The sequence below is a fragment of the Dermacentor albipictus genome, chromosome 2 (assembly GCF_038994185.2).
Source record: "Dermacentor albipictus isolate Rhodes 1998 colony chromosome 2, USDA_Dalb.pri_finalv2, whole genome shotgun sequence".
In the NCBI taxonomy this organism is placed as follows: domain Eukaryota; kingdom Metazoa; phylum Arthropoda; class Arachnida; order Ixodida; family Ixodidae; genus Dermacentor; species Dermacentor albipictus.
Genome location: NC_091822.1, coordinates 197,492,940 through 197,637,118, shown reverse-complemented (window position 1 = coordinate 197,637,118; position 144,179 = coordinate 197,492,940). Strand labels below are relative to the sequence as shown.

Sequence of the window (144,179 nt, the reverse complement as noted above, 5' to 3'; positions counted from 1 at the left end):
GATATTTTTTTAAGCCACATGGCACTTAGTTCCACATTCTCCTACTGGATGGCAACAACACAAAGCTCTAGATTTGGTTTCGGTTTTTGGTTTCTTATCTTCAAATATTATATTTTCTGTTTTTTTCGTTCCTAAAAGGTAGCAATGTGTTGCTTATTTGTTAAGTCATCAGTTTTATGATCAGATTTTATTCCTTGGTCACCATAACAACAAGCATGCGCATGTCATTTTGTTACGTTAAAAAAAAAAAAATTTCTGTGTCTTGTAGTACAAGCATACTCTGGAATTCTGGAGATTGCACCTTCACCATTCTGTGGAACTTGGCAATGCACATGCGTAACTGAATGGGCAAAATTTTAGAAATGTTTATTTCATTATATTGGCCGAGTTTCAAGAATAAAAATTAAATTATGGGGTTTAACGTGCCAACACCACTCTCTGATTATGAGGCACGCCGTAGTGGAGGACTCCGGAAATTTCGGCCACCTGGGGATCTTTAACGTGCACCTAAATCTAAGTACACGGGTGTTTTCGCCCCCATCGAAATGCGGCCGCCGTGGCCGGGATTCAATCCCGCGACCTCATGCTCAGCAGCCCAACACCATAGCCACTGAGCAACCATGACAGGTACAGTAAAAGCTCGTTAATTCGAACCGCAAGGGGAAGCTGCTTCAGTTCGAATTAACGAAAGTTCGAACTAACGAAAGTGAAGTAGAGCAACAATACACTGCGGTTTGGAAGCAGTAGGGCATGTCAGAAACTTGGCGTGTCAGAAAGTGATGGCGTGTGCCGCGGGCACACGCCACCTTCAAGTCGAAACTCTGGTTCCGACTGTGCCACACCACCGATGTCCACCGAAACGAACGTTAGCCGAGGCCTAACACCATCACAATGAATCACGACGGCCGATACCTCCTAAGCTGAAAACAGAGGTGCACAACCGATGAAGATTGCCGAGGCAAAGACGCTGAACATGTGAAGGTGGCGAAGGCCCTGATTCGTTGGTTCTTGATTGCAAGCGCAGCTGCGACGTACTTGATTAGTTGTGTTTTGGCGCTTGCCGTGCCATCTCCACACAACATTAGCAGCTGTACAAGATTTGCAAAGCCTCCGAGATTCGAAACGGGCAAGAAGTCTCGGAGGTTACGTAGAACGGAGAGGCGGCAGCCGCCGCTGCCTTCTGGCTGACCCCGCATCGGTTAGATTTTTTTCCGATTTTGCCTTCTCTCGCCATTCTCTCCGTTTCGGAGGCAATACAGCCTTGTGTATAGGCAGTAAGCGCGTTTCTCTGGCCGTGTGCCAGGCGAGCGTAGTTCGAATTATCCGTGAGGGAACCTTCTCGCGTTCGAATTAACGGACTTTTTTATACATAGACTTCTGTGGAGCTTGGCCGGACCAAATCGTACAGTTCGAATTATCCATAAATTCGAATTATTGAAGTTCGAATTAACGAGCTTTCACTGTATAAGAGTTTCAACAAGCTTCAACTAGCTGTGCTGAGCGGGTAGTCTCTTCTAACAACATATGCATTTATGGCACTTAGTCGAAACTATGGTGGTGCGTTAAAGCAGTGTTTTAGACAGAGCTGGGTGGTTATATCACACAAAAGGAGCAAATGGTTTTGCATCCTTTCGGTGGATGGCACATTGAAGAAGCGCCAAATTTAATCCATAAAGCGATTTATTACAGCTGGAGTTTGAACGGTAATTGCAGAGCGAGTGTCATTCAGTCTGTTTGCATGTGCATGTTTTTCTGAGACAGCAGAAAGTGGGAGATAGCTCGCACGTACGCCTTGAGCATATTTGAATCTGTGTGCGCATAAGTGTGTACGTTCATGCGAGCGTATGCACATTTTCACGTGCGTGCATTTCCAGTGCATGTGTACGTAAATATTTTGTGCATGTCATGCGTGGACGTGTAAATGTGTGGGCAAAGATGTGTCGTATCTCTGTGTTTGTATGAGTGAGCAAGCGAGCACTTCCCTGCTTACACCTATTCTCCAGGACGAATGGGATGTAGAGTTTATTTAAACCTATATTTAAATCTACAAGACAAGAATGAATGACACTGAATTTATTGCATTATCTCTTTCTGAAAGCAAAATCAACGCAAAAAATGCACCTGAGCCATTAATATTGACTCCCCAGATTTCTTCACAATGGCACCATCATCATCGGCACGGCTTCGTGAGCAGCTACTTGGCTGTTCACCTTCGTTATCTCCTTGGCCTCGGTGGCAGCGCATTGTCTTGATGCCAGTGACGCGCTAAATCTGCACCATCGCTGCGTCATTTATTGCTTTTGCAACCAAGCAAACTTTCGGCGGCACACGTTCACTATTGACATTAAAACTTTAAACTGCTTGCCTTCGAAAAAACAATGTGAATAAAAATGGAAAGTAGACTGGCTGCGAGGAACATAATTACGGAGCTATACTCTTGGTGGCAATATCTCAAAAGGCTATGTGCGATCAGGTTGATTGATCAGGTTGATCTTACAAAAAGCATGCGAAATCAAAACTTCTTCGCTCGGCTAGATAATCTCGAGGACGGGCTCCAAACTACCTAAGATCAGTTATTGAAAAGTTAGCGTAGCTTCATTAATTATGCACACAACTTCTCAACTCACTCCTTATCTAAAGGTTACCAGTCTGATTAATCGAATGATAAAATGATGTCACCATTATTTGGATTGATTTAATACTTTTATTTGGTGCACTTAAAAGCAGCCGGCATATTGACGGTGCAATAGGCTTATAAAGCAAGTGTGAAAGCTTGGACAGGTTTTCTTGGCGCAAATCAAGTTTGTGAACTTAAACACATATGCCCAGCCGTGCACATTTGTCTTTACAATCGATTCTCCTACATTATACAAGAAGCACCTCAGCAGTACGGTATATCACACAAGGTGTGCGAGAACATTGTGCGCGCTCCCGATTAGATTTGTGAGTGTTGGTGGCATCAGGCTCCGTTTTCTGCCGTCACTAGGAATAAAAGCAGCTGCCTGGGGGAAAGCATTGGATACATTTTCAATACTTTGTAACATATGGAGCAGTGCGGGCATGTGCATTAATGAAAAGTACTGAAGTATTATGATGAGGGTTCTGCTGCACATATTTTGTTGGATGTCTAATGTTAAGACCTAAACAAGAAAATACTGCGATCTTGTGACAATTGTAATGCTGTCATACATACAGTCATGTGAAATATGAGCTTCGACACAGTGCACATGGTGGAACTGGTCCCTGGACTACACTGCTACATTGGCACACGAAATGCTGGTTTGGTAAATACCAGGAATCGGAAAGTGCTTAGCTCTTGAATTTTTGGTATGTCAGCACCGCTGCGCAGTCTTGAGGGCCCTTTTTACCACAAGTACTATGTTTCAGCTAATCTTTAAAGCACCTGTACACTATTTTGTTCTTTTTTAGGTGAGTTTTCTTTAGCATCCAACCACTTCAAAAGTTATCGCTTGGCTTAGGGCACCCCTGCATGTATTTCCAATATCCTGAATGTTATTGCTGATTCAACAGCAAAAGAGCGTTATCTAATCATATTGCGTGCGTGAAGCGAATACTGGCGTACATTCTTGATCACATTCGAGCGCCCGAGTTTGGCTGCAATGTACGAGCATTCCAATCTGATGAACCGACGCCTTGACTGGTAGATCAGTTTCAGAGGTAGCACTACTTTGCGTGCAGCCATCGTTGTGCTTTGAGTGTTATTTTTTTTTTTTTTCCAGCATAAGCTCGCTTTATATTGAGTTAGAATCATGACTCACTCTTTTGAAGCCGCCCGTTTCTTCACATCACTACGACGTGACAGCATAGACATGCTATATTTTAATTGAATGAATATTGGGAAGTGGATTAGGACATTTTTTTCGTGTGCATGGTTACACATTTAACGCAGTAATTTATTATTCATAACATATTTCTTAGGAGGTTGTGAAAGACAACAACCTTGTATTAACAGGAGGTCTTAAGAATAAATAAAATTTTAAATTCTTATTAGTCGGGTTTCACCTCGTGGTAGGGAAGGAAATTTCAGTAAAAATGTCCGTAAGATAATTAAAAGCCTATCACTTTATTTTTTTTTTATTTCCTTTAATGCAAGGGTAAATGCCTCGGGGCATACAGGGTTATGGGATGGGTGTGAATAAGGATGATTAAATGATTAAAAAAAGATTTGCGGAATTAATGAAGTCCAAGAGGGATCGATAATGTGGTCACTGCATCCACGCAGTGTAAGCGCCATCACTTGAAAACGTTCCCACTTTGCAAGCTGATCCCGACTTGAAGGTGGTTCATATCGTGGGCCCTAGACAAAGATATATCCAACCGTCGAACAAAGTGTTATTCTAAATGTTTCATTTTGGGAAGGTGTGTTACCCTCCTGCCCTTCACTTCAATTCATAATCATGCATAAGACGAAAGTGCTGCATAAAGAGCATCGTTAGCACGAGGTCGTGGGATCGAGTCCTGTCCATGGCAGCAGCGTTTTGATTGGGGCAAAATGCGAAAACACCCGTATGCTTAGGTTTAGGTGCACATTAAAGAACCCCAGGTGATCTAAATTTCCGTAGTCCGCCACTATGGCGTGCCTAATAATCCGATTGTGGTTTGGCATGTGCAGCCCCATAATTCTGCCGACACTTGTGCTGCGATGCAACATGCCATGTGAGGCAATGACAAGGCTCAACCTCCTCATAGGTTGTAAACAATGGCGCACAACAATGCCTCAAGCAAACACGCCTCCCTGTATGTCCTGTGTAGTACGCAAACAAACAGCAGTGATACATGCAAGGTAGCATTTTCCATCAACTCGCTACTCTCATATTGGACCAACAAACGCTAAAGAAATGAAACATTCGCAGTCACCATCATTGCTAAATACTGGCAATCAAAGCAAACAGCACAGAGAGCTTCGCCTACATTAATTCCCTCAGTGCATGGGGTCTGCGTAATTTTCTAGACTGTGAAGTTATATGCTTAAGGATGAGATTCTTTAATGAAATAGTTAGTTTCAAAGTGGGATAACTTGGCTGTCATGTATGCGGTAAATTTGATTTAAACAGCTTCAGACAGATGGCCATTGCGTGATTGCCGACTTAATTCCGTGGAAATGTAGTCATCAAAATGGGCTACATTTGATAGTGAATTGAGGAAGTTGATGAAAAGCAAGAATGCCGAAGCTTGCAGACGACCTCGGGAAAATAAGATGACTTTTTGAGCAGTATGGTCAGGGGGCCGTGCTATGGTTTCAACCTCTATCAAAAATTCCCCAAAATATGAACAGAGGCTGACAAAAAAGCAGGCACCTTGGGAAAGGTGAAATAGACAGAAATCTCGGGACAGCACTAACTTAAATATAAAGATAACTTAAAGATAAAAAAACCATAACGCACTTTGGCAAAGTGGCCAAATTTGAAGCAAATAAATTGGCTGTTTAAAGAGTTGAGCTGAAACGCGATGGTATTAATTAAACAAGACGAGAATGTCGGTAAGTGTTGAAGAGTGCTAGGTCCAGTAGGTCCCATGGCGGACGCCAGCGCCCAGCAATTATCTAGTTACTACACATATAAGCAAGATGCTTAGTCCTCAGCCTTACAGGGTGAGGCATGAGTCTCAAATTTGGGATGCGGACTCCATCACATTAATTACAATGCACTCACGGTGTCGTTCTTTGAACGCTGATACTGATTTTCACGCAATGAGGACGCGGACAACTTGTCTCATGTGCCGACTGTCATTTTCCTCGAACTGCCAGCATTCCTTAATGATGTCCTTGACATTCGCACAACTCTTGAATGCAGGTAAGTGTGAGGAGTGTGCACGAGACCTTTGAGTATGTAGGCAGCTTTTTTGGCCTTCGATACCTGCTAGTCTGCATTGTGGCTGTATTATAAAGGCAGAATGGTAACATGGTAGACAATATGGGGAACAGACAAATCCTCCATGTATTGCTGCACAATAATCTTAAATAGTGGTCATCTTTCACACACATGAATGGCCATGACAGGGCAGTGCATTGACAACGAAATGGTAGTACTGTATATTTCATGCCCAAAGGTATACCTGGCCTGGTGACCAGTTAATGTGACGTGGTATTGTGAGCAGCTTCAGCCATAGCATGCTAATGGACAACAACAAAGAAACAGCACAATTATGTGATATGTTTTGCCCCAAGGTGCAAAACCAACTTGTTCATGCGTTCATCTTGATCCCTAAGCACATCTCTTCTTTATTTGCAGCTGCTGCGGTAGCCCATTCATGCAGAAAGCTAAACTGCTGGGGAAATAATAGGGGGTACTTTAACACCGATAGGTGAAAATCAAAAGGCGACCACGATGGCATCTCTCCTAAATGCTATGCGACGTTGAGAAAGCTTTAGTTCGGGCATCCAATCCAAATACATGGAAATTGAGAAATCTCTTTTTCTCTGCAACCACGGCACCAAGTTTTATGAGGTTTGATCTAATTCGGCAATCAAGAAGGATACCGCAATTTCATATATTGCACCTAAAGGTACATCTGAAGTGGACAAAATTGATATATTATACCCGACTCAAAAATACCACTAATTTGTGAGTAGAACATTTGCGAGACCCTTGTGAACAATGTAACAAATTCACGTAAGATATAAATCAGCATGTCAAATTTGTCTGCTTTGGATGCTCTCATGGATGCAATTTACAGAACTGTGATGTATGTTCTAGGTGCAGAGCTGCAAATTTGTAACCTTCGTGCTTCTATTTTTTTCAAGCTTGCCAATTTTTTAAAATTCCTTTTAAGACATCCAGAACTAATCCGAAATTCCACTTCCAGCATTCACTAGAATTTAACATCTTTTTTTCAAATGCAACAAATTTCATTAAAATCGGCCCAGTGATTTTCTTGGGAAAAGCGTTTCTGCATTTTACGTATACGTATCTAAATATGCGACATTGGAGTTGGGCGCGAGCTTAAGCTGCGGCGAAGTGCTTCTGATGATTATCCCAACCTGTTAACTCCGCAGCATTAAAAAAACTGAAAAAATGAAATGAAAGGAAAATAATGTTGCTACCTCTCGGGGAAGTCAAATCTAATCAAATTTATTTCACATCCATACATGATGTAGATGGCACAGACAAAAGGCCATAATCAATTTGGCTTAACAAGGATCTGTGCCCCTCATAATTTATGTACAAAATAAAGGAAAACAAGCATTGGCAACAGCAATCGGACATTTTAGGTAGCATTATATAATGGCGAGAAGAATGTAAATGTACGCAATGAGAAAAAAATTTGTTATTCAAGTAGTTAATATAAAAACAATCATTGTTTCACAGAAAAAAAATATTTCGAACCACCAATCGGACATTGTTAAGTAGCATTTCAACATGACAAGACGGGAATCTGTACTCAGTGAATAATTGTAATCAAAGCAATGTAATACAATTCACATTCATCATTGTTGCAGAAACAAGGAACGAAGTGAGTAATATCAGAAACCAAGTGAGTTTAACAAGGATGGTAAGGAAAGTAGTTGTGTTCCACAATTTGTGCATGTCTTGGCTATCAACCAGGTCGCATTATGACAAGTCTTGTATATTTTTATGTTTTTGGATAAGTTGGATAGGTGTTCAATAAAGTGACTGCCTCGCTTTTTTTCCGTAAGGTACCGTTGCAAGAGTAATTCATTGAACAGTAAGTTTACAGGACAAACTTGGAAGTTTCTTGAAGAGAGGTTCAGTGTGTTCGTCATTGGCTGAGCTGCTAATAGCACGCACAGCCTTTTTTTGTAGTAGAGAAAGCGTAGTAATGTTTGACCCTATACGGTTGCCCCAGACAATTGGGTGACAGTATTTTAGGTGTGAAAAAAAAAAGACAGTTATAGACGAACATCTTGACGGAAGTGGGCAGAGAAAAACGTACCTTTCCAAGGGCACCCACGACACCTGCCAGTTTACCGCTGAGCATGTCGAAATGTTTATTCCAGGTTAAATGCTAGTCAAAAAATGACGCCAAGGCATTTAACCGAGGAGGTTATGTCCACATGCAAGTTTCCTATAAATATACGGTCAGTAATATTAGCCCTGGAATTTTTAGGTTGAAATATAATGGCTTTCATTTTGTTTGCGCTAATGCATATTGAGTTTACTCGACACCATCTGTTAAGCTTATTTATTGCTGAGTTTGTGCAAGTCACAAGTTTTCTACAGCTGGCAGACCTGAATAATAATGTGGTATCGTCGGCATAGATTATATATTTGGCAGCTGAAGTAATGTTTCTTGTGCCGTTAATATAAATAATAAATAACAGCAGCCCAGGAATGCTCCCCTGAGGCACTCCACTTGTTGCCGATTTAGGATTCGATGTATGGTTAACTATTACAACCATTTGACATGGGTATACCAGATAGCTCTTAATTATACTTAAAAATATGCCTCTGAAACCATAGGTTTTGAGCTTTCCCAATAATGTTTCATGGTTAATCCGATCAAAAGCCTTGGCGAAGTTTATGAATACTCCTAGTGTTAATAACTTCTGTTCATATGTGTTAAGTGTAAATTCTTTCTGGGTTAAAAGTGCCATTTCCATTGAGCGTCCCTTCGTGAAGCCAAATTGGTCGTCGTAAGGATTTGGTGTTTTTCACAGAACGAAACCATTCTAACATTAATTCACCTTCAACGCATTTAGAAAATATTGGCAAGATCAATATTGGCGTGTAATATGATAATAGGTTCTTATCACCACCTTTAAAAAGAACAGTTTATTCCGCTACTTTCAATGCTTTAGAAAATGTACCATGTGAAAATGCATGGTTAAATACATGCTCTAATACCGGAGTGATAATATCTAGGATACAATTAATCGGGCGAATTTGCAAGTCATCAACATCAGTGCTTCTGATGTTTCGAGAAGTTATGAATGCATTACATATCTCCCGAGCACTGGTAGGTATTAGAAATGCACCGACAGAATTATTAGGCGTCAGATGGTCTAGGCTAGCAGGATGATGGGGGCTGTTTATAAGAGAAGTAAAGTAATCATTAAGCAAATTAATAAAGAATCGGACCATTTAGAATTATTCCTTGAGGCTGCTCTACAGTCCAGTTTACTCTCCCTAGTACATCATTTAGCCTTAGCCAGGCGAGATTGTTACGTTTCATTATATGTGAATTGAATACATTGTGCATATAATTCTTTTAAGCCTCTCTAAAGGTATGTGATCATTTGTTTCCAAAAGATTTGAAATTCTAGAAGTCATTTGCATCTCTCGTTCATAAGAAATTCCTATATAGTTTATCTTTTTGTTTTATTTGAGATAGAAGGCTCATTGTGATCCAAGGTTTTCGTATTCTTGTGTTGCGCGTTCTTTTTTATTCGAAAAATGTCTGGTGTAACTGGATTTAAATAAGTGTAAAAAGAAGTTATAGGCTCATTCAGGATCAACCGTGTTGTACATTTCTGGCCAGTCAGTGTTCAGTATATCAGCTCAGAATTGTTCTAATGAGATCGGATGGATATTTTGAAATGAGACTTGCTCTTCTTTATCGGATGAGCGATGTGGTTTATCTAGGTCAGTGATAAGAAATATTGGGAGGTGATCACTTATGTGTATGCCAATTATGCCCGAAAATGAACTGGAGATGAGGTAGTTTGTAACGAAGAGGTCGAGTAACGTCTCAGTGTTGTTTTGGACACGAGTGGGCTCATTAACAGTGTTAGTGCAAGCATTAGACTAATATCATTAGGAAGTCATGGTGTGTCGGTGGAATGTGTAGTAAGTTGATGTTCATACCCCCTATAACCAGCTTTGATCAAGTTTCCTTTGCCCAGCTTATAAACTTATCCAGAAACGCAAGGAAGGCCGTTGTATTACTATTTGGAAGACGATATAAAACAGAAAAAACATTGTCATCGTTTGATACCGTTAGGATTTCAAAATAAGTCAATTCAGTGTAGTCAGGAACGATATTCAGTTTCAACGAATTCTTGGCCATGAGTAAAACATCACCCTCTTTTTTTACTACTAGGTTTTGGTAATGTGTGGTGTAATCAGCAACATTAAGTACTTCGTAGTCATGTTGGTACCAGGTCCCATAAATCGTAACATCATATGTGAAGCTAAAACGTGAAAATAAAGCATGCAAGTCATCTTTGTTCCGTGCAGACTGCGTTTAGATGAAAGAAATACACTTCATTGTTTTGTCTAACGTGCACACATCAATCGTAGTTAGGAAATTTGCAGCCATATCTGCCAATTTCAACTTAGATGCACGCAATGAAACCGCAAGGAAGTGTTTATTCTTCTACGCCGAGAGACGACGAGGCGCATCGACGCATAGCGCCTATGTATTGAAATAGTTAACCCCAAGGGTGCCGCTATGTTGCTATGCCTGAAATGCGCTGGTGCAGACGACGAAATGCGATTTGGACCAACGTTTATTCGAGCGACAAGTACGATCAACACGTTCCCAAGCATCCCTACGAGACATTCATTTGAGGGATCACCAGCCCTTTGTGCGCAGGCGCAAGTAAGAACGGGCGCGAGAGAGAAAATCTGGGGGCTTTTGCTCCTTGAATTGATGACTCTGCCTAGGCACTACAGAGGAGGTTTCTTATAGGCATTTGTCCCTAGGCGTGCCAAGTATCTATAAATGTTGGGCATGCCAGCATTGCGGAGTGGGGTCAAGTTTGTTTACATTCGGACACTCGCTGCCGGCGCGGTAAAATAGGTGAAGCAGCAGGCACTGACGCCCGATTTGGCGACCGCTGTGTCGGACAGACTGTCTCGCACCTGCCGCACTCGTGCTAAGTCAGTCGTGGCGGATCGTAGCTTTCTCGCGCCTGACAGTAATGTACCTTGTAAATAACATCACAGATGTTAAGTTTCTGTGGGAGCACTAGTGACCGTAGTAGAGCCCAGGCCACATGTATTGAAAATCTAGAAGGCACAGTGCCTTAGCAAGCACGGTTGAACGCAGGTGGCCGAAAGGCTGCTGGTGACGACGACTGACTCAGCACCAGCGCCGCAGGTGTGAGAAAGTCTGTCCGACCTACTTTCAGAGGCAAAGTTTTGACTGGTGTTGCAGAACTCGCGGGGCATAGTAGCGCTGAACTTAGTTCACAAGTTGGCTGCTGGATGTAACTATATTCAATCATGTTTTTTTTACTAATTGTAACATGTCATTATTTCACATTATTGGCGGCGCCTCCAGGACATCAAAGCGGCAACAGGGACACCAATTGAAGCTAAAACCTGGACTAATTCATGGGTTGGGGCTCGCCGAGGTCTGCACATGCCATGGGTGTATAACATCGGCTGTGGCAATTTTTTATGCGAAGTCCCCCTGGTGCGCTTCAGCCTTTGCAGCCCCAACCCACGGGCCACCCTGCTTCTAGCTTTGATCACCCCGCTACCCCTTGGGTGCCCTGGAGATCCTGCGCCACCTGCTTTATTATAACCTCAGGTGTTCTCCTGAAACCTCCATTTGCCAGTTACATGTGCCCTCCTGGAGCAGTGCTCGTAAAAATTCCTATCTCTCATCCCGACAAAAAGTGAACCGCGATCAACACGTTCCCGAGCATCCCTACGAGACGTTCATTTGAGGGGTCGCCAATCGTTTGTGCGCAGGCGCGAGTAAGAGTGGGGGCGAGAGAGAAAATCTGGTGGCTTTTGCTCCTTGAATGTATGACTCTGCCTAGGCACTACGGAGGAGGTTACTTAGCGCGTGTTGTAGGCGTTTGTCTCCTAGACATGCTGGCATTGTGGATTGCGGCCGCTCAGCCACCGGGTGCCCGCACGGTGAGGCAGTGGGCACGGACACCCCATTTGGTGATCGCCGTGTCTGAAGGGGCAAGGTTCTTACTGGTGTTGTATAAGTCCGGGGTCGCTTTTTTACGTCAGATTGCATTTTTTACAAGCACTGAGGTTATAATAAAGCAGGCGGCGCAGGATCTCCGGGCACCCAAGGGGTAGCGGGGGGATCAAAGCTGGAAGCAAGGCGGCCCGTGGGTTGGGGCCGCGGAGGCCAAAGCGTGCCAAGGGGTGTTCGCATAAAGAATTGGCTGTCCGCGATAGCGGACAGCCAATTGAGTCAAGCTGTTGAGTCAAGTAAAGTGAATCAGCTGTCCGCGATAGCGGACATCTGATCTAATGACACGTTGTTACAATCGGTAAAAAACACGATTGAATAAATATGCTTGCGTCCAACCGCCAACTTGTGACGCTAAGTTCAGCACTACCGCGCCCCGCTAATTCTGCGACACCAGTCAGAACTTTGCCTCTGAAGGTATGTCGGATCTGCGGCGCTAGTCATCGTCACCAGCGGCCTTTCAGCCACTTGCGTTCAACGCCGGTTGCCAAGGCGCCTTCTAGATTTTCAATATATGAGTCCCGGGCTCTACTACGGTCGCTAGTGCTCCCACATAAGAATCTGTGATGTCATATACAAGGTACATTGCCGTAAAGCGCGAGAATGCTCTGATCCGCCATGACTGACTTAGCACGAGCGCCGCAGGTGCTAGACAATCTCTGTCCGACACTGCGGTTGCCAAATCCGGCGTCAGCGACCGCTGCTTCACCTATTTTACTGTGCCGGCAGCCAGTGTCCGAGCAGTTCGAGCGCAAACTAACTCAATCCCACTCCACAATGTGCCTCCGACGCACGCCGCTGGAAACATTTTGGAAGGGTGTCGGGGATTTCGCCGGTTGATTTGTGTACCTGCGCCCATGTTGAGTCTCCGTCGGTTTTGCACGTCGTGTATCGGGATTAATTATTAATGGTTTCTCCGGGGCAGCATGTCATTCACCCATCGATTATAGTGGGTGAACAGGCCTGAGTGCGCTGTTGTGGTAACATCGCGGCCAATAAAGACATGCTGAGTTTCGTCTGCCAACGCGGCTGCCTTGAGTTCGTTGTCGCTTATGTCTACGATTGCACATCGCTTTTTGTATTTCTTTTACACATTCACTAAGCATTTCGCATATTCAAGAAGCCTTCGAACGCAGCCTTCCATGTGGGATTTGCCAAAGCGGTGCAATTGTTTACCTCTACAGCTTCATATCGCTGTTAGCTTCGATTATAGTAGAAACAGCGTATCGCTGTTGTGAAATAATCTCAAAACGTAGCAAAACATGCAGACGAGTCAGTATGAGCGGCCGAGTCCCTCAAACAACTGCAACTGTGATCCAGACACATATATTACGGGCTGTTACTACTTATTCTCGATCATACTTACAGTTTGAGCATGCCATAAAGTATTATTAGAGACAACTGTGCTCAGCATAAGTCCCCACTTATAGGCTGTGTAGCTCTCTCGCAAAAACGCGGATGCCATAACTGACGCCGTTGGCAACTGAGCGAGCTTATGCTGCCGTACCGAATGCACTGTCTCTTCTTTCCTGTTTGACCCAGAGGTTATTAGAGTTGTCGGACGATCCTACACCGCTGTCAACCAGATGTAGGAGTCGTCGGACGACCTCGCCGCTGCCACCATTTGAAGGAGTTGAAGGTCGTAGAGAGGAACTCGGTGAACAGGATTTATTTACATATTAAGCATTTTAAGCAAGATACATTGGCAGTCTAGCGCGACTCCCATATGGAGCCCGCAAGACTAACATACAGCAAACAGCATACGAGCACACAGCTCACTAGTAGATTTCTAGCGTGACCATGCACGAGCACTCAGCTCCCGACGACGAGCACACACTAGCAGCCGGCAAACGCTGCTTATATCCTCTCCGCTTGACGTCATAGTTCGACGTCATCGTTCGACGTAACCGTTCGAAGGCCCCGTGGACGGAAACGTTCGTCCAGTCATTGTAAACTTGGCCCCCCCCCCCCCCCCCGCAGGACAGCCCACGCACACAAAAGCACACACGTTCGAGTGTCCGGAGCCGACGTCAAAGGGCTTCGTAGAACTCTCGGTGCCGCATAGCTCTCGGTGGCGACGTCAGTGGGCTTCGTAGAACTCTGCTCCGTCCCGGGTGGCGCTGGCGGCTAGCACATTCCTGAACTGACCGCGCGCCACGTGGCTGCCGGCGATTCACAGTTCTCCGAAGTGCGCCCCGTCCGGCCGGATTGGAACACGTGCAGCGGGCTGAAAGCTGGCACGTTGCCACCCCGTCCGGCCATTCCTAACAGCTCCTCCATGGCCCGGAAAATCTCGCCTGGCCAGTGCCGGCAACCGCTGGGCAGGAAGAGAATGGCTGGCGAGCAAGATGATGGCTTTGCTCTCTGCAACCCCTGCGCACTTGGAATGCCTTCAACCATCTCACAACAACTGGCACAGAAGAGTCGACCCGGCAACACAATACCGCTCAGCGTTCAAACGCCCGGAATTAGCTGTTAACCCACCAGGCTTCCTATCACAATTTCCATGCAAGTCACTCAACTGGAAATCCCAAATTTGGCCCCAAAATTTCGTGCCGCCAAAGCGAGCGTTCCCGTTCCCCTTGAGTTTGACCAAACCTGACCGTCGCGCTGCACAAGAGCAAAGGTTTACGCAGAACTGAACCGAAGGCTCTCAACTGCCAATACCCGAACTTAAGCAGCCTAACTTCGCGAACAGCCGGTTCTTATCCTATAACAGTGGCGTACTTATCTCATGTACTGCTGCCACTGAACCGTCTGGCCAACTCCACAGGCACGTAAATACAATCGCGCTAGCTTTGTGGTCCCTATTCCGAACGCGTACTTGCGACGCTTACTTACATTTGTTCCTTTAACCCACACAGGACACGTTCCTTAAACAAACAACCAAACTTGCGTAACTTACGCACACCGCAGAACCCTAAACAAATGCGTCTGCTAATTACTATAGTTCTACGCACGCTTACTAAAGAAGTCAGAATACGGCTGCCCTTAACACACACGAGCACAACCAAGTCATTAACAATCTGCTTCACTTCCGTCCACACAGGACACGCGCTAAAGGAACTAAGAGCTCTTAGTGCAAATCACGCACTCACTGAATATCTACGCGCTTAACCATAGAAAATAAAAAATAACCACATAAAAAAAGGTTAAATAACACACACGCGCGTTACCATAGGCCTCTCAACGATAACCTTGACACTCAGGTTACTTACGCACACACAAAAAAAGCCTATTTACTCATTAATGAACATCTCGCGAGACTACAGGTTTACATAAAACGCATCTTTCGAATCTCGGAGCTTCTCAAGCAAAACATAAACAGAGCTTATACCTTACATACTGAAAGAAACTCTAGTCTCAAATCGCGAAAATTTCCAAATGTTCAAAAATAAAACACTTCATTTCTACGGAAGCGCTCTTGGCCTCCCTTTCCAAACGCTTACGTCTGACTCCTACTTTGAGCCGTACCCGAGGTGGTCGCGGTTTGAAAGCTACTCTGGCTATCCAGGAACAACAAAAGGGCTGACTCACTATCAGCTCCTCCAAGACGTTACAGTCTCCTGCCAATTTGCGTCCTGGCGCCCCTCTTTCATCATGACCTCGATTGACCGCGTCGCTACTCCCCACCTGGTCTCGTCTTGCCACCTTGCGCTTCTTCGTACTGCACGCTGAGCTTCGAAAAGAACTACGGAACGACGAGGAATTTAACTGCCCCGTGCCCTTTGTCCGCGTCCGTGCAGAACATGCTTCTCGGTCCCCCTTTGACGGGTGGCTCGAACCTGTTTGATGCGTCAACATCAACTGTGACGACCGCACCTTTCTTTTCTCCGCACCCTGCCTTTTCGCGCTTGTCGCCGTCTTTCGCTTCGTTACATTAGCCACCGCATTCCGATCTGTTCGGCGCTTCTTTCTGCGGCGCTTTCTCCTCGAACTCTCTTTCATGCCGTCATCTCGCGCCTCGTGCTGGCCGTTACACATCTCGTCGGCCCGGATCGGTCTCTTACCCGCACAGTCTGAATGATCCTTAACTAAATCATTCCTCTCTAGGCTACCTAGACTGGCGGAGAGCCGCACCGATCCCTGAACAATGCAGTTGTTCTCTCGTGAGCTACGGAGCTCGCCATGCCGAGAACTACTCTCAATTGCATCGTCCCGCTGGCACTTAATTTCTCTTCGGCACGGAGATCTGACTCGACATGGGTGCTCGCATCTGTCAAGTCCGCAGTATTCTGTACCTCGCTAACGACCTCGCTACCATGAGATGCGACGCACACGCGAGGTAACTGTGCCAATTTGTTCCCAGCTGGCCTAGCTGTCTCTACAGTCATCTGTTGGCACATCACCTCGTCGCTCTCACCCTGGCCTTTAACGGCCTCTGTTGCCGCTAAGGCATCGTTAGCTGCTAGCACTTCGAGTTCACTTGTGAACGTGCTGCTACTCTCACAGGTACTACTACTTCTCTCGGCTTTCGACTGAAATCTGCTGTCTATTTCCTGCAACTTTCGCTGCGTCCAGCCTACAGATTTCTCCAGCCGCTGTTGACTTAGTTCGATTGCCTGCTCTAAACTTGGAATCTCTTCGTTCAATGCATCAATGTACTGCCTCGTTACTTCTGTTAGGCCTTCTTCCTGAGAAATTATTTTCAGTTCCTGCCTAGCTTTTTCCTGTTGCTTAAATTCATCCTGTTCTTGCCTAATTGCTTCCTGTTCCCGTTTCTTACTTAGAATTCGTTTGCCCATTTGTTCTATGAATTTCAAATCATTCTCACTTTCGAGAATTGTCTTGCGAATTTCTGTTTCCGTCATGTCCTCCATTACGTTTACCTCGATCTCTTCACACAACCACAACAGGTCAGCTCTCGTCAAACACATTAGGACCATGGTCGCTACTTTAAGCTTTGGCTCTGCTGTCACACAATACTTGCTGCGATACCTACGCAAATCAAAATACAAGTAAAAGATCCCCAGCGAATCAAATCAAAAACACAGAGAAATTGAAGCCTGGTAAATCTTACAGCTAAAACCAAACGCTTACCCACTGAAGCAGCACCATGTCACCAGTCCTTCCCCGCCGTATCCAGTCAGTTGCAAGAGGTGGTCAATCTCAAGTCGCCTCCAACTTGATCAGGATGCCGGTCGGTCACCATGTGCCAACGTCCGTCAGCTGCCGTTGCTGTCTCCGAGTCGTAGGCCGATTTACGAGCCGTAGGCCGATCTCATCGCTGCCATTCAGTCATTAGAGTTGTCGGACGATCCTACCGCTGTCAACCAGATGTAGGAGTCGTCGGACGACCTCGCCGCTGCCACCATTTGAAGGAGTTGAAAGTCGTAGAGAGGAACTCGGTGAACAGGATTTATTTACATATTAAGCATCTTAAGCAAGATACATTGGCAGTCTAGCGCGACCCCCATATGGAGCCCGCAAGACTAACATACAGCAAACAGCATACGAGCACACAGCTCACTAGTAGATTTCTAGCATGACCACGAGCACTCAGCTCCCGACGACGAGCGCACACTAGCAGCCGGCAAACGCTGCTTATATCCTCTCCGCTTGACGTCATAGTTCAACGTCATTGTTCAACGTCACCGTTCGAGGGCCCCGTGGACGGAAACGTTCGTCCAGTCATTGTAAACTAGCCGCCGCCGCCCGCAGGACAGCCCACACACACAAAGGCACACACGTTCGAGTGTCCGGAGCCGACGTCAAAGGGCTTCGTAGAACTCTCGGTGCTGCATAGCTCTCGGTGCCGCATAGCTCTCGGTGCCGACGTCAGTGGGCTTCGTAGAACTCTGCTCCGTCCCGGGTGGCGCTGGCAGCTAGCACATTCCTGAGCTGACCGCGCGCCACGTGGCTGCCGGCCATTCACAGTTCTCCGAAGTGCGCCCCGTCCGGCCGGATTGGAACACGTGCAGCGGGCTGAAAGCTGGCATGTTGCCACCCCGTCCGGCCATTCCTAACAAGGTAAACAGCGCTTCTTTGGAATTAAGAAATGTCAGCATAACAACACACACAGATCCACCATCTACGGGAATGCGAATGGCAGCGTTCGGGAACGGTGACCAAAGTACAAGATGTTGGCACAGCTGTGTCGCCGCTTGCTACTTATTGTGCAAAGTGAAGAGTAATTATCAAATTGCAATAGGTTCACAACTGAACTATAAGAGGGGTTTCCTTCGTCCTGATTGTTTTTTTTTTAAGTTCAGGTCCATCAGTAGCAGGTGCAAGAACACGATGGGGTCAGGCCTAACCGAAACTCCGCTAAACAGTATCAACGTTGACTCAAACTTCACGTGCACAGCTTGAGAGGATTGAAGCTCATGAATTTCTACTTCAAAGGCATGTCGAGGCATTTTGAGCGCGAATAATTCTATTTGCAAGTATATGAGCTGCAGCTATCGCGTTGTTGATTCAATGGCTGATCGCGTAAAGTTCGGTCAAGCTATTACGGTCAGCATGCTGATTTTGTCGGTGCCATTGACAAGAAAGCCCGTCACGCTATATGACAACTCGCACTCGTCGGTTGCATCGTTGTCGGCCCATTACGATCAAATGGTCTCGGTGACACAGTGCTGAATAGTCGGCCAATCGTCGGCGCCTTGGCAGTCTTGCATCGACCCAGTGTTGCCATGCCTTAAATGAGTACTTGAAGTCAGGCATGCGCTGCCACCACCAGCAACAGTAGGCCGACGCTGCAAGAAGACTGCGTCAGCAACGTGCTTTTGAAGTGTCGCCCACGTATAGCGCAGGGGTTTATAGATAAATTTGACAGCCGTCAATGCAAGGCAGTAAATACATGGTTCATGGTGCAGTCCGGACCAAGCCATAGAATAATGAACCAATGACCAAGCCCTGGATGACTCTGCCTAGGCAATATACGGAGCCGTTGTCAGATGGGAAGAGGACTTGGCACCTTTGAAGGTGCCGTGTCCATGAGCTTACATGTATTTATCAACCCAGCATCATTCGATAAATTGACCTCGGCTCTCCCCCTCAACCCGGGTTGAATGGGCGGCGGGCTTTGGTTCAGGCCAATGGTACTTCCCAGACAAGGGGACTGTTGTGGTGCAGCGCCACTGAGTTACTGCACTCAACACACAAACAGCCATGTCGGTCTTGCAGGACACAAGTCTGACTGACCCTCGGACTGCCTTGACACTAAAGAGGCCAAGGCATACAACCAAGAACACCAAAGCCGTCCGCGGAGCAGCACAACCACTTGAGGGTGCGCCACCACTGGTTCCAGCTCTGGGTTCCACTGCGCCAAACAAAACCCCGTAGATAGACTGGCACGCACGGCTGAGTCGAGCGACCTTAGGAGCATGCATCATAACTTAATGGATAGCTTTCCACCTGACTCATCAAAAATCACGGCAGGACGAGCCCACACTTCGAGAAACTTCTCGCCCAAGTGGTGACGCTCCCGGGTGAGATGGAACCAGGCCTCCTTCCGTGCTTTCGCAAGTACTTCGTGAAGGCCCGGCACCTGACCGCCGAAAACTGCATCGCTGCGTGCCAACCAAACTTGGTATGAGCACTCGCTGAGAAGAAACACGAACTGGTTGGCCGCCTGATTAGGCAAAGGGTGCAAAAATCGAACTGTCTGACGAGGAATGCCTGGGAGATTAAAAAGAGCAGCAATCTTTTGGAGAAGAGCTACAGGAAGCAAGCATTGCGTAAAGGTATGAACCGAGTCCTCACGAGTGCCACAGAAGGGGCACACCCCACGAGCCGGGACGGCTGTGAAGGCCCTGTAGCTCCAGGGCAGGCACCCTCGCGCCAGGCGGAGGAAACTGCGGAGCCACAGGCGTAGCAACAGGGGGGGCCGGGGGGCCGTGGGCCCCGGGTGCACGGGGCAAATAGGGGGGGGGGGGGTCATATACGTCTGAAGACACCCAAAAATTGTCGATATCCCCGCCTTCCTCGACTACAACCGGGGGGGGGGGGGGGGTGACAGAAGAGCTAAGGGCCCCGGGTGCCAGACGACCTAGCTACGCCACTGTGCGGAGCGTTGAGGAAACTGGCCGTAATGAGCTTCCAGTTCGGCCTGTGAATGGACAGGTCATACATTTGGCAATGCGTGGGGAGACCTGGAGTGAGGATATGTACTAATTCTTGGAGTGGATCGAGTTGAAACTACATCGATGTCGGGGCGAACCGTGTGGAGGCTGACCAAAGAGTTGGCAGCCGCCGCATAAATGGTGGACGGGGAACCTGAGCGAAGCACACAGCGGGAAGATGTGCTCTGCAAAAACAAGCGGAGTCGGGTGCTAAGAAAAAAGGAGCATATCCGAGTTAAGAGCGACCTGGATCCATCCGATGTGTAGTGCAGTAACCACGATGCCCAGGTCGGGAATTCAGAGTCCTCCCTTATCCCTGGGCACCTTGAGCACCCGCTTAGTTACACATGCATGTGTCCCCCTTCCAGAGGAAGCGAAACAGGACCCTCTCCAAGATAAACTTGGTTCGGGTTAGAACAGGAGACACACGCCACATAAGTGAGGAAAGAAAACAGAAGTGAGCGCAGAATTGTCGCTCGAGCAGTCAGTGGACATGGCAATGCGCTGAATTCTTGAATCCTGGTTTCAAGCTTCTCCTTAGCCTGTTGCCAGTTTTCAGGAGATAGACCGTCTGGTTCGAACTGGAAACCTAGAATGCGCCGCCGCGTTTTTACGGGGAGACCATGAACGGGCTGCGGATTGGAAGGAGTGGAGTTCAAGTACATGGCTGCACTTTTTGACCTATTCAACCTTGCATTGCTCGCCTCGCTGTAACTGTCCATGACCTCCAAGACACTGCAAGCTGATGCCTCGTCCGGGACGACAATGGACAAGTCATCCGTATAGGCAAAAAGTGCAAACGGAGGGGAACCTGGTGGGAGGAGGAACCTGCCAATTCTGTTGTCACAGGACACCCTCTGCAGAAGCGGTTCAAAAGCGAGTGTATATATATATATATGGTAGTGACTACAGTGACGGGGCCCGGTACTTTAACATCCACACTACGGTGACGGGGCCCGTCGCTTTAACAACAACACTACACCGACGGGGCCGTCACTATAACAATGTCGGTATTGGGGGCGAGGACGACTTACGGAGTCGCCATCTGTCGGAAGCGCCTCACATGCGTCGGCGTTAAATAAACATACTACGCGGCAGCCCTCCTGAACAATTTTGCAAGTACTCTCGAAATGGCAGTATTTTACCTTTAAAATAATCATGTTGGACAAACAGAAAGCACAGAATGGTTTACAAACGCTATCTCTTCGCCTACTACGTACAGTAAGCTGGGACACTGCGAGCGGTCGCCGCAATCGATTCCACCGAACCGGTTTGCGTGAAACGTAAGCAGTCGCTGAGAAAACTATGTGAAATATGTTCTTATAGTGGGATGGCTGTCTGTGTAACTAAATGCAGCATAACAGAATGAAGCTGCAATGCAGCGATCGCACGGGTTCGCGGTGACCGACTTCGCATCTGCATGCATGTTCCTCGCGCAATGTTTCGCTTTCGCTCCGAGCACGTTTTCGCACCGTGCCGTGAGCTTTATGTCGCAGCATATGAGCATTTGACAGTACGCAAGAAACCATTGTTGCATGGACACTATCGGAGCTGTTCAAAAATAATTTCGTTATAGCTAGGGTCTTCGACGCCTACAGCGACTTGTGATGTTCCGTCGCGATGATTCAGTCTTAATTTTCTTTTTCTTTTCTTCTAAAGTCTTGGAAGCTTCAATATCATTATTTCTCAAATTTCATCGAACTGCATGTTTATCGGTCTTCTAAGCGAGCAATTACCCGCTGCTTCTTTTTCTTAATTCAGTAGAATATTCATAGTCTGGTGCTACACAAGCGGGGACATGTGCCGTGCCTTTTTTAATGTGTTTTTACCGTTCCCCTTCCATTAAAGTGAACTTTCTTTCTTTATTATAATCATCATAGGTGTTACAGTGCATACGCAAAAGGTTGTACATTCGTGGACAAGTACCCATTGTGGTCGTTCGATCCGTATGTGTGCAATCAATGTATTCCGTTACTGCACGGAAGTTGCTGACATCGTGAAATTCACGTGGTGTTGTGGACAGTACTGGAATAAAATACCGCGGTCCGTGAAGTGCTCGGCATCCCCATAGGCGCCAGCACCGAGAAGATCATGCAGCTGGGGGTCCACAACACCTTCGATGAGGTTGGGTCACACAATTAGTCCAGGTTGTCAGGCTCGTTTTCTCGCCTGCGGGGAGACGGATCCTGGAGGCGCTGGACTTTAACCCGTCAGGGAAAGGCGGTGCGTGCTCGACGCGTGGTCGCGGGAGGCCGTCACGGTCTCGCCGTTCCCGCGCAACGTGCACCCGCAACGCAATGTAGGCACACGCCGGGCCCGAGCGGCCGCACTTCTCGGACCCGTCGCCGACGACCCACGATCGGTCGCGTTCGTCGACGTCGCCCAATACGGTTCGTCCGACCGGTTCGCGGCGGCCGTGGTAGATCACAGGGGCAACCTAACGCCGCGTCCGTCGTGCGGGGCAGGTGTCTGGATTGCGGAATCCCGTCTGCACTCTAGAACACATGCTCTGGCGGTGTCCCTCGTTACGGGACCACGGTCATCTCACCACGGAAGAAGAGTGGGAGGAGGCGGTCAGGCACGGCCTGCCCGTCCCAACGTCGGAACGGCTCGCGGCGGCCCCCTCCCTCATAAGAGGGTTTCGGAGTCGCTCCTCAGGACCTTAATAAAGTTCACTGCCTGCCGTGAAGTGCTCGAAGTTGTTTGCATAGAATGTTTGAAAGAAGTGCGGCCATTGACGTCGCTATACAGTGTTGACGTAAAGTGCCGGTCCCGTCTCTGGTTAAGGAGACGGGCCCCGTCACTGCAGGGCAGAGGTTAAAGCGCCGGGCCCCGTCACTGTAGTCAGTGGCGTAGCCAGAAATTTTGTTCGGGGGGGGCTACGCCACTGGCCCAACACACACACACACACACACATATATATATATATATATATATATAGTAACGAAGAAGAGTAGCCGCCTGCGCCACAGCACCATCGCTACCGGCATGAGCTCGTGGTTGCTGTCTTTCGCCGAACGCTTGTGACAGCTACCCGTTCGCGCCCGTTGCTAATAAATCTCTTAGCAAGTGGTGGATGTGCTGGGTTTCGACCACCCTGGAACTTCGGAGTCGCACTCTACCCCCCATCATGCCCGACGACGCACGCACTCCTCCAGCTCCTCCAACGGCGCCGGCCACCTTGGTTTGTGCCGGTGCCTTGCGTCAGCGAGATCCCCCTATCTTCTCCGGCACAGATGACAAAGACGTTGAAGATTGGATCTCGTCTTATGAGCGAGTGAGTGCCCATAACCAGTGGGACGACGTTACCAAGTTGAGAAACGTCGCCTTTTATCTTACGGACGTTGCGAAACTATGGTTTCTCAACCATGAAGCCGACCTCACTTCGTGGTTGGTCTTCAAGACCAACTTTACCCAAGTTTTTGGTCGGCCTGCAGTAAGAAAGCTTCGTGCAGAACAACGTTTGCGCACACGTTCCCAAGAGACCGGAGAAAACTTCACGAGCTACATTGAGGACATTGTCGACCTTTGCAAACGGGTGAATGCGTCAATGTCAGAGGAGGAGAAGATCAAACATATAATGAAGGGTATTCAGGACGACGCATTTCAAATGTTATTATCGAAGAGTCCTCACTCTGTCGCTGAAGTCATCGAATTGTGCCGGAGTTACGACGAGTTGCGCAGGCAACGGCTTCACACCCGACGTCCCACCCCGCCCGCCGACTCTCTATCCAGCCTTGGGGTCGACGACTACAACCATGCTACTCTCTTCATCAAAATCCAGGAATTCGTTCGCGCAGAGGTCGCCCGCCAGCTATCGTTGATATCTTCTGTCCAGGAACCACCCCCTGCTTTGCATCCTACGATCCGCGACTTCATTCAAGAACAAGTCTCTCAAGCCGTTCCTCCAGCCGTTGAGCAGCCACCAGTCACGGCTCCTCTCACTTACGCTGAAGCAGTTTCCCGATCTCGTCCACAAGCGCCCCTGCCGCCCTCTATGCATCGACCACCGACATTTTTGCCGCCATCTATGCCGCTTCACGACCGCCGGCATTTTCCTCCTATGCCGCTGCCCGACCGACAGCCTTTTCCGAATGCTCAACCGCGACTCGGACCTTACCCCCACCAGTGGCGCACCTTCGATGACCGCCCAATATGTTTTGCTTGCGGTGGTGCTGGTCACGTGGCGCGCCATTGTCGTCGTGGCATGCCTCCTCTTCAGAACATCCGGCGGGCGCCACCTTTCCCCGCTCCGTTTTCCTCGTCGCCTTCCAGCCTTCCTACTTCTTCCTTTTCCCCTGACCGCCCAACCGCCTCTACTCGCCGCTCACCATCTCCCCGCCGTCGCTCGCTTTCTCCGATGCGGCGTCGTCCCGTGTCCACCGAGCAGGAAAACTGATGGCCGCAGTTCCCGAGGCACGAACTGCGTCCACGTCGCAATGCCCAAGTCCTCGTCCCTCTCCAGCCAACGTCATCGAAGTCTCTGTCGAAGGAATCGCCGTCCTGGCGCTTGTAGATACAGGAGCCGCCGTATCCGTAATTTCCGCCGAACTCTGCCGCACACTACGAAAGGTTTTGACGCCTCTCTCCGACTTCTCCCTTCGAACCGCGAACGCTCAAAATATAACGCCTCTCGCTGCCTGTACTGCTCGCGTCTTCATTCAAGGTCTACTGTATACCGTCGAATTCGTCGTGCTGCCCACTTGTTCCCATGACATCATATTAGGCTGGGACTTCCTTGCAAATAATAACGCCGTTATTGACTGTTGTCACGCCGAACTCGAACTTTCTGCACTTCCAGACGTCGAGCCTATCGACAACGACCCTTCCAGTGTTAAACTGTTTGTTTCCGAAGACAATTCCGTCCCTCCACGCTCTTCCCTGCTTGTGCCTGTGTCGTGCGCCGCTATTTCTGATGCCACTGTTTTCTTTACGCCCTCTGAGCTGTTCATTCGCCGCCGATGTTCTCCGCTGCCCTTTGCTCTCCTTACTCTTCGCAATGGCGTCACGAAAATGGTCGTCGCCAATCCCACAGCCTGCCCTTTAGCTTTATCTCATGGTGAATGCCTAGGCCTTGTTCAACCAGTCGACACCTTTTGCATCTTTGACACTCCTGCCGTTTCTACTTCTGCGGGCCTTGGCGCACTTACTTGTGACTCTGCGGTTGATCAGTCACTCCTCGACGCTTTCCACTGCTCCATCGACGATGGCACGTCATCTTCAGAACGACGCCAGCTTATTGCTCTCCTGCAGAGGTTCCGCGCTTCTTTCGACAGCCATGCTTCCGGTTTGGGCCGCACATCGACCGTTTTTCACCAAATAGATACCGGCAGTCACGCACCTTTACGGCAGCGCCCTTACCGAGTTTCCGCCTCTGAGCGCCGTGTCATTGACCACCAGGTTGCTGACATGCTCAAGCGTGGCGTTGTGCAGCCTTCCAACAGTCCCTGGGCATCACCGGTCGTCCTCGTTAAGAAAAAGGATGGCTCTATTCGATTCTGCGTCGACTACCGACGTCTGAACAAGATAACGCGCAAGGACGTTTACCCGTTACCGCGCATCGACGACGCCCTCGACTGTTTGCAGGGAGCTGAATTCTTTTCTTCGCTGGATTTACGTTCCGGATACTGGCAAGTCCCCTTGGCACCATCTGATCGACCTAAAACAGCATTTGTGACACCTGACGGATTGTACGAATTCATCGTAATGCCTTTCGGCCTGTGCAATGCTCCCGCCACTTTTGAGAGAATGATGGATAATATTTTACGCGGCCTCAAATGGAACACATGTTTATGCTACCTGGATGACGTAGTTGTCTTTTCCGCTGATTTCCAAACCCATCTCAGCCGTCTCGAGCAAGTTCTCAAATGCCTTACTGTCGCGGGACTTCAACTTAACTTAAAAAAATGTCGTTTTGGTGCCCGAAAGCTCCCTATTCTTGGCCATGTTGTATCACGAGACGGCGTCCTTCCGGATCCAGCCAAGCTCCGCGCTGTCACCGACTTTCCGCAACCAAAGAAGTTAAAAGAGCTTCAAAGTTTTCTTGGTTTATGCTCATACTTCCGACGTTTCATTCGAAATTTCGCTTCCATAAGTGCACCCCTGACAGCCCTTCTAAGTGGCGACAAAGAACTTTCCGCTTGGTCGCCCGCCTGTGATGACGCCTTCACGAAATTACGCCGCCTGCTAACCTCGCCACCTATCCTCCGCCACTTCGATCCTGCAGCGCCCACAGAGGTCCACACCGATGCCAGCGGCATCGGACTTGGCGCCGTACTCGCACAACGAAAAGCGGGCTTTGATGAATATGTCGTTGCCTACGCGAGCCGAACTCTGACAAAGGCCGAGGCTAATTACTCTGTTACAGAGAAAGAGTGTTTAGCCATTATTTGGGCCCTTGGAAAATTCCGTCCTTATTTGTATGGTCACCCTTTCGATGTCATCACTGACCATCACGCCCTTTGTTGGCTGTCTACCCTTAAGGACCCATCTGGCCGACTTGCTCGCTGGGCCCTTAAGCTACAGGAGTACGACATCCGCGTCCTCTACCGTTCCGGCCGCAAACACACGGACGCTGACGCCCTTTCTCGCTCACCGGTCTCCGCTGACTGCGCTTGCCTATCCGCCCTTGAGCCCACAGTTCCATCTCATGCACTGCGCAACATGCCGTCGGAGCAGCGCAAGGATCCCTGGATCAGTGCTCTCATCAGCATCCTTTCTGATCCATCCACCTCATCACCATCGCGCGCTCTTCGCCGCCAGGCTACCCACTTCTGCATTCGCGACGGCCTTCTTTATCGTCGTAATTACCTCTCTGACGGTCGCAAGTGGCTTCTCGTGATACCCCGCCATCTCCGTGACCTTATCTGCGATGCTTTCCACGCAGACCCTCAGTGCGCACATGCCGGCCTCTTCAAGACCTATGCTCGACTACGCATCCGATTTTATTGGCGAGGCATGTATAACTACGTCAGAAAGTTCATTCGCTCCTGCGCTCCGTGCCAACGCCGAAAATTACCTCCCGGACAAGTCTACCCGTCACAACCCCTTCCCTGCCCTCGTCGGCCTTTTGATCGTGTTGGCATAGACATCTACGGACCGCTACCCTCCACACCAGCAGGCAACCGCTGGATTATTGTTGCAGTGGATCACTTAACCCGCTATGCTGAAACAGCTGCTCTGCCGACTGCCACCGCCCGCGACGTTGCATCGTTCCTATTACGACATATCGTTCTTCGCCACGGTGCCCCTCGCGAACTTCTGAGCGACAGAGGCCGCGCCTTTCTTTCCGATGCTTTGAAGGCACTACTCGACGAATGCCGAATCGTTCACCGCACCAGTACAGCGTACCATCCGCAAACTAACGGCATGACCGAGCGCTTCAACCGTACTCTTGGCGATATGCTCTCCATGTACGTCGCCTCTGATCATTCAAACTGGGACCAAGTTCTCCCTTTCGTGACGTATGCGTACAATACTGCGACCCAGGCAACTACTGGTTTTTCCCCTTACTTTCTCCTATACGGACGAGAACCTTCTACTACTCTCGATACTATTCTGTCATATACACCTGACGCGTCCGAAAGTACTCCGCTATCTGAAGCTGCTCGTCATGCTGAGGAATGCCGCCAGCTTGCCCGCTCTTTTTCCACCGAGGACCAGTGGCAGCAGCAATCCCGTCAACCTGCCGGCCGTTCTGCACCAACTTTTTTGCCTGGCTCTCTCGTATGGCTTCGGGTACCCGCTACTACACCCGGCCTCTCCTCAAAACTTGTCGCAAAGTACCTAGGACCCTACCGCGTTCTCGAGCAAACGTCCTCCGTCAATTACATCGTAGAGCCCCTCACGCCATCGCCGGACCTACGCCATCGCGGCCGCGAACTTGTCCACGTCTCTCGCCTTAAGCCGTACTACGACCCAATAGTAGTCTCTTCGCCTTGAGCCGCCAGGATGGCGCCTTTTTCTGCGGAGGGCGATTGTAACGAAGAAGAGTAGCCGCCTGCGCCACAGCACCATCGCTACCGGCATGAGCTCGTGGTTGCTGTCTTTCGCCGAACGCTTGTGACAGCTACCCGTTCGCGCCCGTTGCTAATAAATCTCTTAGCAATATATATATATATATATATCTGCACGCTGCAGCTCAGCCTCCTCCTTAAGAGGAAGCTTTAGCTCGGGTGCTCCTATTTGAGTACATGTAGTAGGGGAATTCGTTTTTCCCTGCAACCACTTCACCAAATTTGCGGAGGTTTATTGCATTTAAAAGAAAAAGTTTAATTCTAGTGACTACTGGCTTCGAATTTTTCATTTAGGTGGTCAATTATTTATTAAAATTTGGCCAAAAACTGAAAATTTTCAGAAAACGATACTATCAAGTTTAAAACTCCGTGACTCAACAATGAAAAATGATATCACAATTCTGTGAATTGCATCTAATAGTACACCTACAGCGGACAAAATAGATATGTTACACATGAATCTCAAAAAAAAATAGTATTGTGGAAATACGGCTTTTGCAGAACCCTTGTACACAACGTAACCAATTCACGTAAGATACAAATTGACACAGCAAACTTGTCCGCTTTGACTGTTATAATAATTGCCGTTTACAGAACCAGAATATCTGTTCTTCATGCATAGCTATTAGTTTGTAAACGTCGTGCTTCTATTTTTTCAAACTTTCGAATTTTCCAAAACATTTTAAACAAAATTCAGGCCCTAAATCGAAGTTCTGTTTCCAACAGACACTAGGATTTAAGTTTTTCTCTCAAATGCAACCAATTTCAATAAAAGCGATTAGCAGGATTATCTCAGAAAAGCGTTTCTGTGTTTTACAAGTATTTGAATAAGCCGCGTCGGATTGGGCCCGAGCTAAAGCTTCCTCTTAAACAATTTATCGAGGGATCAAATACATGAATAATAACTGCATTGTCATTGCCAAAGATGGTGCAAACGAATTCTTGATTGCACGATGGTTTTGGCCCGGTCTTGGAATGTCTTTGCAACGGCCTTTGAACCGTTTGCTCCAACGCTTCACAGTGGTCAATGAAATGCAGTGTTCAACGTACACGGCAGTCATATGGTGATTAATTTCTGTTTTGGAAACACCTTCAGCTGTCAAAAACTTCGCGACACCGAGCTGTTCAACTTTGGAGTGTCCATTATGTGACGCAACCATATTCAACCCAGTGTATGAGAGCATTAAAGAACATTTATCTTCACACCTGCGTGTCACTTTTGTAAATGAGACATGCCGTTCTCCTACGCGCATGCCTCGCAGATAATGAGCCAAACCATTATTGCGCGGTTAGGGTAGGCTCACTTCCATTTGACTCGCCCTCGTACATAAGAAATGCAAAGATACAATGGGATATGCAAATGCGAAAATACTGCTTGATAAAGGACAAAAAAGTGTAACTGGAAACAAAGTTCACTGAAAACCTCGCAACAAGATATTTAAGTATACGTATAAGTCTCCAATGAGTCTATGTATGTAAGAAGTAATTGTATATAATGCGTCAAACAAGGCAAATAAACATGTTGCACAATCATAGATTCACAGAATCCTAGATTCCGCCCCCATTCCATCCACTCCCCCGATGTATTGCGCGCGACGGAAGGCGGCTCGCTTGCTCCCCGCTTTTCTCCTTTGCACACACAAGACTGAGCCACCATCGTCGGGTCACCTATTCAACCTCCCCTCCTACGCTTTCACTCGCACATACAGCATGCAGCGCGTGGTCACGATGTTATCACCCTTGGACTTTATACGAAACATCAGGGCGATGGCAGGAATGCGCCTGGAGTGTCCATAGAATTGCTTTCGCAATAATATAATAAACGTATCCGGCAACTGAAGCGTCCCGTCGCCCATTACTTTCCGCAAAAGAAGTATCACAATCGAACTTTCACCATGCGACAATTCGCCGCGCCGCAACAATGTATTTTTTCCTGTGAGGCGGAGGCACCGAAATGAAAAAAAAAGCATATGAAAGTATGTTGGCCAGAATCTAATGCCTACTTCGGGCACCTAATGGGGCTACGGAAGGAATACCGAAGAAAACATGAGACGCTTGGTCCACTGAGAACCATACGCATACTGCTCAGTATCCTACAGCGGCGAAACAAGACTTTCCGGAAAGGTTCCGCTCAAGGAATGCGGTGCAATCCTTCGAGTCCCCACAGTGATGGCGGCGAGCGACCATTGTTTTTTTTTTTCTCGCCTGCTAGCCAGAAAGCGTCCAAAACTCTGTCCGGCGAAAATCCACTCGGCCAGAGCAAACCGAACGCGCACCGAAGTGCACCGCACGGCCGGGTCGGGGCCATACGAGAAAAACGTATGCGCTCTGGCTGGCTCTGGCAGCCCGCGGGTAGGGTAGCGAGAACAAAAAAAAAATTGAAGAGGCTCAATTTGTCCTCGCGAATAAAAGTCAAAGTAGAAAAAATAAAAAAGAACGTAGTTACTTTGGCTGGCTTTAGTGTCTTGACATGGATGGTCTGGCGTAGGTTAAAAAGAATTTTGATATTTTTTTATGTGACATGACGGGACAGATGAACCACGCCAACGTTTCGTCTCATTGGACCTCGCTGCCTGCTTTGTCAACTTGTCTGCTAGTGTGTTGATTTGGCTTGTCTCGTTGTATGTTCCAATGTAAGACTTTAGAAAAATCAATAGACCTTTGGCGTCAAATGTTTATAACAACATTAAACCCACAAAGTTCCGCAATTGAAAACCTAAAGCACAACTTTGGAAATGTCAATGCACCTTTCACATCAAGAGCTTATGAGATTTATACTCATAAAGTTTCGCAATTGATATCCATGCGCTCCATAGATTCCGTGGCCTCAGTGAGATGCCGCGGCGAGCCCACTCACCATCAAAGCGCCCTTGAAACTTTGTGCTCGGATGGGACTGCTTGGCATTATGTGACTCCCGGTGTATGGGCGGTGTCACGAAATCCAGCCCGAGTTTGCAATCTTCGCGGTTAAATGTCTTTTCGAGCGTCAAAATGACATTCTAGACAAAATCCAGAGTGATTTCCGGCACCGGGGGTCGCTTTGGTCGGCGGTGCATGGACAGCACGAAAAAATTTCGGGGGGGGCTGAAGCCCCATAAGCCCCCCCCCCCCCCCCTGGCTACGCCCCTGACTGTAGTGTATAGACAAGAACGGCACCGAGAGCGGCGCTGCTGCGCCGGCGTTGAGAGCGCCGCATGCGGAGCAAAATTCTATTAGCCGGTGGTACCCCTCTCCCATCTCTCGTTCGCGCCGCCTTGATTGCCTCCTGCACTGCGCGTGTTTGGGCACGTTTCGCGCCGCGCGCGGTGTGTGCGCGTGGATACAGTCTCTCTCACATTTAGGGGAAAACTCGAAGCGCAGCAGCTGGCGCAGATGCTCGAGGGGCGGGATCTTGAACGGCGTCGTCTGCTACGGCGGCGCACGCTGGCCGCATTGTCGAGAAACGTTCTACTGTCAGGTGCAGGGCGCTGATCACATCGTTACTGCGTGAAAGGAGCCGGTATTCTTTGCTAAGCGTTGCGCGACGCCCACTGATACGCCTCGAATGTAAGTTCATCGCTGCATGGCAGTCATAGACGACGTACTGATTCCATACATTCTTGACGGCCCGTTTCTGGAAGGCGACTATATATTCTAACGCGATGGGACGCCGATCCACACTGCTCGTGCTGTGCAAGAACTGCTAGAAGAGCGCGCAGTCACTCTCTTGGAGCGGCCGCCTCAATCCCCGGGCGCCAACATCATTTAAAATGTCTGGGGCTCGTTGAAAGTATCGCTGGCGCAACATCCCCTCTATCAGTCGCCCGAGGATAGGCTTCGATCCACCATCGTCAGTGACTGAGACGTGCAGCGAATGAACACATCCCTGATCAAGTCATTCTACACTTCACTGCCTTCCAGGATGAGCGCTGTCATCGCTGCCGCTGGGGACATGACGAGATACTAACTGAAGTTCCGAGCGTGACGTGTCCAATTCCCCACCGGCGGGCAGGGTCTGTCTGGTGTAGCGAATGATTATCGAGAAAAATCACTTCCAGCTCATTGTCTGAACCTAAAACGTTCATTTAATCGTGTCCGTTTGTTTCACCGTGTTCGACTCCCATTGTTGAGTGCTTTGTTTTCCTTTCGAGTCAAACAAAGACTGAGCACGTTGCGCGCACATCTTGGTGCGTTTTGTCGCTGCTCATTACGGTAGCACACACAGTGAAGAAATATACGTGCGCACGCTCAGTACTTCGGCCCTTCGAAAGAACAAATGAACCATGTTGTCAAAAGAAGTTTGTGGAACTCCACTAGCGCCAATGAAGGATCAGAGTGTGGCGACGCACAACGTTTAGTAAAGAATATCAGCTCAGTTTCCGCAGTACCGATGAAATCGGTGCATTGCCCCTGACAGTACCACGCTTCCCGAAAATGCGGCCAGCGCGCGCCGCCGTAGCAGACGACGCAGATCACGACACCGCCCCTCAAGCGTGTGCGCCTGCTCGAGCTGCTGCCGCCGCACGACTCCATTGCTTGCCGCATCGCGATGCAATACGTTCCGAGTTTTCCCCTTAGTGTGAAACAAACTGCACACGCTATATTTGCCTTTAAGAAGATCGGTACGCTTGACGATTATTTTTATGGCTGCAATGCGGCGAAAGGGCAGCGTCTGCTTAACCATGTAAGGGTCGCTGAGCAGGTAATTGGAAACGACATCGTATGTGCCGCCGGAAAAATCGTCAGCACATACGATGCGGCACATACATACGGCACCTACGAGCTAAAGTCATTTTTGCAGTTTCTCACATTATGTTTGCTACAAATCCGTGTTGTCTCTGATGGCGACAACGGACTTCTATCGACACTGTGCGGAAATAAACAAGATATATCGCTGCATAGCACAAGTACGACATGCGCACACAACTTTAACTAGTACGTCCCCTACAATATGGAATAGAGGCAGCAATGTAGACAGCTTGGTCATTTTTTAACAGTACTCAAGAGACGGAAGTTGAAAGTATTATTAATCATTCCTGCTTCAGCAATGCCGGCGCGACCAAGACGCGGGTGTGTATCGTCCAGTAACCCGATCGATCGGTGCGATGGTGAAGCGGGAATGAACTCCGGTCATGTTCAATGCATCATGCACATATTCAATATTTCTCGGCACGCGTGAACTTCGGCCACTGCTAGCGCATACAACAGACGTGGTTTCCATTCTTAGACAGCGCACACACAAACGAAACACGAGAAAGAAGACAGGACAAGCACTCGTTGAACTTAAAGTTTTTATATGAATAAAATGATTATGTACCGAGTAATTATTAATTTCACGTGGGTTAGATATAGAAACCGTCATACACTCAGGAGTGATCAATAAACGATCTCGCTTCGTTTGCCAGATGTTTACTTCGCTCGGCGCACCGCAGTAATCCATGTCTGTCGTCTGCTTCTTTCGTACCATTTTCTTGTGAATCGGTATAATTTCACTGGTGGCATCAACCTTTTCATGTTTACATTGCTGTCGTGACAGTTAACAACACAATAATAATTTCCGGTCATCCGAAGAGGCGCCGTCGCAAACAAGAGAAGTTTCGCGCGCAGCGCGAACTGAACGCGGGCGCGACCGCGAAGGGAAGCGGCGACGGAAACCTACACCTTCTCGCGTGCAGCGCGCGCTCAGCCTGGCCTCCTCTGGCTCAGCGTGAGCGAAGGGAACCGGCGGAAGCAAACCCCCGGGGGATTGGAAACCGTGCCGCCAGGGGAGAAACGAGCGCTGGCGTCTCGGGCAAAACTTGGCGTGCGCTCGTCTATATGTTCAAGTACCGGGCCCCGTCACTGTAGTACAGATGTTAAAGTGCCGGGCCCCGTCACTGTAGTACAGATGTTAAAGTGCCGGGCCCCGTCACTGTAGTCACTACCTATATATACATATACATATATATATATATATATATATATATATATATATATATATATATATATATATATATATATATATATATATATATATGTATGTATGTATATATATATATGTGGCAGGTGAGAGAGGGTCCCCTTAATTGCCATACACCGCGTCCCACAATGAGCGCCTCCGAGACGCGGTCCCGTATGAGAACAGCAGAAGTCGGTCGAGTATACAAAGCTTGGACCATCTGCCGAAAACTCACACTAAAACCAGCCTCTTTCAGGACACGGAAAAGGTACCTATGGCTAATGATGTCGAAAGCCTTCTGATCAAAGGAGCTACGAACGCCTGCAAGTTTCCTGGTATTTGCCCACAGAAGGAGGTCCCTCACTGCTTAACCATGAAGCTGAGTAGAGCGCCTCTGGACACTACATGCCTGGTATGGACCCAAAACAGTTCTGAGTACTGGCGTGACACGCATACACAGGCATTGTGTTATGAGCTGTTCAGAAGCGTGATTGGATGCCATGCCCTCAGATCAAAGCTCCCCGACTCGTCCTTGCAAAGGAGAGTGATTAGCCCCTCACGTTGAGACGCTGGCAAAGTCCCTTCACTGAGTAGCCTGTTCACCAGAAATATGAACGGCTTCCCTAACAGTGTCCAAAATTTAACATAAAATTCGACTGTCAGACCATCGGATCCTGGACTGCGATTACGCTTCATAGACTTCAAAGCCGAAAATAGCTCGTCCTCATCTACGGCTGAGTAGGAGGTTTCTTAGCGCGTGTTGTAGGCAGTTGTCCCTAGCGTGCCGGCGGAATCCGTTTTTTACGGCGCGACGGGGCATGCGCCCTGCCCTAGTAGTCGCGAAGCGCTTTAGAAAAGACGCGCCGGGAAAAAAAAAAAAGCGCTTGGACGCGCGTCGTTGCGAACGCTCGTTCCATGTACCGCATTGAAACTCTACTGGTAGCTCGACGTCGGTGCGGTGCCGAAAACGTGCGTAAGAAAAGGGCCACATATTCAAGGAGCAAAAGCCCCCCCCGCATTTTTTCTCTCGCGCCTGCGCACAAACGGTTGGCGATCCCTCATATGAGCGTCTCGTGTGATTTTAGGACGCGGATCTCTACGTTGCATGCATGGTCGCATGCATAGAGTCTCTCAGCATATCACAGCGAGAAACTCCATGGTTGCATGGGGCATTAATATAACGAATTTGGTAGTTTATGAATGCGCCTTTAGGAGGAGAGATTTCGAGTCGTGAGTAAATAAGCAACGGTGAAAATGTCATGTGCGAAACTGCGGTGCAGCAGAGCTTCTTTTATTTTGAGCTAAAACAAAATGAAAACAAACGTGCCACAAGTGCCTTTCGGTGGTTTTAAAACCTTCCCAATTGAAGTGTGCAAATTCGCTTGGCTATTGTTGAGCATTTGAGTGCCAAGCTCTCGACGCCTGGCACTTGTCTCGACGTTCCGCGCCTGTCTCCGCGAACGCTTGAGGCTCTTCGAGACGCTGTCGTCGACGTTCACCGTGAGTCATTGACGTCTGCATACGCAGGTTCTCTTGCACCTGAAAGAAGGCGTCTCTCTCAAAGGGCAGCGGCGTGCTTTCACGCGCCCTTGATTTGATGCGACAACACCGCTGATCATCACTTTCCGTTGCAGTGATAAGCAGAGTCGCGTAGGTTCGCTTACCTGTTGCGCTATGCTACCGCTACCATCGCCTAGTAAATCCGTAACGGTGACCTCGGTGTACCCGCTTCGTATATATGGTGTGTATTGTACCGATGAAATCGCATCACCTGTTGCTAAATCTGTACCGAGATTATCTTTACGCTCGCGCTGGGATGGGAGTTTCACTACGTTACACGGCCGAACCAAGCACATGTAGGTCCTCGCTCATTGCGACACGTCGTAATGCCGTTGTTTGGGAACCTTTGAAACTGCCTGCGCAGCGAGGGACGCTAGTCGACCGTGATCCATTCGTTACTGACAGCTTTGACCTTATGCACTGGTACCTCTGGAAGGCATGTCACCGAATAGAGGTCACGCTGGCACGCACGTTTTCGTGTTCATAGCAGCGATAAAAAAAAAAAAAAAACCCGTTGCGAGGTGACGTCGAGAGCAGCATCTGTCACATTAGTCATAACGATAGGCCCTTCAAGTTTCTGTTTGCGTGCCTGTTGTGAAAAATTCAGTGCGCCAACTTATAACTGACGTGACGGCACTGCTGGTATTGTTTACTTGTTGTCTGTTGTTCTGCTGTATTGTATATTACAGTTGACATTTAAATACTGTCGCAGTAGATGACAGGGTAACCGATGACAGTGCTGTGTTGGCGGTCACAACAGTGCTGTAAGCTTTTGTGGAGCTTGAAATTCACGCATGAGCATGAAGTGACGTTGGTAAATGTATATCCTTGTTTCTTTCACCAAAAGGATGCGCTGAGACATCCTAAAATGCGTAAAGATATATGGTACGATGTTCATTTGACATTTTGTTGCATTTTGCCATGGTGTCATTGGGAGCCTCGCACATGTTTCGCGCCATGTAGTATTGCCTAGCTCAGCAGCAAACACTCTTGAAATCTAGAACGATGGCAGCCATTTGTTCAAACATCAGTGGGCCAGTGTATAGCAGCTTACAGTTTTTGCAGTACACAGGCAACGAAAAAGCTCAATTTGTTTGGCATCTTAGTATACATCGTGCAATATTCAAAGTCGAACTCATGATCATCATCAGTGCACAATATGTTCTGAAGATGTCAGCGAATTCGGTTTTCCCGCTGATCTTGTGGACCAAAATATACTTCAGACCCGAGTTTTGTAAACTTAGTTGCCTTATATGCATTCTGACAGCTAATTTATTTACTGCTTGCAAATATGGTATTCACATACATTTTTAGAGTATTATTATTATTATTATTATTATTATTATTATTATTATTATTATTATTATCTGCACTACTGCCACTCTCAGTGAGACCAAAGCAAGTGGGCATTGTATTCGACAGTTTTACAAAATGAAACAAACAGGTCATGCTACATGGTGCAGTAAAAGAAAAAGAAACAAAAGAGAAAAAATTCCCTTAACTGCTGCAGAAATCACCAATGACGATGTGAAATACAGTACTTTTGGTTGGTATAACAATATCGCTCAGTAACAAATATAGTATTACCAGAAGTTATATAAAAATTGTGAATAAATGACCCATGTAAGATTAGAGAAGTTATACAGCTAACAGATAACAGCGCAGAAGTGACCAGGTTGGGGCTCATCAGTTTGGGGCTTGAAATGCAGAAATTCCATGCGCAGAAATAAGTATTACAGGTAAGATATGTGGGTGTGTTAAGTGGCGTCTTCTGTTTTTGGTGTCTCTAGTAGGTTGATGAACAATGAAAGTGACGGAGAGGAAACTATGTATGAGTGGAGGAGATTCCATTCTTTGATTGCACATGGGTAAAGCGAAAACTTAAATGTGTCATTGCGAACACTGTACTGGTTTAGTGTAAATGGGTGCCTTTTTCGCAGTAGATGTGATGTAGACAAAATAACATACTTAGCTCGGTCTATCTTATAACTGCTTTGCATTAGTTGGTCGATGAATTTTAAACGTGCTCATCCAGCCTTAACAGATTGTGTTTTAAGACCTGCATCAGCTAAGAGGTTTGCAGGGGAGTCATAGGGCCTGTATTTGTTAAAGATGAAGCTCACAGCTTTTCTTTTCACTTTTAACTGTAGAGCAAGGGCTTACGAGCCTTATGTGAACTTGGCTAAAATAATGTTAAAGAAATATTTTATAATAGTTTATAGTAATGCAAAAACTTGCAGTGACAGTATCAATACATACATATTATAAACTGTCACTCATATAGTCTAGCTTGATCTTTTGGAAATCTAATTTGTCTTTAGTAGCTGCTCCACTTTTTGCATGTTTTATATGGCTGGCATACAGCTATAATATTATGATTGTTCAAGCGCATTCACATTTTGTTCTCTTATGGTGATTGTCTGCATAGCGTATATTTTGCTCCTTAATCAGCCTTTTTTGCTACTGCAAATGGCATATACACGAACCATGCGATGTGAGGTGCACGATGGTCTTATGCTTAGAGCTAACCTACCATAGGATGACAGGCACACTTGGTCTAGTGAAAAAGCAAATGCTTGCAGTTGAGTAAGGTGAAAAGGCATGTTGCCATGGCAGCCTGTTTTTTGCAATTCGCATGTATAGACAGTTGGAATCATTGTTTATCTGATATGGTCATATTTCCCTGGTGGAGTATTGTAGAGGTGTGAATAACATTTCTGATGCCTTGTCCTGACTGCCCGAGCATGGCATATCGCTGGCATCCATTAAAAAAAAAAAATATTAGTTGTACCCTGCTTGACAACACCAAACCCGAGTGCATTCAGAATGAAAAAGGAGGTGCACACTTCCGCCACTACTTTGAAAGCAAGGCATGTCCTATGAGAAAGGTAGAGAAACACTGCAGGTTAGTAAATCTGCAGGCATCTCAGTCCAGAGGTTTGCCAGCCACTCTCATCATTTCCACTTCGATGTAAGCAGCCAGGTACTGTTGATCCTCAGTGGAGGTAGCCTGAGTCAGGTGGTTGGCAGAGTGTAGTACGCTGAACGTTCTTACTATTTAAAGGGAAGTAAGTGCAGTCATTTTGTCGGTGAGATCATTTACCTGTGCCCATATTAAATGGTTTCTGACTGATGTTAATGAAGAATTATTAATTTGCAGAAAGTGCTTGGTTTTGACTGTCAAAAAGGCTGCTAGTAAATAGATGTTAATGATGCAGTTATACTTTGGCTGCAGATGTTGAAGCTTCAAAAATCTGATAAGTCTCATCGATTTTATGTCAGACCTTCCCTGAGAAATTCGTTTATAAATATATAATTCAGGTATCTTGAACTTCAGTGGGTATATTTGCTTTATAGTTGCATCCTACGCAAACTTAAATTAAATTATGGGATTTTATGTACCAAAACCACGATCTGATTATGAGGCACATCGTAGTGGGGGCCCCAGAAATTTGGACCACCTGGAGTTCCTTAATGTGCACCTAAATCTAAGTACACAGGTGTTTTCACATTTTACCCCCATCGAAATGTGGCCGCCACTGCTGGGATTCGATCCCGCGACCTCATGCCCAGCAGCCCAACACCATAGCCACTAAGCGACCACGGCGGGTCTTCCTACACAAGTTGAAGAGCATGATTGCAAGCTGTCATCATGGTACAACTATTTTGAGTACAGGAAAGACTGCACGAAGTGCAAGAACCAAAGCTGTAATATTATAGCGATGCCTTCCACTCAAATCTATGCCAACTCTTATCATCCACCGTCCACCGCCAGCTGATCCCACATAACATGGGGAGAGCGTCGCTTGGCCAATCATGAAGTGCAAAAAGAAATAGCATCGGAAAAGGCACTGCTAAAATATCGGGGTCCAGCTTGTCTTGCAATACAGGAAGGATCAATTGATAGTTCTGAAACAGTAGCATTGGCATTTGAAGAGACATATGACTGGCTACATTGAAGCATCTTTGCAGGACACAAATTACCCGCGAGTACACAAATGCAGAAGGAGGTCTCTTTAGTTACGGGATTTGGACTCTAGGACTATAGAATGGTGGTGAACAGGGCTAAACTTCAGAAAATTATTTATACAATATGTTGATGTAAGTGGGGAATAAGCATACATGACAATGTTAAACATGGAAAAGCAGTTAGCATGAATATGTAAATAGTCAAGAGTTTAACAAACATGAACGCAAGCTTTTAAAAAATATTTTGTCTCCTTCTTCATATCTGCATTCGAAGAATTCCAAAATGGATGAAAAATTTGCAGTAGACTTGCTAATAAGCCATGCATGCATTTCACATGCATCACATGCATTTCATGTACTTGGAGAATAGCGAATTCCATTGTAGGGCCGTGGTAGTGCTTGGGGCCCCGAGCCATTTTGACATATCGCAAAGGGCTAACAATGGCCGATTTGGAATAAAAACAGAATGGAATATTTTTACATTATCCCGGCCCAGCTCTCCCTTCATTTTCTTTTTCTTTAAAGCTGAGCTACTGCTGCACTTTGTGTACTTGACAACTCCCTTACTTCCACTTCTTTCATTTTTAACTTTGCACTGTTCCCCACCCTTCCTTTTTCCTTCCCCTTGCAGTGCTCAGGTGTCTATCTTGAGCAAGGTTAAAGGGACACTAAAGGCAAATACTAAGTCGATGTGGACTGTTTAAATACCATTCCAGAAACCTCGCGACACATGTTTCGTGCCAAGAAAATACTTAGTTTACAAGAAAATTGCATCTGAAGGGTCCGAATACTTTTATCGCAATTCAAATCTCCCACCACCCTACCGAGGGAGTGGAGTACTGACGTTTCATACGCCATCACCACTTTGCTGCCATCGGTGAGTAAAACGGCGCCCGACAGATGGCGGTGCCAAGCCAAGTAAGTGGCGGATTCGCCGCTGCTGCTGCTGTTTGGTCAAGTGGCGTAGACTGTTCGGCCATCCCGCTACATCACATGGAAGTTTCGTTCTCTGCTACTGGCAGTTTGCGAGAGTTTCATGAGCAAGCAAAACCAGCGCAGCACTGCGCGATAACCATAGAAACGCGAAAGCGTGGGCGGCGCGGAGTCAAGCGAAAACGAAACGTTTCGACCACCTGCGTCGTTGTCAGGGTTATTTCAATGAGTTATTTTTTCTAAAACTGAAATAGAACTGGACAAGTAACATTTTATTTCGTCTTATAATACAATACAAGGATGTTTTGTGCAATGAGTCGTTTAGTACTAGTGACAGAATTTAACTGAAGAGTGCTTTTATCATTGGGCAAGTACTTGAATGCCCTGGGGGAATCTCTAATCATGTCCTGCATTTACCTCGATTTCTCGATTATTGAGGCTCTGTTTGCGATAATAGTGACGCGTGAGAGATTCTGGAGGACTAATCTATCACTTTAGCTTGGCTTAATATTTGCCTTTAGTGACCCTTGAATATCCATGGCTGGGGAACCCCTCAGCCAGCACTCCCTCATTTTCCATTTGTGTGGGCGCTTATTTGTTGTTTGTTTATTTAATGTTGGCATTTGCATGCAGCAATTGCCTGTGATATCCGTCTTGTCTTACAGCATCCAAGGGTGGATAACAAGGGGAATCCACTCCCAAGCAATGTGCCAGGATGCACGAACTGCTGGCACAAGTTTTGGAGAACCGAGACCTGTCACGGGCAGGTGACCTGTTCTCGGTGGAGGACCAAAAGATTGTGGGCGACTTGTCGGAGGTCCTGACCAAAATCCGTGACATTGCCAGTGGCTCAGACTTCCTCCACAGTGACAACATCCAAAGTGTGGTTGAGATCTGCATCACCAGGGTCACATCAGCCATCCGGTGAGATAGACTTGCATGTTGTCAGCACTAAGGGCTGGGCTTCAGAGGATGGGCATGGCTCGAGCTCAAAGATGAACACAAACATCAAAAGCAGTAAGGGTGTGCAAATATTAAAAATTTCAAGTATGAATTGAACATATTTGGTATGAAAATTCACAATTCAAAGTTTTTGAACATTTATTTCTATTTGAATGTAAGGGATAACAACAGTTATCGTAGGCTCGAGGGAGGAAGTTTGATGGAAGTCAGGAATGTTGCAAACAATTCTGCTCCAGGAGATGCTTGGTTTTTGCTCAGAAGCACCAATTCCTGAGCAAACGCGCAGGGCAGATGGTTCTTGCTAAATTATTTCCAGTCATTCAGTAAGAATACCTTGCGTCTAGATAGCCTATTAAATTAGTTATCAGTTTTCATTTAGGCAAAGAAATTTGCATATGAATTTGGTCAGTCTCTCCAAGCTTGCCTCTTTTTAAAAGAATGTGCAGTGTATCACACCACTTTCCAAAAGTACAGCGCTTTTTGTGGATCTCGTGGAGAGCAGTTCTGTAACCTGTTTACTGTCAATATCCATGTGTACAAGATAACTAAAAGCAGCTGTTGCTGATTGGCAAGCTCCTCAGTTGACCAGATGTCCAGTTGTGAACTGTGTACATGGAGGTATCGAATAATGTAACATAATGCTCTCTTTTTTTTACTCTTCTAGACTGAATGGACTACTACTAAATGGACTCTACTAAGAGTTTATGTTTCAATTTTTGTAGAAATGACGCAAGTATTCAATATTCGGAACTTTATTCTTAAATATTCGTATTTGATTCAATGAAAAAATTTTACTATTTGAGTGCCCTTACAGAGCAGTGCGTTTTGCAATCAGGTGGAATAGGAGGCTGTGTTGTTCAGCTTAACTCTTCAAGAGATTACCATGTTCTGGTACAGTCAAACCTTGATGTAGTTCACACGGATATAACAGATTATCAGTTATAAAAAAGTAAATAGTATCTCTTGCCGACTTGAGAGGGTAATGAATATATGCATATTTATAGGGACGGTATTTTCATGTCAGATGCTTTGTTAGCAACTTCATTAGGACAAGATGTGACTGTACTATTTGCTTGAGCATGCAATATTCTTTAAGATAATTAAAGCTATTGTTTAAATTGTTTAAGAAGGCTGACCAATATTTAGTGACTTGTTCTAATTCATAAGTTACTGAAGTATTGATTATTGTAGTTTGACCTAGCTTCAGCACTCCAGCATGGTTCACTACTTTCTTCCTTCATGCAGGGACACTGGGACCATAGAGCAACATGCACATGCTCTCGTAGCACTGTTGGAGTCCTGCCTAAACCATGATCTGCGTCCGTCATCAAAAGATGAGGATCCGCCACACGCTAAGATCGCTTCAGACATTGTCAGCTGCATCTTTCTGGTATGTACACGTAGGTACCTGTTGGCCAACAGATGGCAGGTGCAAACGCCAACAACTTATCTTGTGCTCAAATTTTCTGGGGAGGTGCTGAACACTAGCAGATGCTTTTACATGTTTGTTTTACTCCTGTATTTTCTTTTCTTGTGTTAAAGGTTTTTGCACTTGCACCTAAAATAATCACCAGTGCACGTGTTCACCTTCACATGTTCAATTTGTCAGATATTCAAAAGTGTTCTTTGTTATTCCATGTGTTGCGTGTGTATGTGACAGAGTATTGGTAGCTCTTGTGCAGCTGATAGATGTTCATGTCATTCGGAAGAGTTGTGACAAATGATTCTCCACTTTAAGCAGGCGAGAAATGTTCCTTTAGCATGTGTGACTGATGCCTTTTCCATCTTTTAATAGCTGGCTTGAGGTGTATGAATTGAGGTGTAGCTGCCTCTGTACTGATTGTGCAGAATCATAACAAGAAGTCTGTAATGAAGCTGGCACTTCCTGTGGCGATCAAGTTCCTGCACCGAGGCAACAAAGAACTGAGTCACAACCTTTCCCGCTATCTCTCCCTGGCTGCTGTCAACAACGCTGAGCTGCTGTCCCCGCACGTGCAGCCCATTGTGGACAGCGTTATCAGTGGTACGTGCCCAGTGTTGTTTCCTGTGCAAGCAAATCTGTCACTACCCTTGAGTAAGTTCATCTTTTGCCAGTACAGTTGACTCCTGTTAATAAGACTCCAATGGAGCATGCAGAACAGGTTCAGATACTGTGATTGAATTGCCAACATATATAAGCAGAGCAGCATTAGTTATGATGCCAATTCTGGTGTTGGCATTGTGTGCTTCACACTTTAGCTGACATCTTTTTTTCTGCATAACGAAATATTACTTGATTCACAGGTTTATCTTTAGTGTTACCAAGCCTGACAGCAGCGCTTGTTGAAGCTGCACACCTTGCCTTTAAGAATTATGGGAACTGCCAGAGTGGAAGTGTGACATTGATGAATTAACCCTTTCCAGACGGAAAATGAGCTGAGCTTCTCATGCATGCCCTTGCGAAAAAATATTAACAGTGAGTCCAAGTCGTCCAGCACAGTTTTACTTCTAATGCAGCCCTCAAGATTGCTTGAGTTTGTCCTCTACTCTATGGTGGTTGTAATCCGCATCAGGTCGTGTAACTTGCCTGTTGAAGTCTGAAGTTGTGAAAAGACCTCTTTTTGTTTGCTATTGTGTTGCCGGCTATCTATCTCAAAAGGTGTCCTCCATGAGATGAGTGAATGCTTCAACTAGTGTTTAAAAGAAAAGTAAGTTGTGGGGTTCTCACCTGTGCTCTTTGGACAAAGGAATGACAACACAGTAGTGCAAACAATCACAAGGGTATTTATTGCACCTTTCATAGATAGATGCGTGCTAGCCGAGTTGCTATCCACAAAACATGCTGACGGGCGCACGACAAATTGCGGATGACTCACCGCGACTGCATAGCGAGCGTATATGTTCGTCCCATGCTGGACATCAACGCCTGGTCGTTTGCATGCATGGTCACGTAAATGGTGGCGCGTTTGAGCGATCCTGTTGTCCATTCTGGGGTAGGCCTCGCGATACGGTCTCGCAGAAGCATGAATCGGCGTATGCGCAGAACGTCCGCACTGCTTGCCGATCCCGAGCCAAAGAGCCTTCACCTCTTTGTGCCCAAGTAACCCCGCTGTTAGGTGGCGTTAGCAGTGCAGCACTTGCGCCATCTCTCATACTGCGCTTATACCAAACCGACTGCCGCTAGCACCAAGCCACGCGGCGAAGCCGGATTACAAAAGACGGGAGCTATGTGGGAAAACAACATATCAGGGGACGCGTTAGAGTTGCGCATCTCCACAAAGTGCAGTGATTCAGGGAGCTAGATTCTGTAAGTGAGAACAATATTGTGATACAGTGTATTATGTTGACACATGTAAAGAAAAAAAGCCAGTACGTGCAATGAAATTAACCTGTATGCAGTGAAACCCACCTTCGTTACTCTTTAAAAAACTTTTAAAATAAACTTAGCCTTTCTGATACAAACTTTTGCCTTGGTCTTGCTTTATACATCAATAGAATCATTTGCATGGAAAACGAAATTTGTCTTCTTGCAAGTTTTCTTTCCCCATTCTTTTAACCATTCTTAAAGGGTTAAATAAGTAGAAGTGAGTTTTCTGTTGACTCCAGTGATTCCAGAAATGCCACTGTTTTGTACCTCTGTGAATGTTGTTTGCCAATGCGGCAGACTGTGGCACCTTATTCAGGTATCAAAAACTGCCTGAAGAGCTTGGATTGAAGCTAGGCGGCAGTGCTGATTTGGTCGGAAGAGCATCCTGTTCATGTTTCTGGGCACATTACCTGCCTCCGATCCCTACCACAGTTCAACCTCTAGATGTACAGTTAAGTGCAAAAATCTGGAGACTGCAGCATCAACAACAACAACAAAAAGCAAAGTTTTTTTTTATACAGTGTGGGAATGCGCGACTCTCGCGCGTCCCCACACGTGGAGAGTCGACCCATGCTTCTGGCGACCCATGCTTCTGGCGACCCATGCTTCTGCGAGACCGCCTTGCGTGGCCGCCTTCGAACGCGCCACCGTTGGCGTGACCGTACACGTGAACGACCAGGCGTTGGGATCCAGCATGGGGCGAACATATTTGCTCGCTACCTGGTCGCGGTGAGTCGGACTTTCTACATTTTTCGCGCGCCCCATCAGCATGTTTTGTGGATAGCAACTCGGCTAGCAGGCATTGATCTATGAAAGGTGCAATAAATGCCCTTGTGACTGTTTGCACTACTGTGTTGTCGTTCCTTTGTCCCAAGAGTACGGAGGAGAACCCCACAACAGCTGTGCAACATGTAATTGTCTCAGTACATTACATTGGTTAAACAAGTGCATGTAGGCTGTGCCTATATGCACTGCACGAGTTCAGCCTGCGTGCTTAGACTGTGAAGAAAAAAAATATTTTGTGGCATCTGCATTCTCCAGACATTTGCTTGTGACTGTATATACTTCTCCAGACATTACTGTATATAGCTGAGCGGTGCAGCTCTTTTGTTGTACTACTGACTTGGACTCTTGGTTGCAGCGAGAAAGGGCCATAATGTGTGTCATGCCAACCTGTGATGCAGGCAACTACGCCCTTGCCCGAGTGCTGCCATCCATTTACGTAGTGAAGAAGGAGCCTATCCATGACCACCTGATGGCGCTCATTTCACTGCTGCCCCTGTGCGAGAGCTCTGACAAGCTCAACTTGCTTGCTCTCTTTGAGCTGGTGGCCAAGCATAAGCCCTCTGTGAGTTTCTATGCTGCAGTGTATGATGCAGCAGCATTATGTTTACTTCATCTAGGAAAAAGACATATCAGCTGTGTGGCATGAACTAGGTACATAACGTTTTGGCATAGCAAAAGAATGTAAGGCTTCTTTCAAATTACAAAGCTTGAAAAGAATGCCAAGGGCTTGTTTAACTAAAAAACCTTGCCAGTGTAATGTGCCCCTTTGCATAGCATCATAGCCTAGGCCATAGTGTCATGCATCGTGTCATAGCCAGATCAGCTGCTCATGAGAGCATTTATAAGGCTGTGCTGTAAAATATGCATTAAGTGTTACTCGCCTTAGGATTTACTCATTGAATGATTTGAACAGCAGTGAATATACACCATGAGTGCTTTCTTAATTGTACACTACTTTCTGCTCTATAGTAATGACAGCTTAAGCATGTCTCTGAACTTTCACAGTGCTGTACAATTTTAGTCATTCATGTAGTAGGTGGATGTTCATTCTCCTCCTTCCTTTGGTCGATGCCACAGAGTCAGTGTCACTTTGCACTGTAAAACGCAATGTTCATAGAGCAGACAGTTTCTTTAGCATGTGAAGTTACAGGTTACATTCAGCACTTTATGAAAGGGCCTCTCACCACTGAGGTCTTTATCATGGGTTGGCAGGGAAAGACCAAGTCATCCTGTCTTGTTTATACAATTACTGTATAATTACTGTATGCCTTGTCTCCTAAAGCCTTTATTCGTAAATTTTACACATTGCCATTGTTGTTTGTATTATTAATTCCAGTCATCATGCACAGGAGGTCTCATTTCAGTTTCTAACTATGGGACCTCCTTCTGTATATACATATGCTGTAATTATCCCCATTTTAGTCATGAATAAAACTGACTCTGATGACTGTGGTCATGCTTCCAAGCAGGTTAATGCAGCAGCCATTCTTTAGTTAGCGTTTCCTTTTCTTGTAGTTATAGCTAGTCAATTTGTTTATAAGCACAGCAACAGATCATGGGGAAGAAAAATAAATTGTGGGAAAAGCACCACAGTTGTCTGCTTTTTTGCTGCGTTAATATTTGCTCACAATTGCTTTAGTAAGATATGAGCTGTGGGGAGGCATCATGGAAAATACCCTTATTTCCACTGTTTCTATATTAATGGGTGGAGGGTGGCATATTTTTGTGTAAAGCGGCTGTAAAAATACACCAGACCAAGGAGTTGGTGCAATTCAGTGGTGGACATAGGTCTTGGAAAATCAATGATGGCTTGCACCTTTGTTGAAAGTGGTAGTATGCTAGTAGAGTCCATGTAGTGGCAAGGAAGTCGAGATCTGGCTTGTCAAATTCACTCTTTGCCACGTTAATGATGCCGTGCTTAGAGAAGCGCCCAAACAGCTAGCGAAGGTGCTGCAAATGCTCTTGGAGAGATGAGCTTACCACCAATAGGTCATCCACACAGGCAAAGGCAAATGGAAGGACATGCGGGGCGTAGTTGATAAAGTGCTGAAATGACTGCAGCATTGCTTAGGCCGAAGGGCATCGGAAGAAACGCTTGATACTGAAGGGTGTTGTAATGGCTGTTTTGGGAATGTTTTCATATGCCACTAATTAAACTATGCGTTGTAAGGTGTGCTTCAGTAAAGGCAAGCTGCATGCAACTGTACTGCAAACATAGGCCAGGTTGTATTTTGGTTAAAGGTCATGTGATGGTTTGACATGCCTTTGGAAGCTACAAAGTTGCAAGAATGCTGTTGACAGAAATTTAATACACAACCGATGTGCATTACAATATAAACATGCACAAGACAGTCTTGTCTGCAATTTTTTAAGCAGGTGTGGTGTTCGTGCACTTGTGTACTGTGTAAAAGGAAGTTCTACCGCTTGATATGCATTGTGCAGTTAAACCTCAATATAACAGAATTCTCGATATAACGAAGTAGCTTGCTTTTCATGATTTTTTCTCCATAGAACACCATGTATTTAGAACCTCAATATAACGAAGTTTGTGTGTGTACGATTTCAATATAACGAAATTTCACTGCCGCCACAAAGGCATGCCGAGACGAATTGTAACTTCCACAGACACAGGTGGTCAAATCAATTGCAAACGGCTGCTTGCAAATGCGCCTCTCAAATCGCACTCGCGTGACAAGAGCAACCACTGAAGTGGAGCTGCAGGGGGAGGAGGGGAGTGCATGCGAAAATGTGGCTGGCTTCACTCAATTCGTGGCACCGACCTGAAGATATCGTTGACATGGCATGAAACCGTATCATTCATCGCCGACTCTCAAATTCATAAAAATGAACCATTTCCTCATTCAACTTTACTTTTTTCGATTGCCCAATAATTCGGAAAATTGTGCAGCCCCTTTCCTTGTAAGAAAAACCGATCGGCAACTGTACTTATTTGCATAGAAAGGTCTAATTTCAATACAACGAAATTTCAGCTTAAGAAAGCAAATTGCCGATTTACCGACTTCATTATATAGAGGTCTTGCTGTAGTTCTATATTCTGCCAGACCAACAAATAGTCGGTGTGTCCTGTTTTATGCAGCTTCTGGAGAGCAATGTGCCCCAGCTGAGCAGTTGCCTAGGCAGTCCAACCACGATGGGCTCTGTGCTGAAGATCTTCCAAGAGCTGGCAGCGGCCAAGCCCCAGCTGTTTGCCGAGTACTTGCCCAAGATGAAGGCGGTGGCCCTCGCTCAACCAGTCCATCTCACCTTGGTGGCGCACATCATGGCTACTGTGGGACGGCTGAGTGCGGTTAGTGTTCTACAGCATCACACTATACCAGTCATCTTTATTTTACTCATTGTGTTCTATATACCATGGTTACATAGGCAGCTGGGAGCCCTGAGCTGGGTTTAGATTTCTTTTAGTGTTTGTGCACACAGCTAAATATGATATAGAATACAGTCAAACCTCGATATATCGAACACGGATATATCTAATTATTGCGTATATCGAACACTTTCTATATCACGTGGGAAATCGCATGCATTTTAAATTTTTTATTTCAAACGGGGCCGGATGTAAAATGGATATATCGAACTCCGCCGCCCCAGACCAAGTGCGCTCTGTTGACAGGAGGCGAGCTTTCCCGCAACACTCTCGAAGATAGCGGCAGCGCGATGGGCGTTCCAGACTGCTGCGTACGACAGCTCCCACATCGATTGCGCCGAGGGCGCCATTTGAACGTAGCGGCGTACACACGTGGTGGCTTGGAGCCAGACACGGCCGGTCTGGGCTGGTCTCGAGGGGAGCGCGCGCTTCGCGCGCTTCTCTAAAGCGCACGCTCCCCGGCCGTGAGCCAGCCCGGCCACCTCAATCACACGCGCCCGCGCCCCCGCCGTGCGCGCGTGATCGAGGCGGCCGTGGAGCCAGTTGGAGCGCTTTGTAGGTGCTGAGCCACACAGCATGTGCATTGAGGACTTCGTTAGCGGTGACGACAGCACCAGAACAGTGGCGGAGTTAACAGACGTGGAGATCGCGGCAGAAGTGACTGCTGAGCGGCCAAACGAAGACGCTGCCGAGGCTGATCCAGCAAGCGCTGATGTTGCCCCGCTCCCGACTGCAACTGAGGCTGTAGCTGCTTTGGCCGTTGTACGCCGCTACTGCGGCGCAATAGAAGGCACTGGACCGTCTCTTGTGGACCGTTTTGACTATGTTGAGGACGCCGTGGTCAAGCACGCGGTTGCCAATATGAAGCAGGCTACGCTGCTTCAGTACTTTCAGCGAACGAAATAAATACTTTGTTTGAAGCTTCATGCGAGTATCTATTGCGCCACGATTGGTTCATTGATTGATTTGTGGTAGTTTTTGACGCGTTTTCTACGTAATTTTATATATCGAATTCTGGCTATATTGAACTATTTTGCGATCACTGCGCTGTTCGATATACCGAGGTTCGACTGTACTACATTAACAAATATATAAGTACAAAACGTATTAGTGTACATAATTCACAATGTAAGTAAAGGCTTCTTGATCATACTTAAAAAGGAAAGGTGGTTGAGTTCTGGCCTTCCAGTCATTGAGCTTACTGTTATAGCTGCCACGAATAAGAAAATGAGTAAAACAAACAGCAGACAACAAGCAGATATTGCGCAAGAAAAAAATTTGCCCGCCAGGTTGTGTAATGAGGGTGTGCCTGACTGACCTCCTCCAGTGCATTACATCTGCAGGTTGGAATGATGCCTGACACCGGCAAAAGATGCCGAGAGCGAGTGGGGCTATACTAATCCAGGTACAACCAACTTAGGAAGGCCCACTAAGCTTCAACAAAGACACTTCCTCACCAGAACAGGAATTGGCCTCCCCGGTGCAGTATTCGGCACCCCCTCCCTCATGATTCCTACAATTAACCCATGGCCCTCAGTCTCCAGCAGCTGCGGAGCACCTGACCAAGGTGGTGGTCAGACCTGTAACGCAGCAGAGGGTGCTAAGAATCTCTGGACCTGGACAGGTCGCAATGGAAACTGACCCTAGCACCCTTTAACAGCCGAACTCTGTCAAGTGAGGCTAGCTTAGCAGGACTCTTTTTAGAACTATCAGATATTGTTTGGGATAGTATTGGCCTTAGTGAGATTAGAAGAACTGGTGAGGCTTATGCAGTGCTGACTAACGGCCATGTCCCCTGCTATAGAGGTCTCCCAGATATGAAGCAATACGGGGTAGGATTCCTAATCCATAAGGGCATAGCAGGCAACATTGACTAATTCTACAGCATTAATGAGAGGGTAACAGTAGTGGTAATCAAACATAATAAGAGGCATAGATTAAAGGTAGTACAAGCCTACGCCCCAACATCCAGTCACGATGATGACGAAGTAGATCAGTTTTATGAAGATGTTGAATTAGCAACGAGAAAAGTGCAAACTCGGTATACTGTAGTAATGGGCGACTTCATTGCAAAAGTGGGGAAAAGGCAGGCTGGTGAACAAGCGATTGGAAACTACAGCATCGATTCTAGGAACGCTAGAGGAGAGATGCTGGTAGAATTCGCAGAAGGGAATAAGCTGAAAATAATGAACACTTTTTTTCAGGAAGCGTAACAACAGAAAGTGGACCGGGAAAAGCCGTAATGGTGAAACAAGAAATGAAATTGATTGATTTCATACTTCCTGCCGATCCCAGCATAGTGCAGGATGTAGAAGTGATCGATAGGGTAAAGTGCAGTGATGATAGGTTAGTGAGGGCTAGGGTTCACCTCAATTTGAAGAAAGAAAGAGTAAAAGTGGTCAAGAAGAAACAGGTCAACCTAGAGGCAGTAAGGGTACAAGCAGACAAATTCAGGCTGGTGCTTGCCCAATTACACATTACCTAATCTTACTAGGTGTTACTCTAGTTAGCTAACCCATATATTTATTAGAGGGAAGGAGTTGTGATAGCGCAGCACGTCATGCCGCATGTGTACTGGGCGGGCTAACTGCCATGATCCATGTGACGTCACACAGCGACATATATATGTACGCCGGCACTGAATAAACTGATTTCATTCCCGGTTTGGCTGCGTGATGACGTTATAACACTTGCAAACAAATATGCAGCCTTAGAACAGAGAGATGAAGATGACATAGAGGTAATAAATGAAACCGTAGCTAGGCTGGCTTCAGAGGCAGCAATTGAAGTGAGAGACTAGGCACAAAGGCGACCAGTAGGCAAGCTCTCCCACGTAACAAAAGACCTAATAAAGAAACAATAAAGAATGAAACTGTCCAACTCAAGAGATAAGATAGAATTTGTGGAACTGTCAAAACTGATCACCAACGCAGAATAAGTGATATTCGAAATTGTAACATGAGAAAGACCGAAGAAGCCGTAAGAAATGGACGCATCCTGAAATCAGTGAGAAGGAAACTTGGCATAGGACAAACCAAGATGTATGCACTGAAAGATAAGCAGGGTAATATCATCGGCAATCTTGAAGGTATAGTGAAAGCAGCAGAAGAAGCCTATACTGACTTGCACAGTACCCAGAGCAGCCGCCATACCTCCATTCAGTGTAGTAATGAACAGGCTACAGAAGCGTCTTCTGTAACTAGCAATGAGGTTAGAAGGGCCTTGAAAGACATGAAACGGGGAAAAGCAGCAGGAGAAGATGGAATAACAGTCAATTTAATCAAAGATGGAGGAGACATAACGCTTGGAAAAGTGGTGGTTCTCTATACGAAGTGTCTATCGACTGCAAGTGTCCCAGAAAACTGGAAGTATGCAAACATTCACAAAATCCACAAAAAGGGGGACGTTAAAGGGCCCCTGAAACGGTTCAGACAAATTTTGTAGACGCGTAAGGTACAGCTTAAGTAGAACATTCGCACCACAATTTAAGTGAAGCATTACGTATTAATGGAGCTACAAGCAATTAGAAGTTACCCTCCTCCCCAGCCATGCTTTTCCTCCTCAACTCGTTCGCCGAGCGAGCGGGGCTAAGCTCCGCCTTCACTGGTTCAGCATCACGATGCGACGTCACATCGTACACTTCCGGTTGTTTTGGAGCCCGCCCCTGCCCATGCGAGACCTCTCCGCGAGCCGCTTGGCTGTCGACCCCAAGCGAGAGCTATCGAAGCAGCGTGCGTTGCGAGCATTCTGTCAGAGCGCCGAATGTGTCTGGTATTCCATTAACCACAGGCAAGCTGGTCATATCGGCAAATGACCGGAGGCATGAACTCAAGCTGATGAAGGAAGTTTGGCGTAGACGTACGTGAGCGGCCGGATCGGTCTGCACGGTCCAGACACTTGTTGGCGCAGCGCTTAACCAGCCAAACAAAGCGCTAATATTGCTCTAACCAAGTGTAAATATTTTAAACATTTATAAAAACAACGTGTTGATGATTACACTCCTGCGAAAAATACGCACCAGCAGCAAAGAAGAATACGCTTCGTTGCTGCTGTGTATCTGTGTATGGTTGAGCTCAATGCCATCAGGTGGCTGCACCGTGCAGACCATTCGCATTAGCCCTTCTGCTCATCTCGGCTCATCCCGTTACGGTACAGTTAAGTGGCCAGACCCTGTCCCCTTGCGCTTACGTTTGCCCTAATACGGGACTTGCGAAACGCTAGTGCGTTAGTAATCTTCCGGTGTAAAGTGACGGCCCCAAACGCGCATATCCTGGCGCCGATCGGATAGCGGCAGTCCGATGCGCAGCAGCCAGTTCGCTCGTACGCTGCCCTGCAGAGGGACACGATGTCGCAGCTTGACATATTGCCAGTCGCTACGTTTGCAGTCCACAAGGTAACAAAGTCGAATCATAGTACTCGCGAAAAGACTGAGACCAACTCTGACCGCGGAGCTCTCGTCAAAATGGAGTACGTTGTAACACAAGAAGACGACACTTGCTGTGTGCCGGAAGTGCTTAAGTGTACTGAAAAAATATTCTTGTGCATTCTCTTTATGCTACTTTCTTTTTATAAAAACAAATTAACTAACATTCCAACTATTACGAAGATCATTTGTTTACCATAAAGTTGGAAAAATTATCGATCACGCGCCCTGGTCAGCCAACCGGATAGCTTGCCCCGCTGACGTCATATGGGTGATTTCGGTCATATGGGTAGGGGCGGCTTAAAATTCCGCCGAGCAGTGCGCTGCGATCGGTAGCGATGTGCATTTTTAAAACCTTATAAATTACACGCTTTACGCAGAGCACTTAGATGTGTCAATTAATGATCAGAAGGACCTACTCTAACGACTCAGTACGTTTGTAGAAAATCGTCAAAAGCGTTTCAGGGTCCCTTTAAAGAATTGAAAAATTATAGGCGCATTAGTTTACTCCCAGTATTATATAAAATATTCGCCAAGATAATCTCCAGTACAATAAGGGCAACACTGAACTTTAGTCAACCAAGGGAACAAGCAGGTTTCAGGAAGGGATACTCTACAATGGATCACATCCATGTCACCAATCAGGTAATCGAGAAATTCACAGAGCACAATCAGCCTCTCTACAGTAAAACCTCATTATAAAGAAGTTGAAGGGGAGTTGTAATTACTTAGGTATAACCATTAGTTCGTTATAGCCACTAACCATTTCAATCCACAATTAGCAAGCAAGAGAGGATGTACTCACCACCAAATCTCACAGCAGCCCGCCACACGAAAAAAAAAAAAAGGCCGTCGCACGGAAAAAAACAAGCGAAAAAAAAGACGGCAAGGAATTGCTACTTTACTCACGCCAAACAGTTCATCACTGATCGATCAACGGCACACCAGCTGGCAGCTCACTTCACAGAAAAAAATGTCCTTGATAGATTTTGGCACATCTTCTTTTGGCTTTTTCAGCTGCAACTGCTATTTCGAGTCCATCCTCATCGTCATCATGAGCGCTAAAGAAGTGGCACAGCAGGTCTGCCGCATCCAGCGCTTGTGCGTGCGTCGGTACATCGGGTTCGCCAATGTTAGGCTCCAGGCTGTCGTCGACACATTCGTCACTGTCGTCATTAGGCAGCCCCTTCACTGCTCGCACAATTTCTGCCTCCGTTAGCTCCTCCATATTCACCGCGTCAGCGTTGGCACTGATGTACGTACAGAAGGTGTCGCAGTCGGGCACAACGCCGGCGTCAAGATAAGCGTCCCACGACACTAGGGCTTGGTTGGCCATGGCATCTTCATTGGCGCCAGCACCGAGATCTTCACTGTAACCGCCGCTGCTGACGCCGAATGAGGCATGCCGAAAGCAATTGGTGATCGTGCTTGCCGGTACAGCCATCCAAGCAGCCTGTAGCATCTCGATTGCCATGTACAAGTCGATCGTGGACTGCTCGTGATCATGCTCGTATTGAGGAGAATCCGGTCAATCACACACTTGCGGTAGTCCGACTTAAAGTTCATGGTAACTCCTTGGTCGAGGGGTTGCACAACTGTAGTGTAGTTTGGCAGCAAGAAGCATAGCTAGATGCTTTTGAGCACAGCGGTAGTGTTGTGTGCTGTGCAGTTGTCCAGTATGAGGCATATCTTCCGGTTCAGCTTGCCCAGCCGCTCGTGCCACTCCCGCAGCCATTGTGCAAAAATTTATCTCGTCGTCCCAGCCTTACAGTTTGTGGGGAGCACACGCGCCCATCTTCCCCAGTGTCATCACGGTCCCATTGAGAGCCGGCATAGACATAGGAGAGGCGCACTACGCCCTCTCCTGCTTCTTCCTCGCTCTCGCGATGCGCGCACACCCTTCCTCCCCGACTCGCGGGAAGGTAGCTGGTGGGTGAGGAGGACATTCCCCTCGCCAAAGTAAAAAGGTACAAAGCAGCGCCACCGGGGGAGACCCTCTATCTCGGATGCGAGACCCCTAAACTGCCGGACTGGAGTACCTGCCGCAACCCATGAGTGACCTCGTTTGCCTGACCATCCCGGGCAATGAGGCCAGCCTATTATTACTTATTACAGAGAGGATGCCCCTCTGCCAGTGTTCTTTACTGCTGGTAGCAATAAACGTTGTTACAGTTGTCGCTGCTGGTTGCCTTATTCGTTCGAACCCGACGTAGCCGCAATCCCCGTGTTACGGGTTCGGGAGTACCACGGAGCGACTTTGTGGGGCTAGATCCAGAGCTCGCCTCCGACCCTAGCCACACGCAGAGTGGAACCCCCACAAGTTGGACACATAACTCACATGGAGTTTTCGTTTGCCTTTGAAGCATCGTGGTGATGCACTTTTGCCAATCACGAGGGCCGGCACCTTTTAAGACCCATCCATGTTGGCACAAAGCAACACAGTTACACGGACCTTGCTCTGCTTACCACCCTGGCAGCGTTCACTTTTGAGAGCCAAGGTTTTTTGCGGCAACATCTCGTAGAACAGGCTGAACAAACCCTTGGCAGTGTATTTGTCTAGCAGCTGTCCAACGTTCGTCTCCACCCACGGCACTGCAGCTTCGCGGTCCACAGGCCCCACTTCCCTGCTGACAGCCCTGCCGACCATGTTGTGGCGCTCCTTGAAACGCTGCAGCCAGCCGACACTCACCACAAAATCGTTGTGCCCCATGAAGCACGCGAAGTCCCTTGCTTTGCGCTGCAACAGTGCCCCACTCACAGGAGTGCCGATTGCTCTTGCGTCCAAAAACCACTTGAAAACCGCCTTCTCTACAGCTTTGAAAGTGGGGCCTCGCAGCTTCTTTCTGTCGCCTTTTACGCCACATGCGACAGCACATGACAGCTTCTTTACTGCTCAAAATCGTCGACAGCATGCTTAACGCTATGCCAAAATCTTCAGCCAATTTTTTCTCCTTCACGCCCAACTTGACGGCTTTCAGCATAGCCACCTTCTGCTCGATTGATAACGTTTTGCGCTTCCGTTTGCTGTCGTCCATCTCCTTTCTGGCGGCGGGAACTCGCACAAATGAACCAATAGAAACACTGATATTGTTGATGCCCATGGAGGCAATGACAAGCAACAACAAAACCACAGTCGGCGACGCCCCACGTATGCAACGGAGGAGCGGCCGGGTCCTCCAGTTCCATAGGAAAGGGGATGCTGGGATACACACAACAGACACGTAAAGGTCGCACACTATAAGACATTGACCTGACGGGTACCTAAATGCTCAGTAAATGATTGTTGTTGAAAAAAAAAAGGTGCCAATGATTACGTTACTTCCTAATGCCAAATTTGAGTGCAGCTCTTCAGCTGCTTCGGCTTTCTATATACTGAGGCAAATAATTCGAGCAAGACTTGTATGTACAGTTACAACTTTTTATCCTTCTTCAAGAAACACTCCACTCCCAGTTCTTGATTGTCATTGTTTATGGTCGGAGAAATAGATGGATATATTCTAGACTTGCTGCACCAATGCCTGGTTCAGCGTAGCACACCTCTGGATTCTGGTGGCGACGGCGCTGGGCCTCTCCTCGGGCCGCTCGTTTAGCAGCAGCGGTAGACGAAGGTCTTCCACCGATTGCCTCGCTCATGGCTCAGAAAGAACTGACTGAGAATAAACTACTTATACAGGCAGACGGATTATATTATAATATAAACCGTCTGTGAGCTTCGGACGATCCATCTGGTGCCGAACATTTTGCACCAACCATCGCAAACAGAGCGTAGCTTGGCGCAGCTGCCTTGCTTATCGGGAGGTTGCGGAAGGCAGTGCGTAGGCGCATAGGAACGTTGTGCGATGAAGAGATGGCAGAGACTGACTGATGCCGCTGGCGCTGCTAGCGAGTCAACTCTAGGTGGCTTTGTGTTTCGGCTTGGGAAGTGCGCATTGTGATCCGCTTATACCAAGCCGGCGCTTCGGCAAGCGGAGGATGCCGCGCGCTCTCGCGCAGTCACAGACACGGAGGAGAGGTGGGGGGCAAGGGGTACACGCAGTGGTGAACGGCGGCGGCTACAGGTTTCGGCTTGGGGAGTAGCACATTATTGAGACCAGCCGCCACCGAGCCGGCACTCTGATTGCCGCCACACATGGCTAGCACTGGAGGAGGAGCGAAGAGAGCAAGGCTCGCGCCGTGCGCGAGAGATGGTGCCAGGAGCGCGCGCAGCTAGAGCAGCGCGCTGGCCCCGGTTACTGAGCTGGTTATGGCAAGGCACGACGGTGCCGCGAAACGCAGGAATGGGCGCCAAAGAGCTGTGCTCTAAAAACAGGTTCGTTATGCCCATTGCGAGGAAACTTTAGCTTCGTTAAAAAGATATTTTCAATACATAAGCATCTTTTGGAATTTCAAGGGGAATCGTGATTGCTTCATTATATCCATTAGTTCGTTATATCCTGTTTCGTCATATTGAGGTTTTACTGTATATGGCTTTCATAGATTACGAAAAGGCATTTGATTCAGTAGAGATACCAGCAGTCATAGAGGCATTATGTAATCAAGGACTACCGACCACTTACATAAATATCTTGGAAAATATCTGTTGAGATTCCACAGCTACCTTAATTCTCTACAAGAAAAGTAGGAATATACCTATAAAGAAAGGGGTCAGACAAGGAGACACAATCTCTCCAATACTGTTCACTGCATGTTTGGAAGAAGTATTCAAGCTGTTAAACTGGGAAGCCTTAGCAGTGAGGATCAACGGCGAATATCTCAGCAACTTTCGATTTGCAGATGACATTGTTCTGTTCAGCAATGCTGGGGACGTGTTACAACAAATGATGGAGGACCTTAACAGAGACAGTGTAAGAGTGGGGTTGAAGATTGTGGGGTCTGATGTGGGATTCTCACACCGTACTCTTGGGACAAAGGAACGACAACACAGTAGTGCAAACGATCACAAGGGCATTTATTGCACCTTTCATACATCAATGCCTGCTAGCCGAGTTGCTATCCACAAAACATGCCGATGGGCGCACGACAAATCTAGAAGTTTGACTCACCGCGTCCTCGCGAGCGAATATGTTCGCCCCATGCTGGATCCCAACGCCTGGTCGTTCGCGTGTATATTCACGCGAATCGTGGCGCGTTCGAAGCCGGCCACGCGAGGCGGTCTCGCAGATGCATCGGTCGCCGCGCGCGCGGAACGTCCGCGCTGTTCGGCGAACCGCCAGGGAAGAGCGTTGCTGCACGTGCAACACGTCTGTCCACAGAACACCTATACTTGGTCTGTCCCGCTGGCTGTCTCGAACCCAATAGCAAGCGCCTTCCTTTCGGCGCCCAAGTAACCGCGCAGCGGCGCGATGCTCGCGCCATCTCTTGGACTGCGCCTGTACCCTTCCGACCGCCGCATGTACGGCGAAGCCGCACTACAGGAGACGCGCTATGCGGGAAAAACATCAGGGGAGCCGCGAGGGTCGCGCATCCCCACAAGATTAATATGCAGAAGGCAAAGATAATGATGAATAACCGGGCAAGGGAACAAGAATTCAGGATCGCCAGTCAACCTGTAGAGCCTATGAAGGAGTACATTTACTTAGATCAATTAATTGTAGGGAACCCTGATCACGAGAAGGAAATTCATAGAATAATAAAAATGGGTTGGATCGCATACGGCAGACATTGTCAACTCCTGACTGGATGCTTACCATTATCATTGAAAAGGAAGGTGTACAATCAGCGCATTTTATCGGGGCTGACATACGGAGTAGAGACTTGGAGACTGACAAAGAAGCTTGAGAACAAGTTTAGGACCACGCAAAGAGCGATGGAACGAAGAATGCTAGGCATAGTGTTAAGAGAGCGGTTTCGATCAGAGAGCACGCAGGTATAGCCGATATGCTAATAGACATTAAGAGAAAAAAATGGATCTGGGCAGGTCATGTAATGCACAGGTTAGGTAACCGTTAGACCATTAGGGTTACAGTATGGGTACCAAGAGAAGGGAAACGCAGTCGAGGACGGCAGAAGATTAGGTGGAGCGATGAAATTAAGAAATTCATGGGTGCTAGTTTGATTCAGTTGGTACAGACAGGGGTAATTGGAGATCACTGGGAGAGGCCTTCATCCTGCAGTGGAAATAGTCTGATGATGAAGGTGGTGGTGGTGGTGGTGGTGGTGGTGGTGGTGGTGGTGGTGGTGGTGGTGATGATGTTCCTTGGTTGCATTAAAGGGATGCTAAATTGAAAATAAGGAAAAATTGCGGGGTGGGCTAGTTGGTTAGACACAATTAAAACTTGTTTGTTTTCTCACCTAAGTCCTGTCCCTTCGCTTTGTGCAAGTCTTTTAATTATGAAAATAAAGCTAAGCTGTAATAGTGCAGTACCTTTTACCAATACGAAACAAAGCCACTCTTAGCACAAAGGGAAGCCTGGTAAGCCAAAAATGGCACAAAAACAAAAGGCCAGGGGCCTTGAAGTTCCTAGACTAGCTCGCCATGCCGTCACTGAGTTTAATGTCTGCGCAGCCCTAGTTAATTATTTGTCAGTGAAGATGGACATTGTATTTTAAAGAAGTCAAATACATAACTGGACAAGTTTCAGGAACTTCTGCTGCGCCACAACAGTTCAGATTAAAAAAAAAAAAACGTTAAAACCTATTGACTTGTAATGTCCTCATTAGAAAAAGGAAATCTATCGATATCACAACTGACATACCAGAAAGAGGGTTTTGAGGCTGAAGGCCCCTCGCCTTCGCTCAGGGGGTCCGCGAGCCGTGACCAGCACGACAAAGGACCAGTGGCGCAAAGAACAAAAAACCGCTTTAATTTTTATGATATGAAACACTCAAACAATTACCGCAGCCTCGCGGCCAAAAGCAGAAAATAACAAGGCAATGAAGCAAGCAGCAGAACAGCGAGGCAACAAAATATACAAGCCAAAGGGAGTGACGAAAGAACGGCCGCTACAAACCATCAACGAACACAATCTTTCGGGCGATAACAGAATGCATAAAGCGCAGAAAACGAGCAAGCATGGAACAAGGCGCGCAGATAGTCACAAAAGTGAACAACAAGAGCACTCTTTCATGCAGACACAATGCAAAGACGCTTTTCCCCCTGCTCTGCAGCACGCTCGGAAAGAAACCTAGACGGGCCACGCCCCACCAGCGCCTCCCCAGGCCCGCGCCCCGCAAAAAAGCCCCGAGTGCAGTCTCCGCTGCCTTCTTATCGGGCAGCCGCCTTCCCGGCAGTCCCCGCGCGAGTTCTTACGATACCGCGATCGATGCGCATGCTCCATGTGACGAGTGCCATTGTGGCGCGCGATTCAAAGGCTTCCCCCGTGTACGCTGCAGAGAGGGCCAAGGGCCCGACAAGGCAAAATGAAAAAAAAAAAGGGGGGGGGGGAGGTTTTACCTCGATTTTCTCTCGTATTTATCATCCTATTAACACAAAATGACCGAAAGCTAGTTTAAAAAAAAAAATACTTTATCAGTCTAAATTAGTTCAGTGTCTCTCTTTAGTGTCCCTTTGACATTTCCGTTAGTACAGTTTTTTTTTTTTGGTTCTGAGTGCTCAGTTGAAACATAAAAGAGTCTCCTCCGTATATAGGGACCTGTAGCTGATAATAGGTGCGATGAGAAAACATTTATGAGCATTTTATGCTCATAAATGAGCATTTTATGAGAGCCTTTTCACCAGTGATGTACTAAAAGCTTCCACCTTTCACATATTTTTCACACTGCAGGAGCGTGCCCAGGAGTGCTTGGAGTTTCTGGTTAGCCAGCTGTCCAAAGGAGACCACAACACCCAGCTGGCACTGCTACGAGAAGCCAAGCACCTAGGAGATGCCTTCCCTGCATTGCTTGCCCCATGCTTGCCGCAGGTACTGGTCGAGCTGTCTTATAGGGCCACCTAAGGGCAACAGTTGTAAACCTAGCCATAGCACGATTAAACCGTGAAGTGCATTGTGAGATCAGTAATTTCACTAACAAGTCATAGCTGCCTCTAGAGGCCAACTGCACTGCTCTTTCACTACGGCTCACTTGGTTATAGATGAGCAGTATACAGTCAAACCTTGATGTAATGAAGTTGTAATTCGCTAATTCGAGGTTTTAAAGTTTCAGCAGTACAACTTCACAAATTTGCAGAACATTCTTGCCAGATAGTATCTCGTCAGTAAGCACTTATAAACAAATTGCAAGGTTGGGCCATAATAGCGTGGTTGTGAGCCCCAGAGCTTGCGGTGCAGCTATTGCTGAGAGCAATGCATCGACATGGCTCACAGCATTGAAAATTTATATGTGTTGCATCGTGCAGCACTGTAAATCTTGGACACCATGACTGACTTGGTACCCTCAGCCGGCGGCCATAAATTAAAAAGAAAAGTGTAAACAGATATGTATACTTGTCCCGAGAGAAAAAAAGAAGAAAGAAAAAGTCACAGTTTTACCAGAAAGGCGCTCCGGAGCATTGATGACGATAGCAAAGAGACAAGTACACAAAGTAAGGTTTTTAGATTTATTGGTGTCATGCGCGCTCAGGCAAACATTAACAGATCTTGATCACCATGAAATCGCAGTCACAATGCGAGTGAGCACTTTGCATTATGTCTTGGAAACTTGAGATTGCGCAACCACCAACACTAGACGCGTGGTAACAACATAATACTCAAGAAGGAGGCAACCATTTAGTCTCCACCTCTGCACTTGCCGCCGAGAGATTATCTCTGAGATACGGCCAGAGGGCAGATAGACACGCATTACTCTCCACCACTTGGTGCATGCTTGATCACGTTACTGCGTGTTCATTCGCTCCCAAGCACTTTTGCACAAAAGGAATCATCAGCTCTCGTGTTTCTGCTAGTGAACTCTACGAGCTGCTGCGTGCTTGCAGCCTTCGCAGGTTGTTTACCAACGCAGCAAATGGCACAGCGCTCTTTCCTGCATACCGCATCCCGGCAGGCAAGCTTTGAAGGTGGTTTTGCCGCTCATACTTTCATGCAGAAAGACACTTAAAATCACCTTTGCCTCGGCCAACACTTCTATCGTTTTTTTTTTTTTTGCTAGATTTACTAGCCATACAGGATCCAAGTACATGCTTGAAATTGTTGTAAATTTCGTTAAGGCGAAAGTGTGCCACAAGATTACTTCGTTTAATTGTGAAAGAAAAGCACACGGTTTTCAGTTCAACTAAGATAGGAAAATTGAAATAGTTCATTATGTTGCGAATTTCGAGATTTATTGTATTGTTACGTAGGAAGACGCAGACGAAAACCTATATACAAGTATATTTACAAGGAAATACGCCGCACTTGGCCAAGAGGCAAACCGCCCGCGCTAGCCTCTAATCGTCGTCGTCGTCTTTACACTGCTCGCCTCTTCGTGATCGCAAATACTGTTCCGTAGCACTACCCGCAGTGGCAAAAGCGCCGTCCCGGAGCGACTAAAGGCCGGACTTGGAAGCAGTGTAGTAGGCCTTGAGCCTATTAATGTGCACGACATCACTAGATGCCAGAGTATAGGACAAGGTTGAACTCACAGGAGCAATTTTGTACGTCACAGGCATCACCTGGCGCAGCGTGCAGTAGGGCCCTGTGTATCGCGAAAGGAGCTTCTCTGAAAGTCTGACGTGACGAGAAGGTGACCACAGGAGCACGAGTGCACCAGGCGAAAACTGTACATCACAATGGCGGGCGTTGTACTGACACTGCTGGGTGGTTTGCAAGGCCGTCAGTCGAGTAGGGGCAAGCTGGCGTGCATGGTCGGCGAGGGCAATAGCGTCATGCGCATACTCGCTTGTTGAGATCGTAGCAGGAGGAAGTGCCGTGTCTAGGGGCAACGTCGGTTTGGGACCGTACAGTACATAAAATGGAGAAAATCCGGTGGTGTCGTGCTGGGAAGAATTATACACAAATGTGACGTAAGGAAGGGCAATGTCCCAGTCGTGGTGGTCCTTGGAAACGTACTTGGACAGCATATCGGTAAGACTACGGTTTAACCGCTCTGTCAGGCCATTGGTTTGAGGATGGTATGAGGTAGTCGGCTTGTGTTGAATGGAGCAGGAACACACAATTTCGGCGATAACTTTCGAGAGGTAGTTTCGACTACGGTCAGTAAGCAGCTGTCGCGTGGCGCCAAGATAATGTCACGCAAGAGAAAGTCTGCGAATTCAGCGGCGCAACTGGTACGGAGAGCCCTCGTGATAGCGTATCGGGTGGCGTAATCAGTTGCGGCGGCTACCAATTTGTTACCAGAGGATGACGTGGGAAAGGGACCGAGGAGGTCTAATCCATCACAAAAGAACGGTTCCACAGGGATGGTGATCGGCTGAAGATGACCGGCATGTAGCACCTGAGGTGCTTTCTGACGCTGGCAGGGATCACAGGCAGCAACATAGCGTCGGACGGAGCAAGCGAGACCAGGCAAATAGAAGCGGTGGCGGACACAGTCGTACATGCGGGTTACCCCAAGATGTCCTGCAGTGGGTGCGTCATGCATCTCAAAGAGCGCAGTCTGTCGTAGATGTTTTGGCATGACAAGCAGAAGATCAGAGCCGTCAGGGAGGAAGTTCCTTCGGTACAGAATGCCGCCCTGGAGGACATATTGGCGAACGGATGCGTTGGTAGGTGTAGAGCACAGACGCTCGATGAGTGCTCGCAGCGATAGGTCTTGGTACTGCTCATCGGCGATGTTAGCGAAGGCAGACACAGAGGAAATGTTGGTGGTACTACTGTCGGCATCATCAGGCTCGTCTACCGAGTAGCGAGACAGGCAGTCAGCGTCCTTGTGTAGTAGGCCAGATTTGTAGGTGACAGAGAACGAATATTCTTGGAGGCGTAAGGCCCAGTGACCAAGTCTTCCTGTAGGGTCTTTCAGTGAGTATAACCAGCAAAGCGCGTGATGGTCTGTGACAATGGAAAAGGGTCGGCCATATAAATATGGGCGGAACTTCGCAACCGCCCAAACTAGGGCCAGACACTCAGGCTCAGTGATGGAATAGCTGCGCTCTGCGGGCAAGAGGAGCCTGCTGGCGTAAGCGATAACACTGTCGCCGCGCTGGCATTGTGCCAGTACTGCGCCAATTCCGTGACCGCTGGCATCAGTACGGACTTCGGTAGGTGCAGAAGGATTGAAATGGGCCAGAACGGGAGGCGTTGTGAGAAGGTCGATTAGATGCAAGTATGCAGAGGCCTCGTTATCGCTTTTTTCAAAAGCTCGGTTAGTGGTCGTGCTATGGCAGCGAAATTTTGCATGAAACGGCGGAAGTATAAACAAAGGCCTGTGAAGCTGCGCACATCTTTGACACACTTCGAAACAGGGAAGTGCGTAACAGCATGGATCTTGCCTGGGTCTGGTTGTACTCCGTTAGTGTCAACGAGATGTCCAAGGACAGTACCGTAAAAACCCGCGTATTATACAAACCCGAATATAATACGAGGTGAAATTTCTGGGACGAGAAATGGAAAAAAAAAGTTTTACCCGCGTATAATACGAGTGAGAGAAACTCGGGGAAAACATTTATTTAAATCGGACTCAGCACTTCATTCACTGTCGTCCTCCGCTGCGCTTTCATCGGACAATTCCTTGTCTGACATATCCTCCCAGAGGTACTCGTCCTCGGTGCCATCGAGCGCGTTCGAGATCCCGCACTTCTTGAAAGCGCGATGCACAAGGTCTTCTGGGATGCTCGCCCATGCGTCCACGATCCACTCGCACAGCGTGGCTGGCGAGGCTCGCTTCAGCCGCCCAGTCGGCGTCACTGCAGGTTCACCTGACCGCATCCACTCTGCGTAGCACCGCTTCACCGCGTCCTTGAAAGGCTTGTTGACGCAAACATCTAGAGGCTGCAACTGAGACGTCATCCCACCCGGGATAACGACGAGTTCAGTATTACAATCACGCAACAGCTTCTTCACCGAATCGTCCAAATGGCCACAAAACGCGTCCAGCACGAGGATGAACAGGAACGACAACAGTGCACCGGGCCGCCTACACCAAATGGACTTTATCCAGTCGAGCACAAGACTCTTATTCATCCACCCTTTCTCATGGCATTTAACGATGACATTTTTCGGCAGCTCACCTTTCGGCATTGTCTTGCACTTGAAGATGACATAGGGCGGGAGCTTGCGGCCGTCTGCCGTGCATGACAACATGACGGTAACAAGCGTCTTCTCGTTCCCAGTGGACCGGACACAAACTTGTTTCAAGCCCTTTTCGTGCATGGTGAGGGAAGATGGCATGTCCAGATAAACTGGTGTTTGGTCAGCATTGCCGATTTGCCCTAGCTGAAAGTTCTTCAACTTGCGCAACGAAATAAAGTGGCGCTGGAAAGTCACCAGTAACTCTTCAAACGATTCCGGCAGCTTTTGCCAAATTGAAGCTCTTTGGCGCAATGAAAATCCTGCACGGCACATATACCGATAAATCCAATGCTTGCTTGCTTTGAAGGTGGAGCTCGTTAGGCCTTTTTCTCTCGCAAGCTCCCTAGCTTTTGCCTGCATGAGCTCCACGCTCACAGCAAGATGCGTGGCTCGCTGTTCTTGGACGAATTCCGTCAGTTTGAGTTCAATTTCCGGGAATGCCCCATTCTTCGGGCCGCGAAAGCTTCTTCGCGTTCCGCTGCACTCAAAAAGTGCTTCTTTTTTGCCGTCGCCATCCGCGGATGCTTCCCTCGGTGACGCCAAACTGCCTCCCGGCTGCACTGTTGCCGATTTCCTCTGCCGCTAAAATCACATTTCGCTTGAAAGCTGCCGAGTACTGCTTCTGTGCCCCCGACATCGCGCTCCTTCGCTAAAAACGATGCACTTCGCGAAGCGCGGTTAACACGTGAACTGCCAAGGTCCGCACTCAACAAAGAAAGAAACGATGCCATAGCCACGCTGCAATAGCGAAGGCAAGCCGTAGCCAGGCAGCAATAACCAAGCCAAGTCGTAGCCATGCAGATATCACGAAGCCAAGCCGTAGCCACAGAGCAATAGCGAAACCAAAACTTCGAGCCGAACTTTGAAATTTTTGTCAGGATCCGCATGTAGTACGAGGCGGAAACTTGGGACGCTAATAACAGGAAAAAAACCTCGTGCTATACGCGGGTTTTTACGGTAATCTGGCGACGGCTGAATTGGCACTTCCATGCGTTGAGTTGCTGACCGGCTCGACGAAAATGTCCAGGACTGCTGAAAGATGCTCGAGGTGCGTAGCGAACGTTGGGGAGAATACTGTAACGTCGTCCAAGTAGCACAGGCATGTAGACCATTTGAAACCGTGAAGAAGAGAGTCCATCATGCGTTAAAAAGTGGCAGGAGTGTTACATAGACCGAACGGCATCACTTTGAATCGATGAAGACCGTCTGGTGTTACAAAAGCAGTCTTCTCGCAGTCGAGATCTTCCACGGCAATCTGCCAGTAGCCGGAGCGAAGGTCAATAGAGGAGCAATAGCGAGCACCATGGAGGCAGTAAAGGGTGTCATCAATCCGAGGTAGGGGATACACGTCCTTTTTGGTAACCATGTTAAGGTGCCGATAATCCACACAAAAGCGCCATGGGTCATCCTTCTTTTTTTTACCAGTACAGCAGGTGATGCCCATGGACTACATGACAGTTCAATAATGTTCTTGGCAAGCATTCTGCGAACTTCGGCGTGAATAACTTGACGCTCAGCCGGTGACTCTCGATATAGGCGGCAATGAATAGGAGGGGCATCGCCGGTAATAATGCGATGTTTAACAGCTGTAGTTTGGGCCAAAGGACGATCGTTAAAGTAAAAAAATATCGTGATAGGAAAACAGAACGCGGTAGTGCTCACGAGCCTGCTCGGATGGCATGTCCAGCGCAATCATTTTCTGTAAGTCAGTGATGGTACAAGTAGCCAACTGCGATGGTAGAGGAGGATCGACTGAATTGTCGTCTACTGCAGTAGATGGTACTGAGTGATCCTTGAATGTGCAAAGCTGGGCCAGAGACATCCCGCGTGGCAGCACTTGTGTCGTCAATCCAAAATTGACCACTGGCAGGCCGCGCAATTCGCCGTAATAGATAAAACTGTATGAGGTACTGTGATCCCTTGTGTAAGGAGGACATCTTGCATAGGAGCCGCGATGTAGTGACCAACAAGGACTGGTGGGGTTGACACTAAGTCAACATAAGTCACTGCCGAAGATGGCAAGCGACCGAAGTCGATGGAACTGAGGCGACTAAGGTGTGGTTCAGTGGGATCCAGAACAGGCAGGTCGAGGCGGAGAGTACAGTCGAACCTCGATATATCGAACACGGATATATCGAATTATTGCTTATATCGAACACTTCCTATATCACATGGAAAATTGCATGCATTTTTAATTCTTTATTTTGAACGGGGCCGGATGTAAAATGGATATATCGAACTCTGCCGCCCCAGACCAAGTGCGCTCTGTTGACAGGAGGCGAGCTTTCCCGCAACACTCTTGAAGATAGCGGCGGCGCGATGGGCGTTCCAGACTGCTGCGTACGACAGCTGCCCACATCGGTTGCGCCGAGGGCGCCATTCGAACGTAGCGGCGTACACACGCGCCGGCTTGGAGCCAGCACGGCCGCCTCGTTCACACGCGCACCTATGTGCGCACGGCGGGGCAAGCCGCCTCGATCACACGCGCACGGCGAGGCTTGCCGTGTGCGGCGAGGCTTGCCGTGTCTCTTGTGGACCGTTTGGACTATGTTGGGGACGCCGTGGTCAAGCACGCGGTTGCCAATATGAAGCAGGCTACGCTGCTTCAGTACTTTCAGCGAACTAAATAAATACTTTGTTTGAAGCTTCATGTGAGTATCTATTGCGCCACGATTGGTTCATTGATTGATTTGTGCTAGTTTTTGACGCGTTTTCTACGTGATTTTATGTATCGAATTCTGGCTATATCGAACTATTTTGCGATCACCGCGCTGTTCGATATATCGAGGTTCGACTGTACTGGTAGAACAATGGATGAGAGCAGAATGTGCGAAGTCTATGCTGAGGATGATGTCGTGGGGACAGTGGGCGATGACTGTGAATAGCACGATAGTGGAGCGATCGGTGAAGGAAACACGGGCGGCACACATACCAATTACGGGGGCTGTTCCGCCATCGGCGACATGGACAACAGGCATCGTGGCGGGCGTGATTATTTTCTTCAGCCGGTTACGAAGGTCAGCGCTCATTACCGACAAATGCGCCCCATTGTCTATAAGAGCAGATGCAGACACACCGTCGACTTGCACGTCAAGAAGGTTCAGATGAGTGGGCAACGTCAGTAGAGGATTTGGCGGTGTAGGGGGAATGCAGCATCACCTCGAGGCGCTGCATCGTCTAGTTTTCCGGCTGGGAGCGGCGTCCGAAGGGATTCGGCGAATAGGAGCGACGGGGCTGGTGAGAGCGGGATCGTCGTTGTTGGGGCCAAGGCGAACGACTATAGAGGCGGTTCGGTGCAGGAGAATCAGTGGCGGCATTATCGGAGCGTGTTGCATAGGGACGAGAAGGGCCACCTGGGGGACGACAGTAAGCAGTATAACTAGACCAGGTCAGGGAACTCCAGCGACTGTGACAGTGCCGAGAAATGTGCCTGATTCGATGGCAGTGAAAACTGTGGGGTTCTCCTCCCGTGCTCTTGGGACAAAGGAACGACAACACAGTAGTGCAAACAGTCACAAGGGCATTTATTGCACCTTTCATAGATCAATGCCTGCTAGCCGAGTTGCCATCCACAAAACATGCCGATGGGCGCGCGACAAATCTAGAAGTCCGACTCACCGCGACCGGAAGCGAGCGAATATGTTCGCCCCATGCTGGATCCCAACGCCTGGTCGTTTGCGTGTTCGGTCACGCCAACGGTGGCGCGTTCCAAGGTGGCCACGCGAGGCGGTCTCGCAGAAGCGTGGGTCGCTGCACGCGCGGCACGGCACGTCCGTCCCGCTTGCTGTCTCGAACCCAAAAGAGAGCGCCTTGTCTCTCCCGCACCCAAGTAACCCCGCAGCAGCGCAACACTAGCACCATCTCTCGCACTGCGCTTGTACCACTCCGACCGCCGCGTGCGCGGCGAAGCCGCACGGAGATGGGGGCTATGCGGGAAAACTAGATATCAGGGGAGGCGCGAGGGTAGCGCATCCCCACATCCCCCCAACCTTAAATCACTTCTTATTCCGGCGAAACATGTGACACGGTCTAACATTAACCCGTGCTTCGCGAACAAGATAGTACATGCAACAGTGGTCGCGCCGAAGAAATGTCTACACGCTGTCCATAACATGCGAGCTGACTGTCCTTGGGTACACCGCTGGCATCCGCCGGTCACCGCAGCAGCTTTGCGACTCGGCGGCATGATCCCAGGCCAGGACTCCGGAGACGACGACGCAGTAGTCGGTACGAGCAAGCGTCGCTTGCACCGACGCGCCCTGCTGGCAAGAGCCGCCGTAGCTGTCGGTGACCGCCGGCTCTTTTGTCCGCCGCCGAGGGTTGTGAGCTGGATACAGGAGGCCGCCGAAGTCGCTGCGCCGAACTGGCCACAGCATCACCATCGCCCGGGGTGGCTCGATCGTAGTCTGGGGCAGCAGCGCAGACGATGTGCAGGTGACGGCAAACCAGGGGTGACTCCAATCACGCTGTGTAAACTCAACACACTCGGCAAACACTAAAGTAGTGCAAGGAAGAAAAAGTCTGCATGCGCATCGCCCATGTGGTACGATGTTCAACTCGGCTAGCAAAAGATCGGGCAGCTACTCAGATGCTAAGTTTACGTGAACGAAGCTCGCTTTCTTGAGTCGAACGAGTAATTTCAATTGGTGCGAGGCTAAACAGAATGAGGGAAGCAACTTGCAACACCTCAACGCCACGGTCCACCGGGTTGTGTCCCTCCACGTGTGACAGGCAGCTTCATAAAGCCTTAGGCCTAAAGTGTCGCTACCCTGACAACAACCGGCATCTGAAAACAACACCCAAAATGAGCACAAAACAGGCAGCCGCGAGGAGACGTCAGCTCTGTGAGGTGGTCGTACTCCGCTCGGTGCACACAGCATCCGAGTTGACGGCGCCCACCGTCCCAGACGGTGTCGGAGCGCCCGGTGCCAGGCCGCAATACCAGTCAGGCCGTAGTGGCACTCGTGGCCCGCGGCCACCCGGCTCCCAGAGCCGCGACTTCATCCGAGTCAAAGAGATAGCAGAAGCTATTTACATAAGAAATTCGGACCACCCACGAGGCTTCCGTACTCACTCGCTTCAGGCTTGGCAATGCTCCACGGGCGCTGAGCCTCGCTCTCCCAGGATGCAGGCCACGTGGCTCTCGTACCGACGAATGCCATTTAAAAAAAAAACTTGCGAAAAGGCTTAGCATGTTGACATGTTCAAACACACTACAGCCACCGTCGCCTCGCTCAAGAAAGCACGCCGCCAACGCTAGCGATCAAAATCCATGCTAGCCCTACGCTTCGGTTCAAACAAAGGTCTCGAACAAAGCAAAACTGTTAAAACTATTGTCCGATGCCCCAAGAGGTCCACGTTGGGCAGCCAGATGTGAGGCTCCTCCCGTGCTCTTGGGACAAAGGAACGACAACACAGTAGTGCAAACAGTCACAAGGGCATTTATTGCACCTTTCATAGATCAATGCCTGCTAGCCGAGTTGCTATCCACAAAACGTGCCGATGGGCGCGCGACAAATCTAGAAGTCCGACTCACCGCGACCGGAAGCGAGCGAATATGTTCGCCCCATGCTTGATCCCAACGCCTGGTCGTTTGCGTGTTCAGTCACGCCAACGGTGGCGCGTTTGAAGGCGGCCACGCTAGGCGGTCTCGCAGAAGCATGGGTCGCTGCACGCGCGGCACGGCACGTCCGTCCCGTTTGCTGTCTCGAACCCAAAAGAGAGCGCCTTGTCTCTCCCGCACCCAAGTAACCCCGCAGCAGCGCAACACTAGCGCCATCTCTCGCACTGCGCTTGTACCACTCCGACCGCCGCGTGCGCGGCGAAGCCGCACGGAGACGGGGGCTATGCGGAAAAACTAGATATCAGGGGAGGCGTGAGGGTAGCGCATCCCCACAAAACAAATGGGCTTGTCGTCAGCAGTGCGCCATTCAGATGGGTTGCGGAAACGTGACAGGTAAGAAGATGCGGGATGGGGCGGAATCGAAGAAGCCGGGTGGGTATCAGGGCGATGGGTCGAGCAGATGGTGTGAAGACCCATGGTTTCAAACTCCTGGCGGACAACTGCCTGGATCAGGTAAACCATGACTGCAGGCGCGTTGGTGGGGCTGGAGTCGAAGGCAGCCGGATAGGTGGCCTCAATCTTACGCTGGACGATCCTGGTAACCTCGCCAGTGTTTTTGGGACGAGGAGCGTCGGCACAGGAAGATGTCGCTGGGGTGTTGGGCAAACGGGCAAACTGCTGGATGATACGTCGGGTTTTAGCGAGTTCCAGGCGGCGGCACTCTTTTATAACTACATCCACCGTCGCCACGTTGTTGCAAATGAGCAAGTTGAAGGGGCGTCATCGGCAATGCCTTTGAGGATGTGGGAAACCTTGTCTCACTCAGTCATGTGTGCGCCAACTTTGCGGCACAGAGCCACAACGTGCTGAACGTACGTGACATAGGGCTCAGTTGATGTCTGCACATGGCCGGAAAGCGCCTTCTGCGTGGCAAGTTGGTGACCGTAGGAGTTGCTGAACAAGTCTCGGAGCTTTTGCTTAAGCAAATCCCAACTGGTGAGCTCATCTTCGTGCATCTGAAACCAAACTTGAGGTGTGCCACTGAGGTAAAAGACTACGTTGGTGAGCATGATAGCAGAATCCCACCGGTTATTGCGGCTGACGTGTTCGTACAGGCTGATCCAGTCCTCGACGTCTTCCCCATCTTTGCCTGAGAATACGCCAGAATCACGGGGGGAGAGAGTGATGTAGGTCGTCGGAAGTGGCATTAGGTGTCGGAACCGGCGGAGTCGAGTTTTCGTTGCCGGGAGCCATGAAGTAAGGCTCGACGTACCGTCCACTGCGAAGCTCCGTGATGAGGTACAAGGAACGTCCACCTCGACCAGACATGTTACGTAGGAAGGCACACACGAAAAGCTATATACAAGTATATTTACAAGGAAATATGCCGCACTTGGCCAAGAGGCAACAGCCCGCACTAGCCTCTAATCGTCGTCGTCGTCTTCACACTGCTCGCCTCTTCGTGATCACAAATACTGTTCTGTAGCAATATTGAGGCTTGAGTGTATTGGTATGTATTATTGTTTGCCTGCCTGCACTGACAAATTCATTGATCCTTTTAATGAGTCCATTGATTCAATATATGGTGAATTTCCCCAATGCAGTTGTCATCCTGTTTAGGCACTTCAGTGAAACCTCGTTAAACCATAGTTGGCCGGAGCTCGGAAAAGGCACGTACTAAACGGTAGTACTGCTTAACCGAAATTGCATGAGATTGCCCTCTTACCTGTCAAAAATGGAGCTCAGAGAGAGTGCAATGAAAGGGCAAAAAACGTACGCTATTTATTCAATTCGGGCGACAAAAGTTTGTGATCTTTGTTTGATGCCACAGCGGTCTAGCAGCGACGACAGCCGCCTCAAACTCACTTAAGCCGCGAGGCAGCTTTTCCACCAGCCCCCACTTCTCGGCAAACACCCGCATGAGGCTGACGTAACATGCAGCTTCTGCCACTGTTGGGCCTGGATTGCCCGTGCTGTCACTGTCGGTGTCGTCCTCATCGCTGTCGTTATGCGATACTTCGGCAATAGATGCAACCATAGCTTCGTCGGACATACCCGGAGAAGTCCGAACTTCGCTGTCGATGTCCCTGAAGTCGGTGGCGGAAATGCCTTGGGTAACACCGTGCCGCTCCAGCACTTCAACGAGCAGTGTTTCGCAAGCTTGGTTTTCGGAACACCATTGTCCATATGGTGTCCCTAATGAGCATGTTAACGTCCACAACCAAACTGCGTTTTCGGAACACTAACATATCACTGCCGTTGTCCATACGGTGTCCTTAATAAACATGTCAATGTCCACAACAGACTGCTTTGTATAATCGCGTAACAACCACAACAACACCAACACGATACTTCCCTGAAATACACAGCGCAGCAGCAACAAGATACATCCCAGAGATACCTAGAGCTATTCAGTTGGCTCTACTCATGAAGCCCACTCCAACATTATCTCTGCCTTTAATATATTCCACCTGAAATGAGTATTCTTATAAGGCCAAACTGGACTTACTGGACTCCTTACTCCGCTTGTCCTTGCTATGCATTTCTTTGCTTCCGTGCTCATCCTCGTTGTGGTGTTTCTCCTTGGTGCTCTTTTTCTTGCTATGCTTCTCCTTGGAGCTCTTTTCCTTGCTCGACTTCTCCTTACTGCCTTTGTCCGCCTTCTCCTTGCTTCCTTTTCCCACATTCTCCTTGCTGAACTTAGGCTTCCCGGCCTTCTCTTTGCTTCTGTATCTCAAGCTGCCTTCCTTAAAGGTGCCTTTCTCGGCCTTCTTGGACTTGCGCTTGCCTCCCCCTTTCTCTTTGGTGCTCTTGCTGCTTTTGCTGTTTAGCCAGGGACAGAAACCCTTCTTTTTCTTCATCTCTTTACTATCCTTGCCTTTGCTTTTCTTGTCTTTGCTCTTACTCTTCTTGTCTTTGGACTTCTCCTTACCCTCTTTCTTTCTTTCCATACGCTGCATTGCTCTGGCTATCGCTTGAGTTGTTGTCTCCACTGCCGACGAGAAACTGACTGCCCCATCATTCGCCTGAGCTGTCGTGGGCTTTCCCTCCTTTGGGTTTCCTTCAACGTTGAGCATCCTCCACTCGGGATCAGGGTCCTTGACACTTCTTGCACCCGTAATGTTTCCCAAGATGAGGTCGTAGATGGGCAGCCCCATGCATTTTGCCACTACCTGCCCAGTATGATATGGTGTGGACATTAGAATTCTGGCTTCAGGAAGGTACCCTACTGTGCTATCTACGAGAGGGAGGGTCGACGTTTCCCCTGTAAGCTCCTCGTCCTTCACCAGGCTTCTCCTAACCAAAACTGTTTTGGCTCCGCTGTCTTTAAGCACCAATACAGGGCGGTCTCCTATTTCCCCAACCACCACCGGCATTGCTTCTTTTGACTTGGGTGCTCCACTCACCACCTCATTTCCCATCAGGGTTTGTTCTTTCAGCGGTGGAACTTCAGGTGGTGTGACAAGTTCTGCCCGAGAGTAAACAACGCATGCAGCTTGGTCTTGTCCCAGAGCTATCTGCTCGAATCGTTGCAGATACGTTTCCAAGTCATCTCTTTTGCCATCAAAAAGAGCCATTGACTTTCTTGGACAAACCCTGGCCGGTCTAGGAGATTCAGTACCCGCTAAGGAACGCTGATCATCGTCTGTGATCCCCACATAGCCTCCTGCGATATGCACCTGTTTCCACAAAAGGAACTCCTTCTCATGTTCTATCCTTCTTTTGTCCTGTTCTTCTGCCTCGCGAGCGTCTGCGTGTGCTTGCGCCCTTTCCTCTCTCTGCCTTTTTGCTTCTTCTTTCTTCCCATCCCAGAGATGCATCGCCTCTTCCTTGCTTAACACTAGCTTGAGTGCAAGTTCTAGCGTTTTTGCCAAATCCAAACTTTCTGCCGTCAAGAGATCGGAAGGATCCGAGACAAAGCAAAAAGAAACAAGGAAATGAATCCTGGCAGGCTCGCCACTTGTCTTCGTCACGGATCTCCTCCAGAGAACACTCTGGTCGAAAGAATGGACTAGGCGACAGGTGTACCACACAGATGCACATTTAATACAACCCACGCGACACAAACACCAGCACACAAACCTAACAAAAATAACACAAAATACAAAGGCTATCAGTACACACGATTCTGTAACACTGCTACTAGCGTTCTACTGTTAGTGGTTGGCGTTCGTGGTCACATATGGTTCGGTGTTGATGTGGCGTGGTATGGGTCCCGTAGCCGGTGTTGGAGTGGCGTTCTAGAGCTGGCGTCGCTGGCGGCGTCGTTGGTTGGGTCGTACACGCTCCCGGTCCAAACGCCCGTGGAGGTGTTGCCGATGATGTTGGCGTTGGGGCACCACCCGGAAGAGTGGCAACAGCGCTGAAGATACCCCTGGCCGTAGCAGGTAGTAGCGTCCTCCGTGGACTCCCCGGAACGGGCTCAAGAACGGCAGGAAGTCTGCGGTGCGAAGCCGTAGTACGCGAGCTCACCGGAGCAGTAGCCGGCGTCGCTCTCTTTCGGTCGAACCGTCCCTGACCCGCCGAGTCTCCGCTGCTTCGTTCTTCCCCCCATGTCTCGCCCTTCCTCGCCCTTTTATAGCCTTCTTGTTGGTCCACGTAATCCTTTTCTTCGTCTTCTTCTCTTCATCAATCATCGCTTTCCATCTCACCGGATACTTCTCTTCTCCACCAATCATCTCTTGTCACCTCACTATGTACTTCTTCTTTATCTTCTTTCATCTTCGGTTAATCCACGTCATTCTTAACGCCATCCCCGTCGTCTTCTTGAAACCTTTCTTCGTTTACAATTTTATTTTATCTTCCCTCTTACATGTGACATGAACTATGTTACATTACATTAATCTTAGGGCACTTATGATTAGACCTGTGATGCAAGATTAGTTCCTCCTGTGATGCAAGATTAGTTCGTTAGAAAAAGAAAGGTATTTAAATACTATAGACATCTGGATGGCTGCTGGCAGAGTCAGTTTGTTGCAGTGTGATTAGTCCCATTCTGTTGTTTTGCCAGTAATCATTTACAGCGAACCAATATGGCTGGACATTTTATAAGCATATTGCTGGTCTATTTTGTTCTTGTAGGATAATTAATATGCAGCACATTAGTGGATACAGTGCAAGTACTGAAAAATTTAAAAAAAATAATCTATTCTGGTTGTCTGGTTTTAATGATAGTGACAGTGCAAGTAAAAACTGCCATAATTAGCTCAAGAAGGGCTTTTATTTATTTCTTACAGAGCTGGCTTTGGGCACCATATAACACAGTACATACAGTTATTCTTGCATATTTAGAAAGAGAACCAGCACAGTGGGAAGAAAGCACAGGACACATAAGGAGACACGCATGCACTGCTGACTTCCATGTACATTTTTTTGTATTGTCATTGTTTACTTCTCTCTTATCTCTTGTTTGTTTACTTCAGTGGCACTTATATATTGCAATCCCTGCAATAAATCCAGATGGTTTTGTAAGTCAGCACTGTATGTGTTACCTTACTGTGTCTTAAATGAGAAGACAGGGGGGGGTTAACTGAGGGGCCCGATTTTTATTGCTCGTATCATAAGAAACCAACAAACACTGACACCGAGGACAACTTAAGAGAAAAAACTGGGGCTTTATAAATGAAATAAGGAAATGATAAATTAATGGAAATGAAAGTGGATTAAAAAACAACTTGCCGCAGGGGAGGAACAATCCCACAACATTCGGATTTCGTGTTTCGTGAAATGTGAAGGTTGTGGGATTACTGTGCCTAGTGCCTTATTGTGTCTTGTGTTTTTGAGCTGTCTTGTTCAGCTTTCAAAGATGCCTTACCAAACAGTTTAAATTGCAACTCCAAAATCCAAAAATATTTTGGAAAGTAATTAACCCTAAACACTCTTTTCAATCCACTATACCGATCGTTAATAATGGCGTGCTACTCTCACCATCTGAAGCTGCGGCTGAAATAAACTCGTTTTTCAGCTCTGTATTCACCAATGAAAACCTAATATACCACCTGATCTTACGTTTCTTTCAATTAACTTATCTATGAATGACCTTATACCATATTTACTCGATTATAAGCACCCCTTTTTTTCACAATCGCGGTGCCCAAAGTGAGAGGAAGTGGTTAGATTCGAAAATCTAGATTTACCCCCCCCCCCCTCCCTCTTTTCGCTGCGTCATCATGACAAGATGGGTGCGAGAAATAACATTTTATTTTGCAAACATGCAAAAGAAAAATCTGTGCAGACAGCGAACCCACCGCTTGTGTCCGATGCTCAGTTACTATAACTGCCACTCGATTTTGTCGCACTACTTGAACCTCTGCTCTCAGTAACCCACAGCAGGTCGTCTTCCGTTCCGTCGAAGTGGTTAGTGATCGAGCACTTCTTAAATAATTTGACCACAACGTCCACTTGGACCCAAATCCACATTGCGATGGTTGATGGTGATGCTTTCTGCAGCTTTCGCCGTACAGCCGTACAGTCCGACTGTACGGCGTACTCGCGCCGCGAATGTCGTGCGTACTCGCGCCGCGAAAATCGATGCCATATTTATTGACTTCAAGAAAGCATTCGATAAAGTTTCCCGTTCATGCTCAATGATGAAACTTAGCTGGCTTAAAATACATGGTAAAATTGTTAATTGGATCTCAAGTTTTTTAACCAATCGCTACCAATTTGTGTCCATAAGTGATCAGTTTTCCGTTTTAGCACAAGTTAAATCTGGTGTTCCTCAGGGCTCCGCACTTGGACCAATCTTATTCTTAATTTACATTAATGACATCAGTAACAACCTGACCTCAACAGTTCGGTTGTTTGCAGATGGCTGCGTTCTTTACGAACAAATTATCACCTCTGAAGATACTAATATTTTACACGCCGACCTAAACAAAATTTCACTTTGGTGCGAGCAATGGCAAATGGAAATAAATGTTTCTAAAACACAAACAGTGACATTTACCAGAGCCAGTAACATTCACTAAGTGAATATTTTATGAACATTATGTGCATACAGAATGTGTCTTATGTTAAAATATTTGGTCATCCATTTAACTTCGAGCCTTATATGGAATGATTACATTGATGAAATAATTTCGAAAGCAAATAAAACACTTGGATTGATTAGGCGAAATTTGTATTTAGCAAATCAGTCAACTAAACTATTAGCTCACACAACTCTAGTTCGTTCAATGATTGAATACGCTTCCATAATATGGAATCCAAATCAGGCGTACCTAATAAACAAGCTTGAATCTTTACATAATAAAGCAGCACATTTCATCACTAAAACCTACTCTAGAACATCCAGCATCACAGCTATCAAGTAGGCCGTGGAGGGGTACTGTGCAAACAAATCCCTTAGAATATTAACGGATTTTAAGGAAGCATGCCGTAACTACATCATTTGCAGAATTGGCTGAAGGGCGATCCAAATCTTCCTCCGCGCTGGCCAACACGAAAGACGAGTTAGGCACAACATTTTCTGGATACTGGGACACATTGAAATTGAGGGCAAGCAGAGGGCCAATAGGACCGCTCGCGAGCATACAAATTGAGCGGACTTAAATGGAGACCCCGAGGACTTCATAACAGTGACCCCGACATACTCTGAAATACTAAATTATCATAGAGGAATGAGGGTCAAATACTCCCCGCCCCATAACATGCTTAATCAACAAGAGGCATACTTGAAGGAAAAAACCAGTCAAAAAACACAAAGGACAAGAGGAGAGGTTCACACCAGAACGACTGGTCATTGGTTTTTTTCCTTCATGTATGTACCAACTGGCCCAGATTTCAACCCTTCAACAAGAGGCAGTTTGCTGGTGGAAGCTGCAAACAGGAACCTTCCCAAATCTACACATTTTAAACAAAATGTTCCCGAACCAATACACGGACATGTGCCGATGGTGTGGTGCAAAACCCACCTTTTATCATATCACGTGGGAATGCAGCAAAAACTAATCATTCCACAATATAGAAAATCCGAGTGCTCAGCAGTGGGAGAGTGTGCTCTCCAGAGACAACCCATGCCTCCAACGGGGGCTGGTACACCATGCCCGACGAGCAGCCACGCTCAGTGGTGCCCTGGAATAGGGGCGCCAACCCTGCGAGACGGGAGTCACCATCGACAAGAAGAAGATGGAAGCACTCGGTCTGACCGCTGAATGATTCTGTAAATTAGAGCAATAAAGTGTATCCTATCCTATCCTATCCTATCCTACCCTCTCTAGAAAAATGACGACTGTTAGCACTGCTTTCCCACTTCTGCAGATTGTATCATACACCGTCATCCTTTACAGCATCCCATATCAAACCCCCGCAAAGAATTTTTCCCCGCCTTGACCATCCCTTCAAAGCATGCCCCATGTTTGCGCATGCGAATCTCCTTTGACAATCACCGCTCTTTCTTACTATTTATCACTGGAACAAGCTGCCAATGGGTATTGCTTCTATATATGATCATGACTAATTTGTAAGTAATTGAAGCGCAGTTTTACGCTTGTCGAGTAAAAACTGAATTTTGTGCCTTTGATGCATTGTAAGTGCATTTACATGCTTTGTACCGACTCTTTTTTTTTTTCCATAATGCATGCATTTCTTTCTTGTTATCTTTTTTTTTTTAATTTCCTTGTTGTATTCCATGATCTATACTACCATGTCCTATATTGCCTTTCCCCCCTAATTGTGTTTGAAATATCTTGTTGTTAACCTCCCCTGTGTAATGGCCTAAAGGGCTTTTAGGGTATCTCAATAAAAAAAACTCTCCTGAAGTTTGTTCTTGCAAAAAAGAGCAATCCAGCAAAAGCGAGATAAGTTTACAAAGTGAGTGTCAAAAGACTAATGTCTCCTTTCTCTTCCTTTCAGATCTGCAGTCAACTACCGGAGCCAGTGGCCTCATCCACAATTCGCTTTTACTTGCACCAGCTGAAGGCAGATGCTGCCACAGCAGCCCACAGGTTCTCTTCTACTTTGCTTTTTCTTAAATCTTCACTATATTGTGCTTTACTGTACGGAATGTGTTGTCATGGTTAAAGTTAGACAGGCTAAGAGACAAGATAAAAGCTCCACATCCGTAGAATTTACTGGAGAATATCACATCCATTCGTGCAGACTCCAGCCACTTGAAGGGACACAACAGAAACACAGAATCATTTGAGCCCTCATTTGAAACCTGCCATGCTTTCTCATGGCAAGCTTCACTTCCTCACTTTATTTTAGTGGGCTACTACAGGTATAATGAAAGCAAATGTTGAAGATCTATTACAATATCGGATTTAGCCTAGCGAATATTTGCTTATTTACAGTTCAAAACATACTTCTTGGCAGGTGAGCAATCCAGAGCAATACTCTTGGTCAATAACATTTGGGGATATGATCGCTTTCTCGTGGCTGTCATCATCTGCAAGCAGCAGTGTTCTTGGCACAGTGGAAAGATAGCAAGTTTAGCACTGTGCGTGAAGCGCTATTGCCCGTAGATGCTGATGCTTCTAGTGCTGATTCACGCAAAAGCTCACATAAGTAATTGTATTGCCGTGATGTATCGCTGTATTACCGTGATATGACCATATCTTCAGGATCGTGTTGTAATATTTCTTGGCCCTGACATGGCCGGCACATCGCTGTTATTGCTGGATCGACCACAAGGCACTGAGTGGCTGATCTCAGTGTAGTGACGTCAGTGCCTGCGACTGTAAGAGCAGCACCACTGGCCGCTTTCTTCAGTAGGCAAGGTAACAGCGACACCGAAACCATGCTAAGACGAGTTCTGCTCTTTGTGCAGGTATGCCACTTTAATAATGCTTTCTGCATTTGACCTGACGACCCTTTTTTGTTCCTGCTGCCTTGCCCACAATGCTGCAGCTCCTTTTTTACAGACATTTCAACAGAGCTACAGAGCTTCTGCATTGTGTCAGTAGCATTTTGTTGAGTGGTAAATGTTGAGACGAACCCAGGGCCTCCTAAAAAGAACTCTCAAGCCAGCACGGGGCAAAGCACATGGGCCGGGTCCACCCCTACCCTTGATAGGTTGCCAGCAGCAGTTGCTGGTCCACACAATTTAGAACACTTCCAGTGCAATGTTGGTGATATGTTTGCTCAGCTCCTAGCTGGCCAGAACCGAATTGCGCAAGATATTACTGACCTTAAGACATCCATTGACTCCCGCTTCAAGGGTTTTGAAAGCCGTCTAGCTAGTCTCAAATCTTCATTCCCGATCTCTTCCTCTTTATCTTATGAGGTGCAAAAGAAAATTCAGGTATTAACAGCTAGAGTGAAAAAGCTTGTTATGCAAAATGGTGAATTAGAAGCTTGTCTCAGTCAAAACAACTTCAAGTCTGTTTCTTCGAATGACAGAAAGCTGAGCTAGTTGGTAGGGATTCATTATGCAAAAAAGGTGAGGCGTGCAGACAGGACACAAGAGAAGAGAAGTGGACAGCACGAACGCCGACTATCAACTGAAGGGAGCACTGAGGCGAAAAAAGAAAGAAGACACAAAACTCATCTGCCTAAGCTCTGGAATGGTATCACCACATGGTGATACTGGTGAATGGTGATCATGTGGTGATACCATTCCAGAGATTGTGCAGATGAGTTTTGTGTCTTCTTTCTTTTTTCGCCTCAGTGCTCCCTTCAGTGATAGTCGGTGTTTGTGTTGTCCACTTCTTTTCTCTTGTGTCCTGTCTGCACGCCTCACCTTTTCTGTTTCTTCACTTCTTCAAGACTTAGACAAGCACATGACCGCAACGGATAATGCCCCTCACTTACCTGCGCACCAAACTACAAGCAGAGGTGGCTTCACTTATGACAACTGTGACACGGCTACTTTCCAAGAATGGGTAACTAAAAAATGGATCTCGTCGAAACAATACAATTCTACATGGTTTTGATGAACCGACTGGCGAAACTCATGAAACATTATTAGATAATGTTTCACCACTGTTTTCTGAGACACTGTTGATGCAATGTCTGTCAATTGAGTGGTGTCACAGGCTTGGTTGGCCTCAAGAAGGCCACCAGCGTCTGGCCATAATGAAGATCCCAAGTTTCCAGGATAGGCTTCAGATTTTCAAAAATGCCTCTAAACTAAAAAATTCCATTTGGCACTTCTTTGATGACCTGTCTTCAAATGTGAGATCTGTTCGCAAAAAAGCTATGGGAGGCCTCTGGTTCATTTTGCGACAAAGGTTCTGTTGTAAAACGGCACTATGATTATGCCTTTATTAATAAGGTTCGCTATCACTGGGATCATGTATGGAATTCGATGGTGGAATCTTCCAGTCATTTTTATCGCGCCTCATCTGCGCCTTCAGTTGAGCGTGCCAATGCCAGCAGCCGTACTGTCTCACCGTCATTATTTATTTATTTATTTATTTATTTTGTAATGAAGCAGACGCGCCCCTGTGTGTGCCCTTTCTGAAAAGGAAGGCGAAGCGCCGTGCCGTGATCGCAAGCGAGCCCTGCGCTACGGACAGCCCTAGCAGTGCCTTGATTTACCTAGCGTTCCGCAACATTGTGAACAACAATAAACCTCGTCGCATTTGGTGGAAGTTGCTGAGATCCTTCGCTTCGTCCTGGAGCTCCGCACTTGAACCCTGCCAACAAGATTGCGCAGCACCACGCCTGATCCCGCCACCTCGTTGCCTGCACCGCCGGCTGCCACTGTCATCTGCGCCGGCGTCCCTCGGTAACGCAACCCACCCATTTTCAGTGGGACCGCTGAACACGACGTGGAAGACTGGCTGTCATCGTACGAACGTGCAAGTGCCCATAACAAATGGGATGACTAGTCTAAGCTGACCCACATGCCTTTCTACCTAGCGGACGTAGCTAAAATTTTGTTCTTCAACCACAAATCAGACTTTACAAGCTGGTCCACGTTTAAGACTCTGTTTGCTGAAGTGTTTGATCGCCAGCTGTGCGTAAGCTACGCACTGAACAGCGTGTACGCCAGCGCTCACAGCAGTCTGGAGAGACATTCCCCAGCTACATCGAGGATGTTCTCGATTTGTGCAAGCGGGTAACTCCCAGCATGTCGGAGGATGATGCGATCAAACACATGCTCAAGGGCATTGAGGACAGCGCATTCCAGATGTTGCTGGCCAAAAGCCCAACTAGCGTATCAGTCCTCATTAACCTCTGCCAGAGCTTTGACGAGCTACGCCGGCAACGTTCCATCGCCCGCCAGAACATTCAGCACGCCAATTCCGTCTCGAGCATCGCGGTTTCTACTGAAATAATCAACTCGACCCTCTCGCAGCATATTAAAGATTTTATTCGTGAAGAGGTGGCCAGGCAGCTCTCACTGCTGCCTCACAGCGACGCACCTACGACAGCTTTGCCTCCAACACTGCAACAAGTCATCCGAACTCAGATATCTGAAGTGCTTCCTGCAGCTCCTACAACCCCCCCACCCAATCCTATGAGTGTGCCACTGGCCCATACCAACTTTGCCTCTCACCCTACGTTGCTGCCACTCAGTTATGCAGCCGTGGTTGCACAGCCACCTGTGCAGACATCTTCCTTTTCATCGCCTGTGCATCCGGCTTCATTTCCAGTTGCCTGACCGTTGCCACAGTTTTTTCGTCCCACCGAGACGTGGCGCACTCAAGACAACTGGCCTATCTGCTTCGCCTGTGGCATTGCTGTCCATGTGGCGTGCTTCTGTCGCCGCCGCGCCCCAACTGGGCGTACCAGCTCTGACACGCCCAGTTGCGCACCACAGTACGCCGCCACGCCTCCTTTTTCACCGCGACGTCTCGACACTGATCGCCGGTCGGAAACTCGCCGTTCCCCTTCCCCTCATCGGCGTTCGATTGCGCCCCTGCGTCGTCGAGTTCCCACTGAAGAGGGAAACTGACTTTTGCAGTTCCTGAGGCAAGAACTGCAAATACATAGACATTTTGAAGACCTCAACCTTCGCCGCAAAATGTTATTACCGTTTTTGTAGAGGGAGTATCGCAGTGGCACTAGTCGATACGGGAGCAGCCGTTTCCACCATTCACGAAAGCCTTTGCCACAAGCTACGAAAAGGGAATGCAGATCGCTCTAGCCTGGTGCTCGCCACTGTCAGCGCGCAGCGAATTCACCCTTCAGCTGTATGCATGGCCCATGTCGTCATCAACGACGTTCTGTAGGGGTTCCTGTACGTGAAAATAAAATAAATAAAGATATAAAGTAACAGCAGTGTGACGGTTTGCCAGTCATGTCAGGTAGCGTGCTTGGCACAGTGCCAGGAGGGTGCTGTTGCCTGTTGACACCAACAAGCCAGTTGCTAGTCCCATGAAATGTTGAAAACGCTATTTTATCTTTGAAATGACCGAAAATACCACCCTTGCTGGGTGGCCTGCAATGCTGACACACAACGACATACTTATTTACACTTTTCTGACATAGGTGCACCCAGGATTTGTTTTACTCTGTATTAGTATGTACTTTCATAATGCATACAGGTCATAAGGAAGTAATTTTAGTTGCAGCTGCATCTTCATTATGACAAGGCTTGACTGTACTAACAAATAGTTGCCAAGATCTAGAAACACACATAATTGCCAAGAGTTATTCTTGCTCAGAGCATGCTTTAGCAATAGTTTCTGCATGAGTGCATATATTTTTCTTTATAAAGTTCGCTTATAGTTTGCTGCCATCACATCCAGTGCCCCTTTTGTAGGTTGGGACAGTTACCACTTCGTGTACTAGTTAGCCAATTTGAACCACAACCAATTTGCCCCTTTCATGGTTCAGTTGAATCTAGTGAAACAAGACTTTCCACTTTATATTCCTGGCAGGCTCCCTGTAAACAGTTCATGGGCGAAGAGAGCTGTCCTTTCAACAACTGTGCACACACAGAGGTCTGTCTGTTATACTGCAGCGATGGGATTTTTTTTTTTTCTAAGCAGAGGCAAGGTTGGATAAATGTATAAGAAAATTTGTAGAAGCAGGAAAAAAAAAACACATAATAAATGAAGGGAAGTAGAAGGGGCAAGTGATTGCAAGGAACGAAGGAACTAGAAAATGTCTGGTCATGCCCATGCCATTGGAAAAATGCCTGTCAAAGCCATATCAGACCCACTTTCACATATTCTGGAGGTTTTGCCCACATGTAAAAAAACAAAGTTTGCATGAGCAGCTGCAGTATCATCATAGATGACAGTGAGAGCTGTGGGGATTACTTGAACAGTCTGTCCAAGTGGCTTAAAGTGTGAATTTATTTAATAGATACTGATGGACCAGTTGGTGAACCATGGTCTTGATGAAGCAGCACACTTAAAGCTGGCATGTTCACACACACATGAAAAAGGACATACACAGATGCTGGTAACTGTGCCTGTGTATGTCCTCTCCCATGTGTGCGAGAATGTGTCAGCTTTAAGTGCGTTGCTTCATCAATTAAAGTGCGAGTCGTAGAATTTGACTTGTGCTGCCAAACTGAACTATACTACAGATGGCTAATAAGGAAATGAGAGTAACAATGCAAATGTAATTGACAAGCTTTTGCATTTTTCAGCTGGATTTTACTGATAGAAGTCACCTTCATAATTCTGTCGCATATTCTTTTCAAATAAAAAAAAGAAATAAGATCTTTACTGAAATGACCAGTGTATATGCCCCCGCTCTTCTCAGAGCACAGGTGGTTAACCGGACAGGAGGTGTCACGATCGTCAAAGTTGGTGGCAGCAGACACGATCTTTCATCCAACCGGGGCGCCACCATGCCGGCTGTGGCGGCAGGGCGTACACCAGTGGGCAGTGCTGCTAGTCAGGCTTCGAGGGCAGCTGGCACATTGGGTATCTCATCGCAGGAAGCCAGTGCCCGTTCCCTGGGCCACCTAGGTTCGGGCCAGCTGGCCCATCGGAGCATGACCCGGTTGCCCTCGGCAAATCACATGCACCACGGTAGGCGCCCTTTCTTGCTGGTTTTCCTATTTCCTTGCAGCATGTATTTGATAATCAGTGTTCTGGCTGGCCAAAGGTTTTCACAGGCACCATTTATGGGTTCCACTGGAACTCTCACCATTCCTACACCTCTGCTTTCTGCTGCCACCCCTATTTAACCTAGTGATAGGCACATTATTTCTTATAGCAATCGCTTTAATGGACTCTTTCCTGGCTCAAAATGATCTAGGCCATCTCTTCCACCCCATATTTTATTTAGTTCTGAGTCAGCGCTTGTCCTGTGGCCTTTGTCATTGCTTGCTGTCTGTTTGCGCTATTACAGAATGCAGGGATAGCAAATCACTAAACTCTTCATCCTATTGCCACTTATATTCCTGTGAGCTGGCATTGATTTGTTAGTCCAGGTATCTGCAAAAACTAAGCACCAAGATGACACAAAAATAGCTTTCAATTTGGTTTGTTGTGCAAAACACAGCCACATGCCCCTTCCATGTGAAATATAGCCACAAACCCCATGGTGCAAAGCGCTGCCGAAATACTGCTGTTCATCGAAATTGTACTGCGCAACTGGACATCTTTCTGTTTCGCTCACGGCACCCAGTTAGGTGGGATAATCTTTGCCAGGTTCTATAGTAAGGGGTGACATGGTAGAATCCCACAGAAAGAAATGCTTCAATGTACCACATCAATTCACGTGCACGTTTTTGTTTTCCACTATTTTGAGTGGGGCACTGCATTCTGGCAGGTTCGTTCTCAACTTGAGGCCACGTGATTTGCTTATTCTGCATGCAGTTATATGTATGTTTCTTATTCACAACAAGAAAACCCAAGCAGTTCCTAAACGTCAATACCATAGAACCCCGCTAATACAATTCCATGAAACCGAGTGAAATAAATGTAATACCTAGGAAATATATTATGTGAACATGCACTTAAGATCACTCGAACATGCTGTTGAATATTAAAACGAACACACTATGCAGAAATCAGCCTCGAAAGGATTTACAGTTAAAAGGCCAATTGCACTGAAATTATAGACTCGTAAGAGAGCCCTGTTTCATATAATTTAGACATACAGTAGCCTCTGTGGAAAATTTTACACTTGAAATGCGAGTGGGCACTTAACAACACGCTTGCAAAAATGTATGTTTTTCATACCGAAACTGAAAAAAAAAATGCCGCTATTACCAGTCACTGGAAGTGACATACTATGCAAACTATAGAGAACCACTGCCCAGGCCGTCTGCTTTCCTTGCTTGTATGCCATTTCCATGTATCAGCAAATAGGTCCCGCATGTCTGCTAGCCACAGAGTTAGCATACTTTGCTAGCTGCTTCGTGCGCTGTTCCAACACTGTTGTGCACCCGCAATTTTCTTTTAATGTGAAGTAGTCTCCAAGTCCGGCAACTTTTGTCTAATCAAGAAATGGGCTGTTGCCCATTTTCTTGTTCAAAAATGGGGTACACATTAGATGTCAATGTTTTTGAGGAGCTTTAATGTCATTTCAACGTTAGTTTTATAATTTATACTCTCGGAATGTGGGCACGCATTTGATTCGGGGATGTGCGTATGATCAGCGATGTGTCTTAGCGTTTTTGTTTTTGTTTTTTAAGTAGATCCGACGGATAATTCAGTCGATTTTATTGGTACCGCCAGGGTTGAATTAACGGAAGTCTACTGTATCTTCAAAAGTGATTAACCGAAAATACGGCTCAAGTTTGTCAACGAGTTGCTGCACATGTGTATGCTTGCCTTCGACCTGCTCACTCCGTATTTCGACCATTGTCATGCTGTCACTACAGATAGGTGAAAGTACAGTCAAAGCATGTGCCAAATCTTCATCACTTGGCGACATAACGAAAGTCAACTGAGCTGCAATAGCTGAATCACACCCCTGTGAGCAGTGAATCAGTGAGCATCTAGCGTTGACCTTTTGAGAGATTAGAAACCAGATAGACACCAGTTTTTTCAAGCATGAGAAATGAAAATAGCCCACAAAGTAAAACCAAAACTAACCATTGTGATTCCATGCATGCACGAATGCTTGAATGGTCGCTGAAGTGCCACCGTAAATAAGCCATGTCATTAAATCCAAGAGTCAGTGTAGCAAAAGAAGAAAAAAAAAAAGAAAAGAAAATATGTTTTGTATCCATACAGGGTGGCAGCACTTCCTGGGCAACAGAGTTTAATATTTGGCGAATTTTTCAAACATACAGACGGTGTTGTATGTATACGGCATTGACCATTTGCGACTTCTTCGCAGCACCATAAATATATGTCTTTCAGCCTGAACGGGTTAATACTGCTCTCGTCAGTGCGTATGTCAAGGGTAGTGTTGACGCCCTTTAAAACTGCTTGAAGAAATTCCCATGAACATGTGTGTTTAACACGTAAATTAACAAACACTAGATGTGCTTAACTTGCACGACAGCCAGCAAATGCAGCTGACATGCAGCTTTTCAACATGTAGTCTCTTGACTTTGCTTGCCCTGCAGCTTGGGGTGTGGCTGACAACTACTGGATCGACTGGGCTTTGCTAGTTTCGATTTCAAGGATGTGTTGGCGACATGGGTGATGTCCGCAGTCCGTTACGGACTGCCGACATGGCGACAGTCTGTAACACGCAGATGTCTGGGACCTCTTTGCTGGGACCGGACTTTAGTGGCGTTATACCCGCAAAATGTATGAACGTATTAGCAGAGTTCTACTTGATATGTTTTGTTTTCTTTCAAATCAAATGAGTGCTTGTTTTATTTTAGACCAGAAGTAGTGGGCTGTTGCTTTGGGGGGTTTGGCGAGCAGCAGGATATGCACTATCTTCACTTTTTTGAGACCATGCTGCAAGCAATACGTTAGCAGCCATTGATTGTTAAGCTCTTCACGATGGTGGCAGTTTATTGTACATAACAATAGTAATGAAGTTTTGCTAATTTTTGCAGCAGCTCCTCATGCACAGAGCAACAGCCGGCTGAGCTCTCCATGTGGCCTGCATATGAGCATGTCGAAGCTGAGCTCCAACTCACCCGTCAACCGGAGCCTCTCTGCACTCAACAGTCGGCACAACCTAAGCTCAGTCCCAGCGCCAGCAGCGCACACAAGTCGTGTGTCCAGCTGTGGTGTCACTGTCACAACCACCTCGGCCCACAAGAGCATGAGGTGGGGCCCACTTGCAAACCGAGAGAGAAATGCTGTTCTGGTTGAAAATTTTTTCACAATGCAAGTTCTGCAGCAAGAACAGAGAACTCTTGCAAAAACTAAAGAAATGAAGAAAATTCTCAACTTTCCACGTGTACACATTGTGAACATCTTAAAATTTGTAGCTGGTTTACAATTGCCTTATGCACTGTGCCGTCACATGGCAAGAACTGAGGTCTGTGCTGTACATTTTCTTTATAATCAGTAAAGAAGGTGAGAGTCTTGCAAAACATGGGCGCAGTGCTCTTACATTTTTTTGCTTCCTTTCTATCACCTTGTTGCTGGTTTAGCACTGTCTTGTAGGGGTATGCGAACAATAATTTTTGAGACTGAATCGAATACGAATGGAATAGTGCTAGATGTGAAGCAAAATGGACCAAATTTCAAATACTTCACAAACAGTTATTGAATAATGAATACCTGTTTTCACTGTTGCTATAAAACAATATTCACGTATTACCTTATTTACCCACATAATGAACACACTTTTTTCCCGAAAAATGTGCACGAAGTTGGGTGCAGAAGTTGTTGGGCACCTTTTTCATTGCGTAGTGCGTTTCTCGTTGCGACGATTGTATTCATGAGGCTGACGTAATGCATAGCTTCTGCCACTGTCGGGCCTGGATCACCGGTGCTGTCGCTTTCCGTGTTATCCTGATCGCTGTCGCTAGTCAACACTTTGGCTACAATAGAAGCAACGATGACGAAAAGTCGAACCTCGTAGTCGACATATCTTTGCGGTTGCAGCAGCGCTGCTGAGCAACTTCCTCGCATTCCAAATGCCACAGACCGTAGTCAACAGTAGATCCCTGTCGCGTATCAGCGCCGACTTCTCCGTGTCACGTTTGATAGCACAAACAATGTCTAATCTTCAATGCTGAGCACCCGGCATCTTTCTTTATCCGAGCTTCGCCATGACGTGAGTCATTGTTTGCATGATGCCACAACACTCTCCAGCACGGCACCAAAATTAGGTTGATGTTGATGTGGCTTCACACGCAAATGCACAGGGCGCTTGCAGGCTGTTGTTCTGATCTTGGACGCTTGTTGTTCTGCTGGGCTGCCCGATGGAGACGACAAACCACCATGTTTGCTCGATGAAAAGTAGAAACACTGCGTGTTAACAGATACGTATGCAATAAGCTGGTAAGGTTTATGCGGATACAAAACACATTATGTTCAATGGCCACTGACTGAACGATTTGACTTTAGTACTTTTAAAACGAAACTACTGTTTAAGCGGGTGTGGTTTAACGAGGGTTTACTGTAGTTTTATTGTCAGTATAAACTTGCAAACATTCGCTTGAATGCAAACTGAGCAGCACGAATGCTGCATGCACAGAGGTATGAACCGCCATCGACCGCTTTGAAGATAGGGCGTGCCACAGCTGCGCAATGTGCCATTGCTGCCAGAAGAAAATGCCGCACCCCCCTCCCTCCCTCCCTGTTTCCTACCGACCTTCCTCCCTTGTACGTGGGAGATTGAGCCACAATCATCATCGCCCCTCAGGCGCAGCTATGCAATATGCAGTTGCTGCCAGAGTACAACGCACAAACTTAAAACAATCAGAGGCCGGTCTGGCAAAGCTTGCAATGCATGTCGCCCTCCTATTGGCTCAGTGCGCCAACACACTGGGAGGCTTCTTTCGATTGGCTGTTGCTGTGGTAACTAGTGCCCTGATGCTGCCAGTGCATCGCTCGTCTGCTAGGCCTGCCAGTGGGTCTGCTTCAAAAACTGTTGATACGTCGTTTCGTGGGCTTATATTCAATTGGCTGTAAAATACAGTAAAACCTCTTTAATTTGAACTTGGTTAATTCTAAATACCAGATAGTTTGAAGGTCTTCTGCGGTCCCATATTTTCCAATGTAAATTTGACCGGATAATTCGAACTGGCGGCCTAGGCCAACCCCGTTAATTCGAACATTTGGGGTGCTATGCGGCAATTCCCGATCCACATTTCACTGCAAACCCGACAAAACGACGGCCATTCAGAGCCGCAAGGCGACGCCACATAGCAGTCATGATTATTTATAGACGAAGTGCCCGACCCTTAGTACTGCTAGCGCAAAAACCAGTCCACGGTATGCCCCACGCACCGCCGAAACGCGCACCTGCAGAGGAGAAGACATGCTGCTGCAGTGCAGCGGGCATACCAGTTTTTGTCACGTGCTCTCGTCCCCCACTCCGCACACTCCTGGCAGTCGCAGCGGTTGCAGTGTCAGCGCGTGTTCATTGCCGCTGCCACTGGCTGCCATTCACCGATTCTTTCTCTGCGCCTGCGGCGACGTGTGTGCACGCAACGCCGGTCTGCGCCATTTCTTTATGTGCGTTGTTAGGGGGGGTTGCAGCTAGCGTGGTGTTCTTATTTTTTTCCGAACTGTGCAGAAGTGCCAGTGAGCAAAAATGCCAAAGTATAAGACTTTAACGCTGCAGCAAAAGTTCTGCTTGATCCAAGAAGTGGATAAGAACACGTGTTCAAAGATTGAGTTGGCTGAAAGGCACAGCGTGCCCCTCTCGATGTTGTCCACAATATTGAAGGACAAGTCGAAAGTACTGGAGGCCTACAGCAAGACATATTTTTCGAAGCGGTCGCGAGTACGGGCTCCCACATACCAAGATTTGGAATCAGCTTTGCTTCGCTAGCTGCAGAAAGCAAACGCAGCCCACCGTCCAGTCACTGGAAGAATACTGCGGGAGAAGGCCTACGACTTGGCTCTACAACTCGGGCACAAAGAGTTACAGTGTAGCAATAGATGGTTCAGCTGTTTTAAAGAGCACAATAATTTGACCTTCGTAGCCGTCTGTGGCGAGAGTGGCAGTGCAAACGAGAGCGTCGTCGACGACTGGAAGAAGCACACATTGGCTCCGTTGCTTAGCGAGTACGGTGCAGACGATATGCACAAGCTTGATGAGGCAGCCCTTTTTTACAAGGTGCTGCCCACGAAAACGTTAACAGTGAAGGACACCGTGGTCAAGGGTTGAAAGCAGGGCAAGGAAAGAATTACCATTCTGTTCGGCGCAAACGTGCGGTAAACACAAGCTGCCACTACTCGTAGTTGGAAAGAATGGGAAGCCTCGCTGCTTTAAATGTGTGCGGCTGCACCCCAAGGGATGAGCTTATCTACTGGCACAACAAAAAAGCCTGGGTCACAGGCGCAATACTTGAAGATTGTATTCGGCAGCTTGACCGCAAGTTCGTGGCCACAGGCAGGAATGTACTATTTGTTGCTGATAATTGCCCGGCGCATGGTGACATCCCACACCTGAAAGCTATCAGGATGGTATTTCTTCCTCCAAACACCACGTCTATCTTGCAGCCAATGGACCAAGGCGTCATTCACCACACGAGGAAGATTTACTGTCACCACCTGCTCAAGCGCATGCTCCTTTGCTACGGCTACGGCAAGGAGCACTCCATCGACCTCCTCGGGGCCATATGTCTTATTGTGTATGCATGGAAGCAAGTGGAACCCACTTTGATCATGCAATGTTTTGAACACGCTGGCTTCCTGAAGGAAAGCACCATCGATGCTGATGCTGACTGTTTGTGTGCAATTGATGAAGAAGGAGCCGAGTATTGCGACTGCATCAATGCACTCTCTGCAGAGGATAGTGAATCCGGTGCAGTCAGCTTTGCCGAGTATCTGAACTTTGAAAAAGATCAACAAACGTGCTACTCAGACTTGAGTGAAGCTACCGCTGATGTGACCATGTGCGATGACAGCAATGACGACGATGCTAACAAGCCCTTCTGAGCACCTGCTCTCGGAGAAGTTATTGGATCGCTGAACGTTATCTGCAGTTTTGTTGAGTGCCACGGTGGAAATTCTCAAATGCTGCATGTAGTTGGCCAAATAAGCACGACCCTTGGAGCCTCAAACTACAGGACGCAGCAAACCAGCATCTCTGATTACTTTAAGTAATCCAAAGATCGCCGAATAAAGGTAGGGCATTCCTGCAGCGAAATTTTTTGCCTGGGTTGCATCTTTTTTTGTGTGTGTTTGGTCAATCCGAAGATTTTTAGCAGTCCCGATGACTTCAAATTAAAAAGGTTTTACTGTATCTATTAAATGTCAAATAAAAGATGTGCTTGCTATCCTTCATTTCTTACGCTTTATGCTATCTAGCTATGCCTTACAGATAATTTTTTTGGTGGCATTTATTTTCCATTGTGGCCTTAAACAATGGAAGTTAAATGTCAATAATAAGGATATATAATATCCTTTATTTCACTCATGAAGTGAGGGAATGCATGAAAAATACTCTTCACAACCTTGTTCTTTAGTTCTTCTTCTGAATCTACTGAAGTCTCAGGTATACCACGAATAATTAAATTAGAGTGTCTACTATAGTATTCAAGGTCTGTTAGCTTTCTAGTTTGAAAAGACATCACATGTTCAAACGATTTCGATGTGGCCTGCAACTTATCAGCATTTTCATGCTTCACTAAGCGCTCAGACGCTGTATTTTCAACAGTACACCTACAGCCTTGCATCTGTTCTTTCAGTTCAGCGCATTGAGTTTTTATTTCTAGTACAGTCAAACTCACTTATAACGATACCGGTTTTAACAATATATCGATTATAACAATGAAAAGGTGCTGCACCGTCAACCTTTGTATGTTTTCTATGGGGAAATGACCCGCTCAATGTCCCCATGCCACATTATCGGTTATAACGATGAAGTCTGGCTGTTGGGTGTCCATGCCGAAAAGTAATGGAATGCGAAATCCTTGAAAAGAAAAAACTAAAAGTGGAATGCGAGCCACTGCACATTTGCCCACCACCCCAGCTGCTGCCGTGCACCTGTCGATGAGAGATGCATGCCAGCCTTGCGCGCATCCTTGCTGTCACCCTTTCACCCTTCCGGACACAAATGGGCTGCGCCCAAAGCTCTCGGCTGTGCCATCTTCCGAAACACGAATGGGCCGTCCCAACTGCGCTGACAATACTGCTGGCGCTGTGGGCGCTGCTCCCAGATGGTGCGTTGTGGGTGGGCCCTCATTCTGCACAATTATGCTAACAGGTAAGTCGCTGTTCGTTGCGTCGAAGTCGTTCCTGGCCGCGTAGTTCCTCAGCCTCGTTTGATGGAACATGGCTGATCCGCCTGCTGATCATCAGCAATGCATAACGTTGCTGGTGAAAAAAAAGTGCGCTGCTATAGATTTAGAAAGTGCTTCTAACCTATGAGGCGATCATCGCGAACATGCTTGCATCGGATGGCGACAGTGATGGCCACAGTTGCAGTGCTGATGCAGTAGGGCAGGCTGCCTTAACATTGTCCCTGCGTGAGGTCCCGTAGAGGTCCCTGATAGGCTTGTTTTTGTGAGGGACCTTCCGCTTCACTACGTGGAGCACCTGGATGCCTTGGAGAAGGATGTTGGCAAGCTTCACCTAAAGCAAGCACGGCTGACAGACATGCAGTTTTCTTGTACAAGCCATTGGGAAGTATGTGGTGAGATGCTTGTGGCGTTTTCGTCCCAGCGTTTCGTCTGGATTTGTCAAGCTGAGATGCTGCCGCAGCAACTTTTCCACATTGTTAAAAGGCGCCTTTTGGGGCCACCAAGGCGATGCCTCGACGGAGCTTGTATGTTGCTTGCCGCCCATGATCCCCGTTTGCAGTTATAGCAGTGCCTTTCTTGAACGCAAGCAGTCGCAGCTTGTTAACATGCGATCCCAGTGCTCAGGAAGCAGAGTTAAACAGTTAAACGAGTCAACACAATCAGAAGCCGGATGGAGGAAAGTCGTGGGGAGGAGAACTGGCCTCCCCGCCATTGTAGTTTTCTCGGAGCAGCTATACCATCCCCCATTTTGATTTTTTTTTTCATGCGACCTGGTTATAACAATTATCGATTATAACAACAGAATTTTCGTGGCACTTGAATATTGTTATAAGTAGGTTTGACTGTAGTTCCTTGGGAATTTCTGTCTGACCTTCTAATAGTTGCTCGTACGGTTCTTTCTGGGTAGGTCCTGGGTTTTCCTCGACATTGCCGCAAATTAGCAGTTTTCAAACGACAAAACAGTCATGCACCATTACAAAACAACACTATGGGCACAGCAGAACCACTATATGAAGTGTTGCACTGATCGTTGCGGCATGAGATGCCAACGTGCGTCGAGCTGGTGGTGTTCCGGCGGCCCGAAATGCGTTTCGTTGTTTTTCTATTGCGTGGTGGTTTAAGAGGGGGACGGGAAACCAAAACAACATTGAGCTAGTGACCGACACCAGATGCCGCCAAAGCAAAACGAAAGTGATGCCCACATCTCACCACCTACAGCAGGGAATGGCGGCAAATTTGGATTATCGCCTACTAAAAGCATGCAGTACGCTACCAACGGCACTACGCACCACACTCTGTGAAGTGAGTAGGTGAAGATGCTTATTGCAATAGGTTTGCCATCGATAGCTGTAAATGCAGCGTGAGACGAACTGGGTGGATATTTGCTGGCACTTGAATGAGAAACTGTGTGCGCTGTCGTTTTCACGCGAGATGGACGATTACATACTGTTCTCCATTGCACGTGCCTCGGGCCTTTCCTTGTTCACATTGGATCCAGCGGCCGAACAACGTATACGATTGCAGTCTGCAGCAGGGAATAGTGGTGCATTTCGGTTATTACCTATTAAAATTGCTATTCTTCTGACAGCACCACGCGCTGGGAAACAGATAGGCAAAGACACTTATTGCAATAGGATTGGCGGTGATAGCTGTGAATGCCACATGCAACCATTCCGGAGAAGATGTGGTACCGAAATGAGAAACTGTCTGCGTGCCAGCGTTTTCACATGAGACAGGCAGGCGAGTTCCCAATTCCAAGCTTTGGCGCTGGAAAAACGTATGCAACAGGAGCGTATCAGCAAAGTTCTACTGTATTTTCTTCTCTGCTCTCTGTTTGCAGCTTAAGATGACCTTGTTCCCTACTTGACTTACACGAAAATCTGTCTGATATATGCACATTACAAAAACTTCATTGGCACAAAAGAAAGCCCTGAAGAGCCTGCAGTTGCAAGAATAGCATCATACACGTTACGCTAGGGTCATGCCACATAAGTGAAGAGAGAAAAAAAAAATGACGTGGACCTTCTCACTTTAGCCATATTTCTAAGTCATTTACTTTGCAAAGCAGTGATAGTGTTAGCAGCGTGGCAGCAGCATAATGACGACAATGGCACTGTGATAATGGTAATGCGATGGGATTGACATCCAAGACAGTAAAGCGCTGTCTTGGATGGAATGGTGCTATAAATTTGTTTTGTTGCTTACTTTCATTGTACTTCATTTTTTTCTTTTTTAATGTTGTGTTTTGTGATCTTGCCTACTGCACATCATGTAAACAGAATCATCTACATATTCCCCAGAAGGCAATCTCAATAAGACTTGTGATAAAGCAGGATCTTTCATTAGCATTATATTTAAATCTTGGTTAAGTCAAAATTATTTCCTGGCCTGGAGTCAACTCCATGTATCTTTCACCACTTTTCTTGAAATGCCTTTGTGCCGCGCTATGGATATCTCAAAAGCTCGATTGCGAAAATGTCAGGAAAGAAGTCACCAAAAGGTTCCCATACTTCGTGTGCAGCCGTAATATTGCCAAACAGTGACAGGATCACAAGTTTGTAGCCAATTCGTCTTGATTCTATGCGACTCTTATCATCCGCTGTTCATGGCCGGCTGTGATCTCATTGATAATGCCGGCAGAGCATCGCTCTAACTTCTGACAAAGTGCAATAAGCGTGAGAATTTACGCGACCTCTGCAACATGCATGCTTATCTGTGCGCGCAGCGTCAATATGCTTATTCATATTCGTGGTGCTCTGCGCTTCTATATTTGTGGATCGGTGCGCTGCATTAGCCAAGATGAGGCATTTCTGATGCCATTTCTTAACAAGGAATTTCCAGTGCCTTTTTCGATGCCATTTCTTATTGCACTTTGTCAGTAGTCCTAGTGAAGCTCCGCCTGCATTGTCAATGGGATAAGCCAGTTGAGAGCAGTGGATATGAGAGTAGCATATAATCGAGTGGAAGGCATGGCTACAAAATTGCAGCCCTGGGGCGGTATTCCCAGCCGATTGCTTTTTTGGTGTATATGCACCAGCGTTTGGTTGGCTGTGTGAGGATTGCTGTTGGATTCCTGTTGGCATGTCAAGTGCTGAGTCGCACTGTACTTCACAAAAGTGATTTCCCGAAAATACCGCTCTTGGAATATTGAGCTTTTGCGAAAAACTTAGTGGCTGCGTGGGGTCTATGTGTGGCCAGCGAGGTTCTATTGTATTTTCTTCTCTGCTCTCTGTTTGCAGCTTAAGGTGACCGTGTTCCCTACTTGACTTGTTGACCTTGCTCCCTACTGGAGATAAGCCGAGTTTTGCTTATCTCGTTACTTGGCTTGTCTAGAAATTTTTCGCGGCTTTTACAACTTTGAGTTAATGGGGATTTTCTGCGCATGTCTTTTTTCCCGGTTCATAATACAGGGTTTGCATGTCTTTTTATACTGAGTGGCTCATGTACAGTAGAACCTCATCCATATGTTTTGGAAAAAGACGGGAAAGAAACTGAAGGGGCAGCGCAATATGATGCAGGCAGAAGGCAGAAACACACAGGACAGCTGTCCTGTGTGTTCCTGCATTCTGTCTTCGTCATATTGCGCTGCCATACTAACCGGGAAAACTTATGATCCGCAGTCAGTAAAAAGATTCAGTAGACTCCACTGTTATGTAATGTGAAGCATTGTATGGACCATTGCAGGCTTGTGTTGCAGCACAAGCCACCTACGTGCACTGAGCTTGCCAGGCCCAAACAGTCCGAGATGTGCATTGTCATTTTCTTACATTTACCCTCCTCGAATTTGACCTGGGTCAGCAGCTTCTTTGGGCGGCACATATTGGTGGGACGTTTTGAAATGCCCACTTGACAATTGTTGTGGCACGAGACGCCGATGCGCCTCCACCTTGTGGGGCCCGAGCAACCTGTAACGCGCTTTTTTTGTTTTCATGTTGCATAGTCTGAAACAATATTGAGCTGGTGAACAATGCCAGATTATGATGCTCGAAACGTGACGCTCACTTTGCCCCCCCTGCATCATGAAAAGGCGACACATTTGGGTTATTGCCTATTAAAGGTATGCTGTATGCTTCCACCAGCACTACACCACACACTGTGAAACAGATGGGTGAATATGCTTATCGCAATAGGGTTGGCGACTATAGTTGTGAGTGTGACAGCTCGCAAGGAAGTTGGTTGGTACTTGAGGAGGGAACTGAGTTTGTGCTGGCTTTTTAAGTGTCAACAGCGGGCGAGTAATGCCAGGAAACTGCTGTGGTCTGCACATACTTCCCTCAATTGCTTTCACTTTCTTCTTGTTCACATGGGATCTAGTGGCTGGGAAATGTTTAATACAATCGCAGTTTGGGAATGTACTGAATGTTGGTGTTGAAAGGCTGTGTTTTCCAGGAATGTATTAACTGGTGAAAAAGAAGTGTGACTGTATTGTGTAATTTTTTTTTTGTCTCGATTACGAACATTGGTGCCAGCAAATGGCATAAAATGGTATCGGATCAGCAAGTTTCTTGTGTATTATCTCTTGACAATTTCTTACTGTGCTTGTGTGCTCCTTCTTCATGCAGCATTCCAACACTGATAGAAGAAGCACAACCATTGCCAGTCATAGGTCGTCACCCTGTCCTGACTGTGTCAATAACCAGCAATGTGGCAAGGCGGGGGCCAGCAGATCTTGGAGGTGGGGCGATTGAGGGAGGCTCCTCTCCGAAGGGGGCAGTGCCCAGTCCTTCCCCACCTCCGCTGGGGCCCACCCCATCGTGCTCTTCTTCGTCTGCCACACCGCCCCCCTACGCAGAAGGAGGAACGTCATCTTCCTCACGCCTCGGTGCACCACACAGCGGCTCACTGAGTTCGGGCTGCAACCAGCAGCATTTGAAGGGCAGCGGTGGAGGCACAAGCTCGGCTACTGAGGATGAAACTATGCCAGTGGTGCCACGCAAGGTAGCGCAATCCAACGCACAGGTGAGTACATGAAACCTTCAGTGGGAACCTTTCTGCACACAGCATGCATACTGTGCTGACTTTCAAATAAAACATTTTTTTTTTATCTAAAGGTTATTTATTTATAATGAGAAAGATTAGGTACCATATTTATACAAATCCCAGTCGCATTTTCATATGGATGAAACGCAAAAGTGCCCTTGTACCACACATTAAAGACCAACTGCAACGAAATTTCACTTGAGCTAAATTGATGATAAATGCCAAGCATATACTCTAATAGTAATCTTGATGAAGCTGTAAGGCATGTAATTTCCGAATTTAGTTATTAGCAGCTATTAAGTAGCGCCTATACAGACGGTGCATGCACTGGGCGGCAAAGCAGAAGCAATCCGGATATGGTGAATATCGAAGAACCGTATGCAAGTGTTGATCTCTTAGTTGCGCCACGTTGCATCTAGGCAGCCAGGCGCATTGCTTGCTCATGATTTGCGAGTTGATGGGTATCTCTCTCGGCGTGCGTTCTCCCTGTTGTGCTCACAATTTGAGCTGTTGCAAGAATGCCGATGCATTGCGTGGCCATCAGGTGCTCGAATACATACTCGAACGCAGGCAGTGACAGTGCAGTACACAATGCTGAGTAGCGAAAGGACGAACACATCTTTCCTCTCCCAGCTTTCAGAGCGAATTTAAAGCATGAACCGCGGCGCAGCAGGCAAATGCGACATAAACTAGCCAACCCGCACAAAGCATGTAAACTGCAATTGACGAAGCTGCATAAGCTACATTTCAACAGCACAGTCACTTACTTATCAAGATCTGCTTGGCAAATGCTTTCTCATGTTGACTGTAAGTACTATATGCCTAATTTACCACAGCAAGCTGGCCGAGTTGGTGACTGAATGTGATCCGATTCTCTGTGTATTTAATCACTTGTTTGAAAAAATAAACCAGTTGTTAGTCGGTACTTCTATCGTCCATTTCCTGTTGTCCTTCGGCTGGGCAGGGCTTCCCACCCCTAGAAATATGTACCATATGCCGCAATGGCGGACGAAAACCAAAGGTCATGTTCAAAGGTAAGTTGTAATTGAGGGTGATATTACCGAGCAATCATTTCTGGTAGTGCATCATCTTATTTTGTGCATCTCTACATCATACGCAATGAAATAGACAAACGAAATACTTTCGGACACAGTGCCAGAAACGAGCAGGAACCGCATGCTGCATTTGTCGCAAAGAATGCGACATGGCAGCCATAGTGTAGATACAGCTGCAAGCCATGCAGGAATGCAATGCCACCAAAGTGAAATAGGTGAAGCTTTATCCAGGCCACAGTACTGCCCATCTGTCCATGAGTTTACGCACACTTAGTGCCGAGCCCCTCTAGCCGGGCCATGCCAAGCCTCAGCTACTTATCCTTTACTACAGAAGGCGGTAGTTGTCTGACCGGTCGACGAGTTCGGAGCTTCCAGCGTGCCAGGCAGCGGCCGGGGAAGCCTGATATGCCATGCTGGAGACGCCAAGATTGCAAAAATTTTACCCTGCACTTTAAACGTGACCCACAGTAGCATGGTGATCAACAGGTGCCGCAGTACTAGCAGACGAATGCGCAGCGAGCAAGCACTTCTTTGTGTGTTGAAGGTGCAAACCCAACACGCGCGCTTCTCTGAACCCGAACAGCATGCTGCTGGTAAGCTAAGCTAGTGTGTGATAAGACATGTTCTATTCCCGTGCCAGCCACACTAGACTGTAGAGCCACAGAGCACCTATATAAACTTGTAGAGCATCCAGTTTTTAGCATAACTGCGCCCCACATGGATCGCACCCACATTAAGCTATACTATACCACACCTTTAGCTTGGCCACTCCAATGCGCTATTCTTTTAGTGGAGGCAGAACACATAGAGGCCCTGCTATTGAACGTAGACAACCAAATAGAGAAAACCGGCTGGACTCTTGAATACTTCGTATTAAAGAACATCGCGGGCGTGCAACAGCATTGTCACAGCGCACGAAGCAGCTAACAAGGTATACTAACTCTGTGACTAGCAGACATGTGGGACCTGTTTACTGATACACCGCAACAAGTACTACAAGGAATACAAGTAAAGAAAGCCATAGCCTCCTCTCAAGGTGGCCTGGGAAAGCAGCCAGCCCAGGTGCTGGTACTCCACGTTCTTCACTGTACGTCACTTCCGCCGAGTGATAATGGCGGCATTTCTTTCAGCTTCGGTATGAAAGACATCAATTTTTTCAAGCTCTTTGTGACACATTAACCTGTATTTCAAGCATAAAATTTTGCACAGAGGCTGCTGCATGTTTGAAGTATCTGAAACTGGGCTTTTTACGCAGTCGAAAATTTTGTTGCAGTTGGTCTTGAAGTGCACTTCAAAGAACCCCAGGTGGTGAGAATTAATCCAGAGTTGCCTGCTACGGTGTGCCTCATAATCATGTCGTGGTGTTGGCATGTAATACCACAGCATTTTTTCCTAATGAAATATGAACCTTTTCGTAAAAAAAATGGGTCTGAAAATGGTACATGCATTACATTGGAGTACAAGAAGGAAAGCCTACCATCACAGCCATCACACACAGCGTCGTCATTATCACAAGATGATAGCAGAGCATGTTCTCTTGAAGGCATATATGGGTTCATATTTTGCTCGACCACGATTAATTTCGCAAGATTTTGCGTGCCTCAGCACTGGATGCATGGGTGTATAAGGCCACCAGTGTTCCTGAAGCCATGCCAAGCTCGCTATTTGCGCAGAGTGCCAGGAATGCTATTGGCAACATGTTTTGTCAAATCCGATGCAGAGTTGGGTAAAATCTTGTGAAAGTGTCAGTAGTAATACTGCCGTATGTGGATACTACCTGTGGCCAATGAACAGCAAATGGTGACGGCAACGTGCCACTTTCATTATGAAAGCTCATCTAAAAAAAGATATTTCTCTTCTGTGAAGGTAAATTCTCCAAGTCTAGTTTTTTTCTGACTGCGATTGCAGGAACATGCTATATTATTCTTTTATGAATCGTGGGCATTTTACCTTCAGGTGCACATTTATTTTGTTACTTTAATTAAGCCCATGAATATTGGGTGTGCTTTAGATTCGGGCGCATGGTAGAATTGTGTAAATACGGTGTCTTTCGGCTGTGAGTAAGTTCTGTTTTCATGTACCTTTGTATCATGCCTCGTCACTGTGCGTGCTGTATATAGAAGATCATGAAATACTGACTTGCCTAAGCCTCCACTCTAGCACATTAGTGAGGACATCTGTAAAGCTCCTTCCAAGCACCTAATGACAGATGTCTTCCCTACGCAAGTGGTTCATTGCCATGAATACATAAGAGAATCCTTGTGCATTAGTCTAAGAGAGAGAGAGTGGCTGGAATGGAAGTGTCATCAGTATGTTGTCAGTGAAAGCAAAGCAAGGTGGGATGTCGCTGGAGGTACAAGCACTTGTGGGCAGTAGATGTTAGACTGAAGGCTGAGAACAAGGCCATTCTTCATAGTGTATTAGCGAAATGCTCACTATCCAGTCAGCGGGCCCAGATTCAGTCTTTGTAGGACCAAAACTGTTCATTTTGTTTTCTACACCTTGTGATAGGTTTTATGTCAACTAGCTCTTATTTAGGGACTGTGGGTAGTGTTAACTACAGTACTCAGTGCACACATTCACTTCAGTGCTGCCATATTTGGCAGCAAACCTGCACATGTGTGCAAAACAAGGCATATACACAGTAATGAAAAAACATGCTACACTTTACTGGATTTTAACAAAATGCGCTGGAGTAGAGGCAGCTTTAAGCAATTTAGGCAGGCCAGAGGAAAGTAAAGCAACCCTAAAGCTAGGGTAATATTAGGGGTGTGTGAATACCAAATAGTAGATTTTGAATTAAATATTGAATTGAATGAAGTAAAATAGAGTTGAATATCAAATTAAATATCAGAAAGTTTTTTTACAAATTTGAATGCTTACAAATTTTGGGCAAGAAAGCACAGTGCTGCACATGCTCAGTAGTCTCCCATCATTGCATAACATGAAGGTGGCAACGTATCAGTAACTTAGGTACTTGGAAATCAAGATATATGGTGCAGTCTACTCTTATTAAAAGGAACTTTGAATTATTGTCAGCACTCATTACAGCTCAATTCTAGTGTATGAGGTCCTAGAAAATAATTTTTTATCAATATATTACCTGTTGAATAGAATCAAGTGCTTTTTCCTCTATGAAGTTAATGAATTATTGGCATTTGTAATACCACTGAGATTCTCAGTTTAATAGCAGACCTGTATTTTATGGCAATCTTTTGTTGCATAGAGAGCCTTGCATTCCAGTTTTTCTCCAAAATACAGGTAAGCTTTCCATGCATAGCTATCCTTAGCGCTGTGTGGGGTGACCGCTGTCAGCACCAACAGTAAAAAGCGGCACTGTTTCATTGTCAGGTTCAGCATGATTTGCCACATCTGACATGAAGGTTGTTGACACCCGACGAACCAGCGCTGATTAGGCCGTGTGGCTGTGATGAAAATTAGCTGTTGGATGATGTGGTAGTGGGCTGCAAGCTGTCATGGAATATTTGCCGCGAAATATTTGTACTGGTGGCTCATCAGTGACTGGTCCCAAGATCACACATACGAGCTAGATTGATGGCTGTCAAAGCGGTGTTAAGTTCATCGCCGTGTATCCAGTCCAATCTGTGCACTTTCACACTTTACAAAATATGTGCTGCTTTTGTTGCCAATACTTCTGTTCACGTTGCATTATTGCTTTCATCGCTCGTCGACCTGGGTAAACCTCATACTGATAAAAGGCGGCGCCTGCAGACACGGCGGCATGCAATCGCCGCATCGCGCTGATGTAGGGGAGTGCGTGTAGTAATGCAGAAGTGCTCGCAGAGACAAAGTGCGCGACTGTGTCAGCTGGGGTGGCCCTTGCACAGCACGTTTGGCGCTCCTTTTGTGTTGAAAACAACGAAGTGAGGTGCTCGCTTGTGCAGATAGAGCAAGAGGGGCTCCGTGGCACATGCGGCACTGCACGGGTTTGTACACTATATATACCGAATTGAAAAATCGAGTAGTAGATTTTATTCATGCTATGATTTCCCTCCACATCAGTGCTGGCTTCCCAATAAGTTCCTTCTCCTGTGTTGAGCAAGACCAGCTTCAGTCACTCGCTGTTTTCTGTCAGGAAAGTTGGCAGAGAGAAGGCAGCAGGTGCATTCAAGATGGCTGCACTCGAGTTGGACATAAAGTGTGCTCGTGGCGGCACTGTAGCATGTTCCACATGCCCGCTTTTTAGTATGTTCAACCGTGTACTTAATTAGAACAACAGAGGAAGTTTGCATGTCGGCAGTAATCGTCAAAGTGAATTTCTGCAGAACATTCGGCTATATATTGGGTTAATGCAACACATGTCCCGCACAAAATGTACAAACCATGTCTGACTGATCACAGATGTCTTTGCTGCAGCTTAAAGGAGGCATCATATAAGCGCCGTCCAAGCATATCTAAAGGTCGCTTCCAAGGTCGCCTGGTTTACGCGCGGCTCAGAACCATATTGTTCTGGCGGCCTGTCTTGCCACTCTTAGGATTTGCCCGTGAGCGAAAGTTGTGACATATTTTTCAGTATATGTATATGCTAATGCACTCTTCTCACACCCGATGACTCGGCTTTTGGGGGTACAAAAGACGAGGACGTAGCAATGCCGGCTCGTTCTGAGAGCGCTTCTCTGATGCTGGGGGCAGGCAGACGTGACAATAAGCTGATGGGTTGATCTCCGTGCATACACAGCTCGTAGATTATCAGTAAGAGAGAGAGAGAGTGAACTTTAATGAGCACCAGCAGTTCAGTTGGCTGGGCCTAGGCCTCCCACGATGGGATGTCAAGGTCTTGCCTCTTTGCCGCTTCGTAAGCCTGTTGGGTCGCCCAGGATTCTCAGTAAGCGCTGAAACTTTTTTTCACACATGTTTAAAGTGCTGTTCAAATTCGTCGAAAATATATTGTGTACCTACCCTCGTTCCTGGCTGCATACATACGGGAGATTCCGAAACCACGATGGTAGAACTATTGAGAAATATAGGCTGCGCTACCTGTTGCGATCAGACAAGCCCGTCTATCGCAGATAATTCAAGCATGTTTTCAGGCATGTAGGATCATCTGGGCTGGAATTCTCCAACGTAAGGTGGCCTCACAGCTTGCACGGTTATCTGACTGAGCTAGCTTGCATGCTCAGTTGCCATAGTCAGAAGTTCGAATCCTTGTGCTTTTCTTTTTTCTCTTGTTTTCTTTCTTTCTGTTTTTTTTTTTCTTCTTCTTAAAGCTGAAGGTGGGAAGCTCGAATTCACCTTCTCCAGGCTTGGAGTGGTGCCTGACACCGGCAGAAATTCCGAGAGCCAGTGGGGCTATACTAATCCAGGTACAAGGCAAATTAGGAAGACCCACTAAGCTTCAACAAAGGATGCTCCCTCATCAGAACACGAATTGGCCTCCCTCGTGCAGTATTCAGCCACTCCCTCCCAATCGACTCATTTGATCAACCAATGGTCCTCAGTCCCCAGCAGCTGTGGAGCACCTGACCGAGGTGGCGGTTAGGCCTGTAACAGCAGAGTGTGCTAAGGAACTCTGGACCCGGACAGGCCGCCAATGGAAACTGACCCTAGACCCTAGAAACTGACCCTAGCCTTAGTGAGGTTTGAGGAACTGGTGAGGCTTATACAGTGCAGACAAATGGCCACATCCTCTGTTATAGAGGACTTCCAGATTATAAGCAGTATAGAGTTGAATTCCTAATCCATAAGGACATAGCAGGCAACATTGACGAATTCTACAGCATTAATGAGAGGATAGCTGTAGTCGTAATCAAACTTGATAAAAGGTATAGATTAAAGGTAGTACAAGCCTACGCTCCAACATGCAGTCACGATGATGATGAAGTAGATCAGTTTTATGAAGATGTTGAATTAGCGATTAGAAAAGTGCAAACTCAGTATAATGTTGTAATGGGCGACTTCAATGCAAACGTGGGGGAAAAGCAGGCTGGTGAACAAGCAATTGGCAACTAAGGCGTTGACTCTAGGAATGCTAGAGGAGAGATGCTGGTAGAATTTGCAGAAAGGAATAAGCTTCATATAATGAACACCTTTTTCAGGAAATGTAGCAACAGAAAGTGGACCTGGAAAAGCCCTAATGGTGAAACAAGAAATTAAATTGATTTCACACTTTCTGCTGATCCCAGCATAGTGCAGGATGTAGAAGTTATAGGTAGGGTAAAGTGCAGTGATCGTAGGTTAGTGAGGGCTAGGATTCACCTCAATTTGAACAGAGAAAGAGCAAAATCGGTCAAGAAGAAACAGGCCAACTTGGATGCAGTAAGGGTCGAAGCAGACCAATTCAGACTGGTACTCGCAAACAAGTATGCAGCCTTAGAACAGAGATGAAAATGAAATAAAGGTAACGAATGAAACTGTAACTAGGCTGGCTTCAGAAGCAGCATTTGGGAGGTAAGGCACCAAGGCAACCGATAGGTAAGCTCTCCCAAGTAACAAAGGACCTAATAAAGAAATGACAGAGCATGAAAGTGTCCAACTCAAGGGATGAGATAGAATTCGTGATACTGTCAAAACTGATCAACAAGGAGAAAATACGGGATATTCGAAATTTTAATGTGAGGAAGACTTGAGGAAGCAGTAAAAAATGGACACAGCATGAAATCAGTGAGAAGGAAACTTGGCATAGGACAAACCAAGATGTACACACTGAAAGATAAGCAGGATAATATCATTCAGAAGATCATATCAGAAGCAGAAGACTTCTATGCTGACCTGTACAGTACCCAGAGCAACCACGATACCTCCATTCGAAGTAGTAATGAACAGGTTACAGAGGCCCCTTCTGTATCTAGCAATGAGGTTAGAAGGGTCTTGCAAAACATGAAATGGGGAAAAGCAGCAGGAGAAGATGGAATAACAGTCGATTTAATCAAAGATGGAGGAGACATAATGCTTGAAAAACCGGTGCCCCTTTATTCGAACTGTATATTGACTTGAAGGGTCCCAGAGAACTGGAAAAATACCAACATTATACTGATCCACAAAAAGGGAGATGTTAAAAAATAAAATTATAGACCCATTAGCTTACTTTCAGTTTTATATGAAATATTCACCAATATAGTCTCCAAGAGAATAAGGGCAACACTGGACTTCAGTCAACCAAGGGAGCAAGCTGGTTTCAAGAAGGGATACTGTGCAATTGATCGTATCCATGTCATCAATCACATAATCGAAAAATCTGCAGAATTCAGTCAGCCTCTCTATATGGCTTTCATAGATTATAAAAAGGCATTTGATTCAATAGAGATACCAGCACTCATAGAGGCATTACATAATCAAGGAGTACAGGCCACTTACGTAAATATCTTTGGAAATATCTGCAGAGATTCCACTGGTACCTTAATTCTCCACAAGAAAAGTAGGAATATACCTATAAAGAAAGGCATCAAACAAGGAGACACAATCTCTTCAATGCTATTCACTGCATGCTAGGAAGAAGTATTCAAGCTATTAAACTGGGAAGACTAGGAGTAAGGATCAGCGATGAATATCTCAGCAACCTTCGATTTGCAGATTACATTCTCCTGTTCAGCAACACTGGGGACGAGTTACAACAAATGATTGAGGGCCTTAACCAGGAGAGTGTATGATGGGGTTGAAGATTAATATGCAGAAGACAAAGATAATGATCAATAACCAGGCAAGGGAACAAAGAATTCGCTATTGCCAGTCAGCCTGTAGAGTCTGTGAAGGAGTATGTTTACCTAGGTCAATTATTCACAGGGGACTCTTATCGTGAGAGGGAAACTTACAGAAAAATAAAAATGGGTTGGAACACGTACGGCGGACATAGTCAGATCCTGACTGGAAGCTTGCCATTATCATTGAAAAGAAAGGTGTACATTCAATGCATTCTACCGGTGCTAACATATGGGGCAGAAACTTGGAGACTTATAAGGTGCTCGAAAATTAGTAAAGGTCCATGCAAAAAGCGATGGAATAAAGAATGTTAGGTGTAAAGTTAAAAGACAGGAAGAGAGCAGTGTGTATCAGAGAGCAAACGGGGATAGTCGATATTCTAATTGACATTAAGAGAATGAAATGGAGCTGGGCAGGTCATGTAATGTGTAGGTTAGGTATCCGGTGGACCATTAGGGTTACAGAATGGGTACCAAGAAAAGGGAAACGCTGTCGAGGACGGCAGAAGATTAGGTGGGGTGATGAAATTAACAAATTCGCAGACGCTAGTTCGAATCGGTTAGTGCAGGACAGGGGTAATTGGAGATTGCAGGAAGAGGCCTTCGTCCTCTAGGAGACATAGAATAGCTTGATGGTGATAATGATGTTGCTACAACAAAATGCCATTTCACTGCAGCATAAGATTGAGCAAAAGTTTTCTTTAATAGCTTTTTGGGTTAATGTTATGAAAGGCAGTGGAATTTTTTCGCCCCCATAAACTACTTTTTTTGGACCACTTAGTAATTATGCAGAAATGTTTGCAGCCCATGCCTTGTCCAAAAAATTCAGTCAGCAGTTGCGCAGAACAGTTTCATCTGCAATAAAATTATGAATAAATTTCATCTGCCTCAACAGCACATTTCAATTCTGTGGGAACAAATTTTGCATTATGCAAATAATTTAAGTGAACCTACAAGATTTATCTTGGGTTCCACTCTTTGTTGCATGATGTATACCTCCATGCACCAGACCAAAAATAGTTGTTGCAGGGGGAGAATCTCCCCCTCGCACTAAAGTTATATTTCGAACCCTGCTCTATTGATGAGGCCCACCGTCACACACTTTGTATCATAATGTAACAGTTGAGTCCAGAAAATAAAAGCACTGTTCAGTAAGAACAGTCTTAATATTAAGGTTTATCCAGAAATGGATAGAATACAAAGTCCTTTTGGTGTGGAGCTTCACTTTTGTTAAACCTCAATAGTGTTTAGAATGGAAACAGTGCAAAGTATTCCTTGTCTGAATAATTTGTACTTTTATTCTAAATCTTCCAAGTACCAGGTAGCCCAACACCAAACTCTCAATGGTGTGACATGTCTAGCATCCATACCTCTTAACGCTTCCCTCCTCATGCAAGATAAACTTCTCTCTCTGTCCCAAGAATAAATGTATTATTATTATTCAATGTGAAACAAGCAATTAATGGGTAGAGAGAGAAATAAAGGAGTGAGCAGGTCGGTGACTGCCACCAAAAGGGGCACAATGCCTGCCTACTCTTCGGCAAAAAGGCTATAGAAACAGAGTAGAATATAGGAAGAAGGGAAGCAAAGGAATGAAAGAACGAGATCACCAGGTCACAAAGACTAAAATAAATCAACGGCAACGAACACAGTGCAGCATTAGGAACAGGAAAAATAAAATGCAGGTCACACTAATAAAAGAATATGAAGACGAATACGAATATGAATATGAATGTGAATATTCACGTTCAATTTATTATTCATGTCATGTGGATGTAATACAGCACATGCATCAGCATTAACCATCACAATTGCATGGTTAAAGGGCAGTGCAAAACATACGAAAAAAAAAATCGGGGACGGGAGACTCAAGCGCTTGTGTTTCTGTCACCTTAGTGCTGCTCACGGTTGTAGATATATATGAACTCACCACCATCTCACCCCATCATCTCAACACGTGTCAGCGTCTCCTACTTTGTGCTGCAACGATTCGTGCAACGCTTTGCATAACGTAGATGTCATCTACACTCTAATGTGTCAAATTTTTTAGTTACTTCGGATGGTAAGTTTTACCAGTTCGTGCATATTTTCTAAAATGTGTGAACGAAGTTCTACCGCACTTTATCATCCTTGACATCAAACTGACTCTCCACCACTGTAGTTCTGGCACGAAATTCTTAAAGGGGAAGCTTTACCTTGATCTTGGTCTGTAAGATCAACATTTTTCTGCCAAATTAGTGACAATAAGGTTTTGAAACAATATTGTATCCACCTGAACTGACTTAGTGTTGCTTTGTTCTAAGCTTCAGTAAGGCATAGTACGAATTGATAGGCCTTTCATTTCTGCTTTTTTCTGTCCCACATTGTTTCGCAGAGGATATCGGTGTTTGAGCCATACCCAATGCGGGATGCAGTGCAGCACTTCTGTGAAAAACACCTAGACAAGATCAAAGCATACATGCAGATCATTTTCGTCAAGCTCCCACTGCCATCTAAGTGCACCATCGAAGGTCAGTGCCTGATTGATTACTGTCATGCAGATTTCTTCAAGCTTTATGTTCAAACTGCCAGAGGAAATATTATGTGCCACACTATTGCGTTGTCGTCATGAGTCTACAGCACAAAATGTAGACATGAATTGGTAGGACCTAACTCAAGTGCTTGTCTTGTGACCTATGTCTTTGCGTCGGTGGTTTGCCGCTGTAAAGCTAATGAAAATGTCATGCCAACAAGGTCAGAATTCCATCAGTATTATCGTTGATTCAAACATGTCATACATATTGAAGTGCGAAAGAGCGGGTAAGCTTGTGCTGATCAAAAACCTTTTTAACACACAACTGTAAATAAATTGCCAGATACTAGTACATATATATATCAATATGTCTAGTTGCCCCTATGTCATCACTGCTGGACCATAGTGCACCACTTCACAAGTTATTCGCAAAGAGAGAATTTCCCTTGGTGACCACAAAGACCCAGCTAAGAAAACTCTTACTCTCTCTTTTTGCCTGGACAGAAAGGCGTGCCAAGAAGCATGCCATTCTTCAGTTTGCCTGCCAGGGTAAAGGGGAGCACTGCCTGTATAACAAGAGCCTGTTTGTCATGAAAACCAAGAATCCACGCATATGGATCCACCTAATGTTTCTTGCACTGCAGGTAAGTGAGTCTGATTGAACCAGGTCAGAACCTTTGGGCCATGGCCATGTATGTGACATTGAGGACATCTTGTGTGTGTCAGGGATCATAATAAATAAATGTAACACTTATATTTCAGCTCGTTATTGTTTTTATCCAGAACCGGGATAACATAAAACTATTCCAGTCTGGTTTTATTCCAATCTGCTGTCATTCCAAATCCACCATTAGCCCTTCATAAGGCGAGGGCTAATACATGAATCTGTTTGTGTTGATAACTTTGGCCACTGCATGTGACTCAGCCGCTAACATACCGATGTCTTTGCATTTTGTAGTAATATATGGTATGCAGTTTACTGTGCTTAAAGAGACCCTGAACCACCCCTCAGGCTTGGTGAAAAAAACACAACCTGCAGGTAGCATCTCAGCCAAATTTTGCAGTCGTGCGCAGCGCGTGGATCTCACAAGCAGAGTGCGAAATCACCTTTCTATCAAATGCTCTCTTTTCAACAGAGTCCTGCTCATCACTCCTTTCTGGACACTTTATTTTGTAATACTACGGCAGATTCTTATATGCAGCTGCTATTGGCCTATAGCTAGCATCAACCAAGAATATTGGCGCTCTTTGGCCATACCTGGCCCTTGCGCCAACAACCAAACATTCATTCATTCATTCATTCATTCATTCATTCATTCATTCATTCATTCATTCATTCATTCATTCATTCATTCATTCAACCAAGAATAATGTTTGGATCAGTGTGCTTCTTCCTACCGTTACTGTGTATATTTATTGATGCAGTTTGATAAACAGGCCGAGGTAAGCGACAATGGGCTTTTGAATTTCAAGAATAATTATGTATTTCTAGGAGAAACCAACTATCATCTTGTCACGCTTGTGTGCGGCCGCCTACGTAGGTATTAAACTTTGGCTGCTCTGCTTATAGGTGTCATAGCCATCAGGTCTCTCCAATTTTGACTAGTTTTCAACAGTCAACTAACCTTGAACTACATGAACCTTAAGGTCAGACAACACATACGCTTGCCACTGCGTGCTCACTCCTGGCCCCTCCTAGTTAGACGCCTTGACAGACTTCGCTTCGTAATCAGCCATTGGTAGCACTTCAAAATGCACGATTTGAATGTGGCTACTATCTGTCAGTCAAGCTGGTGCAAGACAAAGCCAGTCCACATCACGTAGCATGGCCAGACTGGAGCATATGAGTGCTAGCGCACACTCAAGCTCAGTCATGCGCAAAGCAAACACTGCAATTGCATGTACTAGCTTCAGTCTGCTATGTAGCGTAGATACCATGGCCGCGATGGGGTGCCATGATGAGTCTAGTGGCTGAGCTCGCTGCTACAGTGAACTAAAACTGTAGCACTGCTGTTCGCTAAGGACAACCGCGTTTGGTGTGTTGTAGGCGCCAAAATTGGAAATAGTTGCATCTACATGAACATCCAAAATCAGATTTGGACTGTGCGGCACGGTGATGTTCAGTAGGCGGAGCTTTGTAAGCACACCCTGCTCCGCCACAGCCTTCCCAGTGCATATCATTGAAGAAGGAGCGGAAGCACTGTGAACGGTGTGTTTTATTGCCAATAAGTTTGCTTCTGCTGAATGCATTGAAGAACTTGTTGCGGCAAAGTATTTATGAAATAGTCGAACTTCAAATGCATTATTCAATTTTGATAAAAAGTGGTTCAGGTAAATAGTGTACTTATGTGCTGATAGAATTGAACGTAACCCTATAAAGATGGGACATAGTGTTACGTTGTATTACTGGGATCGATACCCAGTACCTCCAGCAATTTAGAATAAAAACGGATTGGAATAGTAATTCAGCATTATCTCTGCCTAACTTGCATGTAGTTTTATGGTTTCTAGCAGAATTCGAGCTTTAATTAAGTTGCGTATGGTATGCTTCACCATGTAGTAAGGAAGCATGAAGCTGAATTCATCTTGGTATTGGTATTTCTATCTGCGTCTCTCTACATTTTGATTATGATGTGTTAGTTGCTGCTGCAGATAGACATGCTTGTAGCTTGCAACTCGTTGCTGCTTTTGTTTGGCCTTTGCCCATTATATACACTATTTCCTTTCCTCCACCTACTCTTTCTTGTGTCAAGAGTAGACATGTTACATTTTCAGGCATTGCGATATCCTTATTTTACTGCCTAGTATACTCGTAAGCTTTCTTTTTTCTCCTTTTTCTTTTTCTTGGTGCCTGCTTTGAACTCCTGCTACCTAGGCTCGTTCTACAAGTGCCCTGAGTACGCGTGAGTCATCTGTAAGCAGCCTGAAGAACTGCTGGGACACACTGAAGTATGATAACAAGTCATTCCTAGCCTTGGTGACCTCATCATTCCCATCTGCAAAGGTAACTTCATTCTTTGCTCTGCTCTGCTCAGCTCAGCGGCTATGGTGTTGGGCTGCTGAGCACGAGGTCGTGGGATTGAATCTCAGCCACGGCGGCTGCATTTCGATGGGGGCGAAATGCGAAAACACCCGTATACTTAGATTTAAGTGCACGTTAAAGAACCCCAGGTGGTCAAAATTTCCGGAGTCCCCCACTACGATGTGCCTCATAATCAGAAAGTGGTTTTGGCATGTAAAACCCCATAATTTAATTTGAATTTATTTACTCATGACAACAGCACAAGTGCTACTGCATCATTGAACAAAAAACGAGAACTGTGGCAATCCAGTTTGGCCTGTGACCTTACCTGACACTTTCTTGCTTTCTTAGGCCTGTCTTCTTGCACAAGTTCTCTGGTTCATTACCTAAGACGAATGAGAGGCACGCTAGATATAGATCACGGTAGCTGAGTGCTTGCATAACATTGATGGAGGCTTTATAAATAAAGTATGCACCTTCTTTTGCATTTCAGTCCACAATCATTTGTTACCTTTGTTATGACACGAAATATTTGTAGGTCTGATTTTAATATGAATACAATAAAACCTCATTAAAACGTACCGCTTAAACAGTAGTTTCGTTTTAAAAGTAGTATAGTCAACTCGTTGACTCAGCGGCCATTGAACATAATGTGTTTTGTATCCGCATAAACCATACCAGCTTATTGTGTACGTATTGGTTAACACGTAGTGCTTCCACTTTTCGTCGTGCAAACACAGCGATGCGTCGTCTCCATCGGGCAGTCTGGCAGAACAACAAGCCTCAGTGATAGGAACAACGGATAGGAACAAAGCCACATTAACATCAACACCCTTTCGGTGCCATGCCAGAGAGTGTTCGGGCATCGTGCAATCAAGGATTTGCGACATGCCAAAGCTCAGATAAAAAGGACGCCAGGTGTTCATCATCGAAGAAAAATGAGATATCGTTCGTGCTATCGAACATAACACGAAGAAGTTGGTGCTGGCACACAACAGGGATCTACTGTTGACTACAATGTGTAGCATTTGGAATGCGAAGAAGTTGCTCAGCAGCGCTGCTGTGACCGCGAAGAGACATCGGCTACGAGGTTCGACTTTTTGCCATAGTTACCTTTGTTGTTGGCGAAGTGTCGACTAGCGACCGTGATGAGGCCAACACGGAAAGCGACAGCATGGGCGGTTCAAGCCCGACAGTGGCAGAAGCTGTGCGTTACGTCAGCCTTATGAATGCAATCGTTGCAAAAGGTGCCCCGTGACTTTTGTAGCGTTACCACGCGCTTGCACGGACAATATGCAATGCAAAACAAGGAATCTACCACGCGAGTGTTTGCCGAGAAGAAGGATCTAGCTGAAAAGCTGGCTCACTGCTTTGAGTTTGAGGCCATTGTTGTTGCTGCTAAGTCGCCGCGGCATGAAACAAAAATAAAGCTTTAGCGCACAAAGTGAATAAATACTGCATGTTTTTGCCCTTTCATCGCACTCTCTCCGAGTTCCGTTTCTGACAGGTAAGTGGGCGATCTCATGCTATTTCAGTTAAGCACTATTACTGTTTATTACATACTTTTTCTCAGATCTGGCCAATTACGGTTTAACGAGGTTTCACTGAGCCGCCATTAATGCTAGCATGTGACAAATTGTCAAGGACGCTCTCATAGGCTTATTAGTAAACAAAACAAAAAAGTCATAGTTTCACCCAAAAGGCAAAGCATCAATGCAATAGCAAATTAGTAGACAACTATATGAAGTAAGGATGGTAGTCTTATTGGCCGTGTAAACTTCTAAAGATAGGCATACTAACTAAATTAACAAGCATAGGGTCATGCATGCACAAGCAAACATGAACACATCTCCTCACCACGAAAACTTGCTATCACAACACTGGAGTGAGGAAGCGCAGCAGCAGCATTGAACGAACTGACTTTTGTGCTGCCTCTCGCATCAACACAAACTAAGCCATGAAAACAGCTTACAGCTGACTCTGTCCCTGTCACAGAGAGCTTTCAAGATAGTGTGGCTTGGGTGGGGCACACGCGACTGCACCAGCATCCGCTGGAGTGGGATGCCCCTCTTTCCTCTGCAGCCGTGTGCGCAATGGAAGATGGTGCACTTCCGCCCCGCTTTCCTCCCTTGTGGGCATGAGATTGAGCCACCATCGCTGGCTCGCCCCCGCACACTTTCACTTGCACATACAGCGTACGGTGCATGGCGACTATTTTATCACCCTTGGACTCATGGCAATGGCGACGGCAGAAATGTACTTAGAGTGTCCATATAATTGCTCTCGCAATAAAAGAATGAGAAGCCACACTGGGTTTTTACATGACTGGCCAACTACAGTGGACGTTGCATGTAGTGCACCAGGCCTGATCAAGCACGATTATAAAAAACCAGGAACAGCAGAGTAAAGACAACAAAAAAATCTCCATCAATGAGAAGCATCGCCAATCCCCTTTAATTAGAACAGGGCTTACCTACAAATTTAATGTATTGTGTAGTGCGCATGGCCACTGTGTAGGATCAGTCACACACGAAATGCCAACATGCTTATAGGTGACCACCTGCATTTTTATCCATAAATGGAGCAAATGACATGAATTTGTTTGTGTTGAATACTGCTGTGGCCTCAGTATGTGACTCAGCTGCTAACATATTAACATACTTACTTTGCATTGTATAGCAATACTATATGAACTGCAGTTTATTGCACCTATGTGCTGATATTGAATTTAACCCTTTAAGAATGAGACATATTGTTATGTTGCCTTACTGGGATTTATAACCAATCACCTCCACCAATTTGTTATGTTGTGGAAATCAAGAAATCAGATGCAGAGATGTACTTTCAAGTTGTTCACTACCGAGGCAACGATGCACAAACAAGCCGAGACTGATCCCACCTCGGCATGTCAAATCGTCGTCTTTTGTCTTTAGCGCTACTCTTGCTTGTGCTGTAACAGTATAAATACTCTCAAAGAATGTTTATTTTCTGTCTAAATGTGCAAAACACACCAAGAATAAGTATAATCAATGAAAATAAAAAGTATTACGTGGAAGCTTTTTCAGCAGCAGGTAGGAAACACCAGGCCGAAAACTGGTAGTGGGCTTCACCCTAAGCCACCTGTGGCTTCATTTGGAATCTGTATAGACAGCTCTTGTCATATGTGAACCATTTGCTTTACCTCACATTTGTAGTATCACTGTAGCCGGAGATCTTGCATCGAGCTTTCTCCTATGACCGTGCTTTAAAAGAAAAGTCACGTGCCAAACTTTTTCGTCATCCTGTGGACCTGTTCTAAACGAACAAATGATGCTTGCTATCTGTTGTTCGGTGTTGGCTGAAGACATTTAGCCGGAAACATTTTACTCAATGCCGAATCTCACCAAGAAAAAAAGTTTTTTGTTGGTACATATCCTGTAGGCAACACTCATCCATAAAGAGTTTATAAAAAGATAATAGAAGGAAGATATAGAAGGCACTTCAATGTTTCACCACAGCAGGAATCATGCTGCTGTGAAACAATTGAAGTTCCTTATATACTCTTGACTTTTGCTAGTTTTATATATAATTTTTGACTGTGTCTAAAAGGTGAAGAAGGTATCAATTCTTCCCTGCACAGAGAAAAAAGAAAGTTCCTTTCTAAATTGAATCATTGGGATAGTCATTGCTTTCTACCAGAGGCAGTCACTAAAGTTTAAGTTTAATTCATCACCAGATATGTTAAAAGCGGTGGCACAAGCTCAAATGAGAATGGAAGTGCTGTAGAGCCGGTAACCACCACACAATTTTATGAAAGGCACTTTAATGTCATCGTGTAATACTGACAGCATGAGAGGTCAAGTTGAGGTGGTTGTTGCCAGAATCGAACCAATTGTATATGAAATTGAGATCAGGGATGTGAACAGAAATTCTGATATATAAAGTTATCCCAGTAACAGATGCATACAGTGAAAATTTTGCCTGTGCAATCTGACAGACATAGGCCTTCTGGTGGCAGTAGTACTCATTGCAGTAAATAAGTATGAAAGCTGCAGCTGAGTGCTACTCAATTTAAGATTGCACTCCTTTTGGCAAAACTACTTCCATCTTGCGGAAGCAGTTTCATCCGAGGTATGCTGTGCATGTAGGCCTTGCAAGGTTATTTTTATGCTGGAAAGCTGCAAGTGCAGGCAGAGATCATGGTAATAAGATATTCAATTCAAACCTTGGATAATTTGAACCAGTTTTTGCATGTTGAGAGGTGTAGCTAACAAACTGTCCTTAACAGCTTATTTTCATTGTTACCCGCAGCAGTCAGTGCGGGGCAGTATCGAAGATACATGTATCTTAGATACTATCTTATATACTTTTTGGGTATCTTGTATCTGTGCCATGATACGTCTGGCAAGATGTGTATCAGTATCTGTATTTTCGATGAATGAAAGAATGTATCTTGTATATTCAGATGCAAGATACTGGCTATTGCAACATCACTGTGCGAAACTATATATGTTGGCTGAATCCTGCTTCTGAAGCAGACTTTGCTGCTGCTGAGCCACCTGAATGAAACTAAAGGCAGGGACATTCTTTTATCTTTCCACCAGAGCCCTCCAGCGAGAGCAGGCAATGAGGGCAGGATGAGATGAGTAGAATGTGATAGGTCATTGCAGCTTTATGTGCTCTCTGCAGACACAATGCATCACAAAAAATGTTGCTACCAGCATTGTTGCTGCTGTACACCTGCCCGGTGACCCGGTATTGCATAAACGGCAAGACGTTTACGGACGGGGTAAATCACCATAGTGGTATATGCACCATCAGGCAGAGGCTTCTTATTGACATTCTTGTAATGATGGTGACCTGCTAGCTGGTCAGCAAGCAGAGCAGCGATTACTATCAATTACAAAAGCAACAAGCAATAACCGATGACAGCATACTGCATAAAAAGCTATCATGTTGAGCAGCTAAAGCAACCCCAATAAATAGCTTCCTAATGAAAATACCATACTTTGAGCAAGTAAGACAAAAAACATGGAGGACGCTTAAAGGGACACTAAAGCAGAACAATAAATCAGTTTAGAATAATGAAGCATTGTTTCAGAACCCTGCAGGCAGTCATTTCAAAAAAATTTTTTGATTATTAGATAAGAAAACGAAGGTCCAAGTATCAGTACTTGAATTTCGCGCCGAAACCCCAGCGCCGGTAAGTCAGCGTGACGTCAGGGATACCAAAGTATATTTTCGCATTTGGGCCGCGTTGGCTGAGTAAAGGTTCCCGAAACTTGCCATGTTTAATGTTTGGTTCGTTTAGAACACAATGCAATCAATCTGTACCGTTATATATAGTTAGTAGGCCCTAGAAGACTCCATAAAAATCCATGACATCACAACCACCAGGTGCGGGAACTTAAGTAGGCGTCGCCACCCGTATTTCGTTCTTGCGCTTTTTCTGGCTTACCAAACGTCTTATCGTTGTAAGAGTGGTGTTTTTGGTGTTGTAGAAAGGTAATTTTCTGATGCAGAAGAATTCATATTTCACTTTAGTGTCCCTTTAAGCTTTGCCTTTAAGAGTGGAATGCGAGAGCATTCAAGGATCCCTGACTGCTTCTCACACTTCCCGGCAACTGCAGCTTTCGTAACCGTAATGTTTACCAGGAAACACTGGTGGCAAACGCTATGCACGAAAGCAAGCTTTCTGGTAGAAACACGGCCTTTTGCATGAGCTGATCCTGGAGGTAGTGCGTAGCCACACCAACAAATTTGCATCATTTTCAGGTTTCTGTTATTGTTTCGCACTTTCAATATTTAAGACTGAGAAGATTTAACATAAAAGGCATGCATTGTCGGTATTGTTTCATGACTTTTGTTTGTGGGCTGTCATTTTCAAGATTTCAAGGAAAAACTTTGTCAAGAATGTAAGACAAGGTATGAGCAACTTTAGTGATAGAATGGTGTGGCAATATAACGCACATATACTTCATGTCGTAAGCAAGGCGTGGCATGTGCATATATCGTATTTACTCGAATGTAGACTGGCCCTGATTCTAAGCCGACCCCCGAAAGTCCGAAGCTAGAAAAAACAAAATACTTACCTCGAATGTAGACCGAACAAAAAATAAGAACAGCGTTCACAAAATGAAAACAGCATTTTTTTTTATTTACACATACTGCAGCATCAGTGAGGCTATTGCAGGAGTGGGCAGTGAGGGAGTGAAGAAAAAGAAGGAAGCGAGAAAACAAAATACAGGCACAAAAAAATATTAATATCAAGTAAATGCAATGGTTTTCAAAAATTCTTTCATAGATAAAGAGCGGATGCTTCCAGGTAGTGAATTTCCGAGTTCAATGGCCAATGGAAAGAAGCTGTGCTTGAACATCTCCGTTCGGCAAAAGAAAGGGATGAGGTTGAGATTATGAGAACTCCTAGTGGTAGAAGCTGGACTAAAGTTCAAATAATTATTTAGTGTAGTGTAACAAGGCGCTTAAAATGAACCAGCATGTGTGAAAATTTCATGCATTCTAAGCGGCAGCGAGATGAAAGAACTGTAAGACCTGTAGCTGTATAATGAGAAGAAGGGGAAAAATCTCGGCTATAGTTGCGAAAAATGAAGCGCACAGATTTCTTTTGGACTGATTCTAATTTTTTAATATTGGATTTCTTATGAGGATTCCACATGATGCAGCCGTAATCAAGAATGGGCGGATGAGTGTTTCATACGTCAGCAGTTTGGTATCCTTTGGAGCCTTAACGCAATGAACGATGGAGGTAACCGAGATGTCTAAAAACTTTCTTACATATGGTATCAATGTGTTTCGACCATGACATGTCATGAGAGAAATGAAGACCAAGGTATTTAAATTCGGTTACTCTTTTTAACTCGTGACCATGGAAAGTGTACGTGAAAAGTGATGGAGATGGGCGTTTGGAAAAGGACATGGAAACAGCTTTAGAGAAATCAATGTTCATTTGCCATTCCTTGCACCACCTACAAAATTTTGCAGATTAGTCAATAAGTAAATCATGATACATTGGTGGGTTAATATTATGATAGAGGATGCAATAATCAGCGTAAAGACGAATATTAACGGACACGCAATGCGACAAGTCATTAATATATAATAAGAAAAGGAGCGGGCTTAAAATGGAACCTTGTGGGACGCTGGATGAAACACTTACAGGAGAGGAAATAGAGCTGTTAAGGTGCACAGACTGAGAATTCTGGGTTAGGAAGCTATGTATCCAACAAACCAGAGAAGGGTTATTTAGAATGGAGTTAAGCTTGTAGAGGAGATTTGGGTGTGGGACGGTGTCAAAAGCTTTGGATAAGTCAACAAAAATGCCATCAATCTGTCTGCCTAAATCTAATGACTGACAAATATTGTGCGTGAATTCGATTAGTTGGGTAGTAGTGCTATATCCGTGATGGAAACCGTGATGGTAATTCGACAGGTTATTGTGGCTTTCAAGAAATTTCGTGATGTGTTTAAAAATTATATGTTCGAGTAACTTGCATGAATGGGCAGTTAAGGAAATGGGTCTGTAGTTTTGCAGAAATTGGGTGTTACTGGATTTTTATATAGGCATGACCTTAGCAAGCTTCCAGGATTGGAGAACAGTGGCGGTGGATAATGATTTGCAGAAGATAACGGAGAGGTATCTGCTTATCCAAAGTGAGTAGTGAAAGAGGAAGGAATTGGGTATGTCATCTGCGCCACAGCTCTTTTTAGCATCTAAATGGAGGATCATGTTCAGAACATCTAAACTAGAAACGACGATGTCTTCAACAGGAGGGTATGAGTCATAGCTAAAAGGTGGAAGTGGAGTTATTGTGTGTGATTACGGAATGAAAATAGGTGTTAAAAGCGGAAGCAATCGTGAGTGAATCTAAAACTGCATTGTCATTAACAGTTAAACAGTTTGAAGTACTGTTACTTGGCACTATCGATTTGCAGAACATACAAGGGTTTGTTTTCATTAATTTTGGCAAAGTAACAGCATGGTAGAAATTCTTGGCAGATGTCGATTTCTGGCGAAGTTTCTCCTTGGCACCATTGAACTTTGCAATTTTGACAGGATTACCACTTCTTTTAGACTTGCGCAATCTCGGAACACGACGTGATAAATGCAGTAGTTCTCTTCTCATCCACGTTGAATTGATATTTCTCTTTTTTGTTTTCAAGGGAACAAACTGGTTAATACATGTTTCAACAATATGCTCAAAAAACTCTACGGCAACATCAACATCACTGTTCAAAGATAATTCTTGAAACTTCTCAAACGATTCGCTAAGTGTGTCAGTAATTGCAGCATCATTGGCACGGCTAAAATCACGAGAAGTGCAGTACTCAATTCGCGGTTTGGGAACAATACAGCAAACAGAACAACAGTACGGCTTTGTGGTCAGAAATCCCATCAGTAACGCAGCACTGGAAGACACTCTCGAAAAAACTTGAGCTAAGAAAAACTAAATATAGGACAGCCATTTCCCTGGTGTTCTCGTGGACAATCTGATTAAGACCGAGTGATAGGGAAAGGCGCAATAATTTTCTTGAGAAGGACACGTCGTAGCCGGTAATGGTGAGAGAGGGCCAGTGAATGTCCGGTACATTAAAATCTCCCATAAGTATTATATTTGACGATTTCAAATCATGCAAGATGTTGCTAAGAAAACCGAACTGCTCATCGCAAGAACCGGGAGGCCGGTAAAACAATCCAATTAGTGTGGATGACCTTTCCAAATGAATCTTGCACAAAAGCAATTCTATTTCAGGTTGAATTGTATATAGAGGGTGACACCGCCGCCTCTACCATTTGGTCTGTCAACTCTTACCGACGTGTATCCATTTAATGCAACTTCAGAGTCGTATATGCCCTCATGTAGCCATGTTTCTGTAATGCCTATAATATGGGGTGGTATGAGCAGTTACTAGAGAGAAGAAGTCGGAAAATTTATTGACAAGGCTTCTTGCGTTAATATTTAATACACGGAGGTCATTGATTTTGCGACAAAGTAGTCAAGACGGAGAGGCAGGTGTGACACTATTTAGTGGTGTGTTACGAGGTACTTTCTCTAATGTATTAGAAATGCTGTTCCAGTTGTAGCGAACTTTATTGATAAATATATGGTCACACCGTATGCGGACCGTGCACCCATTGTTCCTGAAACTCTCAGACGCTTACCAAAGATCTTTGCAGATATTCCGGACACGTAGTGAAAAATCTTCTGAAATACGGTAATCGGTTTCCTCAAGCTTGTGACCACTTTTTTTTCTCCCGGTAGTCCAGAAGTTTCATAATCACGGGTCGCGGACGGTCACGTGAAGGCGATCCAAGACGATAGCATCTTTCTATTTGAGGACAGCTCATCTTAAGTTTATCTTCAAACCACTTTGCAATGTCTGTGGACAGGCATTAATTATCTTCATTGGAGGATTCTGGCAGACCGTATAAGATTAAATTGTTCCTGCAAGCACGGTTTTCTAATTCATCATTTTTAGTTGAAAGGCTGTAAGACTGCCACTTTCGACGGCAGGCTTCTGTGACGAGGACTCCAGAGCGGCCAGATGCGATTCGATAGTCTTAAAATGTGTATTAACAGATTGTTGAAAGTTTTTAATTTTGGTGATATCCTCAGCTAATCTTTTCTGTCCGTTAAAAAGCTCAGTGAGCATTTCAGACACCGATGGTTGATCGGCAGAACCTTGCAAAAGGCTCAGATTTTTTTGGGAGCAAGGACCAAGATTGCTTTCAACATCACCACTCTGTAACAGTCTACTAACACAAACAGCGAGCTGTGAATACAAAGAAATATAACCAAAGCATCTGTGAGAATGCTGTGGGCAAGGGAGCAGCAGTAAGAATCGATCGTCAGAGTGAATACAGGGGGCATTCTGAAAGTAACATACCTGCATAAGAAATAGGTAGCGGGTAAGCATGGTGCTCGTACTGCTGCCACCTTGCCCAATGAAGAAGGAAGGATCTGGCTGGGGATTTATAGGCAGAATCGTTGACGTCATGCGACTGGGCTTGATTGTGGATGGACGGTTCAGTGTGCCAGCTATGCCCGGGTTGCGGGCATGTGTGGTGATGGGCGGATCAAGACAGTCATCCATAAGGGAGATAGGACAGTTCGTACAGCAGCCAGCAGAATCACCCAGGGACGTTGACGATGGCGGTGAGTGCACGAGAGCTGTGATGTCAGGAGAGATGACCACAGCACATTCGAAGTGGCAACAAGCAAGGAAGGCAATCTGCGTAAGAAATAGGCAGCGGGTGAGCATAGTGCTCGTACTGCTGCCACCTTGCCCACTGAATATTGAATATGAGCATGCTGAGCTCATCCTATGTTGTCATCGTTGCTGTGGTCTGGTAAATGCCATCCTTGTTGTGGCACACGCAGAAAGCATCTCCCGTTGCCCCCTCCAATGCCAGACGTTTTTCTCATCGATGCTGAAGTCCTGCCCGGGTTCAACGTATGACGATGCCTCTTCGGCTAGCACCACTTTTCGTATGAAAGCGGCATTATAGTGGCATCGCTTGTTTGATTCCATTATGATAATGCCATGCTGCACGCCAAATTGCCAATACAACGCAGGTCAAAATGACGACGTAGCTCGCGTACCGCAGTTGGCTACTGGCATGGCTAATAGTGGCTGTGACATGACTTTTCTAGATGGCGCTAGCTATGCACAACATTTATCAATTTCAATTAAAAACTGGTGCATTCTTTAAAATCCTCGAATCTAAGCTGACCATAGAGTTTGGTCCCTAGAGAAAAAGACTATCGGCCTAGATTTTAATAAGTATCGTACCTAAATATATGCAAAAATTTTCGCTTGTTGATAACTCCGTCGACGCCGACACTGGTGTCGGTGTTATGTTAAAAGCGCGTTAAATATTTTGCGATACTAACAGACATTTCATAGAAATAAAAATTTTATTTCCAAGCAAACATTTTTGTGCATATGCATTTGCTGCTACATTATATATATCTTATTAGAGTCGTCGGACGATCCCACCGCTGTTACCAGTTGTAGGAGTTGTTGGACGATCTCGCCGCTGTCACCATTTGAAGGAGTTGAAGGTCGTAGAGAAGAACTTGGGAGGAACTAGGTGAACAGGGTTTATTTACATTATTTACATTTGAACATGGGATACATTTACACAGTCTAGCGAGACTCCCAAATGGAGCCTGCAAGACGAAGCATACAGCAACAAAGCACACAGCTCACGAGTACATTGACCAGCATAGAGCACGACGACGAGCACACACTAGCAGCCGACAACAGCTCGCTATATCCACTTTGTGTTCCCTCGATCCCTAGGTGAGGCAAAACGTTCGACGTGATCGTAAACAGGCCGCCTCTCTGCAGGACATTTTACAAACACACACACGCACACACAGGTTTCAGTGCCCCCTCCGTGGGCAGACAACCTTTGTAGCGCAGTCGTCGTTGTGTCCATTGTCCAGCGTCCCCGACGCCCGACCCCGGCCGGTGCCTCTAAATTCCAGAGTTGTCTTTCTCCTGTTCTCCGAACGAGGCGCTTGGTGGATGAACGCCGCCGTAGTCAAGTTCTCCAAAGGAAGTTCACGGTTGGTTAGCGCTGTCCTCGCTGGTTCTCTGAAGGGCACCCCCACCACGGGTGGATCGAAACACATGCAGCGGGCTGAAATAACTTGCATGTCGCCACCTTGGCAGGCCATTCCTAACAATCTATAATAAGAAATTTGCGAATGTATCGGAAGTATCTCAAACTACAAATGGCAAGTATTGTGTCAAATGCAATAGTTGCGGTGATATCTTGTATCTATATCTCAATTACTTGTTTCCAGAGTATCTTGTATTGCTACATGATACATTTGCAGAGTATCTTTGCCCAGGCCTGCCCACTGTGCTGCCTTTGTTGCCGTTTGCTACAAATAAACTCACTCATAAACTCAAATTAGACTACATGCTTTTATTTTTGGCTTGGCTTTGAGCATCCTTTAGTGTTACTTTGACTGTGACTCAGACTTACTCTGAATACTGTTCACAAAAAGAAATTCAAACATTCCACCACTTTAGTTCTATAATCTGTGGTTAAACCTTGATATAACGAACTTTAATATAAAGAAATAATCAACAAAGTATTTCACCTTTCAGAACTTGTCTATAAAACGTGTATTTATAACCTTAATATGACAAGGTGTGTTTATACACAGTTGCCTACCATCTTGTGCCTGCGACTCTATACCACCTGGCGTCGTCACGCTACCCTCACAGGTCAAATAGTTCTAATTACAAGTGACTGCTTGTGAATGCACCTCTCAAATTGAGCATTCTGCGACCAAGAACTATTGCTGAAAAGGAGCAGCGTCATCTTCCACATAAAGTCTTAAGTGCAATAAGGTCCTATTGCACTACGCGTGCTTTATGCTTTGGGTGGGATTGAAAGTGTGTGTGAGTGAGCCAAGAAAAATGCTGGCTTGATGAGCGCCGTTTTCTTGCATGAACAAGAAGAAAGGGGGAGGGGAGCTCATGGAAACACGATCAAGCGCATGCGAGGGGAGGAGGAGAGGGCTGGCTGATGCGTGCCTTATTTTCTGGCATGGCCTTAGCTGCACGTGGCTGTTAGTGCACCTGAGCGCATACACACACCCCGAGTGCCCTGTTTTAGAGGTAATCTGCCATGTGTGCTAAGACTGGGTGTGCTGAGATGGTGTTGCATTGTTTGCTGTCTTCCTGTGTGTTTTGTGCTGGAGGTTGCATGATCCTGAATTCTGGAGATGCATTGAAGTGAGAGGCAGATGAAGCATTCGCACCCTCAGCCAGTGCCAGTGCCAGTGCCAGTGAAAAGCCAGTGCTTTTCATGATAGCATTGTCCCACTGCGGGCAACACTATCAGTCACAGCGGTGGAGTGGATGCAGAAGCTTCGCTGGTTTCATTTAATTCTTACTGCTGATGTGAGGAAATCTTTGACACGGCATGAAGCTGTATCTTTCGTCACTGACTCTCAAATTAAACAAATTGAATTCATTTTTCTAATTCAGATTTGCTTTTTCCTGTTGCTCGATAATTCTAAAAATCCTGTGGCTCCTTCTGCACAAGAAACATTGATCGACGAATGTGCTTATTTGCATAGAAGGTTGAATTTCAATACAACAAAGTTTTGCTATAACGAAGCAAATTGGTGATTTTACCAACTTCATTATATTAAGTTTTAACTAAGATTGTGTAGACTAATAGATAATTTTCAATTACGGTACACAAACGGTTTGCATTCTGCTTGCATATGCAAGCCACTTGGCTCCAAACAAGTCCCAAGCAGTGTTTAAGTTCTTGCATAAGGAAGCAGATTCTATCTAGTGTAAACCTCTCTGATGTCAACTTAGCAGTCCCTTCTTGTAACAGCTTAGTGATAGATACAATTTGTATGGGATGGAAGTATGTATCGAGTGCATATGAATCTGCCTGGCCTTGTTATCTAAGTACAATGAACAAGGTGTTACTTAGAACAAAGAGTACACTGACATTAGATAAGTCTTTACAGCCACTAGATTTACCTCAGATTTCTAAGTGGAAACCAGGGAAGAAGAATCTTCTTGTTTTGAACACTTTTTGGTAACTGCAATTTGACAGTTTTATTGCTTGCCTACATCTGCATTGCATGGCTTGCTTTGTGTTGTTTCCATGCATACAAAATTTGTCAACAATTGTGTGACTCTGCGTCATGCAGGACCAAGACAACCTGATAGCTGAGCTGCGTAGTGAGCGCTTTTTCGATGTGTTCGAATACAATGGACCACTGACCCTGTGGGGCTGCTTCCTGTGCAACCACCCTGACCGAGCCCAAGGTTTCCTCCAGGAAGGTGGCGAGCCAGTTATTGAGGTGGGCAAGCCCAGCACAATCACTCACTTCAGAGACGTGATGTACCGCATGTATCATCAACATTAATTTAAACAATGGGAGAAAGCTGATCAGAATGTGTGCAGTGTGTGCAATTACTCTGTAGCCAGTTTGTAAGCATGATGGTCTCAAATGTACAGTACACAGTTAACAAAAAACATAATGTTAATTGTTCCACAATAGCTCTTTACTTATATTTAAGAATCTGTCACTTGCTCTTTTACAGCAAAGCTGTTAGCCTATAGTTGGTTGGGATTTCTCGCGGCATCATCCTCACGGAAAAAGAAACCTTCAGCGATTAAAGCGAAAAGTGCATACATTCTTTGGAGTCATGCATACAACGTACAGCACAGCATTCACTTAAATAAAGGAACAAGCACAAAACAAGCATCCAAACATATAATGGATGATAAGGTGCTACTGCTAACAATGTGAAGCACATAGCGCTTCCTACATACTTTTCCCTGTATAGATTACTGTTGTGCAAGTTTCCGTGCTGATGGCAGCTTGCGACGAGGGGAGCGGTATCACTAGCCTTTAATATATAAAAGAACCAGCCTAGCAACTAATTTTTTTGTTGTTGCAACACTGCAATGGGTAGGCAAAGCATAGTTGGGACTCCCAAGGGGAAGCGTGAATACAAGGAGCAGCAAAAAAAAAAGTAAACAGCAATACGACCAGTGGCGGAGTGCTGCCACTGGTCATATAGCCATGGAATTCCTGAACAGGGGAAGTCCACACGCCCACATTCTCCTGTGGCTGAATAATGTGCCGGAGGAGAAATATATAGCAATGAAGTCATTGCACGCCCCCCCCCCTTAATAGTTGTAGTGGTGATTTTCAAAAGCTTTGCTGAACATCCACTTTTGCATGGCGGGGATATGGCAGGTCAATATTTTTTTTTTTTTCACAATATTGTTTTACAAAATGTGCAGATTGCCAGGCGGACAATGATAGACAACATGATCAATGTCACTGCTGTAGCTCCTCTTTCCATTTTGTTAATTCCATGACTACATTCTTTCGTGTGTGATGTTACTTGTGATAGTGCATAGCAGTTAGGCATAGCAGACCTCTTAGTATTTCCATGTTGCTCCCACTAGGGACAACTGAAGGAGAAGAAGAGAAAATGGAAGTTATTTCGACACTGGAGGACACGCTACTTCACACTTTCGGGTGCACACTTGTCGTACAGGGGACTGGTGAGTATGCAAACCCATGCTACTCTTGAATCTTTTTGTGCAAGGTGAATTCTGCACTGTCGTTAACTTCTCTTCTGGGAGAGGGGAGGCAAAGTCTCCAGGTAGCGTCCAGAAACACACTATCCTTAGTGAAAAGTTGTGAAGTGATGATGATGACTTGCTCAGTTTTCTGCTTATGTTCAATTTTTTTTGTTCTTCCCAGACAGCTTCCTCATTATCTTTAAACTATAGCTTTAAGTTACCCCATGTGGTGGTAAGTCAATGTTTGGAATGGTAAAAGGCAGAATAACCCAGTTTTCCTAAAATGGCATCAGAGTTGAAGATCTTGCTTTGCCTAGTAAAGCAGCCGCCATACACCGAGATGGCTTACTGATAAGCTGTTAGGTATTGACCAGAATCTGCAGTCCTGCTAGGTGGCACTCATCTTTTGCAAGGGCTGCAGGAATTGGCGAAATGAATGGCCATGATAGGCGCTAAGCTTGTTCTTATTGCATGCTTCCAACCAGTGTTCTCTCGTCAGGGCTTTGTCATCAGCTGCCCCCTCACAACCCTCCTGCCCCCTCAGCAACTGTGCTGACAAATGGTGACAGGAGTCAAGATTAAGTGCGCTTTGCTCTAAATGCTGGCTCAAGAATAAAATATTTTGGTCTTTAGCGACAAATGGAAGCACATGTTCGGGTGGGATAAAATGGGGCAGAGCATTGAATTTAGCCAAGATAGCTTGAGGAATTTTACCATGGCATTTTTACTGACTATTTGTATAGTGTTTTGTTCTACATTAGCGTTATTGCCTAGTCATCAAAAAAAACAGTTATTTTATTGAAAACTGTCAAGGCTGCCTCCGTTACCACAGTGTGCACTCGCAGAAAATCTTGCAATTTAGCTGCGTCTGCAGTTGACTTTTTTGATGAACTGAGAAGCAGTTATTTTGGCAATGCTGCTAGAAATGCTAATTGCCCAGCAAAAAGTAACTAAACATATACTTCAGAAGGAGTAACTGTCCAGCTAGTTGGTCTCACATGTTGACTGGAAAACTTAAAGTGTATAAATTACATAAAAACACTGTCCACACAAAGACTTTGTCTGTTCGATGTATACTTCTGTAATTTATTTGCGCTTAGTTTTCCATTTGACGCATAACCAAAAAGATTGCTAAAACTCTAAAACAGGCAAACTTGTTAAGTTGGGGACTTTCTTGCCAAGTTAACACTGGATTTCAGGTACACTTGTAGTCATACTGTGCATGTGCATAGAAAACAGGCCACCTGTACTTTGTTTAGTCACGAGAAAGAACACAAATTCAGTGTGATGCTGCAGCCAAGCATGCTTGAAGCAAACAGCAAAACTTGTAGATTTATTTAATACAATCAATAGCCCTGCATAGTCAAACCCAAACTTAATTTAGAAGCTTTTGTTACCTGTTCAGATAAAGCATTTTAAGATTAAGTGTGCTTTTGTACTTGCTGCTTTATTCCCAGCTTGCAGGTTGCTAAACCCAAAAGACAGATGGCATTAAATGTTCCTATATTTACTTGGCTATTATTCAGAGAACTCTAGGAATGACATTCTTCAAATTACGCATTTAAAATATTATGCAATAAATTACGTTCAGTTCAGAAAATGCAAATTGCTTTCTTTGGCCTCTATTGATAATGGCTTGCCTGTTCAAGCTCCTGCAGGTGTGCACGATCACATGGTTTTTCTCTGAAGATAAGCAAGGCAGAGCTTGGTGCTAATTACCTGTTGCAGCTAGGCATTCCTCACAAGGACTTCCTCCTACTCGCTGTTTCAGCGGTTTGCAGCTAGTGTTCTCACATTTTTTATCAAAGTTGTTATCATACTATTGTTATTTTTCTCAGACAAAAAAAATGCGAAAGGAAAGTAGCATCACTTCAAAATCCATGGATGGAACTACTGAAATCCATGCGCACAGAAGAAAACCATTAAAAAAAAAAGAAAGGCAACTCTTCGATATCAAGCTACACACAACATACAGCAAGCTTTGCAGTTCCTTTTCTGCTCTCTCTAAAAAAGCTAAAATAAAATATGAAGGAAAAATAGTTAGGGTGTGCAAATATTAAAAACTTTTAAATAAGAAATCGAGTATTGTCTTATTCAATTCAGTCTTGAAATCAAATAATCACTATTCGTGAATATGAATATTTTTTTGATGCATTTCAAATATTTTGAAACATCAACTGTGCCCAAGTAAACATAAGATTGGAGCTAAAGGACACTAAATTTTCATTCTGCATGCATAGTATAGACATAAAACATGAGAACTTGCTCATTGGGACAGGCTATTTCACTTAGGTAGCCATACTTTACAGGCTATACAGCGAGCATTTGCACACTCTGAAAAGCCCTGTGCATGTGAAAAAACTACTACTTTGCTCCTAATGCTCCATTTGTACTTGAATATAAACAAAGCTTCATAAAATACTGTGTAATCACAGAAACTTGCTAACCTTAAGAATGCTGGGGTGTGAACATTGTTTTATATTAATTGTAATAACAGCTGTTCGTTATTCAAAAAGTATTCGAGATTCTATTTGGTTCGCTTCTGGCAATATTTTATTCATATTCAATTCGGTACATAATACAATGTAAGGTGCTTGCTCTAGACGGTTTTTTTTTTTTTCACAGCAAAAATGCACAAACTGGATGTGCCTTTCCGTACAATAGTCAGTGAAAACAACTGTTGGCAGGTTTTGGTTAGCCGCTTTTTGCAAAAACAGTTGAAGCATTTAACTATTGACGATCCTTATGGCATAAAGAACTCTTTCGATGTTGTTTCCTTTCTGGAAGACAACCATTCAGTAGCCGACATTTTTTCTGCTGACGTCGAAGATCTTTACTAGTCAATACCGCATGATGAGCTATTTCGCAGTGTGATGACGTGCATCGAAGACAGTGGTGAGGTAGATTTTCGCAATGTGACCGGGTTGTCATCAGAAAATTTCATGTCCTTCCTTGAATTTTATCTAAGTGCAACTTTTATCCGGTTTGAAGATAAACTTTTTATTCAGAAAAATGGTGTGTGTATTGGTTCATGTGTGGCGCCTGCTCTTCGTAATATGTTTTTTATAGTTTGACGACCGCGCTCTTAAGAGTGCCTTAAACAATGTCTCGGTTCAAATTTTTAGACATGTTGACGGTTTTCTTGTGGTAAAACAGACTAACAACGAATGCTCCGTTATGGTAGCTGACATTTTAACTCTGTTCACTGACAATAGCAAAGGTTTAACTTTCACACATGAGCTATCTATGGACGGTAAGCTCCAGTTTTTAGATTTGTAGCTATCCTTACAAACAGGCCACGCCTATTGGATGTACTCGCCACGTGCACGTAAGGAACTTTTACTTTACGCATCTGTGCACTCAAAGATTGTGAAACACACCATTGCTTTGATGTGTCTAGAATAATCGTTAATGAAATCTTGTCATCACTCTGTGAATCTGAGTTTCATTGCACAGTTAAATAGGCTGCAGGCTGCTGGTTACCCAAGTGTGGTGGTGACGTCAGTCTCGGAGGTATTGCTTCAGAAACTGAAAGGGAAGCGGCACAAAAGTAACTGTATTACACAAAAGAAGAGGCCTGAAGTTGTGCCGTATTGCCATAGAGTGGCTCACAATCTAAAGAATGTCGCCACTAGATACCGAATTCCGGTAGTGTTTTCTGCTCCTCAGAAACTGTCAATGTTGTGCAGCCGTATTTCTAAAACAAGTAAAAAAGCAGATTGTGAAAAGAACCATGCGAAGTTTGTAGATTGCAGCGTCGGTGTGGTATATAAGATTCCCTTGTCATGTGGCCAAGTGTGTGTAGGGCAGTTGGGCCACTGTATTAACGAGCGCCTTAGAGAACATGAGCGATCCATACCAACAGGCACAGGTTCCCATTTGGCTCAGCATTGTAAAATATGCAAGTGCAAACCCATGTTTCGTGATACCACGATTTTGAAAAAGAGTCGCGACACCACCGCCCAAGAGTTATCGGAAGCATTCTTCGTTCAGTCTTTGGGGTCACAGTGCATTAGTGTGCCTTCCTTAACCTTGTACAGTGCTGAATATGGTTTTTTGGATTCTGACGCATGAGTGCGCTCTTGTGTCAGATGTTGGTGGTTCCACCACATGGTGCTCACTGCGCATGTTCCTCTAGTTTCACCTGTCTATAAAGGAGTGACGCAATAAAATGATGTCAGTTGAGAGTAGTGCCTTTTCCTGTCGTCTTTCTTGTGTCTGTTGTTTTGCGCTAAACAAAGTATTCATGGATTCGCACCAACTAGCCCGCCAACGCATTGTGCTGAACTCTACATGGTTAATACCAAATAACAACTTCATCTTACCAAAAGTTTCTACTAATTATGGCAAAGAGACTGCTCATATTGCATCCATCTTCTTATGGAATACATTACCATTTGCAATTAAAAACTTCAGAAAGCTTCCTGATTTAATTAAGCATTGACATTTTTTTCTTTGTGCAATGCATATGTGTCATAATGCACCGTTTAATTTCTTTGTATCTGCTTTTCCAATGTACTTTTTGTCTTTTTCTGTCAATTCTTTTTGTCAATTCTTTTTCTGTCGTTTTTTCTTGCTTTTTTTGCTTTTTCTCTGTTCATATACCAGGTTTTGCATTATAACACAGTTATCGTCAATGTATTGTAGTGTATCTATCTTGTTTTTGCATATTTTCATCTCGTTATATTGTAGTATTTTGTCATTTATTTGTTTTTTAATTTCATACTCTCAGGACCCGAGAGTATTAAAGAAAGGAGTATTCTAACAATAAATTGTTAATTGCAACTTTAAAGGTGCAGGGTCTTCGATTGCAGCAATGGAGGGGGAAGGTGGTTCCAGTTACTGCTTGTTTGTGGTAAAAAAGAGGCGTGGCAAGTGATAGTGCGGCATAACAGAATTTTTACCTTGAGTTTATGATTGATCCGTGAGGATACGTAATCTGGAGGGAGGAAAAGATCGTTTTTTAAGTGTTGGATCAGTGTGAAAAATTTTGTGATGGATATTTAAGCAGGAACACTTATGGCGTGACCGAAGTGTCGGTAGACCTAAATTAGCTTTCATTGAAGAAACTGGTGTAGCCAGGGTAATTAGAGCACATATATGGCAGCGCGGTTCTGAACGGATTCAAGGACGGTGATTTATTAGTAGCTAGATGGGTCCCAAATAGAGCAAGCATATTCTGGTTTTGATACAACTGTAGTTGTGTACAATTTAATCTTTAAATCAGAGGGGATGGATGACAAATTTCGGCATAGAAATCCAAGCATGCGATTAGCGTTGTTAATTACGTGTCCACCGTGTATATTCCATAAGAGATTGTGAGTTACATGTACGCCAAGATAACGGTAACTAGTAATGGAGGTTAAAAAGGAGTTGTTAAGAGTACAGTGAAACCTCGTTAAACCGTAGTTGGCCGGAGCTCGGAAAAAGTATGTACTAAACGGTAGTACTGTTTAACCGAAATAGCATGAGCTTGCCCACTTACGTGTCGAAAACGGAACTCAGAGAGAGTGCGATGAAAGGGGAAAAAAAACATGCAGTATTTATTCACTTCGCGCGACAAAAGTGTTACTTTAGATTGATGCCTCGGCAGCCTAGCACGACAACAGCGGCCGCAAACTTACTGAAGCTGCGTGCCAGCTTTACAGCCAGTCCCCTCTTCTCGGCAAACGCTCGCATGGCAGATTCCTCATTGGCGTTACGTATTCTCCGTGCACATGCACAGTAGTGCTGCAGAAGTCTCGGGGCGCTTTTTTTATTGCCAGGTGCCGAAATTCAGAATACATTTAGTTTGTAATAGTTATGTTATCGCGCCCCTGTTCTCGTCGTGACGATTGCATTCATGAGGCTGACGTAACGCGCAGCTTCTGCCACTGTCGGGCCTGAACCGCCCGTGCTGCCGCTTTCTGTGTCGTCCTCATCACTGTCACTAGTTGACACTTCAGCAACAACAGAGGCAACGATGGTGAAAAGTCGAACATCGTAGCCGACATCTCTTCGCAGTTGCAGCAGCGCTGCCGAGCAACTTCTTCGCATTCCAAATGCCCCACACTGTAGTCAACAGCAGATCCCTGTCTCGCGTGCCAGCGCCAACTTCTTTGTGTCACGTTTGATAGCACGGACGATGTGTAATTTTTCTTCTATGCTGAGCACCCGGCGTCTTTTTTATCCGAGCTTCGGCATGGCGCCACAAAGCTCTCTGGCATGGCGTCGAAATGATGTTGATGTCGATGTGGCTTCATGCGCAAACGCACAGGGCGCTTGGAGGCCGTCGTTGCGATCTCTGAGGCTTGTTCTGCTGGGCCACCCGATAGAGACGATGCACTGCCGCGATTGCGCGACGAAATGTGGAAACACTACATTTTAACCGATGCGTATGCAATAAGCTGGTACGGTTTATGCGGATACACAACACATTATGTTCAATGGCCGCTGAGTTGGGAATTTGACTTTACTACTTTTAAAACGAAAATACTATTTAAGCGGGTACGGTTTAACGAGGTTTTACTGATAAGCAAAGTTGTCATAAGCTAGTTTGTGATGCATTACCCTCGTGACCTCACATTTTGAAGTATTAGCTTTATAAGCCACTTGTCGCACCAATTAGAAATAGCGTCAATGTTGGATTGGATTGCAAAATAAAAACATAGTGTGGGTTATTAATTACACGATAAAGCACAATGATCATAAAGAGTTTAATGCTAGAGTTAATACTGACAGGTAAGTCATTAATATAAGTAAGAAATAGTAATGAGCCCAAAATCGATCCTTGTGGTATACCTGAAGCAACAAGAACAGTAAGGGAGTCATAATCATTAGTATAAACGTACTGTAAGCAGTTAGTCAGAAAGGATTGAAACCAGTCTAGGATATTAGGATCTATATTGAGCTTGCTCATTTTTAGTAGGAGGAGTTTGTGTGATACAGTGTCAAAGGCTTTAGCCTCATCTAAAAAGATTCAATCGGTTATCAGATTTTTATCAAGAGCTCCAAAAAAGTTGTTAGTAAAAGAGATTAACTGCGTTTCACAAGAGATGTGCTTCCTGAAACCGTATTGACAAGGAGAAAAAAACATGTTTGATTCAAAGAAAGATACCAAGTTTGAAAAAATGTGTTCGAGAAGTTTACCGGGTACTATTGTTAAAGATATGGGCCTGTAGTTTAGAGGCGAATGGGTGTTACTTGATTTGTGAGGTGGAACCACATTACCTGCCTTCCAATCATCAGGCTAAGTAGAAGTCTGTAAAGATTGTGAATAGAGTTTCGCAAGTGTAATGGAAAGTAAACTTTAGCATTTTTTAGGAACTTTGATTTTATGTTGTTGTTAGCTGCCAAGCTAAGCAACTTTGAATTTTCTATCATACGGCGCACCGCTGATGACCCTACCGAGATGAAATCCACTGAGGAAAAAAAAAAATGGAGTCGGCGTTTGTTGGCATAGAAAAGGCTGTTACACCAGAAAAGCAAGAAACAAAGACTTTGTTTAGTACATTGCAGCAGTCACCATTAGGAACAGCATCACCATTGCTATCGAGCAAGTGATTCGTGTTAGATTTGCTGCCATGAACTACATTCAAAAACTGCTGATTAAGCAGAATGGGCAAGGTGCAATTGTGGAACACGTCTTTTGCCTGCGCAATGGCATTTTTGTACTCGTGATCAGCGCAGTTGTACGCAAGCTATCATTATTGCCACTTTCGCTCGGTGGAATAGCTTTTTCTTTTTGTTTAACAAGCACTTCATATGGGTGTTAAACCGAGGAGCTTTCGAAGAAGAAACAATGCATTTTTTTAGGAGTGTAGCGATCGATCAAATAGGTAACTTTTTCTTTAGAGAGAGACCAATTGTCTTGAGCAGTGCGACTGTAAAAGCTCGGCATAAAGTCAGTGATGAATTGTGCAAGTTTGTTATTTTTGGCAGAGAAATCTTCGCTTTTATAATCTTTAATAAATTTGGCCTGCTTCTTGGGAGGCATACAGGCCTGAACACTGCAATCAATAAAGCAATGATCACTTAGGCCAGGCAAAAAACCGAGGGTGGAACGAGTTCTGGAGTTGTCGTAAGTAGCAAATCTAGTACATAAGCACAATGAGGGGAGCAATGGGTAGGCTGAAATGCAAGTTGCCTAAGGTTGAAATCCAGACAGCTATTTCAAAATGACAAAAATCCCATCAAGTTCACCGTTAGGCTTGACAGGTCAGTAGTCCAATTACTAGCAGGTAAATAAAAGCCCCCGAAAAGAAATAAAGGGCAGCTGGGAAATAGTACAGCTGGCTTATTTAGGTCATTTACATTTTGAGTCTAGTAATTGTTGATCAGGTCAGCAAAGAGAGAGTTGACATCAGCAGATGGGTACCTTTTGCGGCAGGGTTTTGTTCCAGGTAGAAGTGCTGTTTCATTGCTTTGTTTGCGCACTCGTTATTCTCATCTGTGGCTGCATCTTTTGTTGTGTCTCAGAAGGATGACAAGGAAGTGCAACCCATTGAGGTGAGCCAGATCAGAAGTGTTCGCCCCATTGGGAGCCGGGGTCGCAACATCCCCAAGGCCTTCGAGATCTTCACTTCTGACAAGACCTTTGTGCTAAAGGCCAAGGACAGCAAGAATACTGAGCAGTGGGTACAGTGCTTGTCCATCGCCTTGGCTCGGTCACATGCTAAGGAGGTTGCTCACTGACAGGGGAAGTCTTACATGAGGCTTGAAATTTGATGAAGGATAATGCACACACAGAGCCAAGCATTTTTGAAAACAACATGTCAGAATAAGAGACAACGCAAAGAACGGACATGTGCTACCATTATTTGCTTCTTTCGTTTTTGCAGTGCTGTTTTTCACTATGCAGAGTTACCAACCAACCCAAGGAGCTTTTTGTTCTCATGAAAAGCTGTGTGTTCTACAGGAAGGGTTGCTTGTCTTCCATCAACTTGACATTCTTGTCATGCAAAACTATATATATTGTGCAAGTTTGAAGATAGTATTTTCAAGGTTACAAAGCTTCTGCAAGGAAGATGCAGTTGATGCGTTTATATATATTTGAACACCAGTGTGCCTCTTCGTATGATGTTTACAGGTAATTGTAGCAGGCACCATTTTGCAAGCACTGTATAATTATTGGTCCCAGCTTTCAGATTGTACAGATTTATGATGAGAACTTACGCCATCCATTCAACTATGTATTGAACTGTTCCTTTAAAAAGTTGTGCTGAATATCCACATACATTTATTCGTCTTAATTTTTGCGCCTGTTGTGATTTCAAAAAGTTACATATGCAAGGTCATTGGAAGTGCATGAGAGTTTGAAGCTGGGCTATACTCCATTTAATATTTAATAGTGTGCAATGATGTGGAAGCTATGCAACAAGTTTACTAATCAAAATTTATAACTCCGTGTGTTTTGGGATCAAGCTTCGTGGTTGCACATATTCGCACAATCCCAGTGCGAGCCTGTGCATGAGGCACCGTGATGGGGTGCAGATGAAAAATCCGAAGAGGAAAACAATGAAGCGCAAATTGATCTAAAACACTTATTAACAGCCCTATACCTAATACAGTATGTTCATTTTGAAGATATAATGCTTCTTTTATTTAGTACTGAGCCTAAATAATGTACAGTCACACCTAATTGCTGGTAGAAAGCACCAAACTATTTCTTTGTGCGAATGCAGCTACAGCAGGAAGTCTTGCTAGCCTTCACAACTTTGCATGCTATGTATGAAATGGAGACTTAGTTTGTTTTCGTGAATGCAGGCATCCTGTTCAACTGGTCTGTGCTGTTGTTGAACCTTCTTGCCATAGGAAGCTTATTTTTCAGACATATCCATAAACAGTCTGCTTTGTGTGCATGCTTATGTCAACCACCTAGGCTTTTGTTTTTCATTCAAAAGTACGTGCTTGGCATGCTACAGTCCGCACCCAATGTTGAGATACCTTATTTCATTAAATTTGCATTGTCGCACCAGGGGAGTCCTTCCATCTATAGCATCATTAAAGACAGGAATAGGCATGGCTAGCAGCACGAGAGGTGCTTATGTATGCGGACAGTGCAAGGTTTATTCCATGTTGCAAAAAGGGTGGTAGTTTATATCTTGTTAAGTAGTTTTTTACTTTCTAGGATGCTATATGCCCCTAACTGCAAAAGTCTTTGCATCATGTGATCGGCAAAAAAAAAAAAGAAAGGAGTGCGGTTTTATTGCAGCCAATGTGGTTGTGCTTGTACGGACTGTGTAGGCTTTCCTGTGTGCACACCACATAGCACTGCTGTTTTCCTCAATGAGTTGCAAATTGGTCGGAAAATTTTGCTTGTTTGTGACTTCTATGTTACGAAAGCTTTTGTGATTGGCTGTAAATGTATAATTTTTTTTTTTTTTCGCTCCGTCCAATTTACAATGCATGTAAGGAGTAGAAGGGGTTGTGGAATTTGAAGCCCAGATTACACGTACGTTTGCTGGCCTGTGCAAGCTCACATCTACAAGGGGGGTGCTTGTAAATGTGAGCACATCTCTGCATACCTCCGAGGGGGGTGCTTGTGGAGGCAGAGAATGTGTCAAAAGGTATAGACACTTGCGCTGGCTTGTGCTGCCTTGAGCCATGTGACCGGCAGAGATTAATCTGAGGACACAGTTGTCTGAGCAGTGTCTCACCCATTGTGGTATCACCGATGAGAGGCCCCGACATGGCAGCCATCGCATCTGTGTAGCTGCCGTGGGATGCAGACCAGCTTGCTACTAGGCCAGCTGAAATTATGTCATGTGAGGATGCGCTTTCTCTTTTCTGCGTTGATTTTGCTACACCAGAAAAAAAAAAAACATTTTTATGGCTTTGTTAAGCATTTAGGAAAACCTCGTTAATTTGATTGTCGTTAATTTGGAAAATGAGATAACTTGTTCTCTGGTCCCGGCAGATGTATGCATTATTTAATGGAATCGAACTCTTATTTATTTGGACATATTCAGCTGCACAGCAGTTAAATTGGACAACTCTTTGAGCTTGGCGAGTCCGAAGCGTCACAATAAAGCAAAAGCAGCACTAGCACCCAACCAAAACAAAGCAGCAGAGTTACATTGCCATAGTCATTAGCGGACATTGTATGTGAACGACAGGAACACCGTAATGCTTCGCGACTAGTACCTTTATAGCCTTTATTGAATTGATTGCAGTGCACAACACTGAATTGTCCACATGTTTTCATAACTGTGTAGTAACCATCCATGATCGTGTGATAGCGACCACGGTTTCGTCCACAGTGGTTGCAGCAAACAGTAGTTTCATTTTGCTCGTTGTACAAGTGAGCTGTGTGCTTTCAAACCTGCTTGGTAACCACCCATGATTGCATCAATGGCGGCCGTGGTTTTTTCTACAGAGCTTATGGCAAGCAGTAGTTTTGCTTTGACTAAGTGTGATGGTTGTGCATGCAATGTCACAAACACTGTGGCAGCTGTTGAGGATAAAGAATGCCAGCTACACAGCAATGGATGGACGATCTGTTGGCAGCCAGCTCACTGGTGAAAAAATAATCAGGATGTGGTTGTGAAAAGCGTGTCTGGGATAAAGGTGCATGCCACGGCAGCACTGCAAAGGCACTTACGAGGCTTTCAGCACTGCAATGTCTAATCAGTCATAAGGTAAACAGAACTACAGCTTCTGCACAGCTTTTGTTTGAAATGGAAACATGTTTTGCCGATTCATTCAGTAAACAAAAGTGCGTTGACAAAATAAGCAACTATTTATTTATTTATTGATACCCTCAATAATTCTACATACGGTTAGTTCGAATATTTTTTTGGTCTCATGAAAGCCAAATTAATGAGGTTTTTCATTAAGCTCAATACAAAGCGACGTCTGACATCAGGCCTAGCGTGTATCCTATGCAGATGCTGATTGTCATTCCTTGCGAGGCATGCAGGCACGTAAACATGTAGAAGTGCACTGGCATGAATTGGCAAGCATACATGTAATCTGGGCTAAAGGAGACCCTGAAACACTTTTTAAGCATAGTAAGAAAATATTGCTGCTCTGTTCATGAGGCTCCTGTGAACATGTGAATTAGATATTATTGCACTGAATACGATAGGAAAATTTACAATCTCATGTCAAAAGCTCGAAAAAATCACTTGCTCTCACTTCCGCAATGTCGTCATGCAGCATCGCAAGCAGCTGGACCCACAACAGCTATTGGTTGATTTCATGATTGTGAGAACATTCTCAGTAATGCAGTTAGGGCTCATTTCTGCTAAATAAATGAAAAATATATATATCTGGAGTCTGAAAAAGACACAAAAGCCATTTAATTTTAGCACTGCCAGTCTAAAAACAACAGTTGGGCGTTGCTGTGTTTGCTGCACATAATTTCCGAGATAAAAAGCATCGCACAGACACGGAGTGCCCACGGAGTGCTGCCATGAGCCGTCTTGCATTAAACATTTCAGAGCGGCCAGCTTGGTCCCTTGTGCCCCCTTGCCATCATCCCTGTGTAGTTGCCAGAATGCTTGTGGAAATGAAAGGAGAGAGAAAACGGTTGATCGGTCTGGTATCTATGCCTAACTTCTCTTGTGCTTGAAGAATAAAAAAAATTTTTGCGGCAGGAGATTCATGAGGCAACATAATTTAATAGTGATGCCATTTTATGATTAGTTATAAAAGTGTCTCAGGGCCCCTTTAATGATTTTTTAGGGAGAGCTGTGTTTTGTGCCATTGGTCAGGAAGAAGCCTGGCTATGCTCATCTCGGAAAAAAAATATATATATGTCATGCTTTTAAGACCAGTGTGTACGTTTAAAATGGTAATGTTAAAGTTGCACTCTAGTTATTATTTTTCCTACTTGCTGGCAAGTAAGTTGGTGTCTTTTGCCATTGTATAAAAGATAGTTACGGTTACTGTCACTCACTTCTTTTCCACTGCCCTTTTATTAGTGTTTATCATCACAACATGTATATTTCATGTCAGATTTTTAAAAATAGGTACAAGAGACACATCAAGGCACACATCAACAGTAAAAAAGTTTATCCAACATAACCTGCAATTGTTGAACTCATTTTCTAAGCACTGCCCTGGTTAGCTGAGAACTGTTCACTTTTTCATATTGTTTCTTTCTGAATTTTAAAAAGCAGTGTTGTTTTCTTTTTTATTGCATATTTACAATTGAACCATGTGCTCACAGTGTTTATACATTGCTTTCTATGTCAGCCGAATCCCTTTTCTCTGTGAAATAGTGCTTTGGTTACAAGTCAGTGAGGTCTAAATGTGGTGTTTCACTTCTATTTTAGCACTTGCGCTTTTCTCTGTTAAAAGGACACGAAAGGGAAATATTAAGTCAAGCTGGAATAATAGATTATTGCTCGAAAACATCTAACGTGTCAATATTATTGAGAACGAAGCGTTAGTAACCGAGGAATGGAGGCATATGTACAACCCGACTTGAGACCGTAACGGGACATTCTAGTGCTAGCCTGATGACATAGCAACTCATTATAATTCTTTCACTAGTACTCAACCACTAATAATAAAAAGATCATTGCATTGCATTATAAGATGGGAGAAAATGATACTTGTCCAATTATGTTTTATTCTTATAAAGAATAACTAATTGGCATTACCCTTGACAATAATGCGGCAGATGGTCAAAAGGTTCAGTCCTTGCTTGACTGTACTCTCTCGTGTTCATAGTTCCTGTATCATGTAGTTCTGTGGTTGTTATGCTATCTCACGAAGCTCGCATGAAAGAGTCAACCACAAGCACGTCATATTGAAGCGCCAACGATGCAACAGAAGAGCCCTGTAGCACTGTCACATCTCACTGTAGAACTATATGTACGTTTATAAAATCAAAAATGGTGCATAGAAAGGGACAAAAAACAGACAGACACTGGCACACCATACATGGGCATGACATCACGGGAAAAAAAAAAGCTAGCAACAAGCTTTCATTGTTGTCTAAATAAACACAATCGTATAGCCATAAAAATATCTCAAATGTGCCACGAAGCCAACGTTTTAACCAAAGAGTACTAAATCTGCCATATTTACTCGCATAATGATCACACTTTCTTGTCAAAAAAAAATGACGCAAATTCAGGGGTGTGATCCTTACAAGGGGGAAATTTTCCGCAAAAAGAACTTTTTTTTTTGATGAAAACAGGGCAACAAACAGGCAACTGCCGCTGTAACAGTGCAGGGCACCAAAATTAAAATGGCGGCTGGCGGAGCAAGCCAAAGGCGCCAAATGCGATTTCTTTTTTTCTTCTCATGTGTAGTACATTGCGTTCATTGAAACAGTTTCTTCTGTATCAGTAATGAATAATATCGCTAATATTGGCAAGTTTGCGGCAATAACGTAGCCATGTCCACTTTGAGCGGACAGAAACGGAGATGGTGGCACTTAGCTGCCAGTGATGTAGAAACACATGGCAGGCATGCTGCGAAAACTGCAGCATTTGTCTTCACTACTATCCTAATAGGGCACGTTTCCGCTAAGCGTGGGCAAATATCTTAGCTGTGTTACAAACGTAGGCTTATGAATATGGTACACTTCTTAGGTATCAGTGTAAACGTTGTTACTATCGTTGCTGTTCACGATTTGTTGCGTGCCCACAAGTGCGGACGAGAGGAATTGAAATGCGCCTTTTTTGTTGTTGTTGACCACAACCATTATAAAGCCCACAAATAATAAAGCCAAGGCAAGTTTGGCTGTAGCTTTTTTTTTTTCATGGAAGTGCAGAAAGTGATGAAAGTAATGAAATGGGGCATCTGCTTAAGAATGTTTTGTGCGTGCTGTGCTTGGTATGTCTTGAGTCATTCGCATAGCATTCAACAGCATTCGACAGATGGTAAGCGTGACCATCATTAGCTAGACTTGGCACACAGTATATCGCTGCGACAAGTTTGAGATGCAATCATTGCACAGGAAAGAAAAAAAATTGAATTTTCACGACAAAATTCAGGGTTGCAATCATTACGCGAGTGTGGTCATTATGCAAGTAAATATGGTAGTTTTGACATGCCGTCATTGCTTGTAAAAATGAATTCCGTGCCATCAGCGGTAAATGCCTTGGCGCCATCTGATGTCTGGAAGTCAAACCACTTTCATGACTCCATGGCCTCCGAGATTGTGCACGCACATGCAATCTCGGATACTTTGTACTCAGTATGAAATGAGACAAAGCGAAGGCCGATTTTACCATTTAGTATTTCTTGCTGTCACGGAGAACAGCAAGTAACGATAGTGAATTCGATTAAAAGCAGGCGCACTGGTTACTGTTATGTTGTTATGTAATCGTGTGATAAAGGACGGGCTGTCTCGCGGAATTCCGGTCAACAAGCGAAATTTTTGCAAGCAGCAGAAAATGCTGCGTACATGTGATGTCTTGGAATGCTGTCGTTTGTGTCTTTGATTGGTTTCTGGCCCTGCTGTTGCATTTTAGGAATTCATCAAATGCAGTCATCGACTAATAATTTAGAATTGGCAGGGACTGCCTGAAAGTCTGAGTAATCAGGAATGCTAAATCATGGATTTCTCCGAAAACAAATGTCTTTATTCCACAAGCGTCCAGAAAAGCTTGTCAACATGTTGCTGCACTACGTACGCGTATGTGGTACCTGTTCTGTCGGTATTTATTGGGTTTGTGCACATATAAATTTTATATCGATGTGCCAATTTTGCCTCAAGGTGTGGTTTCACAGCAGCATCGCACACGTTTTCGTGTAACTATTTCACAGGGCTATATGCAAGAATTTTTTGTTTCTTTTCCGGTTGTTGTATTTGTGGCGGTAGCTTATGTGCAGAAAAATGTGTATATTAGTTGTTTCGAATGCTTAGAAAACT

At 45.7% G+C, this 144,179-nt stretch overlaps 1 protein-coding gene across 2 annotated transcripts; it reads left to right on the top strand.

Moving 5' to 3' along the window:
• The first annotated feature begins 35,147 nt into the window (after nucleotides 1-35,147).
• melt (ventricular zone expressed PH domain-containing protein melted) lies at nucleotides 35,148-140,368 on the top strand. 2 transcript variants are annotated; one of them, XM_065427622.1, is made up of 17 exons: nucleotides 35,148-35,360; nucleotides 40,988-41,246; nucleotides 42,531-42,675; nucleotides 43,134-43,308; nucleotides 45,816-45,979; nucleotides 48,515-48,724; nucleotides 60,950-61,087; nucleotides 79,767-79,858; nucleotides 85,521-85,792; nucleotides 88,735-88,948; nucleotides 98,613-99,009; nucleotides 110,115-110,250; nucleotides 110,757-110,896; nucleotides 113,128-113,256; nucleotides 126,972-127,124; nucleotides 128,246-128,344; nucleotides 136,823-140,368. In XM_065427622.1, exons 2-17 carry the CDS (start codon nucleotides 41,038-41,040, stop codon nucleotides 137,036-137,038), a joined length of 2,889 nt encoding a protein of 962 aa, XP_065283694.1. In that variant the 5' UTR covers nucleotides 35,148-35,360; nucleotides 40,988-41,037; the 3' UTR covers nucleotides 137,039-140,368. The 2 variants fall into 2 exon arrangements, with proteins under 2 accessions (XP_065283694.1, XP_065283693.1); XM_065427621.1 differs by having other exon boundaries at nucleotides 88,732-88,948.
• Nucleotides 140,369-144,179: the final 3,811 nt, after the last annotated feature.

What these genes read in the sequence shown, in the direction of transcription:
- melt (XM_065427621.1), top strand. Translation starts at nt 41,038, where the DNA reads ATGCACGAACTGCTGGCACAAGTTTTGGAGAACCGAGACCTGTCACGG. An exon ending in TTGTCAGCTGCATCTTTCTG is followed by an intron (nt 42,676 to 43,133) that starts GTATGTACACGT and finishes CTGATTGTGCAG; the next exon opens with AATCATAACAAGAAGTCTGT. An exon ending in GGCAAATCACATGCACCACG is followed by an intron (nt 85,793 to 88,731) that starts GTAGGCGCCCTT and finishes TAATTTTTGCAG; the next exon opens with CAGCTCCTCATGCACAGAGC.